Source organism: Arachis ipaensis, chromosome B3 (assembly GCF_059453495.1).
Source record: "Arachis ipaensis isolate K30076 ecotype BB chromosome B3, ASM5945349v1, whole genome shotgun sequence".
In the NCBI taxonomy this organism is placed as follows: domain Eukaryota; kingdom Viridiplantae; phylum Streptophyta; class Magnoliopsida; order Fabales; family Fabaceae; genus Arachis; species Arachis ipaensis.
In genome coordinates, this window is record NC_142438.1 from 9,546,952 (window position 1) to 9,670,496 (window position 123,545).

Below are 123,545 nucleotides of genomic sequence, written 5' to 3' on the forward strand. Positions count from 1 at the left end.
TTTGAATTATGCAAAATTTATCAGTAAAAATCCACCAAAAATTCTTAAACTATACACATAAATGTCTTAGTTTTACACCAAAATTTGTTGCAAATACACAAAACTATTTTCTCTAATGCTGTATTTTCTTCTTCTTCATTTTTCCCTTATTTCTTTCTTTCTTTTAGTTGAATGAATGTAAGTTCATATTCTCCCAAGCAATTTTGCAGCATTATGTGTCTCTTCTTCTTTTTTATTTGATTTTTTTTGTTTTTATTCTTTTTAAGAAAAAGTAAAACAAGAAAAAATTTGAGAAGGTAAAACAAGAAGGGAAAGATGAATAAGAAAAAAAAATATGGTGATGATGATAAAAAGAAAAAAAAGAAGAAAAAGCAGCCGAAGATGAGGAGGAAGAAGAGGAATAGTTTTAAATTATGCAGAATTTATTTGTACAAATTCACCAAAAATTCTTAAACAATACACATAAATGTCTTAGTTTTACACCGAATTTTGCTACAATTACACAAAAATATTTTCTCTAATGCTACATTTTTTCTTCTTTTTTACCTTATTTCTCTCTTTCTTTTAGTTGAATGAATGTAAGTTTATTCTCTTCCAAGTATTTTTGCAGCATTTTGTGTTTCTTCTTCTTTGTTTGATTTTTTTTTTGTTTTTATTCTTGTTAAGAAAGAGTAAAACAAGAAGAAACTTGATAAGGTAAAACAAGAAAAGAAAGATGATTAAAAAAAAAAGAAGATGGTGATAATGATAAAAAGAAGAAGAAGAAGAAGCAGCAGAAGATGAGAAGGAGGAAGAGGAAGAGTTTTGAATTATGTAGAATTTATCAGTACAAATTTGTCAAAATTCTTAAACAATATATATAAATGTCTTAGTTTTACACCGAAATTTACTGTAAATACACAAAAATATTTTCTCTAATGCTGCATTTTCTTGTTCTTCTTTTTTTCTTTATTTCTTTCTTTCTTTTAGTTGAATGAATGTAGATTCATCATCTTCCAGGTAATTTTGCAGCATTAGGTGTTTCTTTTTTTTTTTTTTTGTTATTCTTGTTAAGAGAGTAAAATAAGAAGAAGCTTAAGAAAATTTTATGATTAAAATTTTGGATCAGGCAACGTCATCGATATGGTAAAATTTCTACGATAACGATAGCAATGACGACAATAACGATAAGTCGATAACGACGATACGTATAAGAAGAAGAAGACGATGCTATAACGATGATGATCATGATGATGAAGATGATGGAGGAGAAGGAGGAAAAGGAATAAGGAGAAAAAAGTCCAATGAAAGGAGGAGGAGGAGGAGGAGGAGGAGGAGGAGGAGGAGGAGGAGGAGGAGGAGGAGGAGGAGGAGGAGGAGGTGGTGGTGGCGGCGATGATAACAAAAGAAAAAATAACAAAAAAGAAGGAGAAGAAGGAGAAGACGAAGTTGTTGGGAATAAATAGTATGACCACAATCCAATTAATTATGTGTCAAATAATTTGTTATTGTTATTATATTAAAATATTAATATAATAAGATCCTTGATTAAATTTAGGAATTTATCACTGTTATAATGATCATAATATTGAGAGATAAATTTTTTATAATTTAATTTAAATTATTTTTGGTCATAAGATTATTAAAAGGATATTAATAATCCGAAAAGATCAATATATATATATATATATATATATATATATATATAGATGATAGATATAGAGATATGACCATTGAACTGACTCAATTTGAGAATTTCTAATGGTTATAATTACCGCATATTTGTCAATAGAATATTCTAAAAAATAAACATAGTAATAGAGCTCTTTTGACTTACGACTATCATAGTAATTAACAATGTATTTGGAGACACTCTACTATACAGATTAAAGTTGTATACAGAAAGAGTATAAATTCTTTTTATAGGTATTTTTTATTATTTTATTGTTGTTTAAAATGTGAGCTATAGCTTTTTCAATATCTTTTTTATCCTATAAAAGAAAAAATCTGTAAACTTACATCTTTACCATATAATTCATCATGTATTTATTATACTTTGATTCCGAACACCTAATACCCTATCGTGCTAGTTGAATGAACATTATGTATGATTTAAATACTGTAAAATTAATGATTAGTCAATAAAGAATCCATCAACTCTTGATAAAGAGTTTGAACTCTATGATTATAATGACTGGGATAAATAAAATCTTGGCAAAGGAGATTGAATGAATGAAGAAATAAGTTTGTTAGGTCATTCACAGTTCATCATAATAATGGTAACAAGTTAGAGTTTGACAATTAAACCATACATAAGGGTTAACGAAGAGTTGAAAAGATTGAATGAATTATACTTTATTCTTCTAAAGTTTTTAGTAAAAATATATTACTTCATATTATCGGGTTGTTGAGGAGTGTTGCTAGACACCAACCTTGATTAGTAAATTTAGTATGACTAATTTACTACTCGCTTAGTATTGAACCTATGGGGTTACACACTAACGAATGCTCTAATCTTTGCTATAAAATTATTTAATTATTATTTTAATTTGATCAAATAAATAATTATATTAATTCAAATAAAATATTATTGTATTCTTTGTTAGCACCAAGAATATAATAATAGCATGATAATTAAAAAATATTAAATGAGATTTGAGAATAATTAATTATTCTATTTCTAAATTTAAATTATAAGTTTGGATGAGATCTTAACTGATTCTGTTTTAAATTGTTATGACATGATTCATAAATTTAAAAGATTCAAATTTAAAATAACAAGATATGATTTAAATTTGAAATGAGATTCAAACTTGAAATTAGTAACAAATTTCATTCTATATACATGTATGTCAAGAGTAGAGGAAAAATATGAATAACACACAAGTATTTTATTCCTTTACCTCTACACACATAAACGTATGTAAGTCTTGCAGAAAAATTTTATGGTGTGTAAAGAGTTGCAAGAGAATTTTCAATTTAGATCAAATGTCTATTGGTCAAGGAGTTGACAGTAAAAATTGGTTTCGATGTGGATACGCATAGCGTTTTTGTACCATCGAAGGAGAAAGTGATTTTTTTTAGTGTACCCATGTATTTAGATCTGATCTATATATTGTTTCTAAAATAAAATTTAAGTACAAAATAAATTTTTAGGATTATTATTATTTTTTTTGTTGCGTGTTATGAACATATGATAATTCTTCAGAAGTGTAAGAAGAAAAAGAAAAAAGAAAAGAAGAAGAAAGCAGAAGAAGGTGCTGTGAATATAAATAATTTATATAAACTTATATATGTAAATTACTTTAATGTAAAGAATAATTGTATAATTATATTAAAATTAAACTCTACATTTAAAATGAGTTAAATAATATAATTATTAATTAGTAGTTTATTTTTCTATGCATATAATATTTGTGTAACCTAAAATCGTTGGAGTTCCTATACAGATCTTTCTCTCATGCACCACACAATACACAACTTAAACAACCACTTCCTTCCACTAAAAACCAGGACTGTAAATTTTGTGGATCCTATATTTGAGTTTTTTTTTCTTTTTTTTTTTTTGTTCAGCATACTAATCCTATTCTGTTTTATTTTTTTCCACAAATCTCATTATGTCATTTTACCCAAATCCTGCAATTCCAATACATATAAGTGTGTCTTTGACTTATAGTTTGCAAACAGGAGTTTGTATAAAAGTGATTTTATAAACTTAATTTTGATAAAAAGTAAGTTTGTGTTAACGTGATTTATGTTTAGCAATTTTTATATCAAAATAGATTATAGTAAAATAAATATTGTTTAGAATATATTACTCAAAATCACTCTTAGATGAAAAATTACTAAAAGAAACATCAATTTAAATAATTTTTTATATTATCCTATCATTTTACTTTAGATATTTAAATAAATCTTATTAATATATTTTATAATAAAATTAATATTTACTTACTAAATTAAAGTAACGTATAAAAAACTGATAAAATATATTTTAATACATAAAAATACTAAAAGGAGTACTATACATTTTATAATGTCAAACAAAAAGAAAATGTTCTATATTATTTTAGTACCATTACTATTCTTTAATTTAGTATCATTTTAGACTATAAATTTTTATAATTAGTATATAATAAAAACGAAAATAAAGTACAATAAAAAGTACAATAAAAAAAAATTCTGTACAAACATAGAATATAATAATTACAACTAACAATATATATCATATAAACAAAAAAATTACAATAAGAAGTAAATAAAATTCATATGAATAAAACTAAATAAAAAATAAAAAATTTTATACACAACATAAATATAGTACAATAAAGGATAGAAAAAAGAATTTATATAAACAAAAAATAATAAAAATATTATAAAAATTAATAAAAATAAGAATTTATATCAATAATAGTTATCATATGAATAAAAAATACAATAAAAATATAACATCAGAACACACAAAATAATATCAGAATACAAAAATATTTATATATAAATAAAAAGATACAATAAAAAACATAAAAATTAAAATATGAAAGAGAGTACTAAAAGTAATAAAAAAAATATTTATCTTGGTCGTAATTGTAACAAATCTGAAAGATTTTGATGAAAAAAAAAAAAAAATAGAACCAAGAACATATACAAAAAAACTATTGTGAAAATTATATGGTTATTTACATCATTTTTACAGAAGAAAATGAAGGATAAAATTGGTAGAAGAGGAATAATTTTCTTACTTAATTTCTCAATTGTAATTAGCCTTTCCTAATGTGTGAACGCAGAAGCTAAAATTTTTAACTTCCTGTAAATGTATGTTTAAAGGGAAAATCCTTCTAAGTTCAAAATTTCAAAGAGTTGTCAAACATAAAGATAGAACGTTCAAAACATTTAAACAAACTTTTCTCTTCTCCAACGTGAATTCTAAACACACCCTAAACCCTAAATATGGTAGCAATTATCACACTATAAAAATGTCCAATTTTATATGTCTGCTTATTGGAGGGTTGGTGGGGCTGACCCTATGATGTCGCCTGCTGGCCATATCAAAGGGATCTGAGATCGATGGCCAGATGGGAGAATTTTTCAAATTTGAGTTTTAATAAAGAACAAAAGTGAGTTACTAATTAAAAATAATAAAGTTAAATAAAAATAAATAATTGTAAGGTTGTCCTCAATTCACATGGGAGGGGAAAACTTTCCATGTGATAGCCAACGAATCTGATTAGCCGGTCCCTTTCTCGTTGGGATTCTAATCTTTTTTATCTGTCTTCAGTCATGTTTTTTATAATTTTTCTTTTTATGTTTTTACTCTATTAGCTTTTGCCTTTTTAAATTTCATTTGTTTTAAAAAAAATCATGAGTTCTACTAGAAGTATTTTTCTAAATATAAATATATAAGACACCTTAATAAACATATAAACAAGATGTGTTAATCTAAAAATATTTAGATTTTATCACATTTGAACTATGTCATATTTTTGTATATATAAATATACGACACCTTAATAAACATATAAATTAAGATGTGTTAATCTAAAAATATTTAGCACATTTAGACTAAGTCAATCTAAGCCACAAAAAAAACTAAGTCAATCTTAAATTATACTAAATGTATGACATTTTTTTAGATAAGTGCTCTATAATTAATGAATAAGAATATAAATAAAATAGACATATATACATTTTTTTAGTAGTATAGTATCGTTACTAACAATAATATATATCTTTTCACAAACAAAGGATCGTTACTAACAAGGCTAGAATATTTTTTTCTCTGGTGTCAGGCTACAATATAATATATATATATTATGAAAAATAATAATTTTACTTCTATTTTTTGTAATATTATTTCATATATAATTTTTTATATTATATATTGCATAAATTTTTAGAAAAGAACAACATTATCAAAATTAAGTGACAGTATTCATTTTTTTAAGTTTAATTAATCTGTTAGTCTCTATAATTTTACCAAATTTGTAATTAAATTTTTATATTTATCTCTTTTTAACGGGGTCACTACACTATTTTGTAATTAAAATTAACGGAATATTTTTTTAAAAATATATATGGTCAAAGATTTAATTAGGTTCTCAATTGTGGATATTTTTAATTTGCAAATAAATATTTAGCTAATTCTAACATTTTTTATACTAGAAAAAACCTAATTACGAAATTAAGAGTCAATTTGGATTGACTTTTCAAAAAATACTTATTTTTTCTACTTTTTTCAAAAAGATATTTTTTTCTAATAGACAAAAAATATTTTATATTTGAATAAACTTTTATAAAAAAAATTTCAAATATTAAAAATGTCTTTTGCTTCTATTTTTTTAGTAAGATATTGTTAGTTTTTAGAAAAAAATAATTTACTCTTTTTTAAAAAAAATGTATTAAAATAAATTTAAAACTAAATAAAAATATTTAATCTTTTTTAAATTATTTTTTTCATTCAAAAAAATCAATCCAAACTTACATTAAAAAAATTCTCTTAAAGCACTAAAATTTTATATAGTGTAAACGATATTTTATTTAATGTAATTTTCTATAGTGACTATTATTTCATTAAAAGAGTTTACTGTACATTATGTTTATAAAATTTTATGTTAATAAAAATTTGCTTGTCGTAGTTTTTATATATATAAGAATTAATACTATACACTCTTTAAAGTATCATCATCAAAATTGGTTATCTAAATTATTGGTAATATATAATCTTGATGAAACTTAACAGAAATAATTTCTATCATTAAAATTATAATATATAATTTTGATCTAAGTATTTAATCAATAAAAATATATCTTATGAAATTAATTCATAAAATATAGATAGATAAGTTTGTGATTTTTCATGTTCAAATTTTTTTTTTGGAATATTATATGTACTACTTTATATACTAATATTTCCCTTTTTATATTAAATTAATTCATAAAATATAAGAGAGAACAATCTTTGTTTTTTTATATAATAATAAAATATAACTTATTAATTATTATTGTATAAAAATATACAAATATAATTTTTATGTTTTTATCATTTTGTTAAAATATTTTTCTGGTAAAAATTTATCGTATATTTATATTTGTTAAAAGGAAAATAATTATCTAATTTAACATTTTAAAATATCTTTTATCTCAAACAAGTGAATGAATTTTATTAATTTTTATAATTAATTAATTTTCTTAAAATAAGAGAAGTAGCTTAACCATGCAATCGGAAATCATTGGGCCCCAAATTGAGTAAGCACATGTGTCAGCCAATTTGTTGCATGGGAATGCATCTTACAGTGATGCGTCGCACAGACTGGGTGAGCAGAATAGTGTGTAAAAGTTCTTAGACTGTACCGTTGCATTTAATCAATACAAATTAGATGAGATCTATACCAAAAAATGTCATATATTTAATTTTAAAATGTGTCAAATTTAATTATATGAGACTAAATTAATATCCAAAATATCTCTAAATTTAGTTCTTTATTGATTTTTTTTAATTCAATTTCAATTTCAATTTCAATTTGAATTAGTTTAATTTACAACACTTTTTATGTTAGTTCCTCGAAGAATATTAGGGATAAGCAAGTTTTGTGATTTGTAGTGATTAATTAGTCATCATTAATATTTTTAATGGTGTAAAATTTCATCTAATGGTATAAAATTATTCATTTTTTTACTATATTTGATAAAAATACTGGTCTCTTAGATTTTTTCTAATCCCTCACTAAAATATCTTTAGACTTCAATAATTGTAGACAAAAAAATTAAAACTATAATTCATTAATTTAATTTAAATAAAATATAAAGTACAATTTATTCTTTCTTATTTCATATTAAAGAATGATTAAAAGCAAAATTTTTAAGTAAAAAATTATTTATTTTTTTTTTAAATTTCTTTTTTTCATTTCTTGACACTAATTTATTTGTTGATTAAAAAATAAATTTCTCACAAAATCACTATGTATTTAGTATTAATATCAATCAAGATATACATATAAAATTAACTATTAAATTAATTATTTATATAAATATATGTTATAATATAAAATATATATTTATATATAAATACATAATAACTATTTTGATAAATGTTTTTTTCTTGTAAATAATATTTTTAAATTAATATTGAGGAAATGAAAAAAAAAGCTGTATTAAAAATTTGAGAAAGAGTACATAGGAGTATATTATATACATGTATACACATGCTAATAAGAAAATAAAAATTAACTAATTAATTTCTCATTGTTATCGCTAACTAATTGATCATTCTATAAATATATAGTCTAATAATAATTAATGATAGATTTCTATTTTTTTATTAACAGTGAAAAAAAAATTTCGCACTCAATGTCAATGAGAATGAGTTGTTCGTTCACTCCCTAACTCGCTTTAAAACCCCAACACAATCTACTCTCACTTGCTCACACTTCGTCGCCTATTCAGGTACTCTCTCTTTCTCTCTCTTCTCGTTCTCACTCCATATACTCCGAGTGTAATTATAATTCTGATTTTTTCCATTTAATCTAAAAATTTTTGTTTCGAATTTCTAATGTATTACTGAGAAATATCTAAAACTTGTTAATGTAGTAGTTGCATGATTTTAGTTTGTTCTTATTTTGATTACATTTTCTATCGTAGAATCTCAGATCTTTGTAGCTCGTGTTTGGATTTTGTTAAATATTGGTTGTTCTAGGCACATGCAACCATTTCTCGCTTAATTTTGAAACTTCTCTTGAATTATTCATATATATGTAGAGATTTGATACCTGTTAGTTTGCTTAAGTAGGATAACTTAACAAATTGTTAATGGTTCTGTTTTCTTATTTTCTTCCGAAGAGAAGGTAGTAAAGCAGTTCGTCTAAGCTGAAAATTTGTGTTGAGTATTTTGTTGTTTTGCTTTATGGTGTTATATAAATTTTTAAATTAGATCTATGTTATTGTTATCTTCTAATTTGTTTTTCATAAAGGTTACTTCTCGTATTTCAGTGTTTTGTAACTTTTTAATACTTGTGAGTTCTATTTGTGCAAATTTAGTGTACTTATAATTTTTTTTTTCAAATTGAAGCTGTTTACGGTCTAGAGTGATGTCTGATCTTGAGGCTCCCTTGCGTCCGAAGAGGAAGAAGGTTTGGGTGGACTATCTTGTTCAGTTTCGATGGATTCTTGTCATTTTCGTAGTCCTTCCCATTTCCTTCACTATTTATTTTCTTATATACCTTGGGGATGTAAGATCTGAGTGGAAGTCATATAAGACACGCCAGAAGGAGCACGATGAGAATGTAAAGAAGGTCATCAAACGTCTCAAGCAGAGGAATCCATCCAAGGATGGTCTGGTATGCACAGCTCGTAAACCATGGATTGCAGTTGGGATGCGAAATGTTGACTATAAGAGGGCTCGTCATTTTGAAGTTGATCTATCTGCTTTCAGAAACATTCTTGAAATCGACAAGGAGCGAATGATTGCAAGAGTGGAACCCTTAGTCAACATGGGCCAGATCTCGAGAGCAACCGTCCCAATGAATCTCTCCCTTGCAGTTGTTGCTGAGCTTGATGATCTCACTGTTGGTGGCCTTATTAATGGTTATGGAATTGAAGGAAGCTCCCATTTATATGGCCTGTTCTCTGACACTGTTGTAGCCTATGAAATTGTTTTGGCAGATGGAAGGCTTGTTAGAGCCACCAAGGACAATGAATACTCTGATCTGTTTTATGCTATTCCATGGTCCCAGGGAACACTTGGGCTTCTTGTTGCTGCTGAGATTAGACTTATTCCTGTTAAGGAGTACATGAAACTAACTTACAAACCTGTTGTTGGTAACTTGCAAGACATTGCACAAGCATATGCCGATTCTTTAGCACCGAGAGATGGAGACCAGGATAACCCAGAGAAGGTGCCAGATTTTGTTGAAACAATGGTTTATTCACCAACCCAGGCTGTCTGCATGACAGGGAAGTATGCTTCAAAAGAAGAGGCCAAGAAGAAGGGGAATAAGATCAACAGTGTAGGATGGTGGTTTAAACCCTGGTTCTATCAACATGCAGAGACTGCACTGAAGAAAGGAACATTTGTTGAGTACATTCCCACTAGGGAATATTACCACAGGCATACGAGGTGTTTGTACTGGGAGGGAAAGCTTATTCTCCCATTTGCTGACCAATTTTGGTTTAGGTTTCTCTTTGGTTGGTTGATGCCACCCAAAGTGTCTCTGCTCAAGGCAACTCAAGGTGAAGCTATAAGGAACTATTACCACGACATGCATGTCATTCAAGACATGCTTGTTCCTTTATACAAAGTTGGAAATGCATTAGAATGGGTTCACCGTGAGATGGAGGTACTTTTCTCCTCTTTTCCCAACCTTAATAATGTCTTGCATGAATTTTGCCAATTAAATTGTTTCACTCCATATAAAGTAATTAAAGATTGTGTTTTTGTCCACACTTTAACTCATAAAGACGGAAATAAGAATTGAAATTTTCTTGAAACTTTGAAGTTGAATCTTATTAGAAAATTTGAGGAGTGAGTTTTACAGGTACTCTTATTAGTTTTATAAGTAGCAATTTATTGGAGATAGTGCTCTATTTTATCTCAATCCAAGTTGATCATGTCATCATCTTAGGAATTCACATTTTCTTGAATAAATCAAATTGGTTTAGCTGCTTATTTTCTTTCTTATGTTTTGTCAATACATTAGGTGTATCCTATTTGGCTATGCCCACACAAACTGTACAAGTTGCCTGTGAAAACTATGGTTTACCCGGAACCAGGTTTTGAACTACACCGTAGGCAAGGAGATACACAAACTGCTCAAATGTACACAGACGTGGGAGTTTACTATGCACCAGGTCCTGTTTTGAGGGGTGAGGTATTTGATGGTGCTGAAGCTGTTCGCAAGATGGAGGCATGGTTGATCGAGAATCATGGTTTCCAGCCGCAATATGCTGTGTCCGAGCTGAACGAGAAGAACTTCTGGAGGATGTTTGATGCTGGTCTCTATGAGCATTGTAGGAGGAAGTATGGAGCTGTTGGAACCTTTATGAGTGTGTACTACAAATCAAAAAAGGGTCGGAAGACCGAAAAGGAGGTACAAGAAGCCGAGCAAGCACACCTTGAAAATGCTTATGCTGAAGTTGATCAACCAACGGACTGATGATTTTAAATTTTGGATCATCTGATGAGTAGGTTTTGTTGTTTCATGTTTGCTTTATTAAGGATTTTGCCACTCCTGGCATTTTATTATCCATTTTCTTATTGCTTTAGTTGCTGATCTTGTTCTAGATTTTTCAATGTCTTTGGTCAACTTGTGGACTTAATATTATTGTTTTAACTAGTTGAGACTAAATTGGTTATAACTGCTTGATTGTGATATCATTTGATCCAGTGTTTTACCAATCTACTGTATTATGCATTTATAATATAACGTTATACATCCAAATGTTGTTATAAACTAAGTCCAAAATAATAACATTTATAATAATGGTGGTCATAACTGATTTTTATTATATTAGACTAATTTGTTAAACTTAGTCAGCAAAAAGACTTTGATGTTCAATATTATTCTTATGGATACTTGAATGGCTTACATTCACATGCATTGTACTCAATTAAGTTTTTCGGTCTTATAGATACTTGGAATGGCTTACATTCACATGCATTGTACTCAATAAGTTTTCAATATATTACTATAGTTATTTGACAGAAAGAATTTAAATACAATTAAAATGAAATTAATTTAATTACTATAGTTATTTCAATATATATTGTACTCTTATATTGAAAAATAAAATATAGTTTTTGTCCCTAATGCTTGAGACAAGTCTTTTTTTAATATTTATAAGAGTGATTTAATGTTATATATATTCTTAATATTTATAAAAGTGATTCAATGATATCTCGCTCTTAATTATGCTCACGGATTAGTTTTAATTTTTATTGAGTTATTATTTAAAGTAGATTATTTGTATTCTAATTTGTATTCTATATCGAATTTCATTGGCATTGCAACTATTTTATTTATACTAACAGCATTCTAACAAAGCCTAAACCTAAATGGTTTAGATTTGATAAGTGCACTGCTTCTAATACAGTATATGAAAAGTTAACTATGTAAATGTCTACTAGAAGAAACAATGAAAGGAAAACGTTTTCTAACGTTCACCGAGTGGTTCTCTAACTTTAACCTAGTCATCCAATTCCAAAATCTTTATTTAATTGTATTCAAATTAGTATAAATTCTGGTATTATGTGCCTCGTATATTTAATCTACTTTATAATATTTATAAATAATTTATTTAAAAAAATTAATATATATTTATTAAAAGACTTAATTTATTTGTTATACAAATATATATTAAGTGGTTAATTTTTTTATTATATTAATATTTAATCTAATTAAAAAATTAATATATAAAATTTAAAATAGTTTTTAACTTTTTATTCTTTAATATCTTAATTAATATTAATTTTTATTTTTTAAATATTTTTTAATTAGTAATTTTTGGAGTATATTTTAACTAAATTTTAAAAAAATTAAATAGATAAATTTATTATCATGTAAAGGTGAAATTAATTATTGAAATTAATCTTTTTTATAAATTAATAGATTATAATGTAAATGTGTTAACTATCAATCATTTAAAAATTTAAAAAGAAAAAAATACTCCAATTAATACAAATTTTTTATTAGAAGTAATGAATAGAATAACACATTATGTATTTTATTTTATAAAAAATATATAAATAGCCCATTGAATTTTTTTTAAAAGATGATAAATAAAAATTTTACAATTTAAACAAAATAAAAATGAGATAATGTAATTGGAAAAAATTAAAAAGAAAGGTCAAATCTTGCCAAAAAAATAATTAATTGAATTATAGATTTATTCATACCTTGACCCAACACTATGGTCCAGGTTCAAATAAAACAAAAAGACCCAATCTAAAGATAGGCCTTCACCGCCCACCCGACCTCATCTAAAGAAGTCGGGCTCGACATAGGCTCCTCCCCAAAGAGGTCGGGCTCGACATGAGCTGGCAGATAACACTTATTCAAATAAGTGACTGCCCCTAAAATCTCTCAACCCACTTTCAGGAGTAATATCCCAACAACCCTAAGATAAAGGAACGGTTATCCACCTTAAGAAGTGGAACTACTCTAACAGTGGTTATTGGATCACCACTATAAATATACTGACACCCCTCAGGTATCTCTAAGTTCTAATACTTTCTAAACCTGCTTACCCTCTTTGCTAACTTAGGCATTGGAGTGTCCTTGCAGGTACCACCCCTCATTCTTCAAACACGTAACTCGAACGACGGCTCCCAAACGTGAACAAGTAGGAGACCACCTTCCGTTGACATTTGGGCCAATCCTTCAAGCCCAATCCACTAATCTTAGGTTACCCACGTAACATTGGCGCCGTTACCGGAGAACTGGGAGATCAACGCATGATGGTGGACGATCTAAATGAGGATGGACACACTGCGTTCGAATCTGAGCAAGAACACTAAGACGCAGTTAACAATGATAGAGCTATAATCCTGCAAGGAGTGGATAACCAACACAGAAAAGGCCCTTTAGGGGTGAAAGACCCAAAGGGAATTGATATTGGATTTTTGATGGTTTAGAATCCACAAATGAATTCTCGTTGCAAGTATAGTTTCTAAACTAAACAATAATCCTTTCATACAAAAGATTGTTTGTCACTAAAACAAACCCCTAAATTTATAAACCGAAGTATTTGAACCTCAGGTTGTTCTCCCTAGGAATTGTAATAAAGTGTCTTGTTATTGGTTATGGAGTATGTTTTGGGATTTTTGGGATAAGAGACATGAAATGTAAATGGCAATGAAAATAAACTAACAACTAAAAAGGTCTTGACAAAGGTTGGTGGTCAAGGATCTCTATCCTTATCACTAACCACAACATGAGAATTGGCAAGGATCAATCCCACTAAATCATCCCCTAACTAATAGTAGAGGAAAGTCAAGTGAGCTATATCAATCCAAGTCCATAAGTCCTAGTTCTCCACCAAATCAATTAGTGAGATCTAGCGTTAATGGCTCCCAATCGTCAATCACTTGGACATTAGTAACTCAAGAGTTCCTAAGTTACCTTCCAAAGCTAAGAGCATAAAATTCTACTCTAAAATCCAACCAAGCATTTTATCAAACACTTGGAAGGCATAAAAGGAAAGCATAGTTAATTGATAACAAAAATAGAATCTAACAACAATTGAATGTAAGAAATCAACAACAACAATTAAAGAAAACAAGATCTACATGAATTACCTCAAATTACATTAAAAGAAAATAGAATGAACAAAAGTAGATCTACAAGCAAAGTGAAAAAAAAAAGTATAACAAACAATAGAAGAGTGATGAATGTAACAACAAAGAATTAAGAAGAAGTAGTAGAAGAGAGCATGAATTAAAACCTAGATCTAAGAACTAAACCTAATCCTAATCCTAATCCTAGAGAGAAGTGAGAGCTTCTCTCTCTAAAACTAAACTAAAACTAGCCTAATGTGTGTGTCTCCCCCTCCTCCTTCCCCTTCATTCCTTGGTCTTTTTAGCCCTTTTTCCGCCAAAAACTCAGCTCCAAATGGGCTAGAAACCCTCCAAAATCGCCAGGCACGTGTTTGACTAAAGGAATCATGTGCGGCCTTCGGCGCGTACGCGCATAGCATGCGTACGCGCCCCTAGGGTTTTTCGCAATCCGCGCGTAGGCGAATAGTGCGCGCGCGCGCCCATGGGCTTTTTCAAATCTTTGGCTTTTCATGATTTCTCCACTTTGTATGCTTTCCTTTCACTCCTTTGATCCTTCCCTAGCCCCTTTTCAACCTGAAATCACTAGCAAACACATCAAGGCATCTAGTGTAATCAAAGGAAGATTAAAACTATCAAATTAAAGGTCCAAAAAGCATATTTTCACATCTAAGCACAAATAAGGAGACAATCACAAAAATCATGCTATTTTATTGAATAAATATGAGGAAAGGTTATCAAAAATGATCTAAATTCAACCCAAGATAAACCCTACAAATGGGGTTTATCAGGAATCCCCTCTGAAATGCATGAATCAGAAAAAGGGGGACAACCTCACGCCGTTGACTTCATGGGACTGCTCCACGGCCACTAAGGACGACTAGAACAGCTGAAACAAGAATTAGAACAATAGCGAGAAGCAGAGAGAAACCTAAGGAGAGAAATCGAGCAACGAAAAGAGCTTGAAGAAAAGCTCTTGAAATTAGAATCCAATCTTCGAAGTAAGAGCTCTCGCAGTGACCGAGAAGATTCCCCCGTGGGGGGAGAAGATCCATTCAATGAAGACATAATGAGGGCAAAAGTTCCAAGGAACTTTAAAAGCCTTGACATGGATCTATACGACAGGACCACCGACCCAAAGCATCATCTGAGCAATTTTAAAAGTTGGATGTACTTAGCCGACGCCTTTGATGCTACTCGTTGCAAAGCCTTCCCGACAACTCTGACAAAGGCAGCGATGAAGTGGTTCGATAGCCTCCCCCCAAGGTCGGTCACCAGTTTCGACGACCTTTCGCATAAGTTTCTTATGCGATTTTCAATCCAAAAGGACAAGGTCAAGCATGCGCATAGTCTCCTGGGGGTAAAACAGGAAGTCGGAGAACCTCTGAGAGACTACATGGAAAGGTTCAACAAAGTGTGCCTAGAAATTCAAGATCTACCCATAGAGGCAGTAATTATGGGCCTAGTAAATGGACTGAGAGAAGGCTCCTTCTCTCAGTCCATCTCGAAAAGGCACCCGACTTCTTTGAGTGATGTACAAGAAAGAGCTGAGAAATACATCAATAAAGAGGAAAATGCCAGGCTACGATAACTAAGCTGGCGGCCTGGGCAATCTCACCCGACAAGGGAGAAGGAGAGGGAGCCTAAGAAAAAAGAAGAAGTCAGGCCTGAAAGGCCCAGGAGATATCACTCTTATACTCCTCTGCGAGTTTCTCTAGTCGACATCTACAAGGAAATTTGCCACACTGAAAAGCTACCTCACCCTAGGCCCATCAAGAATAAGAAGGGAAAATTTGTAGCGAATACTGTGAATACCACAAAATATATGGGCATTCAACAAATGACTGTTACGACCTAAAAAATGTGATAGAAAAGCTGGCCAGAGAAGGCCGGCTTGATATATATCTCATGGAGAGGTCAGACAATCATGGAAAAAGGAAGAGAGATGAAGAAGATCGGAGAGACCCGCCACGGACCCCAGAGCGACATATACATATGATCTTAGAAGGGTTCGCAGGAGGAGGTCTCACAAAGTCATCTCGTAAGAGGCACTTGAAAGAAGTCTACCAGGTTGGGGGAGAGCTACCCAATCTTCCAACAATCTGTTTCACCAAAGAAGACGGGCAAGGTATTTTTCCTGGACATGACGATCCGGTGGTAATTACCATGATTCTCACCAATGCCCATCTACACAGAACCCTGGTGGATCAGGAGAGCTCGGCTGACATCCTATTCAAACTAGCATTTGACGAGCTGGGGTTAGACGAAAAGGAGTTAAGGGCATACCATGATACCCTATACGGCTGAGGGCATACCATGATACCCTATACGGCTGGGGGACACACCCATAAAATCACTAGGATTCATACCCCTACATACAACTTTTGGAAAGGGGATGAAATCCAAAACTCTAAGCATCGACTTCATAGTCGTTGATGTGGGTTTGGCCTATAGGTAGAGTGACCCTAAATCGATTTGGAGCAGTGGTATCCACCCCCCATCTGTGCATAAAATTCCCGACACCAGAGGGAATTGCAACCATCAGGGGAGACTAGAAGCTGGCGAGAAAGTGCTACAATGAAAGCCTGAACCTAAGAGGTAAAGGTAAGGAGGTTAATACCATCGAACTCGGAGGAATCCGAGCTAAAAAAGAGCTGCGACCACAGTCAGGAGGGAAGACTGAAGAAGTGCAGATCGAGCAAGAGGATGGAAAAATACCAATATAGGAGTCAATTTAAAAGAAGACTTGAAGCAGAAGTTGATAAGGCTCCTATAAGAGAATTCTGACCTCTTTGCCTGGAAAGCTTCCGACATGCCCGGGATAGACTCCGAGCTCATGGCGCACAAGCTGTCAGTCTACTTCGGATCACGACCTGTTCAGCAGAGAAGACGAAAGCTTGGTCCTGAACGAGCTCAAGTGGTCGAAGAGCAGATACAAGCTCTCATAGAAGCTGGCTTCATCAGAGAGGTCAAATATCCGGCTTGGCTGGCAAATATGGTGCTAGTAAAAAAACAAAATGGCAAGTAGAGGATGTGCGTTGACTACACCGACCTGAACAAGGCGTGTCCAAAAGACCCATATCCACTTCCAAATATTAATACCCTAGTAGATTCCAACTCGGGATATCAATACTTGTTGTTCATGGATGTGTACTCGGGATATAACCAAATTTCGATGTATAAGCCGGATCAAGAAAAAACATCTTTTATCACGCCTAGAGCAAATTATTGCTATGTGGTTATGCCTTTTGGTTTAAAGAATGCAGGAGCCACATATCAAAGGCTGATGAATAAGGTGTTTGCACCTCACCTTGGGAGTTTAATGGAGGTATATGTGGACGACATGTTGATAAAAATCATGGATGAGACGGACCTCTTGACCGACCTCTGACAAGTCTTTAACACAATAAGGACGCACGGGATGAGATTGAATCCCGCAAAGTGCACATTCACGGTAGAGGCTGAAAAAATTTTAGGATTTATGATAACACAAAGGGGGATTGAAGCCAACCCCGATAAGTGCAGAGCAGTCATGGAAATGAAAAGCCTGACTTGTTTAAGGGAGGTCCAACAACTAAATGGCCAACTTGCAGCTCTCTCCAGGTTCTTGGCAAGATCAGCATTGAGATCCTTACCACTCTTCTCTCTACTAAGAAAAGGATGTCAGTTCAAATGGACTCCAGAATGCAAAGAATCCTTCTAGAAGTTCAAAAGGTTTTTAAGCCAACCTCCCATTCTGACCCAACCTAAAATCGGGGAAGAACTCGTCCTGTATTTGTCTGTAGCTGAAAAGGCTGTTGCATCAGCACTATTACGGGAGGATGAGGTTGGACAGCATCCAGTATACTTCACCAGCAAAGTTCTACAAGGTCCCGAGTTAAGGTACCAAAAACTTGAGAAGTTTGCATATGCCTTAATAGTGGCGTCTCGAAAGGCTACGGCCTTATTTTCAAGCTCATATAATAAGAGTTCGAACGAACCAGCCCATGAAGCAAATTCTTCAAAAAACAAACATTGCAGGCAGAATGGTTTAATGGGCTATAGAGCTATTAGAGTTCGACCTCAGGTATCAAACTTGTACAGCAATTAAAGCTCAATGTCTCGCCGACTTCGTAGCCGAATATGCAGGAGATCAAGAGGAGGCCTCCACGACGTGGGAATTATACGTGGATGGTTCTTCCAACAAAATAGAAAGCGGTGCAGGCATAATACTAGTCAATAGAGAGAGAACCCAAATAGAGATCTCCCTCAAATTTGAATTCCCGACCTCCAACAATCAAGCAGAATATGAGGCCTTGATCGCCGGGTTAAAGCTAGCAGATGAAGTCGGTGCAACCAAGGTAGTGGTCTTCAGCGACTCCCAAGTAGTGACCTCTCAAATTAATGGGGAGTATCAGGCTAAAGACCCAAATATGAAGAGCTATCTGGATAAAACCTTGGAGTATCTAGGGCAATTCTCGGAGACCGAGGTCAAACATATAACTCGGGATCTCAACAACAGATCAGACACGCTCTCCAAGTTAGCAAGTACGAAGTTAGAAAGAAATAATAGAAGTATGATCCAAGAAACTTTCTAAGAACCCTCTGTCACAAAAACAGAGGCTAGACAAGATGTCCTAGAGGTATCCGGATTGGACCTTGGATAGATGAACCCACTAATCGAATACATAAAATTCGACATCCTACCCGAAGAGGAAAAAGAGGCCAAGAAAATCCAGAAGGAAGCACAGAACTACACCTTGGTGAAGAATATCCTCTACAAAAGAGGAATATTCACACCATTGTTGACGTGTGTCCCGACCTTAAAGACAACGGAGGTCTTAGAGGAGGTGTGCAATCGTATCTGCGAAAACCATCTCGGAGCAAGGTCTTTGGCTAGGAAAGTCATCCGAGCCGGGTTCTATTGACCGACCTTGCAAAAAGATGCCACCGAGTTCGTGAAGAAGTGTCAGCCATGCCAAATGCATGACAACTTCCATATCGGTCCCCCCGAGGAGCTCATCAATATAACTTCTCCATGGCCTTTTGCTAAATGGGGGTTGGACCTGCTTGGACCCTTCCCCCTAGTGCCTGGACAAGTAAAATACCTCATAGTGGAAGTAGACTATTTCACGAAATGGATCAAACCAGAACCATTGGCCACCATCACAGCTCAGAGAAGTCAGAAGTTCCTCTACAAGAATATCATTACAAGGTATGGAATTTTCCATTCCATCACCACTGATAAGGAACCAATTTCACCGACTTTACTTTCAGAAATTTGGTAGCCAGCATGAAAATCAAGCATCAGTTCACCTCATTTGAGCATCCATAAGCAAATGGGCAAGCTGAGGCAGCCAATAAAGTTATACTGGTTGGATCAAAGAAAAGGTTGCAAGATTCAAAGGGAGCGTGGGCTAAAGAACTCCCTCAAGTACTATGGACATATCGGACTACACCTCAGTCTGCCACAGAAGAAACACCCTTCCGACTTGCTTATGGCATAGAAGCCATGATACTAGTCAAAATCAATGAGCAAAGTCCAATAGTGAGATTCTATGATGAGGTTGGCAACATTCAGGCACATAAAGAAGAACTTGAACTACTCCATGAAGTCTGAGAGCAAGCCCAGATAAGGGAAGTCGCGCTGAAGCAAAGGATGACAAACAAATACAACCAGAAAGTCATCCGAAGAAGCTTTACCTCAGACGACTTGGTCCTGATCAGAAATGACATTGGTGTTAACAAGTCGAGGGAAGGAAAACTCACTGCTAATTGGAAAGAGCATATAAGATAAGTGAAGTCCTAGGAAAGGGATATTACAAGGAATCCGACTTGAGCGGTACCTAGCTTCCAAGGTCGTGGCATGCTTGCAACATGAAGAGGTATTATAGCTAGAAGCGAACTCCATTCCCTGATGTACTCTTTTTCCCAACTTCATGGTTTTTTTTCGAAAGAAGGGTTTTCCTGAAGGGGGTTTTAACGAGGCATCAAAGTGGAGACTAAGGGATTAATAAGTCTTAAAATCCCGTAGTAGCTAAGAACAAAAGTTACCTCCATCAATAAATAAAGATTTTTCTCTGTCTCTTTATAATTCCATTATTGCCATTATTGTTCTAAGAAACGTATCGATTTAAGCTCGAAAAAGTGTGAAAATCCTATGACCGACCTAAGTGGTCGGCAAGATGAAACGACGAGGTACAAGTCGGTATAAAGAGGTTACGAAGACGATCATGATAACTCGGGAAATATTACCGCTAAACGACCTACTAGTCAAAAAACCCGAGAAGAATCGAAATGCATCGCAAAAATAACCTAAGTCATGAAAACAATTCAATGAGAGAAAATTGAATATGTGAGGAATACAAAAGAGATAAGAAAAATCCCTCAAAGGCAAAGGCTGTTTCAAAGTCTTCGGAAAAAATCTTACAGTAACTTAGAAAAAAACAGCCTGCCTAGTAAAAAGATTTTTTCAAATGGGTTCTCATAAAAACCTTATAAAAAGTCACGACACAGCATGCACACGCAAAACTATTTCTTAAAAGCCCTTATCTAAAAAAAGGCGAGCCAAACAAAGCAATTTTTTTGTTAACGACCATAAAAAGGTCGAAAAAAGTGTCAAGAACTACCACCACAAACGAACATATAAAAAAGATAAATTATTCAAAAAGGGGCCCACAAGCCGGGCCCCAAATAGCTAACATCAATTGGAAGGAAGATTAAAGTCACCAAGAGGCAGGGAGCTCAGATCTGCTGCTGAGGTCGGGGGAGTCGGAGTAGTGTCTTCGGCAGCTGAAGTCGGAATTTCTGAAGATCTCGACAGGAATCCCTTCTGTTCGTCCTCACGAGGAGGAGACTCAACAATCCTTTGCCCACGAGTCTTCAACTCAGAGTCCGTCTCAGGGCGAGGAGGAGAGACAATAGCTCCATCAACGACGATCTTGTCAGGATGGAGAGGTGTGAGGTCCAAGTCAGGAGCAATAACTCCGACCTGTTCCTTAAACACCCTCCAAGCCTCCTCCGAGCTCTCAATAATTGAATCCTCCAGCTCCTGATAGGCCTCCCTATTTGACTCCAGCTGCTTCTGAAGATCAACATTTTGAGAAAAAATTATGACATAGTTCTGTTCCGCCTTCTCCTTCAGGCCCTCCACCATAGCATACTGACCCATTAGCTTCTTCTCCCTCTCCTGAAGCCGGGCCAGCTCATCCTTCAGCCAGGTAACCTCCCCCTGAAGTCGCTTCTCCTCTTCTTGATAAAGGACAATCCTCCCATGAAGCTCCTCCACAGTTTTTTGGGAAGACCCCAAAGAACTCAAAGGAGTTTTGTCCAAAATATCAAGAAGAGCAGTGCAGACTCCAGCAGTCCGAACACCCCCCCGAACCAAAATTTGAAGGTGATTTCGAAGGAAAGCATCATCCATAGCAATCTGGCTATAAGGAAATATGTGCTTCCGAACGAACTTAGAACCGTCAAAGTTTGCCTCTCCAGAAGGAGAAGAGCCAGTCTCTGAGGTCTTCCATTTATTTTTCTCGAGTTCGGAGAGAGGTCGGACTGGGGGGATATGGGCAGGAGGAGGGAGAGGAGAAGAAGCAGAGGTTACCATAATTAGGCGAGAGGAGGTCCCCGAATTTTGAGGAGGAAGAAGAAGAACGCTAGCAGCTCCAACCTTCACAGCATCAACTCGGTCCCGAGCCTTTCTCTTGGCCTCTTGGACCTTCTGATAGGTAGCGTTGGATCCACTCTTCATCATTTCTGAAAAAGGAGAAATAAAACCATCAGTTTACAAATCAGAAAAATATCACAAGTCAGAGCTCTCCAACAAACAACTATAAAAGAAATAAAAACTACCTAGCTTCGACAGAACAAAACTCAGAGAACCAAGGAGAAACTTCTTAGTGTCCAGATTGGAGGTTCTCCCCAAAGCTTCTCAGAAAAATCCCACAATGGCCTCCTCCACTTCGTTCAAATCATCTAGGCCATACTTTTCAACAGGGAAGGCCTCCGACCAATATAAGGGAAACCGAGGATAATTGTTCTCATCAAGGAAAAAGGGATGGTGGCCCTCTACAGCTTGGACTTTGAAGAAAAAGTTTTTGAAGTCGTGGAAGGATTAATCAAAAATAGAAAAACTTTTCGACCCTGAATAGCACCCATTGTTGCTTATTATTCAGAGCACTAAATGGCTTTGTTAGATGGAAAAAATAGAAAAAGATCTTTAAGGAAGTCGGGAAGTCTAGCTCTCGACTGACAAGTTGGTAAATTTTCATGAAACCTCAAGAGTTGGGGTGGAGCTGAGTAGGAGCAACTCGACAGTGCGATAGTACCTCTATTTCAAAATCAGAAAAGGGGAAGGAAATCCCCAGGCGGGTAAAAAGACAATCATACATAAAGAAAAAGTGAGGGTCAGAATCAGCAACCCTCCCGCAACAAATCCGGTCTCCAGGACTCGGGGCCAACAATTCGTATTTAGGCTCATCGGCCTCTAAACTACAGATCCTATGGTGAATGCGAAGTTCGGTAAGGTAGTCGGTGTCTACTAAAGGTTCCTCCTCAAGAACGGAATCGTCTACCCATCTCGAAAGGGTCTCAGGGACACGAAAATACATTTTTCCAACAAAAAGAAGTAGGTATAAAGGTGATAAGACCTACAAAGAAAAATAAAAAATCATAAAAAATATGGCTCCTAAAAACAAAGCAGTCTTTTCCCCAAAAGCAAAGCAAGAAAAAAGAACCACCGGATTACAACGACGACATCCAACAATAAACTCGCGAAGATACTAACACCTCACATTACAAACAAGGAACAGTAAAAGCAGGAAAACTTCCTCAAACGAGCAAACGCACAGAGAAAAAGCACTACACAAGTAATAGAAGAAGATAAAGAAAAGACTAACCTTTATCTGTGGACTTAGGGAGAAATAGTCACAGTAACAACAAAGCACCCCGAGAAGGAAGACCAAAGGAATTTCTTTTGATTGAAAAAGAATAAGTGTAGGCAAGAAATTTCGAAGACGAAAGAAAATAGAGGAAAGAGAGGGAAAAGTATTTATAACATGCCAGAGACACGATGGTAAAATGACGCGATCATTAAAGAAACGCGCCATTACCAATGTAACTACTCCCACGTGTAAATGCGAAACCCCCAAACGGACGCGAGGTTTGATTAGACACGACGGTTGAGAAACCTAGAATCACGTCGGTTCTAAACTAAAAATCACGTCGATTTTCAACTTGAACAAACCCGAGTTCAATTAATACTCGAATCCAACTCATAAGCAAAGAGATCGGACTCGAGTAGGGACACTGTTCATACCCTGGCCCAACACTATAGTCCAGGTCCAAGTAAGCCAAAAAGGCCCAATCCAAAGATAGGACTTCACCGCCCACCCGACCTCATCTAAAGAAGTCGGGCTCGACATAGGCTCCTGCCCAAAGAGGTCAGGCTCGACATGAGCTGGCAGATAACACTTATTCAAATAAGTGACTGCCCCTAAAATCTCTCAACCTACTTTTAGGAGCAATATTCCAACAACCCTAAGATAAAGGGACGGTTATCCACCTTCATAAGTGGAACTACTCCAACGGTGGCTATTGGATCACCACTATAAATACACTGACACCCCTCAGGTATCTCAAAGTTCCAATACTTTCTAAACCTGCTTACCCCCTTTGCTAACTTAGGCATCGGAGTGTCCTTGCAAGTACCACCCTCCATTCTTCAAACACGTAACTCGGACGACGGCCCCCGAACGTGAACAAGTCGAAAACCACCTTCCGCTGACGTTTGGACCAATCCTTCAAGTCCAATCCACTAATCCCAAGTTACCCACGTAACAAGATTATTTTTAAATATTAATAATTTATTAAAAATATAATAAAATTAAAAAATTAAAAAATGTCCAAATAATAAAAAAATTTAGCTACCAAATTATTTATATGTATAACCTAAAGTCTGTTATGAGCTATTATATTTCACACTATGGCCAGAATTTCCAGGTGAAGATATAAATTATGCTTAGATTTATTTGTATAACGTAAAGTCTATTATGAGCTATTATGTTTCACACTATGGCCTGAATTTCCGGGTGAAGATATAAATTATGCATAGCTTTACCTATTACGGTCAACAAAATATTATATCTTTCTTTTATAGCTAACCACGTTTTTCATACAAAGAATTATCCTAGAAAGAAAGTGAGAAAAAAAAAGTCAAATTAAGAAAAAAAAGTATTTAAGTAAATAATTACTTAAAAGCATTCATTAAAAGATAAAAGAAAAAATATTATTTTTCTAATGTATTGAATATACTAAAAGTTAAAAAGAAGTATTTAATTTAAATTTTTATTAATTATGTTAAAGAATAATTTTGATTCACTAATTATATAAATTATTTTACACAATTATTAAACTATACAATTTTTTAATTATTTATATAATTATTATAAAAGATAATTATTTTTATTAATATAATATTATATAATTAAATATATATAAAATTATTTTTTATTAAAAATGTATTGAAATTAAATTCTTTCAAAAATTTGGAAAAAATGATTAGAAGAATAAAAAAGAGGAATGGCTACGAAAGAAAGCCGACTCAATGAACCGCGTTGGCGACTTGGCGCCCAACCTCCGACCCACGTGCGCAAAGCAACAAACGAAAATATTGATAAAACGGATTAAAAATACATAAAAATACTAGTAAGTTAATTATTCTGTATTATTATGATTTAAAAATATTAAAATTATTACTTTATCAAATTAACAAATGTGATAGTAAGGTAATTTTTATTTAAAGTCCAATTTTTTTATATAAAAATGTTATAATAAGTTTATATGAAAATAAAGTGCGATACTACAAAACAAATCGAAAAGATAATTAAATAGTAATTACTTATATCAAGATAGTAACATGTAAAAATAATAATTAAAATATAAATACATATTATATTAAAGTATTTTAGTCATATATTAAATTATTTAATAATTATTCATTATCGTATTATATTTTTATCATAATTTTTCATAAAAAAATTAAAGATTTAATTTAAAAAATGAAAAGATAGAAAAAAAATGCAGCACCTCCTCTTCCTCCGACTTTGGTGGACATTGATCAGGCACTAGACAGAGTAATTGATTATATCCACGTAGTGCTGATTGTAAGGCCATAAATTTGCCTCCAAATTCCCAAAATCATAAAACGGGTCCTCCAATTCCTCTTTCGCTCTTTTCCAATTTCCCTTTCTATTCTCTCCTATATTTCACTTCTCGCATGTGTTTATTATTATTATTCATTACTTCATTCAATATTTTCCACCACACTTTCCCTCTATGACTCAGTATTGCACTTCCATTCCCCAGCATCCCAAGCTTTCAAGGTTGTGTCAACCATAATTCCTAAAATACCCTTCAGTATTCATAATACAATACTGCAGAAGCTTAACATAATTGCTATACCTTTTACCTTTTGACTTCAATTGAATTGATGCTTCTTCAATGATTCTAGATGTTTCTAGATGATTCTTCGGCCACCTTCTTCTGCGAGCTTCTTCCAGTTCTTGCAGGCTTCTTGTCCCTGCAGCAATGAAGCTGATTCCAAAGCTTTTCTTCTTCCATTCCCCTTCTCATCCAGAAGGCGCAGAAAACGCTTCCTCGCCAATTTCGGTCACCGGAAGTTCCGAAGGCGATGGACTCTTCGCCTTTGCGCCATCCCTCCCGAAGCTTCTAACCGCAATTGGAACCCGGAACTTGTCAACTCCGCCGCAAGAGGCGCCAAAGGTTATGTGTTGAAGCGAGTTTCGAGCGAATTGGAGCAAGGGAACGAGTTCAACCACCACCAAGGGTCGCAACAATCGCAGCAGCATGTTCAGTTGGGTTCCAACTTCACAAATTTCCAGGAGGATCCTCTTGTTGATAAGCTCAGAACTCAATTAGGAGTAATTCACCCGATTCCGTCGCCGCCAATTAACCGCAACGTTGCTGGTTTGTTCGTGTTCTTCTTCTTTGTAGGTGTTGTGTTTGATAAATTGTGGACTTCAAGAAGGAGGAACAATAAGGTTAACAGTGTGGATAGCTTGCGTGGCGTGTGGCCTCAGGTACAAGAAATTATTGTTTGCACTTTGCACCTAGTGTACCATATAGTGTGCTCTTTTCATTCATGGTATGATGCTTTAGCTACGTATGATGGTAGGAGAAGATGATAATCTTAGGTGGCATTAGGTGATGAGAGAGAACAGCTTGTGTGTTTAAAATGCACTAACTGATATAGCAACAGGTATTAACATAGACTAGCTGATTTACATGACTTAATGTATCTCCTGATTAGGTGCCCACCAGCTTCTCCTTGTTTCTGGAGAAGGACCTTCAGAGGAAAGAGTCGGTGGAATGGGTGAACATGGTGTTGGGGAAGTTGTGGAAGGTGTATAGAGGTGGGATAGAGAACTGGATTATTGGATTGCTTCAGCCTGTAATTGATAACTTGAAGAAGCCTGATTATGTGGAGAGGGTTGAGATTAAGCAATTCTCGTTGGGGGATGAGCCGTTGTCGGTTAGGAATGTTGAACGGAGGACTTCTCGTCGGGTGAATGATCTGCAGTAAGTTCTGCTTCTCATTTTCGTTATTTATGGTTTTAAATTGTTGTTGAAGTTGCCTTTGTGTTGGGATTATATGGAAAATGGCTAGAAAGTGGCACTATATTTATTGCCCAGTGATATAGTCGTGTGATCAAGTTCTAAAACTATTAGAATATCAGTAGTTCTTGATAGCTCTTTTTCTTTTTAGAATCATTTATCTATTATTATTAGGGACTAGGGATTATCCTGGGATAAACATATTGCTAATAACCTATCAATCTCCCTACATTGTATATAGGTACCAGATTGGTCTTAGGTATACTGGTGGAGCTCGCATGCTATTAATGCTTTCTCTAAAGTTTGGCATTATTCCAATTGTTGTGCCTGTTGGTGTTAGAGATTTTGATATTGATGGTGAGCTTTGGGTGAAATTGCGACTAATACCAACAGAACCTTGGGTAGGAGCTGTTCAGTGGGCTTTTGTTTCACTTCCAAAAATCAAGTTCGAATTGTCTCCATTCCGTTTGTTCAACTTGATGGGTATGTGGATGTCATACTTTTGTTTTAAGCCTTAACAGCTAAGTCACAGCATATTTCTGAACTGGCATTTTCATTTAATAGTGCCCAACATTGCATTCATAATTTTTTCTCGGTCAAATGCAACATATGATCTTCCTTCTTGTCAAATATATACTCCTCCACCCCCCCACCCCACCCCCTTCTTTTTTTTTCCAGATCTGACATATTGATGCTGACATCTGTCTTTTTTTCTTTTCATTTTTCTCCTTCTTCTTGGATGGTTGGGCATGATCAGCAATTCCAGTTCTCTCAATGTAAGTTCCATTTATCTTCTTGACATTATTGCCCATGAAGCTATACATGTACATGTTTGAATGCATCCTGAAAGTGATACTATAGTACTAACGATAAGTATGCATCTCTGACAGATGTTATAATTATAGAAATTAACTGCAATTTGGAAGCTTTGTTTGGTCCTGGTTAAATATTTATTGCAGGTGATCATAAATTGTGAGCCATTCCCTTTTTAAAGACGTTATTTTCCTTTTGTTTTAGACATTTCCCCCCCAATTATACTAGTCAATTGCATTCATTCTTTAAAATATTCAATGTATTCTGAATTTATCCATTCCAAGCTCTTTAGATTGTTATGCATGTATTGTTCCAAGGTTGTCTTTGGTAAAATATTACGAGAGGTTAACTTTTTCTGTCAATAAATTTAAATTAATATTTTTGGTTTTTCTCTTGCAGGTTTTTGACTAAACTTCTCACGGTAGATTTACCTAGACTATTTGTACGCCCAAAGAAAATTGTTTTGGATTTCCAGAAGGGAAAAGCTGTTGGTCCTGTTGCTGTTAATACTAAATCTGGAGAAGTACAAGAAGGAAACAAGGATTCTATTGGAGAACTTTCAGTTACTCTTGTGGATGCCCGAAAGCTTTCTTATATCTTCTATGGTAAAATTCTATGTTGTTTTATTTACTTGGGCAAAATCTTTGCATGCTCCTAGTAAAGTGGTGTGTTAGGTTGATTTTCTCTTATTTATATATTTCTGAAGTGATTGAAATAATCTTAGTCTCGTGTAAATTCTTTCTTCCTACCATGGCAACTGGGGGAAGTAGTTGATGGTCTTTTGAAGGCTCATTATTTGTTCACTGTTTTGTCAGGCAAGACAGATCCTTATGTTGTTCTTAACCTTGGAGATCAAGTCATACGAAGCAAGAAGAACAGTCAAACAACTGTATTTGGGCCCCCTGGAATGCCAATTTGGAATCAGGTGTTGCTTTCGGATTTATTGATTCATCTTTGTCTCATGTTCTCGTCATTTACATACTTTTTAGTTTGAAGAATCTTATTTATCTTTCTTACTCTGCCAGGATTTTCATATGCTTGTCAACAATCCTAAAAAGCAGAAGTTAAGCATCCAAGTAAAGGACTCTCTAGGGTTTGCAGATTTCACTATTGGTACAGGAGAAGTATGTCTTGCATGCAGTACCTAGATAATTTAATGCATATTTGATTTTTGAGTTGAATAAAAAATTAGAAACACTTGGTATTTCAGAGTTAACCTTGTTTTTGCTGTAATTAAATTCTTTTTAATTGAATATGTTTTTCAGGTTGATTTGAGCTCTCTGAAAGACACCGTTCCTACGGATAGAATTGTTACTTTACAAGGAGGTTGGGGATTTTTGGGAAAGGGTTCTTCCGGGGAGATATTACTACGGTTGACATATAAAGCATATGTGGAGGATGAGGAAGATGACAAGGCTGAGATGGATGCTACTGATATGTATGCATCAGATGATGAATTGTCTGATTTAGATGATGGCATTGTCGCTGATGCGAGGAATGAAATAGATTCTATGTATGACACAGACAAAGAGTCATTTATGGATGTTTTGGCTGCACTAATTGTAAGTGAAGAATTCCAAGGGATTGTAGCATCTGAAACAGGATTTACCAAAGTTTCGGACAATGTTACAAAGATAGGTTCGAAAGCACCAACTTCGTCATCACCATCACCATCACCATCACCATTGCCTGTTGCTAGTTCTGAATCAAATCCTTCTACCTCTGATCGTTCTGAAGGCTTTGGAGGTACCATGCTTGCTTACAATCTCTAATTGAACATTATATTAGGAGGTTATATCACTACTCAACCTAAATTATTGAATGCATTTGAATATTTTGTTATTGACCATGGTCAAAATTTCCAATTTTAGGTTCAGCCTTGTTCTGGCTTTCTGTGATTACTGGCATAGCATTACTAATTGCTATCAGTATGGAGGGTTCAAGTTTGTTCAATCCTTAAAGATAGTGTTGTGCTGCTTGCAAGCTAGAACTCGAGTAAATTCTAAAGCCTCTCTATAGTTTTCTAACTTCAACTTATGTTATTAGTTATTACCATTGAAGTAATTAATTCGTTTTTTTTTTTCATTTTCTTTAATTGACAGGTGGGGCAGTAGGATATGATCAGTTGATCACTTCAAATCAGATTAGTTTGAGAGATTTTTTTCCTCCATTTCCCCCTCTCTTTTTTTTTTTTTTTTATAGAAGTATAGTATTCTATATTCGTTAGTACTGCTTATGGAGGAAAGCAGCATGTACCGGCGACACATGATTTTTTGCTTCGTTTCATGTGTGAGCCACAATTTTATTCATCTCATTTCACATAATTGTTTATAAAGTTAAGTGATTTCGACCAGGCAGTAATAAAATAGAATAACAGGTTTCTCAGTTCTCAATTCCCTTGCTCCTTTTTAGACCTAAAAGAAAAAGATCCTCTCGTCTCTTGCCTGATACTATGTTAATAAAACTTCCTTTTCCCAGAATCGTTATTTACCCCGCATCCGTCAAATTAGGAGATTCTTTTTAATATGTACTTACACTTGCGGTACATAGCCGGTCCCAAGCCCGGATAAAGGAGGAGGGTTGTGTTAGGCAAGGTAGAAAAAATCGAGATTTTACGTGAAATCGAAAAAATAAATAAAAAACGTAAAATGTAAAATCTTAACAAGATTTAAATCGTAAAATCGTCAGACTTAGTACAAATTTCGTAAAATCGATAAACTCATTTAAAATCGTAATATCGGAAGATTTTAAGAGTTAAATCGAGATTCTAGTTACTATGGTGTTAGGTCTTCGGCAACCAACATAAAAATATAGCCGAACCCCCATGACATGTACTTACGATAAAGTAGAAACTAAGTAAATGGATTAGGTTGTCGACAGAGATTAATTTCCAACACACTGCAATATATCCTTTCTTTGTAATAACATCGCAACAACATCAAGGAAACGGATATTTCAATTCCAATACATCTATTCTGCTCTTACATAATAGCCGTTCGTAATTATGTACATGTCCAAGAAATTTCAATAATTGTTTTTCAGTTCAAGGAACACAACACTAACCCAACTTCAGAACCCATTACTAAATGAGAAATTCTTGTATGGGTACAAATCTATTGGTTTACATTTACACACATTACAAGTGTTCCATCACTTTATTTTAAACCCTCGGGTATCCATTCGTGATTAGACGAAAGCTAGCGACTAATCTTTAGCTCCATTTGAAGTCACCCTTCATCTTTCGATGGATAAGTTAGCCATGAAAGCTGCTACATACACGTGTTCCATTACTCTATTTAAGATATAATCAATTATTTGTGGAGTTCACGGCTCTACTGATGGTGTGTACAAGTGAGGTGGTATAACTGTGCCATGACTGAATAGGTACTAGTTACCATATGTACTCATTCTGCACATCTTTATCGTTGGCGATGCTCAGCCCAAGTTCATGTTAAGACATGCCAGAGATATTATACAAGTGCCCTTCTATGTCTGGAACAAATCCTTTTTCCATCATTTCAAGTCTTACTATATCATAGGTATTACGATTTGGGACCAAACCCTTTTCCAACATCTCATTAAGTAATCTATTTGCATCTTCCACCTTCCCTGCTCTACAAAATCCTTTAATCAACACATTGTACGTGACAACATTAGCTCTCTTCCCATCTTTCTCCATTCTTGTCCTCACATTCAATGCTGCCTTGAGATTTCCTTCCATGCAATAGCCATCCATCAAAGTATTATATGTTACATGATTAGGTTTCAAACCCACATGAAGCATTTCATTTAGTAATTGTTCAGCTTTTCTTGATTTTTCTTCTTTGCACCATTGACCTATTAAGATGTTATATGTTACAGTATCAGCTTTCAAGTCCTTACTCTCCATTTCATTAAGAAGCTCCTTGGCAGCTCTTATGTCTTGTTTTCTGCATAAGCCAGCAATCAAGCAATTATAGGTTGAAACATTTGGAAGAATCCCTTCATCTGCCATATAATTACACAGTGAATAGCCTTCCTCCATCGATCCTTCCTTGCAGTAAGCATCAATCAGCGTATTGAATGTTATTGCACTTGGAATCAACCCTTGCTTAATTATGTCATCAAGGAGTTTTCTTGCTTCATTCAATCTCTTATTCTTGCAAAACCCATTGATAAGAGCATTATAAGTAACAATATTTGGCTTCAAACCCAAGCTCACCATCTCATCTCGCAGAGCAATAGCCTCGTCTAGCATGCCATTATTAGATAGGCCATTTATCATGGAGTTATAAGTAACTACGTTAGGTTTTAGTCCCTGATTCTGCATCTCCTGGAAAGCTTTCTTTGCAGCTAATGTATTCTCATCCTTAAAGTATCCATCAATAAGAGTGTTGAATGTAACTTCATTTGGACTGATGTTGTTAGCAAGCATTTCCTTCAAAATAGCTTCAGCCTTGTACATTTTACTGGCAGAGCCTCTCTTGCAATGACCATCAATAAGAATACTGTAGGTAACTGTGTTTGGGGAAATTCCCCAGGCCTTCATGTCTTCGATAGCATCCTCTGCCTTATTCAACTTACCAGCTTTACAGAGACCACTAACCAAAATGTTAAATGTGATCAAGTTAGGCTTAATCCTTCTCTTTATCATCTCCTTGTACACATGCTCCATATCCCCGATTTCATTGTCTTTCACCAAAGCATTCAACAAAGGATTGCATGATGTGGGAGACAACTTAAATCCATATTCTCGAGCTTGCCTAAATGCCTCACAGGCAGCGTGGACTTCCAAATTTCTGACATATGCTACGACCAACATATCAATTATTATAGTAGTTGCCAATGATCGATCACAATACAGCGAAAAGGAATGAAAAACAGAAGAAACTGTATGTTTCTCATTCTTCACAAAGTGATGCAAAAGGGACCTGACCTTGGAGTAACATTTTGATTTTACCAGAGAATGCAAGACTTTGCCAGTCGTTTCAAGACCATACGAAAGCTTGAGTTCTCTTTGAGACCACTGAAAGAACCTAAGAACAAGTTTCGAATCGACCCCGGCATCAAGCAACTGGTCAAGAAGTTCCGCAGGTTTGGTTGATATCAGACGGGTTTTGAGCTCCGACCAGTGCTGTTTACTCACCAACTCTGCTATGGTTTTTATGCAGAATGACTGAACAATTGGACCTGAAAGTGGAAACAAGAGAGCAAGATCCATATTAAAATGGTCTGATAATATGAAATGGTAAATATTTTTACATCAAAAGTTTGGATATTAACAAATAAAATTCAGTTCTTTAAATTGATGGTAGAACAAGGAAGAAGAATTGGACAAGATGAGATTATAAAACATATTGGTAACAAACATAATTAGAGATTTAATTCTTAAGAAAATAACGAGCATTTTCACCTCGTGTGGATCCACCAAGTTTGTCTAATGTCATTCCTGAATATCTTCTAAAAAGAAGTCTTTGTTTCTCTGCAAAGGTGAATAGAAACTGCAGCGAAGAAACGCATAATTATTGAGTAGAAATTCAATTTTTGAGTAAATGGGCGTGTGAAGTTTTTGTTAAATGCTTCAGAAAGAGATTTACATGCAGTTTCAATGTGGTGTGGCGGGTGCAAACTAGTTGATCGTCAGGTGTTTGATAGAAAGTGTAAGAGAAGTGAAGGTATGACCTCACCACCTCAGTGTTGAAATTCAGCGAGACCAAGTTGCAGACACAACGCGAAATTGGATTCAGGAAATCGAATCTGGGTTCTTCCTCCAGTTGCCGCTGTCCTTGATTCCCAAGTTTTATTCCTCACTCTCGAGCATGCAGAGGAAGGTGGAGGAGCTACCTGCGTTTTATGTTTAGCTCCGTCCCGTAAAATTTCACCATGAGTTAAATAAAAATAAAAATAAAAATAATTTATAGTAGGATTAGGTTATAAAAATTTTGTCGAGTAAAAGAAAAAACTCAAATTAAGATTTTGAGACAAAATTAACAAAAAATTAATACTCATTAATAGTAAAAAGAATTAGCAAAAGGAATACAAAAAAATTATTTTAAACAATAAAAAATGACTCAAATTAAACTTTATGTATAAATTTATAAAAATAATAAAAAATTAATTAATATGTATCTTTAAGATTTATGATAAAATTATATTATTAATAAAAAATTTTAAATATTTTTTTAATAAATACAAAATAAAAATATTAAAAATTTAATTTTTTATATTTTTAAGATATTTTTTTTAATTTTTTCAATTTGTAGTTCTAAGCTCTTTAGTACATAAGTTAAGTTAGAGCTAAGACCATCATTTTAATACGGCGCTACCCCGTTGAATGAACCGCAAGGAGGAGCCAACAGCAACAGCAACCTCACCCAAATTATATTACACTAGCGTTCAATAGACACTATGCCTATTCAACCACATTTCTATCGAATTAAAAAAATATTTTTATATTTTTATTTTTAAAATTATAAATTTAATATCAATACTTAAAAAATAAATTATAAAAAAATAAAATATTTTAAATTATTTAATATATGTAAGAAATATAAAATAAATAAATTTAAATTAAAAAATTAAAAAAATTATATTATTATTATGTATAACAAAATTAAAATAAAAATTTATTAATATTATTTACAAATTAGTTATTTATATTTTAAATTTATTTATTTTTTCAATCTTATTTAATTTGAAATAAATTTAAAAATTTATATTTAAAATACTCTTTTCTTTATACATAACTCTAATAGATAAAAAATTATTTCTTTAATCTTATATTGAACATTTTTAATTTTATTATTACTAGCGGCTCAACAGCCACGATAGCCGCTTTTCTATTGAGTTAAAAAAATATTTTTATATATATATTTTTTAAAATTATAAATTTAATATCAATAATTAAAAAATAAATTATAAAAAAATAAAATATTTTAAATTATTTAATATATGTAGAAAGTATAAAATAAATAAATTTAAATTAAAAAATTAAAAAAATTATGTTGTTATTATGTATAACAAAATCAAGATAAAGATTTACTAACATTATTTACCAATTAGTTATTTATGTTTTAAATTTATTTATTTTGTCAATCTTATTTAATTTAAAATAAATTTAAAAATTTATATCTAAAATACTCTTTTCTTTGTACATAACTCTAATAGATAAAAAATTATTTCTTTAATCTTATATTGAACATCTTTAATTATCATTAGTTTTATTATTATTTTAAAATTATTAATTTTTATTTTGATTCATCTCATCATATTAATTTTATTATGCATCTTATTATTTTCTCTTATAATTATGTTGCCTTATTTTATTCTCCTTTCTTGTTTTTTTCTTCCATTAACCCCATCCGCAATCAATTACCACCATACCATTATTGTAGCTCTCATTTTTGTTTATTACTTTGATCCATACATATCCATTCTGTTAACTTTTGAGTTGTTAAAGATTTGTTAAATGAATTATTTCTTTATTTGTTTAAATATCTAAATGTATAACTATTATATAGACCAGCGGCTCAACAGGCCGTGCCTGTTCAGTCGCTTTTCTATTGAATTAAAAAAATATTTTTATATTTTTATTTTTAAAATTATAAATTTAATATCAATAATTAAAATATAAATTATAAAAAATAAAATATTTTAAATTATTTAATATATATATATATAATATAAAATAAATAAATTTAAATAAAAAAATTAAAAAAAGAATTTTATTGTTATTATGTGTAACAAAATCAAGATAAAAATTTATTAACATTATTTATAAATTAATTATTTATATATTAAATTTATTTATTTTCTCAATCCTATTTAATTTGACATAAATTTAAAAATTTATATTCATATTAAAAACATTCTTTTTTTTATACATAATTCTAATAGATAAAAAATTATTTCGTTAATCTTATATTAAACATCTTTAATTATCTTTAATTTTATTATTATTTTAAAATCTTTAATTTTTATTTTAATTATATCATCTCATCATATTATACACTATTATTTTCTCTTATTATTTTTTTTATATGTATAACTATTATTGTCTCGCCGTCACTATTATGTTGCCTTATTTTATTCTCTTTTTTTTTGTTTTCTTCTTCTATTAATCTCAATCGCAATCAATTACCACCATATGATATTACCATTTTTGATCCATACATATACATTGTGTTAACTTTCGAGTTGTTAAAGATTTGTTAAAAGAATTTTTTTTTTTTGTTTGATTTAGATATCTAGATGTATAACTAATTAACTATTATAAAGATACTTATTTTTTATACTTACTTGTTAAGTCATATTTTATCATTTTAAAAAAATTAAGATATCAAGCATTTAAAAATTTTGTATAGAATAATTAAATAAAAAATAAAAAATTATATTAGTTATTTAATTTATTTAATATATAGAATAATTGAATTTAAATTAATTTAGGTATAATACTAAAATTATTATGTTGTTATTATGTGTAACAACAAAAATAAAAATTTATAAATATTTGTAAATTTATTTATTTTTCAATTATATTTAATTTGAAACAGATATAAAAATTTATATTTAAATCACTCTTTCTCTAGCATAATTTTAATAGCTAAAAAAATTTTATTTCTTATAATTTTATATTCAACATTTTAAATTATTTTTAGTCTTATTATTCTTTTAGAATTTTTAATTTTTTTCATTATTCTTTTTTCTTATCATTATCTATCTACATATGTCTCACCACCACTCTTGTATTAGCTTGTTCTCTCTTCCTTCTTCCATTTTTATTCTCTTTCTATCTTCTCTTCAATCGCAATTAGTTACCAACATATATTAGTTCATAATTATTACACTCAAAAGTGAATACTACTTTAAAAATAAAAATTCAAAAAAAATCCCGTAACTCTGATGTGAATCATCTACACTTTTATAAATATAACGAATGAGTAAATTTAACTTTTTTTTATTATGAGTTTTTTTATTATCTAATGCGTTCAAAATCACATATTTTCATTTATGATCAAAGTTAAAAATTAAAGTCAAATGACATTGGTACTTTTTGGTTTAATAAAATTAAAATAAAGTAAAAAAATAAGGATAAAAACTAAAAAATAGATGGCTCTAGAAAAGGATAATGTTAAAATTTATGTCATTATGTATGAGAACAATGATTTATTTTATTATATTTCTTTTTGTACCAAATAACAAAAAAGTTAAATTTTATGTCCATTTTTTATTACTTGTGTTACTTATCTATAGTTGTTTAAATTATACTCTATAGTCATTGAGTCATGTTTTCTTCCAACAATAAAATAGTTATGAAGTCATTTTTATTTTTTTATAGGAGTACATCTATTATATCATGATTTTAATAGTTAATGTAAAATTTAAAAAATTAAATAAATATATATTTATTTTGATTAGATTCAAGAGTGAATTATATATATTCTTATAGTCAAGAAATTGACTTAACTTGTTATATAATAAATAATTTTTTAATCATCAAATTTATAAAAAAAATCTCATCTTTTTATTTATCCTAAAAGTTAAATATTAAAACTAACATTAATATTTTTTTATCAACGGAAACTAAAATAAAACATAAAAATAGAACTTGAATAAAAATAAAAATACAAAATTTTGAAACCCAAAATATAAAATGGTTATAAGATAAAAAAAATTACTTAAATATAATTTTTATAAGGTACTTCATGAATGAACTCAAATGAATGAATATTATATGTAAAATGAATCCTGATATATTGATACAAAAATTATTTTGTGTAAATTTTTTTAAAAAAATTTTGTCCTGTTAAACTATTTTACTTTTATTCTTTTAAAAGAATGTCCATAATAAAAAAAATCCGCATGGATAATTTACATCCAATAGAAAACTCTTGATAAAGTTGCTATGAAAAATGTGTAAAAGTTTTTTTATTCAACGTAACTTACTAATGTACGGAAGAAATTGTTTTAATAATAAACTTCTTTAGGGTAATATTGGATCTTAAATTTAGACGCCAATTAACATTATATATTGTGTAGGTACCTAGAGTAGATTAGAAGAGTATGATAAGAGAAAAATTATTCTGTGTAAATTTATTTTTTTAAAATTATCCCTATTGAACTATTTTATTTTTATTCTTTAAAAATATATCCAAATAAAAAAAATCTGCAACAATAATTTACATCCAATACAAAAATCTTCATGAGATTACTGTGAAAAAATGGATAGAAAATTTTTTATTTAATATATATGATGAAAGAATTTTTTAATAATAAATATTTCTTTAGGAGCAATATTAAAACTTAAATTTAGACACCAATTATCTTTATATTATATTTTATGTTATATTTAAGTAAAGTAAGAAGGATGCAAGAGAAGATGAATAAGAAAAGAAAAAAAATTTTTCTATTATCCAGTAACAGTAATCTGAAATGATAGATAGTAAGAGAAGAAAGAGATAATTAATTAATTATAGAAGTTTCGTGATTGTGAATGTATGTGATAAGAGAGAAGATAAGGTAGTAGAAGTTTTTCTAGTGTGGAATAAACGAATAACTGACATATAGTGAGATCGATTATTAGGAAGGGCAAAATTGAAAAATAATTTTGGACACCAAATCCATGTATTGGCATTATATATTGTTATAGATACTTATTTTTCATGCTTGCTTGCTAAGTCAAATTTTATCATTTTATAGATACTTATTTTTCATGCTTCTGACACTTGTCACATGTCCTGACCTTCTTTCTGCTGTCTTCCCACAATGTGGGCCAATAAAACCCGGCTCGTAAGACCTTTTGTGCTAAGCTTCGGGCTCCAGAATGTATCCCATAGATTCCTTTGTGAGCTTCGGATAAAACTAGATCGGCTTCAGCCCTGTCCAAACATTTCAAGAGAGGTCGAGAATAACCTCGCCTATACAAAACGTTATTTAGCAATGTAAAGAAAGATGCTTGTCTTCTGAATTTTTTCTTGTCTTGAATTTCGTTCGGAATACAACCATGACGGAGGTATTGAATATAAGAATGTTGCCAACTGTCTTTATTTAGAATACTTAAAATGTGCAACGTATCAATGCTCGGTTTATCTAGAGTTGACTGCAATAGCGTGGCTGTGTGTGCCTGTGTAGTTGCCAGTTTTGATAAAATATCTGTTCCATGGTTTTGTTCCCTAGGTATTTGGAGAATCTCAATTTTGGGAAAATCTGCTAGCAATTGTTGAACAACGTCTAAATATTTCAATAGAATATGATCTTCGGTCTGAAAACTTTGATTTACTTGTTGAACAACCAATAAAGAATCACAATATACTTTTAAATCGGTAATATGTAAATCGGCTGCTAACCTGAGCCCAGCTATGAGGGCTTCGTATTCTGCCTGGTTATTACTGGCTTTGAAAGAGAAACGGAAAGAATGCTCCAGAGCTATGCCGTCCGAGCTTTCCAATAGTATGCCTGCTCCAGATCCTTGAGGGTTTGAAGCACCATCAACGAACAATGTCCATGCCTGGCTTTCCTGTTCCGAGTATGAGCTTGTGAATTCAGCTACAAAATCGGCTAACCATTGTGATTTGACAGATCCTCTTGGTTGATATAGGATGTCAAATTCTGAGAGTTCAATAGACCATTTAATTAGTCGTCTTGCCAACTCAGGTTTACAGAGTATCTGACGAAGTGGGTGATTGGTTCTGACGATGATTGTATGGCTTTGGAAATAAGGTCGGAGCCGTCTGGCAGAGAAGACTAGCGCCAAGGCGAGCTTTTCAAGTCTTGGGTAGCGAAGTTCTACATTTTGTAATGACTTGCTCACAAAATAGACTGGCTATTGAAGCTTGTCATTTTTTGCAATGAGAACAGAGCTAATTGCTACATCAGTGATAGATAAATACAAATACAACGGTTGGCCGAGCTTGGGCTTTTGTAAAACAGGCGGCTTTGAAAGGAGTTGCTTTAAATTAGCGAACGCTGTTTCACAATCCTCATTCCAAGTAAAGATCTTTTTATCCTTCTTCAGGCATTGAAAAAAGTTGTGCGACTTAGATGCTAAGCATGGTAGGAATCTGGACAAAGCGGCTAATCTGCCCGTTAATCGTTGGACTTCCTTTATGGTCGTCGGACTGTGCATGTCAAGTATTGCTTGACACTTTTCTGGATTTGCTTCAATATCTCGACTTGTCAGAATGAATCCGAGAAATTTTCTTCCACGAACACCGAATGCACACTTTTCGGGATTCAGCCTCATGTTGTACTTCCTTATCTGGGCAAATATCTCATCGAGGTCTTGTATATGAGGGTGGCCGACCTTTGTTTTTACGACCATGTTGTCGACATATACTTCGATGTTCCGGCCTATTTGCTCCTCGAAGATCTTGTTCATGAGTCGTTGGTACGTTGCCCCTGCATTCTTTAATCCAAAAGGCATAACATTATAGCAGTAATTGCCATATTCAGTTATAAATGCCATTTTTTCTTGGTCTGATGGATGCATAAGGATCTGGTTGTAACCAGAATATGCATCCATGAAACTCAAGATGCCATAGCCACAAGAATTATCAACTAAGGTGTCAATGCTAGGTAAATGATAAGTATCTTTAGGGCAGGCCTTGTTTAAATAAGTAAAGTCGACGCACATGCGCCATTTACCGTTATTCTTTTTTACCATCACGACGTTGGCCAACCATGTTGTGAACCGGATTTCTCGGATGAACTCGGCGTTGATGAGTTTCTTAACCTCCGCTACGGAGGCTAATCTCTTCTCGGTTCCGAGGTTTTGCTTCTTCTGAGAGACCGGTTGGGCAGTTGGACTGATTGCTAATTTATGTGTAATCACAGATGGATCTATACACGTCATGTCCCCCGAAGTCCAAGCAAATAGGTATGCGTTCTGGCGTAAGCAACTGATCAGCTTTTGTTTTTCCTCATTGTTGATGGATGTTCCTATAAAAGTGAACTTGGTTGGATCCTCGGTCAGGATAACTTTCGTTAGATCTTCATTTGGTGTAGGGCGGTCTTCAAAATCGGCCCTTGGATCAAGCTCGGTTAACATTGGTTGTCCAGATTGTATTGAATTGACGCGAGCCTGACTGCTTCTTTTAATGGGCTTAAGGCTGATGTTGTAGCATTGCCGAGCTTCGTGTAAATTATCATGACGGTTGCAACTACGTTGTCCTGTACAGGAAACTTGATACAAAGATGAAAAGTGGAAACAATGGCAGCAAATATATTTAAAAAGGTCTTCCCAATATAACATTATAAAGACTAAAACAGTCGACCACAAGATATTGTATATCTTGTGTTTTGGATAATGGTTGCTCACCGAGTGTGGTTTGTAACCACACTGATCCTAGCACGGGAATGCGCTCCCCTGAAAATCCGACCAGATCTCCCGAGTAAGTCTGCATAATATGGGTGCTCAGCTTCATCTTCTGGAACGTGGCGAAGAATAGCACGTCGGCACTGCTTCCTGGGTCAAGTAATACTTTCTGAACTATAAAGTCTCCCAATTGGATCGAGATAACCACGGGATCGTCAAAGTTGACGTGGCTGGATTTAAAATCAGCACAGCCGAAGGTCATTTCAGGGACATCTGGGGTCGGTTGAGGATTGTTGGTAGTATTTTCAACTGCCAACATAGCTCTGTATGTCCACTTCCCCACCGAGTTTGTCTGTCCTCCGCCGGCGTAACCTCCTGAAATACAGTTAATCACCCCTCTAGGTTGAGCCGGGGTTTTATCCTTGTCCTTTGATGACGAAGCTGTCGCAGGCTGGTCAGAGTTTGGGATTTGCCGTTTCTGCATGTGTCCTGCAATGAATTTATCTAGATGTCCTTGCCGCACTAAGCCCTCCAGGAGATCTTTAGCAATCACGCATTCGTCGGTGGTGTGGCCATATTTTTGGTGGAAGGTGCAGTATTTGGATTTGTCAACGTTTTTTGGCTCAGGGTAACTGCCAGCTTTACGTTTAATTAACTTGGAATTCAATATCTCCTTGATAATGTCGTCTCTCTTTGTGTTAAACTGAGTATATGACTCGTAGCGGGGTACATGTTTGAAACTTTTCTTGCTCTCCTGAGGTTTATCATCGTCTTTTGCGAACGCCGACTTTTCTGCTCTTCGTGCCTGACGGAGCTCTTCGATATCTATCTGCCCTTTAGCCTTCTCCCTAAACTCGGCCAGAGTCTTTAGCTTGGCTACTGCAATAGCTTCTTGGAACTTTCCAAGGCAAAGGCCGCTTTTAATGGCATGCAAGTGAACCTCAGGATGAATATCAGGAATTCACATAGTTATCTTCGTGAAACGGGTAATGTAGTCCTTCAAGCTTTCTTGTGGATCCTGCTTAATGGTAGTCAGATAATCGGAATCATGTAAGTAGATTGCTGACGCTACGAAGTGGTCTTCAAATTGCTTTGCTAGTTCCTGGAAGTGTGAGATAGAATCTGCAGGTAAAGAGCAAAACCAGTCAAGCGCAGGACCATCTAAAAAGGAAGGAAAACAACGACATAAAATGGGGTCGGATGCCCCGTTAACGATCATAATAGATCGGAATTTTTTAATGTGCTGCTTATGATTCCTAGCCCATCATATGGAGTTAGGGTTGTTGGTAACGTGAATTGTCTGGGCAGCTAAAAATTCATGATGTCAGTTGTGAAAGGTCCTACAGAATTATCGCGCCCATCATTCTCGTCTTCGAGTATAGCATTTTCATTCCGAAGATCTGCATCATCGTCCTGAGGTGTCTCCGAGACATGGGTCGGTTCGGACTGACGTTCGTCATTTGCTTGTCGCTCGCGGCGATCGTTGTTGTGTTCCAGACGAGCATTAGCCAATTGTTGAATTTGTTGTTGCATTCTTTGATTCTCTTCCGTCATGCGCTGATTTGCTTCAGCCATACGTTGATTTGCTTGATGGAGCTCAGTTACCATCTGAAGAAGTTCAGACGGAGTGGGGGGAGGTGCATCGGCCATCGTCAAATGTTAGGGAATTAAGGGCGTACAGAAGAGGATGTCTCAAATATAAGCCCTTCCTCTAGCGCCAATATGTTCTTGCCTGAGTAGGTTGAAGTATAACTCGGTCCCTGACGGAGATCGGCGATCCTTCCCAGCGAAGTGTGGTATACGTCGGTAGACCAGAAACAGGGAGGTGGGTACCTGCAAAGGCACTCCGATGCTTAAGTTAACAAGAGGATGTATATGTGAAAACTATTTTTCATGAAAGATGTATCATACCTTCAATTGTTTCCTCCTCCCTTTTATACATGTGTGGACGAGGTTGATCATTCTCTTTCTTAGTTATAACGCCTAAGGAGAGGATTGATTGCATATCTGACGTTACCAATTTGGAGTTAATGCTGTTTATTAAGAATGGTCGGTTATGATTGAGGACCATACGTTTCCGAGCTATAACTCGTAACCGATGTTTACTGGTCATATCAGAAAGTGTAAAGTGTGATCTCTAACCCTTTATTGCTCTCTCTTTTATATTTATTTTTTATTCCACTTATAAAATTAATGGTGAGAAATCACACTTTAATAAAATTGAAAGGATCAATTTCCTTCTTCTCTTCTTTTTTCGTTCTTTTTTAAGCAGATTTCTCTTTCTCCATGAAAGATTGGCTCCATACTGCAAAATTATCCCAGATCCACGGTTATGTAAATCGAATTGGACCGGCCAGTTCAACCATCTGACAAAAAATCGATGAAAGAACCAGTCAAACTGGTAAACCGATTGAACCGGCCAAACAATTCAATGAATTCACAAACCAAACCTGAACCCTATGAGAGACAAGAGAAGCCCCCACCACCAGCTGCCACTCGCCCTCTTTTCATCACCGTGGAATCTCTATTCAGACACATTGTCATCGCTCACGTCGCCCACCTCACCGTCGCATATCACTCATCTTGTCGACTCGCCTTTTCGGTCTCTGGCCTTTGCTCACCTCTACGGTAAGCATTCCTCAGCTCCTCCCTCACTAGCCACTGCTTGCTGCTTGCTTGCTTCAATGCTTCTTGTTTCATTTTTAAAAATTTTATTGATTTATTCTTCAATCTTCGATACTTATTCAGTGCTTCTTCTCTCGGTTGTTGTTGCCGTCGTTGATGCAACCAGCGTCAGTCACCTCATGCGCCTCGCTAATTCACGGTTCCTCTACTTCGTTGCTGTCGCCGGCTCGCCGCCCAAATCGCTTCTCTGCTCTCCTCTCCCTTCTCCGCCGCGAGTGATGTTTGCTTAGAAACTTATGGAAAGTACGGAACGCAATGGCAATTTCAGTGCTACCGGGAGACACCATTTGAGACCATCTTCAAGCAGCTTGATTGAATCAACTAACTCAGTATACCCACCTTTCATTTTGAGTACCTCAACACACAGACACACCGAGAAAAACACAAGAAGAGAAAATAAAGCAAGCCTTGATCATAGACTTTGTACTTCTACTAGAAATTAGCTGATTGAAACCCAAAAACCACCGCACAGCTAGCAGTCGAAAAATCAAGTAATGCTGCAATTTTCTTGAAATCAAGAAGAGCCTTTGTGAAAGCTCCCATTATTGGCCAGCAAAAGCATCCAAGAAACACAAATACATCATCAAAATAACGTGGCATAGAACAGGGTTATAGGAATAAATCAACTCGAAAAACTTCACCTTCAGCATTTAAGGTTGGATTTCCAATGCGGCAGCCACAGGAATCACCATCGCCATGAACTCCATCCCACGAGGTGTCAAAATCTGTGGCCACTCGAGCAAAAACGCCAAAGCCTTCCTCAACTCCTTCAGGTTCAAATCACCACCATAAGCCACCCCAAACACACACTATGGCGAATTGAATGGGACCATAAGAATGGAAGTATTCACAACAGAAACATGCAATTGCTTAACAACAATGTTATGAATAGCCATGGTTAATAGCAAGATATATAACCTTGTGAAGCATGTGCTCGTTCGTTCTGGCACAAGCTCTACAAGTGGCCAACGACGTCGGAGAGAAGGTACGGGTTGGAACCCTCCAATTCGCGCAAGCACTCGCATGCGATATATCGGGTTTGACGATCCGACCCGAAATTTGGCCAGTTGATGACCGTTAACAATACCTCAACCAAACTTACAATTTGTTGAACATGTAATTGAAGCTTCTTCTCAGTGACACAAACGACGATCGAGGTAACGGAGATCATGAACTGTTCTCTGAATGAGATGGTTATGTAAACGCTGTCGATCGGGGATTGGACGACGGTGTGGAGCGCGTCAATTACACGGTCGAGTTGGTATGCGTGGTCGTCATTGGAAGTGAAGAATGAATCGGAGAACTCGTTGAGGAATACGAGGAGCTGGAACTTGACGGAGAGAAGGAAGTCCTTGCGGAGGACCAAGTTGACGAGGAGATCGAAGAGCGAAGGGAGAGAGCTCCACTTGTTCTGCCTTCTCTCTTCGCCGCTGAATTGGAAGTCCTCGATTAGGGTTTCCCATTCCTGAGGTGTTAGCGGCTTCGACGGTGGAGGCGCTGTTGGAATAAATTAATTTTCAATAACCCAGATCATCCATATTGAATCACAAAAAATATAACATAATGCGGAAGCGTACATTTACTCATAAGAGTCAGAATTGTTGGAAGAGTCTGAATCTTGTGGTTCTTTCGATCTTTCTCAACCAAAGCCTTCTGTATTCCTAGGTGGCTGAACTGTAAGTCTTTTGATGGGGAAAGAGCAACAAAGGCGACTTTGGTATATTGGGGACCGAAACCCTGTAGGCATATTTATATTTGAGCATAGCACCCATTAAACCCTTAAGTCCAAATAAAATAGTATCTAAAGCCCAAAAGATAATATATCTAAAATCCAAAAAGATAATTATCTAAGGAACAAAAGATAACATCTGGTTTTATTCTCATTTAATTCTAAATCAAAAGTAATAATGACTTATTTAATTTAACATTTATAACAATAAATGAGATCACCATTATATAAGTCATTTAATTTGAAATAGCATAATTTGTTATTACAATTAATATATGTATTGCCCACAAACAAATTAGGAAATTAAAATAATTTCCTAACAATCTCCCACTTGGGCTATACATATATTCTTTCTTGACATAATCACATCTTATAAACTTTATGCATGCATCTGAATGCTATTTCTCTCATTACTTTAACAATCTGGTCTGTCTCATACATTAGATATGGAACTACCGCAGCTTTTATCACATTAATGTCGCGAGTAAACCATGCCAATCACCATCCTAATATACTTAATGACATAGATCAAATTTGGATGAGTAATATGGAAATTACATGCCAAGTGATCTCATGCATGTCTATTTCCAACTGGTCCAATTTTAAAACTTTATTGAGATCAAACGCAAAACAAATTTTGCAAAATGAACATTTTTCATAACATGAAATAAACCATCAACTTAATTCTGCAGAAAAATAACTCAATATCTGTCATAGGACATATAGCATAAACTTCCACTAAACCAAAGCATCACAAATATTGTCACCCATTCGAGCAGTGTGCTCTTGAAAGACTTTAGGGATCAATTCCTTGGGTAATGAGTTTGCTAGCATATACTCTGTTCCTATATGTCCTATGAAAATCTGTTTTTCTTAAACTTTCTCCTTAACAACTAAGAACTTGATATCTGTATGCTTCGATTTTGTCAAGCTCTTACTGTTATTGGAGTATAGTACTGCTGACTTATTGTCACAAAATATCTTTAATAACCTTTCAATGTCATATACTATACGAAGCTCAGTGACAAAGTTTCGCAACCATATGCCATGAAATCGGAATCAGAGTACCTAATGATCTCCAAATTTTCTGATCTCCGATAAGTAAGCATGTAATTCTTTGTTCTCTTTAAATAACGCATTACGCGTTTAACAGCTATCCAATGATCCATGCCTGGATTGCTCAAGTATCTACCCAACACTCCCACTAAAATGATATGTCGGGACGTGTGCAGACTTGAGCATACATTAAACTCCCTAGTGCTGATGCATAAGGTTTATCATGCATTATTGTCCTCTTAAGATCATTTTTAGGGCATTGCTTGAGACTGAACTTGTCTCCTTTAGCTACGGGTGTGTCCATTGGTCTATAACTTTTCATGCCATATCTACTTAAAATCTTTTCAATATAGTTCTTTTGTGATAATCCAAGAATACCTTGAGAGCGATTTCTTAGTATCTCGATTCCTAATACAAAAGAGGCATCACCAAGATCTTTCATTTCGAATTTGTTCGATAGAAATTTCTTAGTTTCATGCAATAAGCCTATATCATTACTGGCAAGTAGAATGTCATCAACATGTAAGACCAAAAGGATATATTTACTCCCATTGAACTTGCGGTATACACACTCATCTATTATATTTACCTCAAAATCATGAGGTAATGACTTGATGAACTTGTGATACCATTGACCGGAAACTTGTTTGAGACCATAGATAGATTTTCTCCTTTCTCTATTGGATCTCCTTAATGACACTTCTTGAGGTTGTTGAGCTTGCTGTATGGATTGGGATTGAGGAGGATTCTCATTATTTTTCTGTGTTGTAGCAGTATCTTGAGCAACAACGATATTCTCATTGTTCTCTTGTACTGTAACTGGATTTACAGTAGGATTCTCATTGTGCTCTTGTACTGTAACTGTGTCTTGAACAATAATAGATACAAAGGCCTGATCATTGTCAGTTACAGAATCCTCATCAAAAGCAACATTCATAATATTTTCTTCCCCCCCAAACTCAACATCCTCAAGAAATCTCGCATTTTCCGTCTCAAAAATAGCCTTGATGCAAGATTGTAAAACTTGTACCCCCGTGAGCGCTCAGCGTAACCAACAAAGTAGCAACTAATTGTTCCTGAGTCCAATTTTCTTTCATGCGGCCTATAAGGTCGCGCCTCAACTGGACATCCCCAAATATGCAAATGCTTTATACTAGGTCTTTTCCCAGTCCAAATTTCATATGAGGTTTTGTTAACTACTTTGCTTGGCACCCTATTAACGGTCTTTAAGGCTTCTCTCCAGAGTGATTCAGGCAATGATGAATGAATAATCATACTTCTCACCATGTCCTTAAGAGTTCGGTTCCTTCGCTCTGCAACACCATTCATGCTAGGTTTGCCTGGCATGGTGTATTACGGAATAATACCACACTCCTCTAGAAAAAGAGCAAAAGGCCCAGGACGTTGCTCACCTGAACCATCATATCTTCCGTAGTATTCACCACTACGATCAGATTTGACAGCTTTAATTTTTTTTTCAAGTTGAAGTTCAACTTCAGCTTTGAAAGACTTGAAAACATCCAAGGCTTGGGACTTTTCATGAATTAAATATAGATACCCATAACGAGAGTAATCATCTATGAACGTAATAAAGTACCGTTGTCCATTCCAAGAGACAGTAGGGAATGGGCCACATATATCGGTATGTATCAGTTCTAAGACATCTTTAGCTCTCTCGGCACCTAATTTCCTTTCGTTTGTCCTTTTTCCCTTTATGCACTCAATGCAGACTTCAAAGTCTGCCAAATTTAGGGGTCCAAGAATTTCATCCCACACGAGCCTCTGAATTTTCTGTTTAGAGATGTGACCTAGGCGCTTGTGCCATAATGATGCCGAATTTTCATTTAGTTTTTGTTTTGTACCCGTTTGTAGTATTTCATTATTATAGGAATTTAAGTCAAGCCTATATAGATTATCCACCAAATGACCAGAGCAAATATTATTCGAATTATAGAAGAGACTGACTTTATTGTCTCCGAACAAACAAAAATAACCTGATTTGTCCAAACGAGAAACAAAAACCAAATTCCGTCTAAATGACGGTACATAAAATGTCTCTAATAAATCAAAGTAAAATCCACTCGTGGAACATAATCTAAAGGTTCCTATAGCTTCGACTGCAACTATATTGCCGTCTGCCACATAGATGTATCTTTCAGCATCACTTGGCGGTCGGCTCCACAAGCAACCCTGCATAGTAACATTTCCATGAGTAGTAGCAGCAGAATCTACCCACCAAGTATCAACAGGTACATAACTTAAACTAGCCTCAGAACAAACGAAAGTAAGAATTATACCCTTCTTTACACGCCATGTGGCATATTTGGTACAATTCTTCTTCATGTGTCTCACCTTCTTACAGAAGAAACAGATTGAAACTTGATCCTGTTTCTTAGCTTTTTTCTGCTGAGAAGGCACATCCGCAGTGGTATTACGCTTTCTTTTATACTGAGAAGATGAAGCTATGTGAGCACTTTCAGTCTTATCTTGCTGTAGCCTCTCTTCTTCTTGCACACAGTGAGATATAAGCTCATTTAAGGACCAAGTGTCCTTCAGAGTGTTATAACTCACTTTGAATTGTCCAAAGTGTGCAGGAAGGGAAATCAAAATGAAATGCACGAGTAAATCTTCAGACAACTCTAACTTTAGTGCTTTCAAATTTGAAGCAAGATGAGACATTTCCATAATGTACTCCCTTATGTTCCCTTTATCTTTATACCTCATGGAGACAAGTTTGCTCAAAAGACTACTTGCCTCCACCTTTTCATTCTTAGTAAAGAATTTTTCAACATCTTTTAGGAACTGTTTGGCATCTTTATCCTCAGTAATTGAGTCCCGAAACGCCTCAGGAATTGAGCGTTTCATGATCATAATGCTCATTCGATTGGATCTCTCTCATTTCTCTATTTTAACCTCATTGAGATTTTCTGGAGTGGAAGTGGGTTTCTCCTCTTAAAGAGCTATATCCAGATCCATACAACCGAGGACAATTTCCACGATATCCTTCTAAACTTTAAAGTTTGAACCATTTAGCATAGGAATACTGTTTTTTTCTGGCCGAAACCGTGCAAATTGATGTGATCACGTGATACGCACGTGGTTGGGCATTAGGCATTCCACGTACTCAACCGGTCCCTTTAAATACCCGCTCCATGTTTCAGAAATGAAAAAATAAAAAAAGATTTGCTGCGTTCCAAATCGAGGGGGAAACAAACACAACTCTCGAACCTTCTAAATTCTCTTCCTCTTGCTTCCTTCTGGTTCAAGATCTCATTGCAATGGTTCGTACTTCTTTTTAATCACTATTTCTGTTTCTTAATTATTTGTGGATTTCTCTTTTGATTGTTGTAGCCAACATCCATATACTCCATCAAGTCGGTGTATAAGATTTTGAGCTGCTACACTATTGTTCGAGTTTCTTTTCCTTTTATCTTCTGCGATTCCTAGGGTTTTTAATTCAGTTCTTTTCTTTGTTGGCTATGGTGAAAGGCCTTTTTTGCTTCTTTCTGTAACTCACATAAGGCGTAATTGTGTGTGTGCGGTCTTCTTTTCTTACCATGAAATATAAGAAAAATCTGTATTCATTTTTTTCTTTTTTTTTTCAAACATGTAGCTAGTTTCTAATTGTTTGTTGTTATTCATGCATTTTGATAATGTTTAATTGTTCAACTTTGGGGTTTAGTATATGTTAGTAGTATTTTTATGAATACAGATGTTCTATTTTCCCAATATTCCTTCGGTGTCATTCCATTTTGTTTTTCTCTTAGTAATTATTCACTTGATAAGAGAAATCCTACCTTTTTCCCCATATGGTAAGAGAGAAGATGCTGAAATTAAAACATACTGAGCGATTTTAATTTCCAAATTTTAGGATGCTACAAAGACTAGCGTTGCTGTGTTGGCATGTACGGATGAAGCAGTTCTTCCTGTAAGTCAAGTATTTGAAGCCATTAAAGAACTTGGAAATGAAGGGGCTGAGCAATATGATCCTTTGGTGGTTACATCTGCATCATCACTAAGTAATTTTCCCTCTCCTTTCTTTGAATTTCTTGTTTGGGGTATTGGTGATCACTAGAGCTGATTTTGCATATAGCATGTCCTACACCATACAGTTTTAAATTGCTTTTTAAATATAATGAATTTATAAATCAATAAAAAGTTGTACTTTCTACGGTGTGCATCTTCCTTAACTTTGAATACAGCAAGTAAAAGCTTGGTTATATATCTTCTAGACAGATTTTGGTATCAAATGGTGCTGTTATGTGTTGTTTGTATTCAAGGAGTTTATATGCTAGTTAAGTTTCTATACCAATTAGTTTCGGTTGATGCTTCAACAATTAGAGGCTAGCAGCTTTATCCATTGTAATAACGTTTGAAACTGATTTTTTAATGCTTGGCTGCACTCTGTTGGGTATCAAGTTTCATTCAAGTAGGGGAACCTAAGCCTAAATATGCTTCATCTATGAGAAAAATTCAGATCAAGTGCATGCTTATTATCGATTCCTAAAGCATGCATTTTTGGAACCCTTCAATATGATGAATCCAAAATCTTATTGTACATTTATGTGTTTGATTATATTGTAGTGTAGTAGGAGTAGGGGAGTAGGACATTTTTTTTAACCATCTATTGCATACTGCAGGCAAACTGCCAGTAGAATCTTCCTCTGTAGACATTGTGGTTTTAATCTGGCTGTCTCTTGATTGTCCTATGGACCAACTGGTTCAAGAAGGCCTGAGAGTGTTGAAATCAGGTGGAACAACTCTCATTATCAAGTCATCTCAGTCTGCTGCAGGTTCACCTGATACGGTAAAAACAGGCTTAGTTCTACTTGGGGTAAATTTATATTGTTATGCATGATCTTATTTTCCACATTTGTCCTTACAGATTATATCTGATCTTCAGAGCAAGTTATTGTTGGCTGGGTTTATAGAAGCTCAAGTTGTACAATTAAAATCAACTGTCCTATCAGGAGGCAGATTCTCTGGGGTATGTTAATTATCTTGTATCTGATGCTGCTGTCCCTTATTTATCATCAGGTTAATTTACTCATATGTTCTCTCAAGTTTACAAAATGGAATACAGTATAATCATATGGTGGATGTGTTGAGTGATAGACTGTAACACATGCATTGTTTTTCAAGGATTTAATTCTTGATTGGTTTTGAAATCTGATCTACTGTTATTATCATCAAGTCATTGGATCGAGCACATTTAATTTCAACTACATTTTTTCTTCTTTTTATCACAACATATATAATTTTATCTCGATTCACTGTATTCTGCTGATTTTGTCTTCCTATTGCCTCTTGGGTTGACTATTGGACATGTGGCATGTAAAATTATTCCTTTTTGACTTTTTCTGATTGAGTTTGATGAATGTCTTACAAATTCTAATTGTTGGTATGTTATGCCTTGCATGCAGATCAAAGCTAAAAAGCCTTCATGGAAAGTTGGATCATCTTTTGCACTGAAGAAAGTGGTGAAGAATTCACCTAAAGTGCAAATTGATGTAGACTCAGATCTGATTGATGAGGATAGTCTTTTGACTGAAGAAGATTTAAAGAAACCCCAGCTTCCACCTAGTAATGCTTACTTTATAATTGTTGTCCTTAGTTTATTAGGACACTAATACATTAGGCTATTAACTAACATACTTGTCCAATAGGTGATTGTGAAATTGGAAGTACAAGAAAAGCCTGTAAAAATTGCACATGTGGGAGGGCTGAAGAAGAGGAAAAAGCAGTAAAGCTAGGATTAACTGCAGAACAGATCAATAATCCTCAATCAGCTTGTGGAAATGTATGGCTTTTTTTCCTTTGCTATATACAGTTTTACTGTTCATAATCGTTTAGAGTATATCTAATTGCATGTAATGTGTGTGTGCTTTGCTGTCTGTACATTCTGTGCAGACAGTTCAAAGAAATTTAATTTGTGCATTTTTTTATTCATCAAGTTATCTATATGTTTGTTAATTTGATAGCTTTCCTTTTCTGTTTTGTTCAGATTAACTACCCCCCCCCCCCCCCCCCCAAAAATAAAAAAAAAATCCCTTCCCTGGTAACTCGTGTAATTAGACTCCTGTGACTGTCATTTCTTTCATTTTCAACTATGGAAGAGTGGCCTAATTCATAGCTACTTTGGTGAGTTCTATAATTGATAAACCATGTTGAATTGAGCCTACCTACCATGATGGAACAAGAATTTCTAAGTGTGGTTTGAACTCTGGTTGTTGTGACACAGTATATGTACACTAGTGTGTGAATATTGGTTTTTCGGTTTTCATCTGTCAATCTTTGCTAGACCTGTTTTCCCTACATTTTTCACTGTGTTCAAAATTTTTTGGGTCTGTGCAGTGTGGACTAGGGGATGCTTTCAGATGCGGTACATGTCCTTACAAGGGGCTTCCTCCCTTCAAATTGGGCGAGAAGGTACTCTCACTCCCTCTCTCAGCTGTTTGGTTTCACTTCTCTAGTATAGCATTTGTTAAAAGTGTGTTCATCATACTTTTACAGGTTACACTGGCCGGTAACTTCCTTGCAGCAGACATATAGCAAAGAAGGGTGCTGTATTATGCTTTATCTTTAGGTGGTTCGTGATTATTTTATTAGTATTAGTCATCTTTGATGCTATCAGAGCCATAATCATCCGAGTTGTTTGATACAATTTTATCTTTCGCTATCTGAGAGACACAAGTTTTGTTGAGTACCATGGTTCTCACAAGTTGAAATGAAAAGTCTAATATATCATAAGCCATAAATCAAGCCAACCTTTCGTCTCTACTATGGGATTTTAGGCCAATAGTATATCCCTTACCTGCGGATTTTTGTTCTAATCTTTTCCTTTTCCTCCTTACCAATTGCTATTAGCCTATTACAATGCAACTTAGAATTTTTATTTTTATTTTTTTTTAATTTTTTTTTTAAGTTTTGGGGTTAACAAAAGAAGAAAAAACGAGGAAAAGCAAAACCCTGTGTAATGATCATTCGAGTGTAGGCTAATCAAATAACTTAAAAACTAGATTTAGACAGGAGCAAAATGGCTATATAGTTTATCAAATATATAAATTAATTTTAAATTTATACTAAATTGAACTTTAAGTAAAATTACAAAATATTCAATTCGAATTTATTTATTTGATTTCATATTTTCATTCTAACTTTCGTTCGTTTAAATAGTTATTTTTGTTAAAATTTATTTTTTTTAATTTAATTTTTTATAAATCATGATAATATCATGTATTATCAATATTATATATTAAATGATATTAAAAAGTAAATTGTTAAAAGTGAAAAAGAAGTGATATATATTTTAGGGGCAAGTCTTGTTACAAATCCTTTAAATATTTTTTGAAGAGAGAAAAAGAAGGGGGGGGGGGTGTCCCTCTTTTTTTTTTTTCTTTGGAAATTTGATTTAAATGTTCAATGACAAATTTATTACTATGTAGTGTGATATATATTGTCAAATGGGAAAAAAAATAAGGACCAAATAAAAATTGAATAGTTTATAGGATTAAAATTGTGTTTTCTGGCTAATATTTAACCATCAAAATAAAAGTGAGTGATTTTTTACCATTAGATGTAATTTCAAACCATTAAAAATACTATTGATGGCCAATTGATGATTATAAAACATCAAAATTGTGAACCCCAGCATTCTTCATATAGAAATACATTACGCATGGAGTATTTATGCGTTTTTAGAATAAAATTAATTGGTGATATCATATTTTTTAAGAATAAAATACAATTTTAAGTTTAGAATGCGAAGTTCATGTCAAACAAAATTAGGTTATACAATTTTTCCTATATTTTAGATATTCTAATTTTACAACCATATTATATATATTTCAATTAAAATATTTTAAGTTTAGAATAATCGACAATTGTAAATGGCAGAACAGAGTTGACCAAAATAGAGCAACTCCATCGCCGCCTCGCCGGTTTGAAGCTGTGCGTTTTAATTGAACTGTGCACTTCGGCTTCTTTTTTGTCCTTTGTCACCTCCGCAATTCTAGGGTTTCAGAGCTTCACATTTTTCTGTCCAAATTCTGTTGCAATTACTCGATACATTCCGTTGAGGCAGTGACCGATCGGAATCGAGAAACATCAAGACTCTCGTGTGATAATACGGTACGATTTCTTTCTCCTCTTGTTCCTTGGAATCCTATTTAAATCATTCGCTTGCGAAGATAGAAGTTATGCAAGTTTTCAGCTATGGATACTGCACAATCAGAAGTGAGAACAATATCTGGTAACATTAACGACAATATCGATTTAAATATGTCAAAATGGAATTTAGAATAGCATTGATCTGAAAATTGTCCACACAATAATATTTAATTGAATTCCAAACCAGAGAATTCATTTTCCTTGTTGCTGATGTTTCTCTCTTGAATGCAGATAACCTTGCCTTTCTGAGTAAAAATTAACGTCTATAATAATGCTTCTGGACAAGAATGTCATTCATGAAACGCATTATAAGGTTCTCAATGTCAAGGAAGATTCAAGTTATGAAGAAATCCGTGCTAGTTACCGCTCCGCCATACTCAGTTTGCATCCTGATAAGCTATTGAAATCTTCTGATGCATCCGGCAGCAATCAAACTAGTGGAGATAGATTTCTCAAAGTACAAAAGGCGTGGGAAGTTCTTGGCGATTCAAGCTCTCGTTTATTTTATGATAGTGAGCTCCGAAGTTCAAGGCGTGATGTCTCAGCTGTTGATGTTGCAGAAGATTTAAGCTTAGAGGATATGATGAATGAAGATGACGGAGAAGCATTGGAACTGTTTTATCAGTGCAGATGTGGAGATTACTTCTCTATAGACTCATTGGAATTGCAGAAAATGGGGTATTCCTTGTTGAGGGATGAAAGTAGAATATCTATATTGAACAATGATTCTTTGCCAGGATCAGTAATTCTTCCCTGTGGATCATGTTCTCTAAAAGCTCGTCTGGTAATCAATATGGATGAACACTGAAATTATTTACATATTTTTTTTGTGGTAATGACAATTATTGAGAATTTGAAGTTATTAACATTTTTTATATGAAGATAGCAAACCAATAATATCTCCTCCTTGGATAAAAATTCCTATGGCAAAAACTTGTGTGCCATTTGAAATGTAGAAGTTGGAATTTATGAAGTTAATTTCAATCTCAAGTATGCTGACTCACTACAATGAATGAGAGTAAAATGTTCATGGCTAAATGTAAGGATTTAGAGTATGATATCCACCATCTGAAGTATCAATATGCAAAATTTAAGTAAAAGTGATATTATTTTGTTGATGAGTCGTTACTTATACATACAAGCTATTTGCAAACTGACTATTATGTACAAGGAACTTCTAATTTCCATGCTGTATAAATCATGAGTTTGCTTTCTTTTTCTTCAGTTCCAGTAATCTAGAAAACCACTTTTTATCAACATAGGCCTGACCTTGTCCACTTGAAACTGAAAAATCAAAACAAACTTTCATTAGTTTTGGTTGAATATTTTACATGGTGACTCTTGTATGTATATGACAGCAATAAAAAAGGTTAAGAAAATTTGAAAAGCAATAAACAGTGGCCTCATTGTTAAGTTTTTTCAATATTTTCTTTTTGAAAATTGGAGGTGCTTACATAGTATTGTACCCTCAGATTTCTCGCACAACTCAGAGCAAGTATCCTGCAAATTAATACATGAAAAAAGAAATTAAAGCTTCTAAAATAAGAACTTATAATGATTTGAAATTCTAATGAACACACCTTTACTGTGGAGTTTAGCCTGATAGCATCTTGTACAAGAGAATCCAAATTAACCTCAGATCCTGGTCTGACATATATCACCTGTATTGAAAAGATTAGCTGGGTTAGATTGACCTTAATCATATTTGAATCTGAAAACGATGGACAAGGTACTTTTGCTGTTTTGTTGTTATGAAGCATGATAGCTTCGAATGCCTCCAATGATTGAATAATTAGTATGCACAATGAGGCATAATGATTCCGCCTTAATCTTTAAATATAGTGGTGGTAAAAGCTGTATCCATTAAAAGCATAGTATGTCACAACATAGATAATACCTGAAGTTGACAATAAAATCTTATATTCTTTTGAAAAGTCTTACTAAGTTTTGGAATTGCAAAGAAGGAAAAAATCAAAGCAAGCTTTTCAAATTTATATGCATAATGGGAGATGCAGAAATGATGAAACTCAATGCATTTAGAGACTTACAGAAGGATCACCACCAATTTCGGGTAGTTGCATCTTGCGGTTATCTCTATTTGCCATGAGAACCCATACGTTAAAGTTTGCGTCAATCTTTGATCATCAAAAAAGAAATGGGGTCATCATATAGAATAGAAAACACTTTAGGAGCCAAATAATATATGAAATTTTCATTCTACCAAATTCATAGAGATATTTGTCCTTAGTTGTACCAAAACCTAAATATAAGTTGGTAAGGATCGAGTTTATTCAGCTAGGGGAAAGAAATGGTGTAGATGTAAGCATGACTTGTACTTGTCATGAGACTACTTCTCTCAAAAGCTTAAATTTATAAGAGGAGATCATAAATGGTTAAATCTCTAACACGTCCCTTCGTGCAAGAGCTTCTTTTTGGGTTTGCGCAAATTTTGTACAGGTTTTCTTTCTCTTTTTTGTTAGTTTTATGCTGAGATTTTAACTAATAATGATCGAAGTCTAAACCTTTAGATCATAGAAGTTTTGATACCATATCATGAACTACTTCTTCCAAAAATTTAAGTTTATAAGAAGAAATACATAAATTATTATATCTCTAATAGAACTTTCTCAAATAATAAAAGGAAAAGAGAAGAGGGTAGAGATCAAATTCATAATATCAAAGATACTGCAATAAAAAATATAAAAACCAACAATGATCCATGCATAATAATTTGGGTGAAAAAAAAAAAACAAGGAAAGAAAAAGCCACATTGTGAACCTAGATTCATATGAAAGGAAATAATACCTGTTGGCAATATGGGGAACAACAGGTGCCACACTTTCTAGTGAATGATGTCATAACTCTTCCATCCACTGATAGGCCAAAGCTAGCATGCTGGCATTACCATGCACAAGCATTGACAAGTGACCAATCAAACTAAATTTGAAAATTTTGGAGCATGAATTCTAGGTCAATAATGAACACATAAACTAAACATATTTCAATACCATGTCAGTAACAAATTTGAATCTAAGTTGCTAGTCAAACATTAAAATGAAATACTATGGAACCACCTTTTGGATGTTGAGTTTGATGAATACTTGTGCATCCTTGTGTTGATCATTATCATCTTCAATCAAATCCTGTAACTGCAGCTCTTGCAATGATACATGGTAGTTGCTTGTCCAATCCCCATGATATCTGCCGTCACCTGGTGATATCGTGATCAGCCGGCGACGAGTCGCCCTGCTTGTGTTCTTGCCAATCTAAGTTTGATCACACACAATTGCTAGCTTCAGAATATGAAGAAGAAAAAGAGAAGATGGAAGACACCACCTTGTATTACAAGTTTTGCTCTGTATATATATCATAGATATCAACTTTGATACACTATTAGGATACAAATTTGAATCTTTTAAGGTGACCAATTTGCTTGAAAAAGCAACCTTGCTTCATTGTACTCTCAACTTATTAAGATATATTTTGATGATACTTTGTTTCACAATATCTATCACTTTGTAAATTTTGGAATATTCATAACTCAATTAATTTGTATGCAATTTATTACCAGATTTATTGAATTATAAATGTATCAAATTCCCAAATTTACACTAATAATCAACCGTTCAACATATTCAAGATACATAAGCACGCATAGAAACAAATAAACAAACAAGGGTTAAGAACTTAAAGAGAAGGTAGTGAAGAATGAAGAATGAAAAAAAAAAATAGTTAGTTAGTTAGTTACCAATGGAGAGTGAAAGTTATCATTTCTTTTGGTAGAGGCAATGGCATTGTTGGAATGATTGTGAGAATTCAACTGAGAGTGCAACCTGATGGTGTTGGATTGGTGGCATGGATTGAAAACTGAATTGAAGATCCTTGGAGACACCAAATTTGAAGCTTTGGCCATAACAAATGATAACTCACTGAACAGAAGAGAATAACACAAGTGATATTTATGTTTGGTTTTATGGGTTGAAACCTTATCTTCATATGTGATTGGGTTTGAGCCTCGTATGCAAGTGTATCTTTATCAGTTAGTTTATAAGGAAAGTTGAGTATAGGCCATATTCTAAAATATTGCTAGTGTAAAAATAATATTACTTGTTCGTATTTTATATGTAGTAATTTTTTATATAAACAATAAAAAAAAACATTTTTTTTTTACTTTTTAATAGATTTGATGATTTAAAATTTTTATCATTTATAAATTATAATAATTATCTTTTAAACACTAGTTGATATAATCTAAAATGTATAGTTTTTAGAGGGGTTTGATAGTTAAAATCCATCAAAATTGTTGTATAAAATATAAATATTTTCACTTGATTTATTCAATAATTTATTTTCGACTTATTTTTTAAGATTTAAAAAAAATGCTATTTTTAAGGTTATGCTGGTTAAGTTTTTTTTTTTTTTTTTTTTTAATCTTTTTCCTTCTCGTTGATTCAAGACTACCACATTTTTTAATTAAAAATTATCAAACGCCTACCAGTTATCTAGAGAAGAAAAGTTGTGTTTTTAACTTATGTTTTCTAACCTGAAAGAAAATCAAATTAGGATTATGATCAAATTATTACACTCTATTAAATGTAATCAATACAAATCTTGTAAAATTCAATCCAGATTAAACAACTTATGAATATAGCATCCTCTTTTTCTTTTTACCAAACGGATGTTTCTTTGTTGTTTATAAATTATAATACATTACCATATGCATGTATGATTTCATCCAATTTATACATCTCAGATTGAACTTCAAAACGAAGATAATTGTCAAAGAATGGTTGGTTCGGTGTAAAATTTATGCTGATAACTAATGGCTACTATTCATGCAATGCTATTATTTATTTTTATACATAAGGAAGAAACCAAATTGATACAAATTAGTCAAATAGAAGGGACAAAAAATCGCCTTGCTTACAACAACAAAAAATGGCTATTATTTCACTTAACATGTATCTTCTGAGGAAGCAGAGAGTTTGGCAAAAATCTTTTTACAGAATATGGGAAACCAAAAAATCTAACAAGATTTTGGCAATCCTTCTTTGCCTCTATGCTATGAGCTTGCAAGTTGAGGTGACCCAAGTAAGTTTCCCCTTCATAAATATAATACAGTTGCTGACACAGAAGAATACTCAGTCCTATCTGCACTGAAACACTTGCAATGATTATGTAAACAAGAATAACACCCCTTGAGGATTGGAATAGAAGAGAACTCAGTGCAGTAATCATAATTTCGACGATACGTCTCGATTGAGGAAATAGGCCTATAGGCCCATCCAAGTTTTCAAAAGAGTATGTCAGTGATGGCATTTGCCATATATGGGACATTGCATATATGGACATTATAGAAGCATAGGAGGTTCCGGCCAAAGCGGAGATGAGGAAGGCGATGAAGCAGCGGTGGTTATCTGCACCAACACAGTTCCCAATCTGCCAAGAGGACAAAAAATTGCCATACATTAAGATACAGAATTAAAGATAGTATGAAGTCCTATTGTATGACAGTCACCATTTAATATCCATTCCAAAACCTATTGCTTTAAAAATTTAGCACATTGATAACTCAATATATTTGGATGTAATTTGTATCTATATTTATTGAGCTGTAAATGTACCAAATTTCCAAAGTGACAGATATTTTGAATCGAAGGGACTAGTATACATGCAGTGATTATAACTATAAAACTTGAGACACTTGGAACAAATGAATCATGCTGCTGACCACGACATACTGAATTGCAAACCAACTAGAATACCAAAAGAAAGAAATCCTAAATAGTAAATACAACCTGCATTAGAACTTTCTTTTGATTTGGAGAAACTTTCAAAACATTTCTTACATAGAAAATTGTTTTGTAAGGTCTACACTATATTATTGAAAACAAGAAAAGCTTTAGTATAGAAGAGTACAACAATATATAAGCTAAAAATTGAAATTTTCATATTTAGAAGATGATGTTAACTTACAAATGGGCAGTGGTGATCCATGTCGAGTATACATTTTCCACATGTTCGACAGTGATGGGTTCTCGGTGACTTAGGTTTCGAGCAGTAGTAACAGAAAGTGTAATTTTCCAGTTCATTTCTACCTACAGTTGGGTAACTTCCCCATAATATGTTTGGAGGCGATCCAGCACCGTGAAATGCAACGAGGCTGAAGAAAGAAATGGTGGCTATGGACAAGATTGCTGAAATGGTAGAGTGAAAAATTCCAGAAAAGAAACTGAAAGAAAAGACAATGGGAAGGACTGCCCACACTGCACCAACTGCACAAAAGATCAATGAATTGAGAAGAATCAGATATGCAGTTACAAGTCTCTTCCTTTTTTATTTCTTAGGTGCATGCTTCAATGAAACCAGCTACATGATAATAGATATGATAATAATACAGGTAATGATGAGCCTGCAGAAGGAGCAGTGAAGTGCAAGATTGTTCTTAAAGTAAATTTTGCTCAAACAGGGCGAAAGGCACACAATCATTAAAAAAAAAAAGAGGGGGGTGGGGGGTTGAAAAAGAATTCTGCAGACCAACAATTGCAGATGAGCATCAATTGATTGAACTAAAATCAGATTCAAATCCTCACTACAAAATTTGATTATAAATGTTCTAGACTCTAACCTCTCCTTCAACTCATTCAAGAAAACTGAACTTCATAACATACGTTTTAATCCGAACCCATACAATTCAATCAATTTTGGTACCCTTTCTTTTAGTAGGATTCTATGACCCTTTTACAACAATGTTTCATTTAAAAGAAAAACAAGAAAAAAAGGCTACCAGAAAATCCTGCCTTCGAATATAACTACCAATCCACTTGAAAAATATTTTAAACAATTTCGGTTTGAACTTCACAACCAAACCTCATAAACTGAACAGGCATTTAATGGCATAAGTAGCGTGGAAGAACATTAGTGGCTTACATATTATAAAGAGCATAAACACAAAGACAAATGAAACGATGCACCGCTCCCACAGCCGTCTCCACCAACAGCCCTTAGTGACATTTTTCTGCTTGTTTGGATTTGTTAAAGCTCCACACCAGCCACATTTGAAAACAGATGTACAAGTAGGAAGCGAAAGGCGCAGTCCACAACCCCAGCATGTTGTTTCATAATTCTCAGAAACTGTAGTCACATGCTGCTCCTGTATGATGAGAATTATATGAGCAACCAATGAAGCTAGAAATCTCAAAAATGTTGTAAAAGTAAAAACGCAAGCAATACAATACATGGAGCCATCCATTTACCAAATGACTAAAATAGCTAAGTAATGCAAGTTCATACATGGAATCTTCATCTGTAAGAATCTCCTCTTATAAATATCAATACAATAAAACTCCCTAAGGGAGCACAACACAGCCATTAATTGACCACATTCGAATTTCTCAACTCCCCAAAGAGTTTCGAATATTGCAATTGTTAAGCGCATTTCACATCAATTTGACATGATTTTTCAATGTCACCTCATCCTCCAAAGTAGTAGTTAACCGATGGTTTTTGAGATGCAAAAAGCCAAATATACCCAAGTTAAAATCTCCACCAAAATGTAATGAGTTTACCATTCATCTAAGAGATACTAAAAGGAATTTCCACCCTCTGCCAGAAAGAGACAGAGAATCTTCCTCCCAATAAAACCCCATTATCGAGAAAACAGGCCAATTATCTTAAGTTTCTCCCCTCTTGTCAAAATGTCATTCTTCAAAAGTTCCAAGTGATTCTTCTCCTTCCTTGGTGTTACTTTTATCAAAAAAGTTAAGGGTGTTACAGACTTAAACTAACAAAATGCTTTTGATTCTAATCAAATTTCACAATTTTTTTTTTGTTTTCAGTTACAAAGTTCTAATCATCCAAGGTGCCAAAATATCTGAGGATTCTTATATGAAACAACCAAAGATGATTCAAAAGAAACCAATTCAGAAATGGCAACAACAGATAACTAACAACATAGAAAATATGAAATGAAAAAATGGATGCTACCTAAAACCTGAAAAATGGAGGGAAAATATAACAAAAAGAAAATAAACAAATTCAAAACCAACCTCAGGTAAAGAAGAAGAAGAGGAGGAGGAAGAAGAAGAAGAAGCCATGAATGCGAATATGCAATTCCTTGCTCCTCAAAAAGTGGATTGTATTGTACAACAACAAAAATCAACAAATATTTACATAGCAAAATTACAAAGTACTCTGTTCTGGTAGGAATCAAAACAATGTACCTGTTCTTCTCTCTCTCTCTTTTTTTTTTTAACAAAAAAAAGTTTTAGAGAAACAAACAATGTATGAGAGGTTCTCTCAGCGATACCGGAATCAACCGGGTTGATTCCAAACTACCGATGAATGGAAGTTATACTTGGCTCTTTTTTTAGTTAGGAACAAAAATTTATTTTTAAAAAAAATTCATAAAATAGCGAAATGAAATGAATAAATGATTTTGATTTTATAGAAAATAATTTAATTTTGATTAACTATATAGGAAATTTTATACATACATTTAATTGTGTATACGTGAGTAAAAATAATTTTATTTTACAATCATTAAATAAATATATATAATAACGAACGTATTTAAATAATTATATAAAATGATTTATACTTGTGAATATACCAGAATTAATCTTAAAATATATATTCTTGGGAGATATCCTAAGAAAAATTCGTGTATTATTATTATAAGAGAAAAATGGTTAATCAATTTGAACTACAGAGGAATTTGTTCTCTCTGACATAAAATTCTAAATACTGCATTTCATTTTTTATTTTCATATATTATACTTCTTCTAAATTGACAAATTCATTTTGCTATTATTAGATTTCTTTTTCGGCAAAAGTTATTGGTATCTCCTATGTTTAAAGTTTGGTTTTTTCTATAATTTTATTGGATTTTTAATTAAGTCTTTATATATATATATTTTAATTAGACTTCTATACCATATCAGATTTTATAATTAAATTTTTACTATGACAAAAACGTTAAAATTAATAAAATATTCTATTAAATTATACAGAATATTCAGTCGAGTGTTAGCCATATTTGTTTTGTTTAATAGAATATTTTATTAATTGGTTTTCGTTTTGTCACAGAAACTTAATTACAAAATCTGATATAATATAGAAATTCAATCGAAAAAAAAAATTTAAAAACCTAATTAAAAATTTGATAAAATTATAAGGACCGATAAAATGATTAAACCATAAAATTTCTATAATCTTACGGTGGTAGGCACGTAGTAGCTAAACACTTTAATTTTAAGACACCAAAAAAAAAAAATACTTTAATTTTAGGTGGCTAAAGTCTTAAATTTTTCAATTCTATTTATGAGTGAATTTGAATGTATTATTTTCATTTTCTTCTCTCTTGATACACTTTTTTAATATTTTCTTGACCACCAATTTCACCTTCAAACAATGGGTAATGATTCAGTTAATTTTTTCAAATTTTTTAATCATGTTGATCAAAATAATTACAAGGTTAAACTATTTTACATGTGTATTCAATCACATAACGTCGCATTAATAAAAATAATTATCTTTTACATTGATTACATAAATGATCATACAAATAAATAGTTATAATTGCATAACTGTATAAAACATTTTAAATAATTCATAAAGATTTAACTTTATGCATCCTATTATAAATATATTTCAAGGTAATTAACCATGCCAAATCTTTTTGAAGGCAAAACATGAAGACAAGTCAAAGTGTTATGTACATTCATCCTTTTTTCTTTTTTTTTTTGACGGGGTACATTTATGTTTTTTAAATAACACCAAAAAATCATTCAAATTAGACACAGAAATATTTGTTCTCTAAATTTGTCATTGAAACATTTTATCATTTAAATTGATCATTTTAAGATTATAAATTAATCATTTTTATTCTTTCATTATTTCGTTAACAGTTTTTATCAACGATTGATGATATAGAATATTAACTAACAGTATACAGAATATTAACTAACAATATACATAATATCTAACATGTCCAATTAGACGTTTAACAAATACGTTTTATGAAAATCTATACCCATTTTCCCAATTACATAAATCCCCAATTACATAAATTCTAATCCCAATATAACCTAGCGACACTAAATTAATAGATTTTCGTAAACATATTCGTTCATCATCAAATTAAACGTACTAGGTATCGTATATGTTATCGGTTAACATTCCAAACCATCAACCAATGACAGAAATTGTTAATAAAGTAATGGAAGAACAAAAATAATTAATTTATAACCTTTAATTGATAAAATATTTCAAAGATAAATTTATAAAATGATCCATCTTTTAGAGACTAAATTTGACCAGTAACCCAAATAAAAATTTGTAACCATTCCAAAATGAAAATTTTGGATAACTTGCCCAAACAAGCGCCACATTTTTTCTGATTCTTCACCTCCATGATTATAACTAATCACAAAATGGATGCTACTTGCCTACTTTTGTCTATATATGCTCTTGTAAATTATTCATACAATGAACAAGAACTTAATATTGAGTCTTTTAGAACATTGAAGAAGGTGAATAAATGGTAGTCATGGCCAATTTAAATGTCTCACGCCATCATCACTCAAGTTCCATGCTCCTGCTGCCATTTCATGATATAACTGGTCCCAACCCCAACTTGAGAACCCGAGGAAAAACCAGTAATTATCAGCTGGTTTATTTGCTGACTTTAGTTCCTCGATTCTTCGAATTGTTGTTACCTGATCAAGAAAGTAAATTCCGGGAAGGATTTCGGGTGAAGAACCACCGGAAACTGTTGTTAAAGATGAAAGAGGCAGTCCAGATTGCATAACTGGACCACCAAAGGATAGAGGAGCCTCCTTAAGCTTTTCAAATCCTTCTTGGAGTGTAGGCAGAACATTCCATTCTATAGGCTTGTTAATGATAAGACCTTGAAATCCGGTTAATTGATCAGCTGCCACGATGAGAATCTTCGCTCTGTCAAATGGCTGAACCCCAGAAAGCTTTTCTGTGGCAATTAGCACTGAACCAGTCATCACTTGAGACAATGCTTCATGTGATCCATCTGATACAGGTGAATTCATCACATTAGGTCTGACGACCTCGTCCACCATGTTATCATGAACTGGGGCTGCAACATATTTGCTGTGTTTATGAAGTGATTCTTCATGGATTTCAGTTTGCAAAGTATCATACAAATCTTGATTCTTCACTACCCTCTCAGATACCCAAAGAACTGCTAAATCGTGAGATAAAAATCATCATTAAGACTACCACTTTGTTTATGGCTAATAAAACAGATGACAAATAATTGAAAGATGGCATGCAAATACAAGAAGGAAGAAACAGAAGATACATCAGCCACAAGTTTGTGATTCTACTACTCAAGCCCCTTTGATGGCAATGACCTCCATAAAGTGTGTGATCCAAGTTTGACACAATTATTATCCGGTTCCTTTTTGATAAACTGAAACATTCAACAAGAGTCTATGATACATGAATGCCTACCTTTCTCCTTGATAAGATTATGAAAGTTACTTCCATGGTCAGCCACAAACTTCATAATATCAATTACTGCCATATCTCCTTGATAAAGAATAGCTTTCTTGATTTCTGCCGGAAATAAAATCAGTGCAGGATAAACCTCGCCCTGCATATTAGAACATATACCAAAATAATCAAGTGGCTATAATTTCCAAAAATTTCAACAGAATAAAATGTGTTGTGTAAAAAATTAATAGCAAATAGATAAGCAAGATAGAGCAACAAGGATCAGAAAACATGGTTACAAAAGTACCTGATTTGCTGACTTCAATATCAAGTCACAGTCATTCAACGTACAATCTAATAAGTAGATTTCAGGAAGCTTCAGCGTAACATAATCCAAGCCTTCTGCCATGTAATCATCAATTGTAAGACTGTTAGAGACTGCATCTACCATATCACCAGGAAATTCATCTAAAATTCAATTCACATAACAGAAAATTCTTGCCCACCATTCCACCCGATAAGAACAATTAAGATTCACCAAAGGATCAGTGTTCATAATAACATGCAAATGGATAAACAAATAAAAAGACACATATATACAATATTACTGATCAGAAATACCTTTCACATCCTGGGATCCACTCTTCAACATATTTGCATAGTCCTTGATGGCCAAATATACTTCCCGTACAACCATTTCCATTCTCTGGCAAAATGCACACCAACTATTGCTAAACAAGACCAACACATCTTTATTCCATGCATTAGAAGCATTTTCTTTATTAGACAGGTTGAAACCAATAACAAGTTCAGAGAAAGTGCAAGTCGTGATCCTAGGTATAGAGTCCAGCTCATGAAAATCCAAATTAACAAATGGAGGACGGGTGGCCTCCCTTTGGCCTTTAAGAACATGTCCTGACCGCTGATATGGATACAGGGTTCCATTAAGAAACTCGGAAAGAAAAGCATGCACTGAAGAAAAGTCGAAAGTTTCCTCTTCAGGGTAAACATAGTGTTGTTGCCAAAAGGGGTCAACTATAACCAAAGATGGAATTGTAGAACCCCCAGTTAGACTTTTAAGTAACTGGTAATTTCCATCAGAATAGAAAAAAGAACCATTAAAACCAATAAAATGAGACTTTCCTTCCCCGATCGTGTACCCATCTGAAGAATCTTCTGTTTCCAGTTTCAAGTTGGCAGCAGAAAGATCTTGATCACCAACAGATTCTTCAGAGTCCCCATATTTTATATCATTACTCGAGACAATAGTAGGTGGCTTCACTTCGTCATGCTGAGAAGATGGATCATTTAAATTGGGATTGTTCTGAAGCTCAATAGCAGATCTATGTGGAGCATTTTCCTGCTCTACAGTATCCGTATGGCCTTCTTGAGAAGTTTCTGTTGAAATTTGATTTGACTGAAACTCTGACAGTGGTTGTTCAGCATTTGCTGACTTGATATCAATATCATCAGATAAAAGTTGGAAACCTAAATCCTTTGCAAGGGAACTAAGTTTTGAAGCCTTCTTTTGCTGGAGAAGGTAACCAAAGATCTCACTCAAAGAACTAGCTTTTATATCCGAAGCTATATTTTCCAAACGAAGTTGCTGACCATCTTTTAGAAGCATGATGGAAGACAGCTTCTCCTTTAGTTTAATCTTCTGAGCTGTCATAGACAACTTTAACTTGGGATGCTCAGATTTACTCTTCCACTCATGATAATCTTGGATAGAAACTTTCACATGATTATCATTGCTATTATTACCTGCTTGATTCACAACATTATAGTGTTGTGCCAATACTCTAAAAGCATCAAGTGCTTCCTTACTTTTTCCCCTAGTCTCAGAGGAGTCAGATGATCTATCAACAAATAAAAGTACTGATGGCTTGTTTGCTGGTAGAATTGGATCCCGATCATGTCCATTACCTTCCAGCTGAATGATAAAAAGCAAGACAGTATCAGTCTAAAAATGGATGTCAATTGAAAGATGTATGGGAGCTTGCATTTATATCAGCAAACTAAATTACTCCACAATAAGAATACAGTCATAGCTCATCCATGAGATAGGAAATGAGAACAATGAAATATAAAACCATGACAAACAATGAAGAATTTGGAACAACTACAAAAAGCAAAAGTTAGGAAGGTTTTATTCACCTCTTTGACAAAATAATTATTCATCTGCAAAACATAGTTCAAGTCATCCTCTACTTTAATAATTTTTGAACAACTTGAACACCCAGCTTGGTAGAGAACTGCAAACCACGAACCAGATTCATCAACACCAAGGGATGAAAGCATTGATTTATCTGAAACCAGACCAAATTTATGTCGTTCTGGAGGCAGAAAGAATTCTCTCACAGCAGTCATGAATTTCAAGTAAAAAGAATGAAACCATTCGAATTGTTCAGGTGAACAGGAATATGGAACATGAAAAGTTGTATCCTTAGAATCCTCAAGAAGACCATCATTTACTGAGGCAGATTCCCCAAGCCCAGGAGCTTCACAGAACCCATTATTGATACCAAGTTCCGCCTTGCACATATGATTCTCTGGTAATTTCAGGAGGGGGAAAAAGAAAAACTGATATGATGAATTTATTATGTAATCTGAAAACTTCACATTTGTCATGCACTTAGATAATACCAGGCACCTTCTGGTTAGTCTTCCCACTTGATACTGGAAGTTTGTCATTCCCTCCGCTAAAGCCCATTCCAAGGTGATCACCTGCAAGGAAAGTTCTATTATTTTATACTAAAAGCATCTTGCAACAATGTTGTTCAATAATACCACTTCTAAACATATGAAAGGAAAATGCTTATATGTTGGCTTCTGTGCAACAACTACAACCATTAACAGATTACAAGTAGCATATATGATGATACCAGTTCCACCCATAGAATTCAATGGGATAAACATAAACATCCCCACTCATGATGCCTCCAATGGATGCAGTCCTTATGCTAGCTGTGGATCACACCATTACTAACAAATAAATCCTATGGCCTAGCATTTGATCCAACAATATAAACACAAAAGTATAAGGGAAAAAAACTGAGCATCATACAATACCAAAATGTTTAACTAAAACGATAAACACCAAATCCAATTAAGTAACACAAGTGACGAACATCCAGACACTAACCTCGCATGCTAAACCCATTTTCTGTTCCATTTTTCCTACTCTTGGCTAGCAGCTTCGGGGTCCAACCACAAAAGTCAACAAGAACCAGAACCTTATCGGTTGAATCGACGAAGACTCTCAAATCCTCAGGAGTGTTGAGGGATTTGAGAGGAACCTCCTCAGGCGCAAGAAACATGTAAGGACGCAATGAAGACAAAATGTTCCTGGCATTGAACCTCCCTCTGTACTTGTAAGACACGGAATAATGAAAATAAAGCACTGATATCCCATCAGCACTAGCACCAAGGGAATCTGCCAGCATCTTCTCAATATTCCTATGCATATACATCAATTTCAGATTGCCAAACTCTTCAAACCTATCAGAAACCATTAGTGACACATCCTTCATAAGAGAACGAGCCTCACCAGACCCTAGGATTCAAAAATTAGGAATAAAACATCAGAACTTCGTGTAGATACGAACTTCAGTGACAGAAATAATAATTTGCTTACATGGAATAGTGAGGAGAAGGAGGATGTGGGGATAGAGTTGGATCTGAGAAGAGAAATTGTGTTTGGTGAGGATCTCCCATTCGCCAACGTTGCGCGATGATGATGATGATGATGATGATGATGGTGGTGACGATGCTACAACTAGTTGTACGGTAGGTACCACTGCGACTAGCACCGTGAATATGGTGATGAAGAATAGTGGTTTGTGATTCTTCATCGGAGCTTTGAGCTTTGTGAGTCACTGAATGAAATGACGTGTTATCAGTATCAGTGTTATGTTCAAGGCACTCAGTACTCACTCCAGAGTTGCCATGACCGCTTTACTCGCTCGCCGAGGCGCGGCGATGTGTCTTGTAGTGTGATTTGTTTCGAGTTTCGAGGTAATTGTGTTTGTAGCTAACTAGCTACAGTGTAATAGTTGCAAGTAGCCTGATACTGTTCTGGCTTGTGTTGTTGATGAGAACGAGTTATAGTCAACAAGTAACAAGCGGGCCGGCCCAATCTTCCTAGACCGGAGATCAGCTTCAATTTAATTTGGTTAAGTTACACGGTTAATTTTTATATTTTTGCTGAAATTATAATTTGTTCTTACATTTTAAAAATTTATAATTAAATTCTTAATCTAAATATAAATTTATAATTGGATTTTCATTGACATTTAACACTTTAAAAAAATATTAACGAATTTTATTTTATTTTATATTTAGTAAATTAAAAAATTTATGTATTTATACTTGAAATTTTTAAAAAATTAAAGATATTTTTAAGAATATTTAATGAAGAATATTTTAAAATTAGTTTGTATTCATTTAAATTTAATTTTATATTAATATTTATTATAATATCTTTGAAAAGAGACGTTGAGGACTAAGATTTTTTTTATGAGTCAGATTGAGAGATTAGTGAAAGATTGGACTTGGATTAGGACAAGAACCTAGAATTGAAATTTTTTTTTTTAGAGACCTAATTATATTTTTTAATTTTTAAGAATTTAAATATTTTCGAAACAAAAAATCAGGATATATTTATCTTTTTTTCAATAAATTTAAACATAATTCGATTTAAATTATGTAAATCAATCGGATCAAATCAAGTTTGATAATTATAATATGAACAATTATATTTATTATTGTTGTTATAATAAACAGATTTTGTTCTAATTTATTAAAAATAAATTATTAATCAATTTAATAAAGACGTCAAATATCATGACATATATAAAAATCTTTAAAACAAAAAAAAAATATTTTTAATATCTTTATCAAAATGGTTTCCTTTACTATTATAACATTCTTACTATATAATTTAAGTAGAGTTTTTCTGTGATAAAAAAAAATCGCCGTAGAAAAACTTGCCATAAATCAATTTGATTTTTTTTACACTATTTTATTCAAACTAATTCTTTGATCCATTTAGTTTCTCTTGGTAAAAGTAGTGAGCTTTATGCAAAAATAAAATTCATCATCTCTGTTATTTTCTTTTAAGATCTCTTTACTCTTTGTCTAAAAGCAAATGACAGAACTTGTATTAAGCCATTAACAACCTTTTCCTTTAATTCTATACTCCAAATTTCACCTTCATTTGCATATACATTAGTTGAAAGAACTTTTTTTTTCACATCGCAAATCTAAAACTTGCAACCTTGGTTCACCTAATAATGTTCAAGATCCGACCTTCCTATAATACCCACTTTTACAACACTAATCGAATTGAAAAAAACTCGAGTGATCCATTTTTTGACATTATTATTGATCAAAAACCCTTAAAAAAAAGAGTAAAGGACAAATCTGTCCCTAACTTTTTTTTCTGCGGACATATTTCGTCCCCGAAGTTTGGAAAATACTTTAATGTCTCTGACCCTCCAAAAAAGTGGACATATTTACCCCTCCGTTAGAGTCGCTCCGTTTGCCCTGACAAAAAACGGTGACGTGGCTCCCGTAGCACTGACCTGGCCGTTACGGGCTGCCACGTGGGAAGGACTTTTGAAAAGAGGACGTATTAGTCCCCATGAACCAAAACGTCGTCGTTTCTTTCCCACTCCCAATCTATGAAATCGTTGAGCCCTAATCCTTCGAATGCAGTGTGAAGGTGAAGCGGGTGAAGGAAGAAAGGGAGCATTCCAACCCATGGCATCCGACGGAGCTCGGCCACAAGTCCGACGGCCAGACCATCAAGTGGCTCCTCCGCCAGGCCGAGCCCTCAATCATTGCCGCCACCGGAACCGGAACCACTCCCGCTAGCTTCTCCTCCGTTTCCGTCTCCGTACGCGGCGGTGCTGGCTCTCTCTCTTCTCCTTCCTCAACCTCCGCATCGTCTTCGCTCGACCACAAGCCCTTGCTCGCTCCCACTCCCTTCATACTCGGCAAGTGCATACGCACTGACGACGACGCTTCCGCCAAGGATGACGACGTCTCCGTGGGCCCGCCGTGGGGTCCTTAGTGATTGCTATTTCAGGGGAGACCCATTAATACCGGGCATGCCGGACGACGTTGCTCTCAATTGCCTTCTCCGCCTGCCGGTTCAGAGTCATTCATCATGTAGAGCTGTATGCAAGAGGTGGCACCTGCTACTTGGAAACAAAGAGAAGTTTTTCACCAACAGGAGACAATTGGGATTCAAAGACCCCTGGCTTTTTGTATTCGCCTACCACAAGTGCACCGAAAAGATCCAATGGCAGGTTCTTGACCTCACCCACTTTTCGTGGCACTCTTTTTGTATGTGGCGGTATGGTCTCCGAGGTCGACTACCCTCTTGACTTGGTCCTTTTATATCTCTCCAAGGGGACAAGTCTATGATCCCATAACAGATAATTGGGAAAACATGGCTGTTGGACTTAGAGAAGGCTGGACCGGTTCAAGTGTCGTTGTTTATGGCCACTTGTTTGTTGTCTCTGAGCTCGAAAGAATGAAGCTAAAAGTCTATGACACGGAAACAGATGGCCCCCCTTTGCCTGGGCAAATATGCAAGCCTTTTGCTATCAATGCTTGTGATTGCCATATTTATGTCGTGGGCCGAAATCTTCATGTTGCTGTTGGTCATATCTCTAGACTGCTTCCAGACGAAAATTCTGACGAAAAATGGAGCTTCAGTGTTCGGTGGCATGTAATCGATGCACCAGAGAGTTTATCTGATCTCACTTCTTCAAGCTCTTAGGTGCTGTTTGCATAGCTTTTCTTATTCTCTCAGATCCGTTTTCTCCATATGCAATTTCTGGTAAGTTGCTGATTCTATTTGAGAGTGTAGTAATTTTTCCAGAATTATAAGGAGTTTTTACAAGTTCTTCATAAATTGCATAATCTGGACTGGTTGAATTGTGAATTGAGCCTGTGAAATTGAATTTGTGCTCTGTTGTTGGTGAATATGTCGCTGAATTGCTTGTTGAATCTGAATTTGCTTAGACTCCTGCCTCTCGTTTTTCTTGAAATTTCGCTGATGTTGCTGCGATTTGTTACTCTGTTGATTCTTTGTTTATGTGTTTTGGATGCATTGCTGATGATTCTGGAATTGCAGAACTGGAAGTGCTGAATTTGCTGCTTCTGGATTTGGTGAAGTATTGTTGATTAGAAATGCAGAAGGGGATTAAAGTGTGTTTGGAGGGGTGGGGGAGAAACGGCGTCGTTTTGGGGTGAGAGGACTAATATGTCCTGTTTTGAAAAGCTACACGTTTTGGTGTGAAAGGACTAATATGTCCTATTTTAAAAAGTTACATGCCACGTGTCATCTCGTAACGGCCAGGTCAGCACCACGGGAGCCACGTCAGGTTTTTTTGTTGAGTCCAACGGAGTCACTTCAACGGAGGGGTAAATTTGTCCGCGTTTTGGAGGGGTCAGGGACGTGAATGTATTTTCCAATCCTTGGGGACGAAAATGTCCGCAAAAAAAAGGTCAGGGACGGATTTGTCCTTTACTCTAAAAAAAACTCAACGTTTGAGCTTGAGTGGGAGAGAGCTCAAAAAGAGAGCTTGAGGGTTAAGGAGAGTACATGCGAATAGAGCAAAGAAGACGAAAAAGATGTTTGTGAGGTTTTTTTTATTAGAGTAAACTATCATTTTTCCTCATGAAAGTTTAAAACGCTGACAAATTTATTCACGATTAAACAAAATTATCTTTTCTACTCATAAAAGATAGATTTTTGCTAATAAAACTTTCCAAATCCTAAAAAAAGATTTAAAATTTTCAAAATACCCTCTAATATAACCTAACTCTAACTTCCTTTTTTACTCTGTATCACCACTTCTCCAATTCTAAGCCCCACCACTATCTAAATCCTTCCTCACCACCACTCTCATCCCCAACTATCACCATCACTGTCGCTATCACTCCCACTGCCATCATAGGCATAGCCTCTTTCTCTAATACCTCGGCAAAGGTAGAAATAGAGTGACAGTAGTGGTGGCTTAGCAGTAGCGATTCCAGCAGCAGTAGCGACAAGATCTGCGCATCATCGCCACCCTTGCTCGAAGATATGTGTTCGCCACCGTTGCTGCTCTATCAACAAGGGCCGTGAACATTCTCTGCTTTCTCTTCGCAAACACGCATGAGGTTCTGCATAGTGGTGGCACTCTTGATTCTTTGAGCTCCGCTTCGATGACCCAATTCTTGGCCTTCTTGTTGCCTTTTACAAAAAATTCGTGGACTTTGATTGGGACCATCTTCGGCAACAGTCTCTACGCCAGCGTTTCGACCTTGAAGCGCTGCTCACGAAGCTTCGAGGTTAGGGATTGGGGGTTCAAAGATTTGGCAATACGTCGTCGTCGTGGTCTTTTTAATTTTCAATTTTCAATTTTTGTTGCTTCATTTTCTAATTTTGCATCTCCATAATCTGATTTATTATTGAATTGTACATCTGTGATTATTGAATTTGAATGATCCACTTCTGTTGTTGGAATTTGAATTTGTGTTTGCAGTTCTGTTCGTTCTGTTGCTGAATCTATAATAATATGGTTCTATTAAGGTCTTGTTGTTTGAATTTAAATGTGAAATTTTGAATCTGAATGCTCCTCTTCTTCAAAATAAATTTTTCAGCAATGATGAGTAAATTCTCTTTTTAGTCATTCTCTCACTCTCTGTTTCGGCTTTCTCTCCACTCTTCCGCCCTTGCTCGATCAGGGTGGTAAAGAGAAGGATTTGAGGATGAGAGTGGTAATGAAGAAGGATTTAGTGGGATTGGTGGTGTGGAGTAAAAAGAGAAGTTATAGTTAGATTATATTAAAGAATATTTTGGAGATTTTAAATAATTTTTTAAGATTTGGATAATTTTGTTAAAAAAAAATCCATTTTTTATGAATAGAAATGATAGTTTTGTTTATTCGTGGATAGATTTTTTAGATATAGTATATATTATTATTTATTAAAACAAAAATATTTTAAATACTTGATATAATTAAAACAAGACATTAAAAATAATTAAAAAATTAATTTATATTTTAATATCAATAAAATATCAAAATATCATTACAATTTATCAAGGTAATTGTGTTTGTAGCTAACTAGCTACAGTGTAATAGTTGCTAGTAGCCTGATACTGTTCTGGCTTGTGTTGTTGATGACAACGAGTTATAGTCAACAAGTAACAAGCGGGCCGGCCCAGTCTTCCTAGACCGGAGATCAGCTTCAATTTAATTTGGTTAAGTTACACGGTTAATTTCTATACTTTTGCTGAAATCATAATTTGTTCTTACATTTTAAAAATTTATAATTAAATTCTTAATCTAAATATAAATTTGTAATTGGATTTTCATTGACATTTAACACTTTAAAAAATGTTAACGAATTTAATATTTTATTTTATATTTAATAAATTAAAAAATTTATATATTTATACTTAAAATTTTTAAAAATTAAAGATATTTTTAAAAATATTTAACGAAGAATATTTTAAAATTAGTTTGTATTCATTTAAATTTAATTTTTATATTAATATTAGAGACCTAACTATATTTTTTAATTTTTAAGAATTTAAATGTTCTCAAAACAAAAATTCAGGATATATTTGTCTTTTTTTTTAATTTAAACATAATTTAGTTTAAATTATGTAAATCAATCGGATCAAATCAGGTTTGATAATTATAATATGAACAATTACATTTATTATTGTTGTTATAATAAACAGATTTTATTCTGATTTATTAAAAATAAATTATTAATCAATTTAATAAAGATGTCAAATATCATGACACATGTAAAAATTTTTAAAATAAAAAAAAGACATTTTTAATATCTTTATCAAAATGTTTCCTTTACTATTATAACATTCTTACTATATAATTTAAGTAGAGTTTTTCTGTGATAAAAAAAATCGCCATAGAAAAACTTGCCATAAATCAATTTGATGTTTTTTACACTATTTTATTCGAACTAATTCTTTGATCCATTTAGTTTCTCTTGGGAAAAGTAGTGAGCTTTATGCAAAAATAAAATTCATCATCTTTATCTATTTTTTTTTTTTAGGATCTCTTTACTCTTTGTCTAAAAGCAAATGATAGAACTTGTATTAAGCCATTAACAACATTTTCCTTTAATTCTATACTCCAAATTTCACCTTCATTTGCATATACATTCGTTGAAAGAACTTTTTTCTTCACATCGCAAATCTAAAACTTGCAACCTTGGTTCACCTAATAATGTTCAAGATCCGACCTTCCTATAATACCCACTTTTACAACACTAATCGAATTGAAAAAACACTCAAATGATCCATTTCTTGACATTATTATTGATAAAAATCCTTAAAAAAAACTCACAACGTTTGAGCTTGAGGGGGAGAGAGCTCAAAGAGAGAGCTTGAGGGTTAAGGAGAGTACATGCGAATAGAGCAAAAAAGACAAAAAAGATGTTTGTGAGGTTTTTTTATTAGAGTAAACTATCATTTTTTCTCATAAAAATTTAAAACGTTGACAAATTTATTCACGATTAAACAAAATTATCTTTTCTACTCATAAAAGATAGATTTTTGCTAATAAAATTTTTCAAATCCTAAAAAAAAATTTAAAATTTTTAAAATACCCTCTAATATAACCTAACTCTAACTTCCTTTTTTACTCCGTATCACCACTTCTCCAATTCTAAGCCTCACTACTATCCAAATCCTTCCTAACCACCACTCTCAACTATCACCATTACTGTTGCTATCACTCCCACTGCCATCATAGCCTCTTTCTCTAATACCTCGGCAAAGGTAGAAATAGAATGACAGTAGTGGTGGCTTAGCAGTAGCGATTCCAGCAGCAGTGGCGACAAGATCTGCGCATCATCACCACCCCTGCTCGAAGATCTGTGTTTGCCACCGTTGCTGCTCTATCAACAAGGGTCGTGAACATTCTTTGCCTTCTCTTCGCAAACACGTATGAGGTTCTGCATAGTGGTGGCACTCTTGATTTTTTGTGCTCCGCTTCGATGACCCAATTCTTGGCCTTCTTGTTGCCTTTTACAAAAAATTCGTGGACTTTGATTGGGACCATCTTCGACAACAGTCTCTGCGCCAGTGTTTCGACCGTGAAACGCTGCTCACGAAGCTTCGAGGTTGGGGATTAGGGGTTCAAAGATTTGGCAATACGTCGTCGTCGTGGTCTTTTTAATTTTCAATTTTCAATTTTTGTTGCTTCATTTTCTAATTTTGCATCTCCATAATTTGATTTATTATTGAATTGTACATCTGTGATTGTTGAATTTGAATGATCCACTTCTGTTGTTGAGATTTGAATTTGTGTTTGCAGTTCTGTTCATTCTGTTGCTGAATCTATAATAATATGGTTCTATTAAGGCATTGTTATTTGAATTTAAATGTGAAATTCTGAATCTGAATGCTCCTCTTCTTCAAAATGAATTTTTCAGCAATAATGAGTAAATTCTCTTTTTAGTCATTCTCTCACTCTCTGTTTCGGCTTTCTCTTTCACTCTTCCGCCCTTGCTCGATCAGGGTGGTAAAGAGAAGGATTTGAGGATAAGAGTGGTGGTGAGGAAGAATTTAGTGGGATTGGTGGTGTAGAGTAAAAAGAGAAGTTATAGTTAGATTATATTAAAGAATATTTTAGATATTTTAAATAATTTTTTAAGATTTTGATAGTTTTGTTAGAAAAAAATCCATTTTTTATAGATAGAAATGATAATTTTATTTATTCGTGGATAGATTTGTTAGTATTTTGAACTTTTATAAGTAAAAATGGTAGTTTACTCTTTTTATTATTATCAAAGTTGAGATTTTGAAGTGTATCAAGGTTTGCTCTCTATTGTAAGCCAGCTGCAAACCACATGATCAATTTGCCAATATGTTGAGAAATATTCAATTAGTTTTAATGATTTTTAAATAGTAAGAACCCAATTAAAAATTTTAAATGGTATAGACTAAATTGCAATTTCAGTAAAAAAGTAGAAACCTCTTAAGTACAGATACTTTGCTGAGTTGTCATGTCTGTATGTCGAACACATTTTGGACACTCTTCGACACTCGTCCGATATGTGTGTCTGCTGTGTCCAAATTGTGTCTTAATAAAAAATAAAAAATTCTTCACCAGACACGCTTGGACACACCTAAATACCATCACGTGTCAGCGTGTCTAGTCTTATTCTTAACATATATTCTTGAAATAAATTTAGATATAGTATATATTATTATTTATTAAAAAAATTTTAAATACTTGATATAATTAAAATAAGACATTAAAAATAATTAAAAATTAATTTATATTTTAATATCAATAAAATATCAAAATATTATTACGATTTATTTAAAAAATACTTTATATTTTATATGCATGTGTGTCCCCGTGTCTTATAAAATTTTAAAATTTACGTGTCAGCGTGTCCCATGTCGTGTCGTGTCTCGTGTCCGTGTCAGTATCCGTGTATCAAAAGTAAAAACTAAGAGCATCTTCGATATTTAGTTTTAGTTTAATTCTATTTTAGGTGTCACAAAATGTCATATAAAATATTTGTGAGACCATATATCATAAAAATTAATTTGAGATTTAATGTAAGATTTGTCACTACAATGCTCAATCAATTTAAACTTTATATCATTTTTAATTATTTTATTTAATAAATTATACAAATGACAATATTTAATTGTTTTTTTTTTAAATAATACAGTATCTTATATTGATATCGTTTCATTTCAAATAATATATTCAATGTAAATTTTAATTTTAAATTAATTCAGATACTATAAATGTCAAATGAATATCTAAAAACATCTCATCAGAATTATTCTAACTATATAATTTAACTATTTGATTTTAATAAACATCTAAATTCTTCCCCAACAAATTACATGGAAGATAAGATGTAAAAAAAAATATGTGTAAAATATTTTTTAATAATTTTTTATTATTTAAAAAATATTTAAATATTATTTTTATAAAACATGTTGATTTATCTATAATTTTAATAAAAAATTAAATATATATCTTAGAAAAATAAATTATTAATAAATTTTATTATAAAATAATTAAATCTCAATATAATTCTCAAAGGAGGATGCTCCCATAAAGACGCATAAAATATCTTTTTATAAAGACACTTATGTGTCGCATTATTATTAGACGTATTAATGAACCGGTTATTTTTGAATTTCTTAACAAATTAGAATAAAATCGATTTTTTTATAACAATAATAATAAACTCAATTGTTATCAGATTCGGTCGAACCGACCAATTTACATAACCCACTGGATTATATTCGGTTTAGATTGTGTAAATCGATTGGATCAAATCGGGTCTAATAATTATAATACAGACAATTGAATTTATTATTGTTGTTATAATAAATTGATTTTGTTCTAATTTATTAAAAGATAAATTATTAACCGATTTAATAAAAATGTATAATAATATTATGACACATATAAACGTCTTTAAAAAAGATATTTTTAATGTCTTTATTGAAGCAGTGTCCATTCTCAAAAGATTTCACGGTAAAAAATTGTTGACTAAATTGATGATAGAATAATTAATTTGATTGGTGATAATAAAAGTTACAAACCAAATTGATTATCGAATGAAAACTCAATTACCAAATTGAGGCTTTTCTCTTTTGAACTAAGCCCAATCCATATGTGTGTATATATTCATGCTAATAATGAGATTTGAATTTCGATATCATATATATCATTTAAATTTGAGTAAATGACCATTTTTACCCATAAAAGATATAAACGTTGACTTATAGAAGAAGGAAATTTATCTTGTAACCAAGAAAGATGACTTTTGTGTGCCAGAAATATTCTGACGTTGGTTACGCACTTAGTCCGTTAATATTCGAATCTACGTAGCAACAAAACCACTCCAAACCTATCTACGTGTAACTCAACGTATACCTCTACAAAAACTGAAACCCTAATATGCATTTTTTCTTCCTTTCTTCTCCAATGTTTACTCTAACCCAGAAATTGAAACCATTTCATTTTCGTTGCTTCCTCAAACACAAACACTGACAAAGAAAAACCCTCTAACCGTACCCCTGGCCATGTCTCTGCGCAGATTTAACTCTGCTGCGAGTAATGTAAGTTCCAGCAATGCTTCGAGTTCGAGGAAGAAGAAGAAAAAGAAGCTTGATGGGAGATGCTTCTGTGAACTGGAGGTTGCATTAATGAAATCTAGAACGGTAACAAAACCAAATATATGGTTCATCCAATGTTCTCTTTGGAAGGTAATGGCTTAGCATTTTTCTTTTTTTCTTTTTTTTTTTTGAAGGTTCCATTTTTTTTTTAATTTTCGTTGACATATGGATGGGTGTGGGTATTTTGATTTTTCAGACAAGAGACTGCAAATACTTTATGTGGGTGGATGAGATCGAAGAAGGTTGGAAAGGTCTTGCAAGATCGTTAGCTAAAAGGAATACGGAGTATTCTCATGCAATATGTGAAGATGGGTTGACAATCACTGCAGTTCAAAGGGAGAATCATGAAAGTGGAAAAACTCAGGAGCGAAGTTAGAACAAGTAGATTGTTGCTTGTAACTATAGCATTGGTGGTTGTGTTTTGTTTAGCTTGTAATTTGTATTTAGTGATGAAAATATAGGATTCATGTAATCTGGAGATCGTTGTTGTTTATGAGCATTGTTTGTTGTTAAGAATGACAAACCAGTTTGAACCAATTCAGTTTGTTATATTTGACAGAAATATCCATGAATGATTAATCAAATGGCATAAATAATCATGTGTATTTGCTTTATTTGACTAAATAGGTTATGTAAGATTAATAAGATGTTGTCTAAAATATGCGTTTATCATGTATTAATTTCCGTCATACATAACTGAAACACAGGTCTCTAGTTTTATAACAATGTCTTTAAAGGTTAAAACAAACTTCAACTTGTGATACATTGTGGATTCATAGAGAAACACAAGAGTATAATATCTGTTAAAGAGTACCTCATATTACCAAAATGAAATTAAAGAGTCTAGGAGCTGTACTCAAAACATCATAACAGCAGAATAAAATAGAAGAGTTCATCATCTCTTTTGATCACATGAAACATACCAACAAAACAAACCCAAAAGTCTAATTCAGATTAAAATAAGATTGAACTAATACAGCAAAATAAGTAATTTTCATCAACTAATACAACTATGATATTGGAGTTGAGTTGCTGCTCCTGCTTGAAACAATATTACTGGACTCACTGGATGTTCCTCTACCTTTGACCGTTGTTCCTCTGCCTCTAACAGTTGATGTTGCACCAGGTGTAGGCATAAACTACATAAAACGTATGGTAGTCCCAGCACTAACACCTTGCATTGTTTAAGGTGTAACAATTGGTGTTGTTTTTGAGTTGGTTGTAGGAGGGTTTGTAGCGGGAGGTCTCTTCACATTTCTCCTTTTAATAGGTTTTTTGGTTGTTGCAGCGTTCGGTGGGGATTTGGTTGAGTTTCCTAGAGTTGATACAAGAAGCAACAAATTAGTGATTGCAGAATGTTACATAGTTAATGACAAATGAAATGAATCGGCACTTACAACTGCGGCTTGTGGGGTTGGTAAACCACTTCCATCACCAGTGCCTGCTGCTGCTGTCTCAACATCTGCAGCTTCCAAGGTTTTCTCTCAATACATTTCAGCCAAAACATCAGATCTTTATCCCCCGCATTTACATGCTCCCGAGGTACATCACTCTTACTAATTTTGCCATATATGCATGGCACAAAATCTGTAGTTGACTTCTGGATATATCTCTACTAAGGCAGATATTAACCCCTAACAAAAAATTGGCATTACCAATAATAAAAGTTATGATTATTTTTTAATTTGAACTAATACAACAACATATGGAGAACAATTAAACCAAAAATACTAAATAAATAACAACACAGATAATTAATACATTGTCAAGTAATTCAAGAACAACACAACTCAATAATATTAAGTGTACAATTATAAGAGGTTGAATAATAACACAGATGAATAATACAAGATGCAAACAACATAGCAACTGAAAATCTAACCCTAACCTAAAAATTCTAAAAATATTTATCAAGCCCATCTAAGATGATCAGAATATTCAACAAATTCTCAAAAATATTTTAAGATGAAAAAATTAGTAATGGCATACCTCTGTTCTCTGTGGAGCAACGATGGTGGGCTATGAATAGTGGACAAAGTGGTGCATGCAACAATGGTGGGTTATGGGTAGTGTGGATGACAAGATGATTTCAATGACGGCGGGTAGTGGACGGCGAGATGCAGACGACGGAGGCCTGCTGACGAACGGATTTTTGCTAGTAAAGAAATTCACAAAAATAATCACGTTGTACGTATAGTTTCTAAACCAACAGAGAATCCTTTCGTACAAAAGTTTTGGTTGTCACTTAAGCAAATCCAATAAAATTTATAACCGAAGTATTCAAACCTCTGGTCATATCTCAAGGAATTGTAGGGAAGTATGATTTATTATTGGTTATGAAAAAAGGTATTTTTTTTGTTTTTGAAATAGGAACAAGTAATTTAAATGGCAAGAAAAATAAATTAATAATTATAAAAACTCTTGGCAAGGTATGAGAACTGGAAATCCCATCCTAGTTATCCTTATCAGGTGTGATGAGAATTGTTTGTTGCTCCCACTTAGTTAACCATTACTAAATAAAGGAAAGTCAAGTGGACTAATCAACTTGATTCCTCAAGTCCTAGTCAACTCCTGTGAAAAGACTAGCTTTAGAGGGATCCAAATCAATCAGCAACTTCCAATTTTCAATCAACCGCTGAGTTTGACAACTCAAGTGTCACCAACTACTCAACCAAAGCCAAAAGGGAAGAAAATCTACTCGAATAAAAATGCCTTGACCAGGAGAAGATTAATTGGAAGCATCAATAGCATAAATTAAAGAAAGCAATCATAAATCTGAAATACCTCAAATTATATTAAATAAAGATATCAATTCTAACATAGGAAAGTTCATAAATCAAATTTGGAAAGTAAATAAACCAAGTGATAAAGTAAATAAAAGTAGAAGAGAAATTGAATTTAAGGAACATTGAACCTAGAATGAAGAAATAACCACAAACTAAGAGAAATCCTAATTCTAAAACCTAAGAGAGAGGGCTTGGATTTGGATTTGGGCCGAAAAAGGGCCCAAAAATCGACTTCTGCAATTTTCTGCACGTAGCGTCCGTCACGCGTGCGTGTGGGTCACGCGTGCGCGTCATATGGAGATTTTCTTTGTCACGCGTACGCGTCAGTCACGCGTACGCGTCGTTTGCGTTTTGCGCTAGGCACGCGTCCGCGTCGTCCATGCGTGCGCGTCGCTGCCATTTTCTTCAAAACTCCATTTTGTGCGTTCCTTCCATTTTTGTGTGTTTCCTTTCTATCCTCTAAGTCATTCCTGCCCTATAAAGCCTGAAATTACTTAACACACAGATCACGGCATCGAATGGTAATAAAGGATAATTAAAATTAATATTTTTAAAGTATAGGAAACATGTTTTCACATATACCATAGAATAAGGAAGGAATTGTAAAACCATGCAATTTATATGAATAAGTAAGTGAAGAATTGATAAAAAACACTCAATTGAGCACAAGATAAATCATAAAATAGTGGTTTATCACCTGCGGATAGTGAAGCAACAACTTGATTAAAATGAAAAAATATCTCTGTCGCGGAATGAAGGTGCTCTGGTCTTCTTCTCCGATTTGGAATGGAAGTGACGATAATAACAGAGTTCTGCTAGGGCACAGAGGGGGTGTATATAAGGGTTTTTTTTGCTATTTCTTAACCAAAAAAATTTGGGTTACGCATAGATAGGTTTGGAGTGGTTTTGTTGCCACATAGGTTCGGATATTAACGAACCAAATGCGTAACCAACTTCAGGGTATTTCTGTCTTCTGGCGCACAAAGGTCATCTTCCGTGGTTACAAGATGAGTTTCCTTCTTTCATGGGTATATTTGTTCGCGTTTATATTTTTCATGGGTACAAATGGTCATTTACTCTCTAAATTTTTAACTACTAAACTACCATATTTTAATAAATATTATATTATTCAAAAATTAATTAAAATATATATAAATTAATATTAAATTTAATATGAGTTTTATTTTAAATATTTTGTAATACAAAAATTTTAATATTAAAGTTATACAAAGTTATATCTTTATTTATTTTTTATTTTTATATTTATTTTAGTTGACGGATTTAGTTTTCTTATGTGATATTTATCTTTTTTTTTATTTTGATTATTGTTGGAGTAGTTTCTTTATTCTTCCTGTTATATGTTCTTGTGAAGATATATATATTTTTTTATCGTCTTCTTTGTTCTATCTTTATATATATATTCTTCATCTGAAGATGTCTCTTGAATTTATTTATTTTCTCTCTTTAATGGCTTAATCTCTTAATTGGTATCTCATTTAGGTCTGATGATATTAGCGTTGGTAAAATTATTTCTTATAATCAATAAAAAATATAAATAAGCAATACAAATGATGGTTTGAATAATTAAAATCTTTGTAGTATTATCTGTTTTATTTGTTGTAATAGCGATTGAGTTTCAATATTTTTTGTTGGGATAAACGTCTTGGTAGCAGTATATTATTGAGAGCCTTATTTAAAGTTTAAATAAATTACTTTAACTTCAGATAATATAAGTGTGAGATTGTATAAATTTTTCAATTAGAATTAGAATGGTGTTTCGGTGTTATTGTTGTCTTAGAGTGTCATTAAATTTAAGACAATTATGTTCAATAATTTTTTTGCTGTTCTATCAAATAGCACAAAATTTTTTTGTAGCACTTTGATCTAAAATTTTTAATTTAATTTGAATCTTTAATAATTATTGAGTTAGTAATTTATAATCTGATAAATTTTTTTATAATTTGAATTTGTAATAATTTTGTATGTTATAGCTTAAAAACTTTATTTTTCATTTTTTTGGGTTTTTTTATATCTATTTGTTTTTATTCTCTTAGTGTATACAATTTTTTAATGATATATATAATAGTAAAAATAAAACATTTTAGAATATTTATTATATATATATATTGAATACGTTATTTTTAATAAAAATAATTTAAATACCATAAAATAAAAATACTTGTTAATATTTTTCAACTCATTCTGTTAGATACTGTTTTAGGTGATACAAACTCAAAATAGTATTTAAATTATCAAAATTATTTTTTTGATTTTATTTTTAACTATTATATTGTGAGTAAAAAATATACTTTTATTGTACATTTAATTGGCTTATATAAATTATTTATATTTTTTATTTTTAAAATTGTATAGTATAGACTTTTCTTATAACAAATATTTGAATTTATTTATCTTATTTTTTTTACAATTATATAAAGATATATTTCTGTAATATTAGTAAATTACAGTTAAAAATTAGTAAATAAAATTGCTAATATTTAATTTTTTTTTATCATATTTTTTGTTACAATTATATGAAGAGGTGTTCTTTGTGGTGTTAATAAATTATAGTTAAAAAAGACACAAAAAAAAAATCATAGTTAAAAATTAGTAAACAAAATTATCAATATTTAAATTGTTTAGTTATTACAAAAACAACAACTAATAGCATCTTGAAATAAGTATAATTATAAGAATTTTAAAATATAATTATATGTAAAGTATTACAAAATAATGAAAAAAGTATAAATAGTAAAAGTAATAAGAGTATTTTTCTCAAAATTTTGTTTTAAAAATGCAATAAATATTTTTATTTTCTACTTAATTATCTAATAGAATCATTTCTAAGTAGATAGACTTCGTTCTCTTTATTTGTTGATGTAAATATTTTTTTTATACACGAACTATGAATTTGTGAAATAAAATAATAGTGGTAAAAATCTTATGAATAATATATAAGTAGGTCAAATAATATGAAATTTGAATATTTTATAACTTAAAATTTATTATGATAATATTATTATTATGACACTTTTAATGTAGATATTTATTACATTTAATTAATGTTTTATATTTTTATTGAATAACAATATGTAATAAGATTAATTAATTATGGGAGTTATAGTTTAATTTTTATTTTTTAAAAAATATTTTATTAAAAATTGATTGGTTAATTTCTAAGTTTTGTCAAGTAATTAAAATTGATAATGTGACATCATTAAAAAAAATCATTTAAACTCAATATAAAAAAGTTTGTATCAATTTTTATATAATAAAAATAGGTTGATAGATTTTATCGGATTATCTAACGTGAGAGATTTGGATAATATATAAGAGATTGTAAGTTTAAATCTCATTTTGGTAGAAAGAAGGTAAAATATGCTATGTATGGTAGCTTGGTTTTATTGACAATGGTCATGAAAAATGGAGGAGATGAAAAGAAAGTCAACTAAGATGAAGAAGATAAAATAAAAATGGGAATAAAAGTGAAATTTTAAAGAGAGTAAATCATTGAAATTGTAGTAAAAAAATTAAAAAATTATTTTAAAAGATCAAAACAATAAAAATTTTTTCAAAAATTAAAAAATTTGATAATAATAATAATAAATAACTAATTGTTAAAAATAGTTGGTTTCGACTTTATGGAATAAAATATTGACGTGATACCGCATGAAATTGGTACATAAACATTTGTGTTTGCCAAATAAAATCGTTTTACATGAAACCGAATAGATTTTGGAAATTTATGTGTAATTTATATGTTTTGGAAATTAATGAATTTAATTTTTTTTTGGTTGTCGGTTGTTGAAACTTGAAAGTATTCCCTAATTCTATATGTCAAAGATTAATGTATCGCGAATTTAAGTAAGATTTGAACTCTTAATATTTATTTAAACTGATGAGTAAGTTGACCATTCTATCAAATGGTTAAATTAAGGTAAAAACTCAAGTGAAGTTGACTTCACGTAAAGTTGATACTGAGAGCTGTTAGATGATTTGATTGATTTGACTAAATTTTCATCTAACGGCTCTCAGGTATCAACTTCAACTTCACGTTAAGTCGACTGAATTTCCACCTTAAATTAATTACTTTATTTTTGACAAAACCCCAACGATAAGGTAAACTTAATCATGAGTTGCACTTATGAGTTGTCCAAAACTTACAAAGCAGGCCAAAATATTACAAGACCGTACCCGATACGATACACAATAAGGAGTTGACAAAAATGGAATAATAGCCCAATGAAAGGAACCCATCTCCATATCTGCAAAGAGAAGAAGAACGAAAATACAAGACACATATTAAGATGGGATAGTGTTTTTAAGGGGCTAACACTAAATATCAGAGTGAATGAGAAGAGGATTATTTGGAGCTGCCAGTAACCGTAACTGCTTCACTAAGCCGCCACTCATTTCCAGCTCCATCTTCACTCTTCTCAAACCCTTCTGCGCCGTCGCGTCTTCCCCCGCCAGATCTCTTCCTACTTCCGTCGCTTCCGCCGCCGCGATGCCTGGTTCTGACTCGTCCAACCGGGAGTGGCCGGCGAAGCGCGTGAGGGACACTTTCTTTAAGTTCTTCGAAGAAAAGCGCCATGTCTACTGGCGGTCCAGTCCCGTTGTTCCATTCAATGACCCTACCCTATTGTTCGCCAACGCTGGTTAGTAATCTTTTTCTTTCTCTTATAATCGACTACACTTTGTTAGTTTCAGTTGTCATTTTTTTTGACGTTGTGGTTTGTTCATATGCATTGATTTTGTTATTTTGAGTGTGATTTGACTGTTTTTTGGATTGATTCATATTGAATGTGTTAATTAATTTAGGAAATTTAAGATGATTTTGTGATTGTTAAAATGGTCCCTCTAGATGCTCAGACATAAGCAATCTAAGTATTATGATTGGCTTCAAATTCTCTAATCTGAACACTGAGGAAAAAAGAAAGATTCAAAGCGCTGGCTGCTTGTCATATAAAGTAAATCCAAATAGTGAGATATGGATTAAATGTTATAAATTATCTCGAATTTTCTGCTCATGTTGCTTGCTTTGTTATAGGTATCTCAATTTAGTATGGTGGCTTATTATTTACATTTTTTTATGTGAAATTTAGGTTTCATTGACTATCAAGGTTTCTTTGTGGTTTGGCAGGTATGAACCAGTTCAAGCCAATATTTTTGGGGACTGTGGATCCCAACACTGCCTTGAGCAAGCTCACTCGTGCCTATAATACCCAAAAGTGCATTCGTGCTGGTGGTAAACACAATGACCTTGACGATGTAGGGAAAGATACCTACCACCACACATTCTTTGAAATGCTGGGAAATTGGTCGTTTGGAGATTACTTCAAAGAAGAAGCTATTACTTGGGCATGGGAACTTCTAACAAAAGTATGTTTGTTTTACCTTGCTAGTTAAATGATCATCTTTAGTGTTAGACAAATAAATATGGTGGTAAATACATGCAGTTTGCCACTATGGCCACCGTCACTGACAATAAAGATGATTAACCAACCACTGCCTCTGCTTTGACTGCTGACTCCACCACTACTCCCACTCAATGAATTGCACCACACATACCACTACCACATGGTCTTTTTATTGGGAAGAATGTTGTTTTGTGACTTAAATATAATATAGGAGTTTGTTATTGTTAAATCACCGGTCGTTGTCCATAGCATTGTGAAAATCAATTTGAGCAATGTTCATAGTAGATTTCCAATAAGATTTTATTAGAATGTTGAATTCAATTCGGATTTCTTAGCATGATCCATGATTATTACTATTATTCAATTTGGAGAACTTGGTGGTTTTTATTATTTATTTTCTCAGTTTTTATAATACGTGGTTATATCTTGGAAGCTTATACATTTACATATTTATTGGGTTGCAGGTCTATAAATTACCATCAGATCGCATTTATGCTACATATTTTGGTGGTGACGAAAACGCTGGTCTTGCCCCTGATAATGAGGCTAGAGATATATGGCTAAAGTTTTTGCCTCCTGGACGTGTGCTTCCTTTTGGCTGTAAAGTATGCTTTCTCTTTATTGCTCTTTAAAATGCAAGGTCAAATGTTTTTATAAGACATTCTTGATTTTTTTAATGTTATAGACACATCACACAGTATATGTATATGTGCTATGTATTCTGTAGTTACTATCTATAGCAACTTTTTTGTAACTGAGCCACTTATACTGTCTAGTCTTGGCTTATATTAAAAAATAGTTATGTTTTTATACACCTTAGGTGAATGGTACAAGTACAGTTTTTTTGTTGTTCTGCTTGTCTAATAAGAAATTAATCTTCATGCTTAATTGACATTGCAATAATTACATTTGTATTTATGGCATACTATGATAACTGTGTGATTGCTGGTAGTTTCCAGTGATTAATAAACTGAATTTACACACCTTCTCTCCTTGTTAATAATATTTCTTCTTGGAAAAAGACAAGTTGAAAATATGTTCCCAGTTTGAAGATTGTTTAGTCTGATCAGTGCTGGGTTTACAAGAGCTTGTTTTGTATTTACAAGAGTCGTACGACATGCAAAGATATTTAATAGTTACATTAAATTGTGTTTGAATCTTCATATCTAACTAGGTTTGCATCTTTGGATATATATGTATATATATAGGACAATTTCTGGGAGATGGGTGAGACTGGTCCTTGTGGACCTTGCACCGAAGTACATTTTGATCGAATTGGAAACCGTGAAGCTTCATCATTAGTTAATAATGATGATCCTACATTAATTGAGATATGGAACCTTGTCTTTATTCAGGTATTATGATGACTGCATAGTATGGGGACTTTTGGTACAATAGTGCTCTCTACTCTCGAGTATCAAATATTTTCCAAAACCCCGTGAAATTTGCAGCTAATTCATTTTTTGGGAATAACTATTGGATTTTATTCTGTTTACTTCTTTGACCTTTTTTTCGTTGATTTGCCTCAACAGTATAATAGGGAGGCCGATGCTTCTCTTAAACCTCTTCCAGCAAAGCATGTTGATACCGGCTTGGGTTTTGAACGTTTGACATCTGTACTACAAAACAAAATGAGCAATTATGACACTGATGTCTTCTTGCCAATCTTTGATGCTATTCAGTTGGTATGTCATTTAATTCATTAGATAATTAGAGCCATGTATATTTCCTTTTCATTTTTGGAACAGTGATAATTTTAAGTCGTGTATTGGGCAAGTTGCCACTTCTAATGCTCTTTACCCTTTGACAACACATTAAGTGCCTCATTCTAACATCAAAATATCCTAATTCTCTACATAAATGAGTTGGAAGTTTTACGTGAAAATTTTGAAGATTTTTGTTCTTTCTGAATTGTTACTTGTTAGCTGCATAAATATCCAGTTGACATACAAAATCCTGAGTGATGACATGCATTTTAATGCATTTTTTCACATCTTGTGAATACTTTTTTGAGATGTTGAAAAATGATGTCAGCTTTTATTTTAAAAAAGAGAGATAGTTTTTATGTTTGGTGCTAGTACCTGTGTTAATACCTGATGTTATGTTTGTGACTGTAAAGTTCCTGATATTATGCTGATTTGTAATTGTGTTTTCCTATAACCTGTCTGTAGGAAACTGGTGCTAGGCCATATTCTGGTAAGGTTGGGCCAGATGATGCAGATAAAGTTGACATGGCATACAGGGTTGTTGCAGACCACATCAGAACTCTATCATTTGCTATTGCTGATGGGTCTCGTCCTGGTAGGATTTCGTGAACTGTATTTCAAATTGTTTTCTTTACAAGTTTCAAGTTACACTGCTTTTTCCTTTTCCCCTTTGTCTTGAGGAGGCCTGCTTCTCAGCAGGATTGTACTCGTGTATGTAAGGCTTTGTAGAGGTACATGAGTATGTTTCTATCTGAACATCTCGTAACCATATATCTCTTTCTCTTGAAGTCTGCGAATTTAAACTTCTGATGTGTCTGATAATTATTTTTCTCCCAAAAAAAAAAAGCTCTGTACCTGCGTTAATTGTGTCAAGTTTGCTTCCTTCTGCAGGCAACGATGGCCGGGAGTATGTTCTTAGGCGTATTCTCCGTCGTGCAGTTCGGTATGGCCGTGAAGTTCTAAAAGCTAAGGAGGGGTTTTTTAACAGGTATGTATATGATACTTGAGCATATTAGATTTGTTTCCAGATCCGAGAAAAGTTTTTTAATTTTTGGCCGGATTCCATGAATTTTTGGTTAATATAGGCTTGTAAGTGTTGTGGTCAAGGTGATGGGCGATGTTTTCCCTGAGCTAAAACAACAGGAGGCACACATCAGGGATGTAATTGAAGAGGAGGAGGAAAGTTTTGGCAGAACCTTAATTAAGGTAAGGTTGATAACATGTATAAAGACATTTTCTGGGGGTTATTCCTTATCAATCTGTCTATGGGATTATCATCTCTTAGTTTAGTTTTGTTTTTTGTGAACTCAATTGGTAATTGGTTCGTGTGTAGGTTTTATAGCATTATCTCTCTCTCTCTCTCTCTCTCGCTCTCTCTCTCTCCACATCCCTTGTGTAAAAATGAAAGTAACCTCACTGTTTTACTTCTCCAGGGGATTGAGAAATTTAATAATGCTGTTCAACATGTTCAGGACAAACAGCTGAGTGGAGAGGCAAGTACAATCTGTTATTTTTCCTGTTACCTCACAATCTTTTTCTGGTTACTTATTGTGTAGTTATGTCTTCTTAAGTTGGGTTCCTGCAAGTAAATCAAATAATATTTGATGTTCTTAGGAACAATAATTTCTTCCCCCCCTCCCCTCCTTTTTTTTTTAATTTTTCTTTTATTTTTTGACATTCCCTTATGCCACAGCCCATATGGTTTTATTATCTTCTCAGAGATTGATGAGGTCAATGTTATCATGTTCGCATTTTTGGCTAGCAAGAGTATTTGTGTGTGTGTTTGTTTTAAACCAAAAAGAAAAAAAAATCAAAAGGAGGAAAGCCAAAAGGCAGCTGTGTGGGAATACCCCTACGAAAACAACAAAGCCTTGTCCCACTAGGTGGGGTCGGTTACATGGATGATGGATCAAAAGACACCATTAAACTCTATCATGTATCATGTTTATAGAGAGATCGTTTACATGTAGATCTCGTTTGACCACCTCATGGATGGTCTTCCTCTGTCTTTCACCCCTTATCCATCTTCCATTTCATCTACCTTTCTGACTGGGTGCTCTATTGGTTTTCTTCTTACATGTCCAAATCACCTGAAACGCAACTCTACCATCTTTTCCACAATAGGTGCTACTCCAACTCTCTCTTATATCTTCGTTCTTTATTCTATCCAATCGCATATGACCACTCATCCATTTCAACATCTTCATTTGTGCTACACTTAATTTATGTTTGTGTTTTCCTTTGGCCGCTTAACACTCTGTACCATAAAGCATAGCAGTCTGATAGCAATACGATAGAATTTACCTTTAAGTTTTAAAGACACTTTTTTGTTACATATAAAACTAGACGTACTCTGCCATTTTGATCAACCTGCTTGGATCATATGATTTACATCTTGTTCAATCTCTCCATTATCCTGTATGATGTATCCTAGATACTTAAAACTTTTAACTTTTTGTACGATGTTTTCTCCAATCTTCATCTCTGTATTAAGGTTTTTTCCTTCGGCGGCCGAACTTATATTCTATATATTCCGTCTTGCTACGGTTTATGTGCAGACCATACACTTCTAGAGCGTCTCTCCATAAAATTCAACTTCTTATTTAGGTTTTTTCTTGACTCTCCCATAAGAACGATATTATTAGCAAAAAGCATGCACTATGACACAGGTTCTTGGATATACTCGGTGAGTATTTCCAAGACCAATGTGAAAATATATGCACTTAAGGATGATCATTGGTGTAATCCTATGCCAATAGAAAATTCTTCTGTCATACCACCTTTAGTCTTCACACTAGTTGTAGCTCCATCATATGTCTTTAATTGCACAAATATAAGTAATCTTTACTCTCTTCCTTTCTAAAACCTTCCATAAGACCTCCCTTGACACTCTATCGTACGTTTTTTCTAAATTAATAAACATCATATGTAGATCCATTTTATTACTACAATACCTCTCCATCATCCTTCTTAACAGGTATGTAGCTTCAGTGGTGGATTTGCCTGGCATAAAACCAAATTGGTTAACTGTTGCCTGTGTCTCTTGTTTCAACCTCCGTTCTATCACCCGTTCCCATAACTTCATGGTATGGCTCATGAGCTTGATAAACAGGAAAAAAAAGGAAGGAAAGTTGACTTTTGTTAACAACTTGTGGAGGAAGTCCTTTTATGGCAAGTGTCTTTTTCTGCTTCATGGGATTATGGAACTGTAAATATCCTGTATATTTGTTGTGAAATTCATTAAATTTAAACCCTTGATGTTTTATGAAAAAGCTATTGGTTGCAAATAATTAATTTACCACATTGGTCACATTTGTTATTGAATTGTGTTTCTGATACTCTTGACAGGGTAAAGGAGTGTTTGATTATTTTGTATATTATTAATATACTTCTACTAAATTTCGGTTTTGTTTTGCATGACTGTAACTTATTTGATATGATTTAATTTTTCACATTGTTATTACTCGGGTTGGGAGTTGTTTTTGGGCTATTCGTTATGGAGTTATCTCTTGTTTTCAGGAAGCATTTGTCCTCTGGGATACATATGGGTTCCCAATAGATCTCACTAAGGTAGGTTATTTGCTCGACATTATTGAATCCTTGTCATCAAGCATTCTGTATCTTTTATTTCTAAGTATTTCCATCTTTCAGCTGATGGCTGAAGAAAAAGGTTTAACTGTTGATGAAGATGGATATAATAAGGCCTTGGAGGCTGCAAGAGAGCGATCAAGGAATGCTCAAGCAACGGTATTCTATTTGCTTGAATTGCTCTTCCCAAAAAAAAAAAAATGCAGCACAGGCAAAAGCCGAGATTATTGTTGATAGTTTGACACCCATTTATTCTTTTTCTCCTGACCTCTTCCTGACCATCCATTATTGGCAGCAAGCAGGTGGTGCCATTATCATGGATGCTGATGCTACCTCAATGTTGCACAGAAGGGGCATTGCTCCAACTGATGATAGCTTCAAATATGTTTGGTTCAAGGTGAGACCTTTTTTCTAAGGTATTTAGCCTTATGTCATGAAGACATTTTAATTCTCAGAGACAAGAAAAGGATAGTGGCAAAAGAACAAAAAAGAAAATCAGAGGAGGAATAATTTAATACAAAGGATGATAAGCGATATTTACAATCTGAGAAAGCAAGAGTCAATGAAATAATAATAAATTGTAGTCTTGTAATTCTGCTTTGTATATAATAAGATTGTCTTTGGAAACATGTAGGCACATGGATATAATAGATTGTGTAATATAGATTGCTGATACCCAACAAAAGTCACAAGAAACCAATGATGCCAACATAAATTGCCAGTATTTCATTATTGCAAACATGTTAAGGGACATGGATACTCTTAAATCCTCACTCTGCATTTCAAATAATGACATCAGAATAGGTTACTGGCTTAAGTTTTATGCTTCTCACATTTGCCAAAACCCACTTTCCCGTAAATAAAAATTGTCACTTTTATCTTCTCAATTATGTTAGTTGTTCAAGAGAGAAAAGTAGAGGGAAATACTAGACATTGATGCCTGCATTAGTATGGTGTAAACCACCAAAGAGAGAAGTTTTTATTTTTCTCTCTCTTTCCCTGTCCCTACTCCTCTCTCTTTACAGTTTGGATATGTTAATAACATGCATCATTATAACTCATGCAAAAATATGTAGTCAGAAAAACTTGCTAATTTGGGGTTTTCAATCCACCATTTCTTGTCTTAGGACCACGAGAGTGTGGTGAAAGCAATATACACTGGTTCCGAGTTTGTTGAATCTGTTGAAACTGATGGTGACATTGGTGTCGTTCTTGAATCTACAAGTTTCTATGCTGAACAAGGTGGTCAGGTATGGCTCCATATATGTGTTACGTATTTGCATGTATTTACATTTTCTGTAAATTTACCATAATGACTTGATACAACTGGCTCTGAGCCTCTGGCAGATATTTCTTAAACAATTTTTCACGTAAAACTTTGTAACCAACCTTGGAATACATTTTGGATAAATGTTTTTCATATTTGCCTAGAGATATTTAGAAACTTAGGGTAGGCACTAGGGTTGATTGGTGTAATGTGTCCTGACCCTCAAGCCTTGCGATGCTTTATGTTTTTCTACCTTTTCCTCTAAATAAAAAAATCCTACCTTTTGAATGTGTTAGTGTCGTGTATGTGATTCATTTCTTTTTCTTTTTTTATATATATAAAAAACAACTCTACATATAGATTTTCGACACTGGATCACTGGAGGGTCCACATGCATCATTCAAAGTTCACAACGTACAAGTATTTGGAGGTTTTGTTCTCCACATTGGTTCTAATGGGAATGGAATCTCTGTTGGTGACAAAGTAGTATGCAAGGTAAACTTTCATACGTGAATGGATTTTTTCATGAATTCATCCTATGATTATTTATCTACATTTTTTCTTTTACTTTAAATACCTTCTTGATTTCTTGTCATCTTACATTTTCCTATCTCTCTCTCTATTTATTTTTTTATTTGTTATACTTCATTTCATTTGCAGGTTGATTATGGTAGGCGTTCCCTTATAGCCCCCAACCATACCTGCACACACATGTTAAACTTTGCTCTTAGGGTATGTTCGAACACTGTTGAGTTGGACTTATTCATTCCTTTGCACGTCGTTGTTGCTAAAATTTCTTATGGTGAATACAGGAAGTACTTGGGGATCATGTTGACCAGAAAGGATCCATTGTTCTTCCTGAAAAATTGAGATTTGATTTTTCTCATGGTATGCTTTGTTCCATTTCATTGTTAGAATTAGGTGAATGTAAAAAATTATTATTAATTTATGCTGAAATGAATAGGCAAGCCTGTTGATCCCGACAATTTGAGGAAAATCGAATCAATTGTTAATGAGCAAATTAGGGATGAATTAGATGTCAATGCAAAGGAGGCAACTCTTGCTGAAGCCAAGCGTATTAATGGCTTACGAGCTGTGTTTGGAGAAGTAAGTGGTGTAATTTTACTATTTTTCTTGTCCCATGCAGGACAGTGTTCTTCAAGATTTTTCTTTGATGTAGGTTTATCCTGATCCCGTAAGAGTTGTATCAATCGGAGAAAAAGTTGAGGATCTCCTTGCCGACCCTGAAAATAAAAAATGGTTATCTATTTCATCAGAATTATGTGGTGGTGAATATCTTGGCATAAATCTCCTTTGTAGCTTTCTTACCTTTCTGCCCGAGATTTCATTTATTATTATTATTATTATTATTATATGTGCTAGGCACCCATATATCAAACACAAGAGAGGCCAAAGCTTTTGCTCTTTTATCTGAGGAGGGAATTGCAAAGGGAATACGCAGAATAACAGCTGTGACAACTGATCGTGCTTCTGATGCAATAAGAGTTGCAGATGAATTTGAGCAGCACGTAGACAATGCAGCCAAGTTAGAGGGAAGTTCACTGGAAGAGGTTGGTGTTGTGTATATGTTTCTGCTTGCGTTTCTAGCTGGTTTGTGTTGCTGTTTTTATCAGTTTAATGCTGAAAGGTCCAAGCAAGGTGCATATCTAAAACCACTCAGGCACTCAGCAACTGATTGTGTGGCCAGTAATATCAAACCAGTTTATTATTAGAGCGAGTCCTAATAGGGGCTCACCGCAGCCACGGCTTGCCTGGACTTGTTCTTAGCCGAGTATGGAAATGTGAATAAATTTGGGAGCCTAACAATTCAATTTAGTGCATACCCCTTCTGCAGAATTGATACTTGCTCCCATTTTCTCTTCATCTGCGTTATTAACTTATCTTCATTAGCATAAAGATATGCATCTTATGCTTCGTTTCCGACATTGTAATCATTGGATATTCTATTTCCTTGTCACAGAAAGTTTTGTACCTGAAAAGCAATGTGGAAACCTTATCTATTCCTGCAGCCAAGAAAGCTGACATAAAGAACAAGATAGTCCAACTTCAGGTGTCTTGCATGGAATAAATTTGCAGCCTTTATTCTCTTTTCTTATTCATTTTTAGAAATCCTTTTCTTTTATCTTACGCATTCATTCATGCCCTAAGTCCTATTTTCTAGTAACATTTTCCTTTTTCCCTTTTGGGTAGGATCGGGTGAGAAAAGCACAAAAGCAAATTGCTGAAGAAAATAAACGTAAAGCTGTGACGATTACAGCTGAGAAGGCTGAACTTGCTGCATCAGATGGGAAAACATTTTGCGTGTCCCAGGTTGAAGTTGGTCTGGATGTAAACGCAGTACGTGAAGCAGTTACAAAAGTCATGGAGCAGAAGGTATTTATTAATTTGAAACCTATTCCTTGATTTTTTGGCACCTATTACACTATTGAAGCTCAGATTTTGTGATCTTAATTTGTTATCGTTCTTATGCTTCACGAATTAATTATCATAGTGTCCTTGATAAATCAAACACTAATAACTTGTACTGGTGATGGCTAATGAACAGGGTATATCTGTTATGGTATTTAGCACTGACAAGTCTACAAACAAGGCTGTAGTTTGTGCTGGCGTGCCGGAGAAAGGTGATAAAGGCAAGCTGGATGTTACAGAGTGGCTAACCAACGCTTTAGGGCCTCTGAAAGGGAGATGCGGTAAAGGAAAAGGTGGTCTTGCAACAGGCCAGGTTAGTATAAAACTTTGACATTGGCATCTAATGTTTTGCCATGCAGATAAAAATGGTTTCCTTTTTCAACAGTGGGAGTGGAAGTTAACTGTTTCCATCTCTGACAATACCTAATTTAAAGTCATTTAAAAGTGTTTTCACACTAATAGTGCTTAGAAATTAAAATTTTCAAGTAGTTACATGTTTTTTTGGAATCATGCAAGACTGATTTGTGAGTCCATCTTTTTCAGGGTACAGATGCATCACATGTAAGTGAGGCTATGGATCTTGCAACATCATTTGCATCAATGAAATTGACTTAATGGTCAATTGCATTACTTTCTTGGTGTGATCAAACTTGATACATTCCTTGATCTGTCTGGAGGGAAGGCATTGACAATTAGATCTTGATTAATAGAACACATTTTAGTAAAATATTATTTGGGTTGATACAAATGAGGAGTAAAATTCAGTTTTTATATCTTCTCAAATTACAAATTCTCACACAGAATAGCAGTTACTTGATCTAAACGAGCAATATATCAAAGATTTTTTAATGGTCATTTATTATAAAAGCACTTGTATATCTTTGTTTTTGTTTCCTATGACCAATTCAACACTTAATTTGTACTAGTTAGGACGCATTCCTCATGCATAGGGTTATACTGTAGAATATTGATTATGCAACGATAATAAAAAATGTAGAGTTAATAATCAAAATCGTTTCCGAAAGATTACTCGATCTCCATACTAGTTCCTAAAAGATAAAATTAATCAAAATAATCTTCGAAAAATAATTGTGTTGGTAGAGTTTGTCTTTTTTTTTTTTTTTGGTGAACGATTTTGTCTTTTTGTCATCTCAGTTAATGATGTGGCTAATGGTTGGTGAAGTGGAACATCAACTGATAGTAGGGTGCACACAAAATGACGTAGTTTTAATTTTTTTTTTCCCCTCCAAGTGTTGAAACGACACTGTTTGATGTTCAGAATGGACATTCAAATGTTTCTCTCCATCACCACCTCTCATAACAACCATCTTTCTGTTTCGCTCCAAAATCTTTGTTTTTTGGCGTGAAATGCTTGTGTTCGAGGTGGTGAATCGGCGGTAGCGCTGCGAGATCTTGCGGCGTTCAAAATCCCTGATTTGGAGTGTGTTCGGTGACCCTTTTGCGAGATGGGTACGTGTCAAGTGAACGGAGGCGGTGGCGACGGTGGCAACGTAGGTCTAATAATGGTGGCAATGGTGGTTACTGTGACATGAGCTACTACGACTGTATTTTTTCTTTGGGTTTTATTTTCTTCTGTGGTGATGATTTTGTCAAAAGTTTTATTCTTTCATTTGTTCTGTATTTTATTTTTCCCTTCTAGAATTTTTCTATGCAATTTTTATCTGAAAAGATCCTATCTATTCTTCAGTACTAGTATTTGGTAAGTGAAGTCAACCTTTGCATTCTTGTTATTGTTACTCCTTAATTCCCTGGATGTTAGAATTAATGTTAGAACCCTAATCCTAATCTCAAGTATAAATAACTCTTCTCCTCCATGTTGACGGTGGTGGCAGCGGTGGGGAAGTACTACCATGTGGTGGGGTTGAGTCTCTCAGAGTTATTTCCATGCCTGTGTAATTAAAAAATCTCTGGATTTTGGAGATGGATTTATCGGTGATCAACTGGTATATCAAATTATCTCAATATGGGTTCTATCCATGATGCAGATGCTGTTCACTAAAATGCCCAACAAGGATTTTGTGTCGTGGAACTCCTTGGTTTCTGGGTTTTCGAAAATAGGCCACTTTGATAGGTGTATCAGTTTGATTTCTATGATGAAATCTAAGTTTGCACTGGAATTGAATGAGCTTACACTACTATTTGTTATCTCAGTTTGTGCTTCTGCCAAGATTAGGGATGAAAGATCAGTATCTTCATTATTGTGCATTGAAGTTAGGTATGCTAGCTGAGAGAATGTATAAGGTCATCCAACTAGAGAAGAAGACTTATTTATGTTTGAGATCGGGATTAGGGTTTTGGGACTGATTTGACTTAATTTAACAAACTTATCTTGTCAGCATTAACATTGTAACGTTTGAGGTGTGCGACGCTATCAGTTAACGTTCTACCTTAGCGAACGTTAGCTAACTCATCAACTGAGATGACGGAAGGACAAACTCCACCAACACGGTTATCTTTCAGGGACTCTTTTGATTAATTTTATCTTTCGAAGACCAAAATGAAGATTGAGTAATTTTTTAGGGACGATTTTGACTTTTAACTCAAAAAATTGTAGCTACGCATATTTGGTTAAACATACATTTTTACGATAACTAAGTCTTGTTCGATTTCATTGGCGGGTTAAACAGGTTGTCCACTTGTCCCGGTGGCTTTCGATTCGTTTTCTGCTTCTTGTTATGCGGTACAACTATAATATACTATGGTTTTTGGAATCAGAATTAAGGTTGAGTTGAAAAAGAAAAGAAGAAAACCATTCTCTTTTACTTTGATGAAAATGATACAAAATGTCTAAATTTCAGACGTGTGCACAAATATATGCATAGACCTTACATTTTGGCAATTGAACATAAGATATACTCGAGGGGAATGTCTGGAATATAAGTGTTACGTGGGTAATCTGAGTCTGGTGGGTTGGGCTTGAAGAATTGGCCCAAACGTAAAAAAGGAGGTGGTCTCCGACTTGGTTTGTGTCTGAAAGCCGCCGTCCGACTTGTGTATATGAAAGAATGGGAGGTGGTACCTGCAAAGATACTCCGATGCCTAAGTTAGCAAAAGGGTAAGCAGGTTTAGAGAGTATTTTAGAGATACCTGAGGGGTGTCAGTGTATTTATAGTGGTAATCCAATAACCACTATTGGTGTAGTTTCACCTTTCAAGGTGGATAACCGTCCCTTTATCTTAGGGTAGTTGAGATATGACTCCTGGAAGTGGATTGAGAGATTTTAGGGACAATTACTTATTTGAATAAGTGTTATCTGCCAGCTATCCATCAAGCCCGACTTCTTTGGGAAGGAGTTTGTGTCGAATCCAACCTCTTCTAAGGAGATCGGTGGGTGACGAAAGCCAATCTTTGGATTGGGCCTTTTTGGTGGATTTGGACTTGGGCCATAGTGTTGGGTCATGGTAGGAACAGTGCCCATACTTGAATCCGATCTCTCTTGCTTATGAGTTGGATTCGAGTATTGAACTCGGGTCTGTAGCCGACGTGATTTTTGAAACCGACGTGATTTAAATTTCTCAACCGTCATGTCTAATCAAACGTCGCGTCCGTTGGGATTTTCGTATTTACACGTGTGGACAGTTACATTGCTAACGACGCGTTTCTTTAATGATCGCGTTGATTTACTCTTATGCCCCTAGCGTGTTATAAATACTTTTCCCTCTCTTTTCTGATTCGTGCCCCTCAGAGGGGGTTCCCCTTGGGTCTTTCACTCCGGAGGGACCTTCCTTGTGTTGGGTGGTCGCCCCTTGGTGAGTGACTATGGCTCTGTCATTTTTATTAGCGTCTTGATCCTCTTGCTCAGAATCGGACGCTGTGTTTCCATCCTCGTTCAAGTCGTCCACCATCATGAGTTAATCTCCAGGTCTCCGGCAACGGCGCCAATGTTACGTGGGTAACCTGAGTCTGGTGGATTGGGCTTGAAGAATTGGTCCAAACGTAAAAAAGGAGGTGGTCTCCGACTTGGTTTGCGTTTGGGAGCCGTTGTCCGACTTGTGTATATGAAAGAATGGGGGGTCGTACCTGCAAAGACACTCTGATGCCTAAGTTAGCAAAAGGGTAAGCAGGTTTAGAGAGTATTGGAACTTAGAGATACCTAAGCGGTGTCAGTGTATTTATAGTGGTGATCCAATAACCACCGTTGGTGTAGTTCCTCCTTTCAAGGTGGATAACCGTCCATTTATTTTAGGATAGTTGAGTTATGACTCCTAGAAGTGGGTTGAAAGATTTTAGGGACAGTTACTTATTTGAAAAAGTGTTATCTGCCAACTATCCATCAAACCCGACTTCTTTGGGAAGGAGTTTGTGTCGAATCCGACCTCTTCTAAGGAGGTTGGTGGGTGACAAAGGCCAATCTTTGAATTGGGCATTTTTGGTGGATTTGGACCTCAGCCATAATGTTAGATCAGGGTAGGAACAATAAGGAAATTGGAATTAATTTTATTTTTATATTAATTTTCTTTCTTTGGAATATAAAATAAGAATTTATTTAATTTGATTTACATTATAAATTTATAATTAGGATTAAATTGTTTTATTTTTTAGAAGAATTAATTAGAATTGAAATGATAGTGCGTTAAAAATATTAAAAAAACAAGTCATTTTTATCTATTAAATATTAATATTAAAGAAAATATTTCCGAAAAAAAAAGTTAAAAGTGAGTCAAATTTTAAAGGAATTTTTGAAATATACTTATTTACTAGAATAATTTTTAAAATTCTAAATGTATTAAATTATTAATTACATTTTTAAAATTAGCAAAAATACTCTACGATCATTAACATAAAAGAGAAATATTTAGAGAGAAAAAGAGAAGGTTAAAGTGAGTCAAGTTTCAAACTGGTTTCAAAATATCTTTGTTTACTAAAGCAATTCTTTAAATCTCAATTATATTAATTACTTTTAAAATTGATAAAAATATACTACGATAATTTGATGCAATGAGTCACTTAATGGAAGAAGGGCTAAAGTAACGTTTGAAAGAGAGATTACGACTAAAACAGATACAGAGACTAAATTAAATCTCTATATTGTATTTAGTATAAAATATACATGACCAAGTTATGTCTCAGTACTTTATTTGAGACTTAAATAAGTGAGATTACCAAATTATCCTTACTAATAAAACCCTATCCCTTTCTCCTGTCTCTTCTCTCTTTCTCTCTCTCTCGTTTTGTGTTGTGCCGCTGTGTCGCGCTCTTTCCAGTTACAGTTCCGCACCGTGCCGCCTTCTCCAGTACCGTCGTGGCGTGCTCTCTCTTTCGTTACAGTTTTGTGTTACGCCGTGTCACTTTTGTTTGAACCGTACTGTCGTATTCAAATTCGTTGTACTGCCTCTATTTTCTGCTGTGCTCGTGCGCATCGCCTTAGTTCCATTTTCGCACGCCTCAATCTCTCTTATTATTCTTCTCTTTGATATTCTGAGTTTGAAGTCCTCTTGTTATGAGTTGATGAATCTGATTCTGATATATGTTGTTGAGATTGTTGTTGGTATTATTAGTGGTGGTAGTGATGGTGAAATTTGGTGATAGCAGAAGTGTGGTAGTTAGGTAGGGTGAGAATAGAGTAAATGTAGACTTGAAATATAAAATTTTGAATAAAAATATTATAAGAATAAAATGTTATTAAAATTTTAATTTTTATCTTCAAGTATTTTAATTTTGTCTCTTTACTTTTTAAAAATATTAAAAAGATTAAAATTTTGAGAATAAAAAATATCTCACTACTAAATATAATATTAAAACTCAATTTTCCGGTCTAATATAGTACAATATTAAAATTTTAAGAATTATTTTAGTATAATATGAGAAGCCACTTTAGGCCTTGAATCAGTGGAGGTCCGACTACAATTTTTCAGTAATAAATAACTTTCATCTACTAGTGGGGTGGATTGTGTTATAAATAAAGAACAAAATGATAAACATCGATTCAAAATTTCAAATCAAAATAATTCTAAATTTCAAATTAAAATAATTCTTTATAAACCAATTGAATTCTTATTTTACTCAGAAGCTATGAACCGGACACTTCACTGAATTGCTGAGTCTGCATGTCGGACACATTTCGGACACGACACTCACCGACACTCGTCCGACACGCGTGTTAATAAAAAATAAAAAATTCTTCATACACTTGGACACACCTAAATACTATCACGTGTCAGCGTGTCCAGTTTTATTCTTAAAATATATTCTTGAAATAAATTTAAATATAGTATATATTATTATTTATAGTTAAATCTCATAGTGGTTCCTGAACTTACACTCGAGCCTCAAAGTCGTCCTTAAACTTGCATTGGCCCCAATATTATCCCCGAATTTGACACAGGTGGCTCACGGTCGTCCCTGAAACATTTTTCGGGGAATATTCCTAAACGGCGCGATGACGTGTATGGAGAGACGCCATGTTGGAGAGGTAACGACTATCTGACGTGGCTGTTATCTTTATTTAACTCAATTTAGTCCCTGAAATCATTTATAACCCTAATCCCCAATTTATTATTAGAAACCAGACTGTGTCTTCTTCTCTGCTCTCCTTCGTCTTCTCTGACACTGTTGAGCTTGATTTGAGTGGGTCATGATGGGTGGAGGCAGCAACCATGTTAGTAGCTCTAGTAACCGACGATCCGACAGAAACTGTAGGAGGAGAACCACCAGGAGTAGTCACGAACGACTTCCAGATAGGTATGGATGTGGTAGCCGACCCGTCCTCATGTGGTCAGGAACAGAGGCGAATCCAGGAAGACCATTTTATGGTTGTCCTAACTACAATGTAAGTGATTTTTGTTAATGTATATACCTAGCGTTGTTGCTCATTTCAATTTGTAATATTTTTTCTTCATGGGCATAAAATGTGGTTGCAGAGTGTTGGCAAGAGGTGGTGTGGTCTCTTTATGTGGGCTGACAAAGTTGCTAATGAAGAAGAAGTAAGTGACAGAGATAATCCTGGCTTTGAAATGAAGGAGTGGAGAATGAAATTTGCTTGGAAGCTTAGAGTTTGAAGTTAGGGCTCTAAAACTAGCATTTTGTGTGTTGTTGGTTGTTCTTGTAGTAATTGTGATTGTTGTTTGTGTAGCATGGAAGTAGTGAAGGCCATGTAGATATCGTGTAAAACAAAAGTTGTGATTGATGTACCCTATGAGGAACAAATGAATAGATTTGTGTAATTCTATTTTATCATTGTTGTTGCTAATTGTAATTTAGGAATTAAGAAATATGAAGCTAAAGAAGTGTAATAAAATTTGAAACATTCAACAACAACATTCACACATTGTAAATTGTTTTCCAAACTTGTCTGTGTCAAACTAGACACGATCAAAAGACAATATAGAGTATTTAACTACCATAATTCAAAACACATACACCCTGACACATGGAACTCAAAAACCATAAAGTTCAATGTTTAACAACAAAATATCTTAACAGAAAAATAGCAAAATGTTCATTTCTTGAATTTTCTTGGTGGTTTGAACCTCAAAGTTGAAACAAAACGCATGACATTACGCAACCTTGAAGCTGTAGTTGCAAATGCACCAACCATTGGATCGATACGAGCAGTTGTTGGAGTATTTGAAATTGGAACAGTGGCTGGTGGAGGAGCATTTGAAACACTTGGTGGAGGAGCACTGGTTGCTGCTGGAGGGATTGAAGTTGGTGCAGCTGGTGGAGGAGCATTTGAAACACTTGGCTAGACCCCTGGTTATATATCTCCTATTCAGTGTTGTTCTTGGTTTGCCTTTCTTTGCAGTTTTTTTCAAAGCAGCACCTTTCTTCTCTGTCCCATTCTTTGAGGGCACATTGGGTTGGAAAATCTTACCCTATTTTGGCTTAGGCACTGGTGTTGGAGTACTTTTGGGAATTGGGGTTGATTTGATGGTTGCAGCTGGTACTTGAGGTGGGGCAGAAGTAGCAGCCATAGAAATTGGGGTCGGAATGGTAAATTTGGGAATTGGGGTTGATTTGGTGGTTGCAGCTGGTACTTCAGTATGGTCCATGTCTTGGTTGGCTGGAGCAGAGGTAGCAGCCATAGAAATTGGGTTCGGAATGGTAGAGGTTGCCTCCTGGGTGGGTTCGGTAGTTTTAGGGTGATTGATACATAGGCTTGGAACTGGGTGTGGAGGAATGGCCTTAGAGCTTGGTCCTGTTCTCAGCAAAACTGGTTGGGTAGGGACTTCAACCACCACCTCCTTGCCCTTTTTGAATGGTGGTTCTTCCAAGTACGTTGGAATAGATACCCCATGTTCATAGTACAATTGCACCTCTCCATGGTTGCTTTCAGCAAGGAAGCACATCTCTAGGAGCTCAGCATCAGAATTTAGTTCCCTTAGGCCAGTCTCTAAGGGTCTGTTTAGAACCAGCCACCAACAGTGTTCTGCCTTATCATACCCAAACTCTTTGTAGTAATTCCTTATGAAAAAGACATCTAGTCGATCAGGGTCAAGTTTCGGAATCTCTGAAATATGGTTCCTGGTGTATGACACAACACCGTCTTCACTCGTCACAAAGGATCCCCCATGGTGACACACAATAGTTATGAGACCCATCTGCAAATAACAAATGATCATCAAAATTGCCATCAACCAGGAAAGCACAATAACCCCAGTTCCTAACCCTCCATGAACACACATAAACTGCATACATAGACATCCTACATACTTCTATTTTCAGCACATTACAACCATAGCTACCATCATTACAGCAAAAAACAATCAATAAAAATGCAACAACAACATATGGAAAAAATCCTAACAAAAATTTTCAAAAAAATCACATAAGAAAACGATGAACGAATGAAATATATAACAAGTTAACAATGTACAAAAAGCCATGATCAACACAAGCAGAGGAGTGGATGGTAGCTATTTTGTTTCTCCTTTCTATTTTGGTTACCTCTAACAATCAAGATGCTTCCCGTCAGACCACTATGTGCGTGATAGAGACGAGATAATCAGAATATGCTTCCTTTCCTTGAGAGAGAAGGCCAGCCAAAAGCCCAAAATCCCTCTCAAAGTGGCGCCATTGAAAAAAATAAGGAGAAGAGGAAGAGACTGTGTTGGATTGAGAGAGAAGTAGTCACTGCATGTTAAATCCCTTCTGTAAACACTAACCGACGACGTTTCAATGCAATTTGGGTGCCAAATTAAAAACGACGTCGTTTTTGAAGTCAAGTCTGGCTTCCAGCGTGGCATCTGTCAATCCAAGTCATCTTTTCGTCACCGGAAAATGCTTCAGGGACGACCGTGAGCCACCTGTGTCAAATTCAGGGATAATATTGGGGCCAATGCAAGTTTAGGGACGACTTTGAGACTCGAGTGCAAGTTCAGGGACCACTCTGAGATTTAACTTTATTATTTATTAAAACAAAAAATATTTTAAATACTTGATATAATTAAAATAAAATATTAAAAATAATTAAAAAATTAATTTATATTTTAATATCAATAAAATATCAAAATATCATTACGATTTATCTAAAAAATACTTTATATTTTATATGTATGCATGTCTCCGTGTCTTATAAAATTTTAAAATTCGCGTATCAGTGTATTCCATATCGTGTCGTGTCCCGTGTCCGTATCATTGTGTGTGCATCATAGCTCAAAAGAATCCAAACTCAATAATGGATTATCAATTCAAATCAAACCAATTGAAAAAATATTTTATTTTTAATAACAATGGGATGAGATAAATTGTGTTAAAAATTTTAAAATATTTTTTATACAAATTTTCAATTTACAGCAATGTAAAAATATGACTTTAAAGCTTATATGTTTTCGTTCCAACAATTAAGAGTTTGTTTGAAAAATTAAGGATCAGAATTCATTCAAAAATGAAAATTTTTTTATATTTTAAAACAAATAAAAAATAATTTTAATTTTAATAAAAATTTTAGTTCTCATATTTATTTCTTTATAAATCTGAATTTTTTATGTTTGATTTTCAATTTTATTCTCAGTTATAATTTTAGAAATAAAAAAAATTCAAAATATCTTTACAAAAACATTCAATTTTTTAATCAAAATGATGTATCATTTTTTTTTTAAATTAAAAATAAAATTCTTTTTTTAATAGAGTTAGAATTCTTTTACCGTAAAAAAAACTTTCCAAACACACTGAAATCTAAATTCAAAAAATAAAAAAGGCAGGAAAAGAAGGGGAAGGAGCGAGCTCCGAGCTGTGTATGTGATGGCGACAGAGGAAGGAGAAGCTGCCACGGATAACGAAGTAAATGTTGCTTTCGAAGAAGAAGAGAAGCAAAATCAGACCGAAGTTGATGATGCAGAAGCAGAAGAAGACAATGATGACGATGAAGGAGGAGGAGAAGAAGAAGAAGAAGAAGAAGAGGCCGAGGAGGAGGAGGAGGAGGGAGAGGGCGAATACACTTTCAGATTCACCAACGGAATGAGTCATTTGGATTTCGTTCGAAACAACGATTCCGACGTCCAACGTTACCAGCAATTCGAGCTCCTTGAGCATCAAGCTCTCGCTGATAGAAAGCGCAAAGCCCTTTCACTTTCAGATTCTCATCAGTAATATTCTTCTTCTTCTTCTTCTTCTTCTTCTTCTTCTTCTTCTTCTTCTTCTTCTTCTTCTTCTTCTCTTATCAATTCTATCTTATAGTTGCTTCCTTTCAGTTACGTTCTGTAAAATTTCATGTTCTAGTTATGTTTTCTGTATAGTGGATTAATTAAGTGTTTAAAACGTTCCGGCTGCGTTTGGATAAACTGAATGTTTTCTTATTTTTATAGACCATGCATTAGTAAGCTATTATGGATGTTGAAAAGTGTTTAAGATGTATCTGGTCATTGTGCTGTTGGATTCGTCTGCATGCAGGGAAGAGACTCCTTCAAAGAAGGGGAGGGAAGATGATAATCCTGGGGCAACCATGGCTGAGATAATGGAAGCAATGAATTTTGGCGCACGCAGGAGATCAAGAAAGGTATGGATATGTACATCATTGGTTTCTCAATAGTTTACTCTTTTTTTGTTAATATTTTTCTCCCTTATTTTGATCAATGATTGTCCTTGAAATGATGTAGATGAATGATTTTAAGCATTTTCAGTTACAACCTATGGATGGTACAAGCTGCTTTTAGCTTTTTGTATAACTTGCATCTCATTCTTCACAATTATTCATCTGACTGATGCAGCAAAAGAAAAGAGGTAGGCGAAAAGGATCAAGGAATAAGCTAAACCCACAGATAACAAGAATGCTCGGTGATGCGACGCTTCACTACGTTTGTCGCCGTTATGACCAGGTATATTGTTCTGTCATGTGGAAATATTTGGCCTCTGGCATTGGAGATGTCTAATTCCTGTCTGTCACAGTTCTAAAGTACATTGAGCGAAAAGTTAGAGGATAAATAAGTTTTTTACCAACTTGATTCATATCTTTCATGAGGATGGTTTTCCGCCATACACCTTCAGATAGATTCTACAACTTAGAGGATGTAGTAACCTGATGCAACTTGGGGCAGTAGATGCTTCTGTATTTCTCTTTTATGATAACTAATTGAGATAGGGCTAAAAAATTAATATACAAGAAGGAGCATTCATACTTAATTACTTCAGATCTGGCTTCAAAATTACACTACTTTACCAATATACAAGTTGTCTACGATTGAAAAACTGAAAAGGTTGGAAGTTGCAATTTGTCACAAAAGCTGGATGTTAACATTTTCTTTTTTGGATCTCTCTCCTGCATGCTCTCTTCGTCTATTCCTTTTTCTTTAGATTTTTTGTTGGCTTTTTGCAGGCTATAGCTGTCTCACATGAAGTTATTAGGCTGGCACCAAATGTGGCTGATTCGTATCACACCCTTGGACTTGTATATTATGACCTTGAGGATTACAAAAGGGCGATGGATTTTTACATGATTGCTGCTCATTTGACTCCTAAAGATTCATCCCGTTGGAAAATGCTTTATGACTGGTCCAGGTGAGATGGTTTATTATTTTGTTGCATCTTCATTCTTAATTAGTTATGCTTCCGGAACTATTCAGCTGCATGAATTTTCATTCCCACTTGAATCATGAAAGTGGTTAGAATTTCATCTAATATTATGTCCACATAATAAATAACCTGTGCAGGCAAAATAATAATGGGGAAAATGGTTCATAAAAAACTCAATTTTCCACTTCAAAATATCTCTTTATTAGTTTTACCTCATTGGAGTTTGTCACCTTTTAAAAGTACCTGAATCAATGTATTCATTTTTAAAATGCTTTTCTGTCCGAAGAGAAGTTTAATTACTGAATTGAGAACCTTTTCCAACTGCAGAGAACAAGGTGATATTGGTCAAGCCAGTTACTGCCTTTCCAAAGCAATAACAGCAGATCCCAAGGACGAGACTCTTAGGAAAGAACGTGCAATGTTTTATGTTGAGCTTGGAGATTATCAAAAAGCTGCTGCTGCATATGAGCAAGTACATCACCTTTGTCCTGAGAATGTTGAAGCACTAACAGATGCAGCTAAGGTTTGTCTTTAGCTCTGTTTATCTGAGTCAGAGATGCTGCTTATTTTGTTGCCACTGTATATTGTTAACAACAGTGATACTTCCTCTTCCTCAGCTGAGATTATGATCTTTACGTTTTCATTATTTGATCACATCTGATTTTAACCCAATTATTTATTTAGAAGTTGACTTTCATTGTTGAATTTATCTTTTACTGCTTTCTTTTAGTGCTACCAAAAATGTGGTCAAGTTGCCTGTTCAATCCAAATTCTTGAAGATTATCTAAGGAGTCAACCAGACAAAGCTCATGCAAGCTTAGTTGACCTATTGGCTACTATATACATGGAAACTAAGGCACATGACAGAGCTCTTCAGCATATTGAGCATGTTCGAATAGTAAATTCAGGGGAAGAAATGCCTTTGAACCTGAAAATTAAGTCTGGAATCTGCCATGCTCATCTTGGAAACATGGAGAGGGCTCAGGTGAGTATGTAATCTTACACGCTTGAACCTCAGAATATCATTGGTCTTAGATGGTAAGTAATCATGGTATCTATTACTGGGTGTTGAGATTCCTTTATGATATATCCATGTATTGTATACTTATTTGAATTTTTACAAAAGAGAAATGCGTGTAGTTTTTGCTGAATTTCCTATATTGTGGGGATTATTGTCCTGTTAAGATTTTTTTTTTATTTACACATTAGATATCTAAATCCTCTGTTATATCATCATTATGTGGAGTTTAGGAAATCTATGGAAATATATAAAGCTTCCCTTTGTTTCTGCATTATTTGTATGCTAATCAGCATTTTACATGATTAACAGGCTTGCTTCAGTGACATAAAACCAGAGAATGCAATTGAACATGTTGAGTTGGTCACAGAGGCTGCAGACTCCTTAATGGAACTTGAGCATTATGACTCCGCATTGAGTTATTATTTGATGTTGGAAGGCAATGGTGGAAATGAACATGTATGGTAACTTATTCCTGTCTATTGCCGTATTGCAGCACTCTGTCACTTTTATAGTGGTACTTTACTATTTTTCTTTAGTGGTTGACTTGCCCTTTACAAGTCATACAATCTGATATTGAGCTCTACATATATATCTTTCAAAGAAAGTCTACAAGAAACTCTATCCTTTTTCTCTCTTCTCCCCCAAAAGTCCTTTTTCTCTCTTCTCCCCAAAAAGTAATTTTAATCTGATGCCATATTGCATATACCTTTTTCTTGTTTGCAGGGTCTTCTGTATCTGAAAATTGCTAGGTGTTATCTATCCTTGAAAGAAAGGTTACAAGCAATTCACTTTTTTAGCAAAGGCAAGCTTTCATTTTTGTTAAGAGTGTATTCAGGAAAATGACAATTTATTAGAACCACTTATGTCTACCTTTTTTATTGCATGGATTGAAATACTGGATAATCTGTTTTGTTAGTTTCTAGAATGAATGTTGCCAACAATATCAAGTTTAGCTACAATTATTTTTCTCTTGGGAGGTTTGCTAAGCATCTTATGATTCAAGTTTGGCATATTTGTCACATCCAATGCTGAGTTAGAGTTAATAATTGATTTGGGTTACTATAAGAGCATATTTTGAGCTTAAATATTTACATTACATTTTTTTTAACAAGTGCTGGTGATATTCAAGTTCATAAGTTTTTTCTTTTACTATTGATTGCATGTTGATATTCATGTTTCTCTGTTGCTGAACAACCTTTTATATTATAGCCCTAGAAACACTACAAGATGATGTTGATGCACGCATTACGTTGGCTTCCCTTTTGATTGAAGAAGGGAAAGAAGATGAAGCCATTTCTTTGCTTTCTCCTCCAAAGGATTCTGGTAAATACCATGAACTCTTCTTTTTTTGCTTTCTCCCCCACCCCCTCCCTTTGTCTCTTTTTCTCTGAAAGATTTTAACATGCGATACTTGCAGACTCTGCTGAAGCACATTCTGTAAAGCCAAATAAATGGTGGGTTAATGAAAGGATAAAACTGAAGCTTTGCAATATATATTGGAATAAAGGGTTGCTAGATGATTTTGTGGATGCAATTTTTCCTATGATACGTGAATCATTGTACGTCGCAACCCTTCGACAAAGGGTAATTTTTTATAAGATATTTTCTTAAAATCTTTCTAGCATGTGCATGCAATAGAAATATTTGACTTGACCTATTCTGGCATGCCATTTTCTACTTGTTCTTATACATTGTTCTATGCCAAGATATAGCCTCCTCCTGATGTTATAATCTATCTAATTTCTTTTCATCTAAAATGACAGTCAATATTTGTCATGGTCGGTTCTCACTGTAGGGTAAATCGAAAAAACGCCTCTCTACACGAGACCTGGTTGAAAGGGTTAGGGTAATGAATGCTCCAGAAAAGGATAATGTATTTCAAGGATTCAGGCCTATAGCTACTCCTTCTGATAGGTCTGACCGGTGAGTATTTTGCCTCCTTTTGTTTTTGTATAGAGGATCCTGATCCCCCAATTTGTATTTCCTCTGATCCCCCAATTTGTATTTCCTTCTCCTCATCTTAATGAAATTCTTTTCTTTTATCCCGAAAAAAAAGTGTTATATGCTTATTTCTATGATAGTGTAAACAATGGATAGTTGTAAACTTAACTTCCTTGCTAAAGAACTTCTACTCTTGTTTAAATAAATTCAGGTGGAAAGCTTCCAGGGCAAAACGATCGCTTCAAAAGAAGGAAATTGAGAAGGAGAAAAAGAAAGCTGAGGCATTGGCCGCTGGAATTGACTGGCTGAGCAATGATTCAGATATTGAACCTCAGGTGATCAGTTCTGTGATGTCCAATCTTGCCTCTAGAACAAACAAGTTGAGCAATAATGTAATAACCGCCTTCTGTATTATGCATGGAATGTTTCCAGAGAGTACACAAAGAACCTCCATTATGTAATCTTCTCAAGGATGAAGAGCATCACCAGCTAATAATTAATGTTAGTACTTTTATCTCTTTTTATCTCTATGCTTTTCTCCATACTATCTGACCTATTAATTCTTTTGTACAGTTGTGCAAGGCATTAGCTTCCTTACAAAGGTATTGGGAAGCATTGGAGATTATAAATATTACTCTCAGATTGACTCATTCTGCACTTTCTGCTGACAAGAAAGAGGAACTTCGATCTCTTGGAGCTCGTAACTCCTGAGCCCCAACTACTTGTATTTCTTGTAGATTAGTTATTTGCTTCCTACTTTTCTGCTTGCAAGAAATAAAATTGAAAAGTGAAAGAATTTTATTGGGATTTAGATCCTCTGACGTGAGGGATGTTATAGAGTTAGAAGTGACAGATCAATCACATTTGGACCAATTACATGTATCTTTACTTTAGAGGATCATATTTGCTTTTACTGCTCGTTTATTATTGTTACTCTCCCCTTCTTTATGTTTAGGTATTTCTGTATTGAAGCTCACAATATGGAGGTCTTTTAAAGAGAGTGAAAGTTAATATGTAGTTATTTTGTTTTTTGCTAATAAAGTAAATTTTTGTTCTTCACAGAAATGGCATACAACACCACGGATCCTAAGCATGGGTTTGATTGTGTAAAATACATTGTTCAGCAACATCCGTACAGTGTTGCTGCTTGGAATTGCTACTACAAGGTTATGTCTAGGTAAATTTGTGAATGCAAAGATCCCCGGTTTCTTTGTAAAACATTAGGTTGCCTCATATTAGTTTTCCTTCCCTAATATTTCATTTATTTGTTTTCTCCTGTCTGGTAGATTGGAAAATCGAGATACAAGACACTCCAAGTTTATACTTAATATGCAAGGAAAGTTCGTGGATTGTGTACCTCCTATTCTCATTTCTGCTAATCAGTATACTATAATTAGCCATCACCAAGATGCTGCAAGGAAATACTTAGAAGCTTATAAACTTTTGCCAGAGAATCCCTTGGTTAATCTTTGCGTTGGTATGTTCTTTTATTTTGTGCTGCATCTGGGTAGTGCTTGCTTAGGCCAAGAATGAGCTATTGAACTCATTCCTTCAAAATGTTCTTCAGGAACTGCCTTGATCAACCTAGCATTGGGTTTAAGACTTCAAAATAAGCATCAGTGTGTTGTACAAGGTTTAGCGTTCCTCTATAACAATTTAAGGATCTGCGACAACAGCCAGGTTTGTGCCACATGGCATCTCTTAAGAAGAAAAATACCTTGTTAATAAAAATCACGAAACCAAAGGTTAGCTTTATTTGTATCCAGTGAGAAAATTTGATTATAGTTTTGCTGTGGACATTTATCTAGACCTTGTTAAGGTTGGAGCCTCAAGCACCGAGTCATCTTTTGAATTCAATTTTTTTTTTCTGGCTGTGTAAAAATTATGAAGGGCTGAAATGACTGGTTTTTCTTCTGACATGAGTTATTATTTTTCTAAATCTATAAATTAATGCAACACTAATAAGCAAGAAATTGTTGAGGTTTTGCAGGAATCATTGTACAACATAGCTAGGGCGTTCCATCATGTTGGTCTTGTAACTTTGGCAGCTTTCTATTATGAGAAAGTGCTTGCTATTCGTGAGAAGGACTATCCCATTCCAAAACTTCTCAATGAAACACCGGATATTGCTGAAAATCATAAACCCGGTTACTGTGATCTTCGCAGAGAGGCTGCTCACAATCTGCACTTGATCTACAAGAAGAGTGGAGCTCTTGATCTTGCTAGACAAGTTCTAAAAGATCATTGCACCTTCTGAGCTTATGTTGACATTTCTTCTTGTGTATATATATATACGGATGATAGTATTTATATGCAATGATAGTAGCAACTTATTTGTTTATTTTTACTCATTCAGTGGACCAAATTTTACTAATTTATATCACTCAATATTTTTTCTAAAACACACCCAAACAAGCCCTTAAGCCTTACACCAAGGAAGTTAACAAAATATTCAAAGTGATGAACATATAATTTTTCAGGAATCAATTTCCATGTTAACTCAAATTCACTAGTCCTCACAATGTGTTAGTTAAGGTGGTACGCAATGACACTTGTGAAGAGACTGCACAAATCTTGTGCGCTCTCAGTTTAATGAGCATTAATTTTGTGCGCAAGATGAAGGAATATCATTATTTTGTAGTTAACTCAATAAAAAAACCCTACATAAATCTAATTTGCTAATTCTTTTTTGAGTAAAGTTTCACCTTGAATTTGTTGTCTAGTCAAAATAATCACTTAGCTTAAATTTGTTTGTTGTTGAAAATCGTCACTGAGTTTTTTAGTGATTGAACATTGAGTTTTATTCTCTCTTACTGAATAATCACTTAGTTACATTTTTTTTTTTTTGCTAAAAATCATCGGCAAGTTGAATTTGTTATCGATTATCATCAAATTTGTTACTATCTTGCTCTTAGCTAAATTTTTTTGTGCTGAAAATTATCATAGTTAAATTTATTGTTTCTAAAATAATTAATACTTGATTGTTATTAATATTTTTGTGAAGACATGTATCTTAAGTTTTTAACTTATGATTTTAATTTTATTTTTATAATTTTATATTTTTATTTAGATTTAATTACTCTATTGATCTTTATAGTTTTACCAAACTTTTAATTAGGTCTTATACTTTTTTTTTCAATTGGATTCCTGGACTGCTTTTAATTTTGTAATTAGGTCCTTTCTAGTGTAAAAAATATTAGAGTTAATTGAATATTTCTTTACAAATTAAAGGTATTCATAATTAAGAAACTAATTAGACCTTTAACCGTATGTATTTTTTGGAGAAATATTCTGTTAATTTTAACATTGTTAACATGAAAAGACCTAATTACAAAATTAAAATTTATATAAGGACCCAATTGAAAATAAAAAAAAAGTATAAAGACCTAATTAAAAATTTAATGAAACTATAGGGATTATGTCTAGATCAATCGAGTGAGTCAATAACTCATCGATTGAACTAGTAACACGATGATCTGGTTGTATGACCGGATCAATTACCGATTCGATTTTGATAACTATACTGACAGGTGCAGAGTGTTCTGAAACTGGACTAGATTGGCCGGTCAGACTGATCCGACTGCAAACCAGAGACATTAACGGTTTGGTTTATTGTTGGAAACCGCCAATTCAAAAACAATCAAAACTCTGAACCGGCCGGTCGGATCGGGCTGGGAACCGGCAGGTTTGTAGAAAACGACGCCGTTTTTCCTCTTAAAAGGGCAAAAAAAAAGGAGAAGAAATCAGAAAAGCGTGCGCGACTCGCCCCCTTTCTCCAATCTCCTTCCTAGCCTCCACCACCGCCGCAAGGAGGAGCCGTGTTTGCCGCCGTCCGTCGCATTCAGGGGATTGTCTCCTCGAGTCTTCGTGCGTCGCAGGCGTTCAAGTCTTCATCTGTTCGCAATCATCAGTCTCTGGCGCGCAGGTTCTTCCTCGAGCTCGGCGTGCGTTGTCTTCGTCTGTCGCTGTCCGTCCTCCTCTGCGATCGAAGGTCAGTGACTCCGAGCTAACTTGTTCTTCGTTTTTTTGTATGCTCTGTTCAGAAATCATTGAATGATTATTGAATATTTTGTGTTTTTATTGGGATGATTATTTGATTCTATTGAGTAGTTCTCTGCTACTGTTTTGTGTTTTCTACTTTTCTGTTTTGTGATTTTTTAGATAGTGATGAGCTGCTGCCTGTGTGATGTAGCCTGCTTTGTGTTTTACTGTTTTTGTGAGTTAATTATGTTTAGATTGTGTGTGTGACTGTCTTAAACTCTTAATGATTTATCGATTTCAGTTATGGATAATATTTTTACAAAATGACCTTTTGCTTTCAGAAATTATACACCACTAATACCACATAATATTTTTCTGTTACCTTTGTAAGAACTTAAAAATTTTACCCAAATGCATCATTGTTATTCTGTGATGCTTACGATTCCTCACTAGTTGTTCGTGGAATTGCGGTGTCTGGTTGATAGTGCTGATGAATACTTGCAGCTTGTTGACACAGTCAGCAATACAATGCAAGCTTTTTGTAACATGCCAGAAAGATTTGCTTATGGGAGTTAGATATAGGATAGATAGCTGGTTAAATGTAGAAGGGTCAATTAGAGGATCTATATTATGAAAACTAAATTAGATTTGGACTCCGGTTATTTGCTTGTTTTGATTTTTGAATCATTCATTCCTAGCATTTATTCTATGATATCCCTTATGTACAAAAACTACAAAATTAACGCTACAGCGGGTGAAATTAATGAATGCAATGCAATATCTTAAACCATACAAATGGTTTATTAAACAACTAGCATAAAAGGAAAAGAGATGAATAACAGAATAAGTGTACTACAAGTCTACAACACTTTTAAATTATAATCGATTGAACGGACTCAACATAGTACTAGTAGGCACACCTAAGATTATTGCATGGCAATATTATTAGTAGCCTGCTCTAGTGCTCATAACCAGCAATGAAGGTAATTGTGAATTGTGATGCTGCTATTTATTCCTGTTCTCCCCATTTCAAATGTGGTAAGACTTTGGTTGATATAATATTTCATGTAGTACTTTAAATTTGGAAAACATTTTAAGATTTATATAAGACTATAATTATGTTTTAGAGTGTTTACTTATAATTTATTTATTATTTTATTATAAAAACAGTTTTTTCGATTGAATTACGGTTGAACTGGTTAGACCAATAAACTAATGAACCGGTAACTAAAGCGGTTTCATAACCAGTCCGGTTTTCAGAACCTTTTTGCCTTTAGTATCAAAAATTAAATTCTTTTTAATATGTTATTATTGTAGACGAGTTCTCCTTCTTCGGAGCAGCCGCCGCAACTACCTCCATTTTCAAGTTCGACTCTCATTGCCACTGGTTACCAACCTCCTCAATACAGCTTCCCCCATTGCTCCCTCTTCTTTATTGCAGCATAACCAGTCTTCTATAATAGCCACAACCATCCCAAGAGGACCAAGCAAGGGGCCTGCTAGTACTAGAGAAAACACCCGAGAACAATAGAGTGCTTACAAGGTGTTTGACGGAATGCTTACTCTAAATTATGTAACTTTATTGCTCATATAGTCATATTTGTGGGTTCCTAAGTGTGTGACTACGAGTGTGATTATGAAGCTTGCAGTAGTTAAATGGCATATAGCAATATAGCATAGTAGTTGGTTAATAGGCAAGTTCCAATTTCCCGAGTGCTTAAACTCTTCTTTAGATTCAGACTGAACATTTAAAAATGCTTCTAGCTCGAAAGCTATCTCCTTCAAAGCTTAAGCCACTCTTTTATTTATCACTCCTTCCTGAGTGCAGAAACCTTGCCCACTCAAATCTCTCTTCAGTTTTGGTAGCACACTCAAAATTCCAGATACAAAACTGCCCAAAGTTTTTGCCACAACCCACAATTAGTTTGATTAGGTTTTTCTCTTCACAGCCTGGAGATTCAGCTTTGAAACAAAATTTGCCTATCTCGCGTGAGGGTAATTATGATGAAGGGACATCCCCATCTGTTGTTTGCCCTGGTTGTGGTGTTTATATGCAGGATTCCAACCCTAAGCACCCTGGGTATTTTATTAAACCCTCTGAAAAGGACCTGAACTATAAATTGTTTAACAATCTTGAACCTGTTGCAGAAGAGCCTGAGTTCTCCAATTCTGTTAAAAGAGGGATTGTTATTGAACCTGAAAAGCTTAATGATGATGATGCAAACTTGATCAAGAAACCAGAGAAGCCAGTGGTATGTGCACGCTGCCATTCGTTGAGGCACTATGGGAAAGTAAAGGACCCAACAGTAGAGAACTTGTTACCGGATTTCGACTTTGATTATACGGTGGGAAGGAAGTTAGCATCAACATCAGGGACCCGATCAGTGGTGCTGATGGTTGTGGATGCAGTGGATTTTGATGGATCATTTCCACGGAAGGTTGCAAAATTGTTGTCTAAGACAATTGAGGATCATTCCGCTGCATGGAAGCAAGGCAAGTCAGGGAATGTGCCAAGAGTGGTACTTGTGGTGACAAAGATTGACTTGTTGCCTAGCTCATTGTCACCAACAACATTGGAGTATTGGATTAGGCAAAGAGCGAGAGAGGGTGGAATTAACAAGATTACTAGTTTGCACATGGTGAGTTCACTACGGGATTGGGGACTGAAGAACCTAGTCGACGATATAGTTGCACTAGCTGGGCCTAGAGGGAATGTCTGGGCTGTTGGGGCACAGAATGCAGGAAAGAGTACATTAATAAACTCGATAGGGAAGTATGTTGGGGGGAACATTACACATCTGACAGAAGCACCTGTGCCAGGGACGACACTCGGCATTCTTAGAGTGGAGGGTGTCCTTCCAAGGCAGGCAAAATTATTCGATACACCTGGCCTTCTTCATCCTCACCAGATCACAACACGGTTGACGAGGGAAGAGCAAAAGCTTGTTAACATGGGCAAGGAGTTGAAACCTAGGACATATAGAGTTAAGGTGAGTGCACTGAGATGCTAATTCTTGGTACTGAATTTCTTATATGCATTGCCAGTTTGCACTGTGACTATTTTTTAAAAATAAAATAAATATTTGTTATCTTGTTAAAGCTTGCGGTAATTCATTGTGGCAGGTTGGTCATTCTATTCACATAGCTGGTCTAATGAGGTTGGATATTGAAGAAACATCCCTAGATACTATTTATGTCACAGTGTGGGCATCTCCTTATCTTCCACTGCATATGGGTAAAATAGAAAATGCACCCAAAATATTCCAAGACCATTTTGGCTGCCAACTACAGGTATTCACTTTGCTCTTGTTTATTCAATAAAAATTACACCACCACCACCACCACAACAACAAAGTCTTATTTATTCCTCTAGGTGAGAGACTACTTATTCAATGAGATTAATTTTGATATAGTCTCGGTGTAAAATATTCTACACTATCAACAAATCTTATACTCCTTTCGTTCCTTTTAATGTATCCAAAATACATTGATCTAAAAATATAGCAAATGGTGATAATGGCGAATAAAAGGAACTATGATAGATATTGTATCCACATACAATTTGTATCCACCAGATAACTACAATTCATTTCCAAATACATTATGCACTAAAACGTGAGAGCAACAAAACGTTTGGTACATTGTTAGATCAAGGAATTATCCAGATACATCTGTAGAAGGATGTGCCAAAAACTGATAATGGCAGATATAAGGGGATTAGGGGAATTTGTTATCATACCACAGGACTTTATTTAATCAATCATGATATATATACACACAAAATCAGCTATTAAATCAACCACCTGTATAGAATATATGTTGAAATACAAAATATACATTAAAAATGAGTTAAATAACACATATATTATACACAGACACAGCGGATGATTTGGTAGCTGATTTTTTTTTTTGTGTGCGCATATTTCATTGTGGCATGAATGATATTGCATTAAATTTTCCTCGTCTGTAACACCATTTTGAACTGTTCTTTGCCAGCCTCCAATTGGAGAGAAACGAGTTCAAGAGCTTGGGAATTGGGTGAGAAGGGAGTTCCATGTTAGTGGGAACAGTTGGGGGTCAAGTTCTGTAGACATTGCTGCTTCTGGGCTTGGTTGGTTTGCCATTGGACTCAAAGGAGATGCAGTTTTAAGTGCTTGGACATATGAAGGTGTTGATGTTATTCTTCGTAATTCTTTATTACCTTACAGATCACACACCTTTGAAGTTGCTGGATTCACAGTTTCCAAGATTGTGTCTCAGTCTGACAGAGTTTTAAATAAGTCACATCAAAGAAGTGATAAAAAAGCCAAAGGGGTTGACTCAAAAGCACCATTATCGAGTGATCTTGACTCATCAATGTTGACATCTAACTGAAGCATGTAACACTGGTGTTCACAGTAATGTGACAATGAAAAAAGTGATTTTGACTTTTTTTGGATACATCTAAAATTAATGTATTTGTATTTAATTTTTATCCAGATACATGATATATTAATCCATGATTGTACCAAAAAAAAAAGTTAAAATGACAATTATTGTAAACTGGAATAAAAATAGAAATAGAAATTGATTACTACAATGAGCTCCATGAGCTAAACGATAATTTAGTTTTGTTTAAAAATATTTCGTTTGACTTGGTATATCTTTTGGCTTATATCTGATTCATTACATGTATATTTTCTAATTTATCAATATCATAATCATCATATAAATAAAGAGGATATTGAGTAACTAAGTTGGGTTGGTCTAGTGATTAACTCACTAGTCCGTTTGAGCAAGTGTCAAAAGTTCGAAAGTCTTGTGCATACAATAACTCATTATTCAGCAGCAAATTCTTAAATGGAGTTTTGATTTATAACAGATTAGTCCTTAATTTGTCGAGTTAGAAAATATCATAGAAAAAAAAAACATTGAATTGATCTTAGGGACCTTAGATATGAATAAATGGCCAGAAGGATGGTTAAACTTTTAACATCATCATTATAATTAATTTTAATTGAAAACTGGTTTTTATGTCGATTTGTCTTTTAGATTTTTGAAAAAAAAGCTTTGTACAATGTAATCAATACTACAAAAAGTATGAGTTATTATTTTATAGAGTACAAAAAGAGGGAAGAGAAAAGTTTAGAACCAGATACTAATACTAGTAATTAGTAGTATGCGAATTGTTATGTGCAATAAAGATAACTACTTCTTCTTCTTTTTTCATTAAATGGATATATTTGCAAGTCACAGAAAAAACTTTGGAACGTTTTCTTTTTCTTTATTTTTTTCTTTTCTTTTTTACACTTTTCTACTTTTAAATTTATAATCAACCATTTGTAATTGTACTACATGGTAAGTGCCTCGACAAACCCCTTTAAAGTTTAAAGACTAAAAAATCTCTTGACAATGGATTACAATTATAACATAAAGGCCTATTCCATAAGTGTTATGTGCAATGCTTGTTGGAATCACCAACATTTATTTATGTGGCTAATTTTCAGGGAAGTGAATATTCTTTGCTTTTTAAATACTATTTTCTTAAAAGGAAAAAGAAAAGAAAAGAAATGTACATATACTTTGTTTAGTAATTTTTTAAAAGGATTTTTGTTAAGACTTTCAATGTAAAAGGATTTTATTAAAAAAAATAAAGTTTTACTGTATCTATAATGTATTTATTAAACAAGTTTTAAAAATTCAACTGAAATAATTAATAACGGTGTTAGCAGAATCAAACAACAGAAATTGTAATAGGATAGCCAACTTATTAGTTAGATAAATTAGATGAATTGGCATTTAGGATAGAATATTGATCGGAAGTTTTAATGTATTTTCCTAATATTCAAATAAATAAAATTTTAAATATATATTATTTTTTAAAATAAAAACAAACATTTTTTATTTAATAATTAAGAAACAATTAAAAAGAAAAATTGATTTTTTTTTTTCAGATTAATCCATAAAAAGAGACATATTACTATATTAGACCTTGTTATGCTTGATAATTTCTCATATTAGTCTGGAATTTTGGTGGCCGGAAAATTTATCCGTGGAGGATGGTAGTTGTTTGTTTCTTCTTTTTAATGTTAGCAAAATCCTTTTGAAATAGGGTATTCAAAATATTTTCAAGGTATACTATACTATATAGTATATACACTATATTATAGTATAAAGTATTATTTTAATCCTAAAATTTGAGCTAACTCTTAATTCTGTTTTTAGCATTTAATGTGCGTGTTATATTTTTATTTTGAATATTTTATTTTATTCAATTTGTTTCGTCAAAATTAATTTTTTCGCTTCTATTATTATTATTATTATTATTATTATTATTATTATTATTATTATTATTATCTTTTAACTAATAAAAAATATTATAGTTGTAGTAGTAATAGTGCTAATTGTAAATTTGTAATGATTTAAGAGTGATAAATAAATAAAAAAAGATAATAATAAAAAATGTTTTTTAAAAAAAATAATTTAGACGAAATGAAAAAAACAGGAAAATAAAATTTTGGAAATAAAATATAACATTTTAAATATTAAATATAAAATTAATACTTAATTAGAATATTTAAAATTAAAATAATATTTTAACTCGAATATGCCTAAAATAAGCATAATAATTTTGTGAATATTGAACGTGTTTTTTATAAATTATTGAATTTTATTAAATAAAAATTAAATATGATCTTAAAAGAAGAGAGTTGATGGATTATAATAAAGTAATAATCATTAATACATCAATAAGTAATATGAAGTAAGTTAAACAACAATATTTAAAATAATATTAACCATAATTGATTTTTGTTGTGTTAGACTAATTTAATTAAATTTGGTTAACAAAAAGACTTGAATTATAATATTATTCATCTTTTAATATATTAATATATATAATTTTTTATTTTTAAATAAATAAATAAATAACATATAGATGCACAAAAATATAAATTATTTATGTACTAAAATTTTTATAATATTAGAAATTGATATTAAAATAGTATTTTAAACTATAATATAAAAATATAAAATAATTAATTTTATTTTATATATTTTGACAAATAATTAAATTATTTTAATAAAAATTTATTAAGTAACTAATTTTGTTAAAAATATTATTATATAATATAATTTTTTATCATTAAAAAGTGACGTAATCATTTATAAAATACTGTTTTTCTAAAATAAATTGGAAAAAA

General features: G+C 33.7%; 13 protein-coding genes and 1 pseudogene across 23 annotated transcripts; 9 read left to right on the plus strand and 5 right to left on the minus strand.

Annotated features, from left to right (window-relative positions):
- Nucleotides 1-8,270: 8,270 nt before the first annotated feature.
- On the plus strand, nucleotides 8,271-11,325 carry DWF1 (cell elongation protein / DWARF1 / DIMINUTO (DIM)). The gene is made up of 3 exons (XM_016331313.3): nucleotides 8,271-8,418; nucleotides 9,041-10,307; nucleotides 10,668-11,325. The coding sequence occupies exons 2-3, from the start codon at nucleotides 9,060-9,062 to the stop codon at nucleotides 11,121-11,123; spliced, it is 1,704 nt and encodes a 567-aa protein (XP_016186799.1). The 5' UTR covers nucleotides 8,271-8,418; nucleotides 9,041-9,059; the 3' UTR covers nucleotides 11,124-11,325.
- A 3,983-nt stretch (nucleotides 11,326-15,308) lies between these two features.
- LOC148569788 (uncharacterized) lies at nucleotides 15,309-15,830 on the plus strand. Its single transcript, XM_088506640.1, has one exon. It carries the CDS (start codon nucleotides 15,309-15,311, stop codon nucleotides 15,828-15,830), a length of 522 nt encoding a protein of 173 aa, XP_088362766.1.
- A 9,499-nt stretch (nucleotides 15,831-25,329) lies between these two features.
- Nucleotides 25,330-30,057, plus strand: NTMC2T5.2 (Calcium-dependent lipid-binding (CaLB domain) family protein). The gene is made up of 10 exons (XM_016331312.3): nucleotides 25,330-26,316; nucleotides 26,547-26,815; nucleotides 27,093-27,334; nucleotides 27,609-27,627; nucleotides 28,064-28,269; nucleotides 28,480-28,589; nucleotides 28,690-28,788; nucleotides 28,930-29,410; nucleotides 29,536-29,659; nucleotides 29,767-30,057. The coding sequence occupies exons 1-9, from the start codon at nucleotides 25,738-25,740 to the stop codon at nucleotides 29,622-29,624; spliced, it is 2,094 nt and encodes a 697-aa protein (XP_016186798.1). The 5' UTR covers nucleotides 25,330-25,737; the 3' UTR covers nucleotides 29,625-29,659; nucleotides 29,767-30,057.
- Nucleotides 30,058-30,602: 545 nt separating this feature from the next.
- LOC107628729 (Pentatricopeptide repeat (PPR-like) superfamily protein) lies at nucleotides 30,603-33,533 on the minus strand. 3 transcript variants are annotated; one of them, XM_016331309.3, is made up of 3 exons: nucleotides 33,241-33,533; nucleotides 33,057-33,144; nucleotides 30,603-32,833 (listed from the first exon to the last, which is right to left on the minus strand). In XM_016331309.3, the coding sequence occupies exons 2-3, from the start codon at nucleotides 33,088-33,090 to the stop codon at nucleotides 31,116-31,118; spliced, it is 1,752 nt and encodes a 583-aa protein (XP_016186795.1). In that variant the 5' UTR covers nucleotides 33,091-33,144; nucleotides 33,241-33,533; the 3' UTR covers nucleotides 30,603-31,115. The 3 variants fall into 3 exon arrangements, with proteins under 3 accessions (XP_016186795.1, XP_088363589.1, XP_088363588.1); XM_088507463.1 differs by having other exon boundaries at nucleotides 33,326-33,515; XM_088507462.1 differs by having other exon boundaries at nucleotides 33,331-33,502.
- Nucleotides 33,534-43,774: 10,241 nt separating this feature from the next.
- LOC110269353 (AP-5 complex subunit beta-like protein) lies at nucleotides 43,775-47,362 on the minus strand. The gene is given in 6 exon segments (XM_088506641.1): nucleotides 43,775-43,923; nucleotides 43,926-44,032; nucleotides 44,034-44,554; nucleotides 44,557-45,137; nucleotides 46,924-47,044; nucleotides 47,240-47,362. Coding segments are annotated over 6 exon segments (1,602 nt in total).
- A 2,244-nt stretch (nucleotides 47,363-49,606) lies between these two features.
- Nucleotides 49,607-53,203, plus strand: LOC107628728 (Cytokine-induced anti-apoptosis inhibitor 1, Fe-S biogenesi). The gene is made up of 8 exons (XM_016331308.3): nucleotides 49,607-49,706; nucleotides 50,297-50,444; nucleotides 51,066-51,232; nucleotides 51,311-51,412; nucleotides 51,849-52,008; nucleotides 52,092-52,225; nucleotides 52,780-52,854; nucleotides 52,939-53,203. Exons 1-8 carry the CDS (start codon nucleotides 49,704-49,706, stop codon nucleotides 52,975-52,977), a joined length of 828 nt encoding a protein of 275 aa, XP_016186794.1. The 5' UTR covers nucleotides 49,607-49,703; the 3' UTR covers nucleotides 52,978-53,203.
- A 1,212-nt stretch (nucleotides 53,204-54,415) lies between these two features.
- On the plus strand, nucleotides 54,416-55,603 carry LOC107628727 (uncharacterized). Of its 2 annotated transcripts, none has more exons than XM_016331307.3 (2): nucleotides 54,416-54,555; nucleotides 54,826-55,603. In XM_016331307.3, exon 2 carries the CDS (start codon nucleotides 54,866-54,868, stop codon nucleotides 55,400-55,402), a length of 537 nt encoding a protein of 178 aa, XP_016186793.1. In that variant the 5' UTR covers nucleotides 54,416-54,555; nucleotides 54,826-54,865; the 3' UTR covers nucleotides 55,403-55,603. The 2 variants fall into 2 exon arrangements, with proteins under 2 accessions (XP_016186793.1, XP_020973717.1); XM_021118058.2 differs by having other exon boundaries at nucleotides 54,551-54,676.
- Nucleotides 55,539-58,606, minus strand: LOC107628725 (E3 ubiquitin-protein ligase, putative (DUF177)). 2 transcript variants are annotated; one of them, XM_016331306.3, is made up of 7 exons: nucleotides 58,343-58,606; nucleotides 57,669-57,860; nucleotides 57,400-57,489; nucleotides 56,643-56,729; nucleotides 56,175-56,255; nucleotides 56,049-56,094; nucleotides 55,539-55,878 (listed from the first exon to the last, which is right to left on the minus strand). In XM_016331306.3, exons 1-7 carry the CDS (start codon nucleotides 58,505-58,507, stop codon nucleotides 55,793-55,795), a joined length of 747 nt encoding a protein of 248 aa, XP_016186792.1. In that variant the 5' UTR covers nucleotides 58,508-58,606; the 3' UTR covers nucleotides 55,539-55,792. The 2 variants fall into 2 exon arrangements, with proteins under 2 accessions (XP_016186792.1, XP_016186791.1); XM_016331305.3 differs by having other exon boundaries at nucleotides 55,560-55,878; nucleotides 56,049-56,255.
- An 820-nt stretch (nucleotides 58,607-59,426) lies between these two features.
- Nucleotides 59,427-62,918, minus strand: LOC107628724 (protein S-acyltransferase 11-like). The gene is made up of 4 exons (XM_016331304.3): nucleotides 62,643-62,918; nucleotides 61,525-61,747; nucleotides 60,571-60,869; nucleotides 59,427-60,033 (listed from the first exon to the last, which is right to left on the minus strand). Exons 1-4 carry the CDS (start codon nucleotides 62,688-62,690, stop codon nucleotides 59,545-59,547), a joined length of 1,059 nt encoding a protein of 352 aa, XP_016186790.1. The 5' UTR covers nucleotides 62,691-62,918; the 3' UTR covers nucleotides 59,427-59,544.
- A 1,912-nt stretch (nucleotides 62,919-64,830) lies between these two features.
- LOC107628723 (uncharacterized) lies at nucleotides 64,831-70,151 on the minus strand. 4 transcript variants are annotated; one of them, XM_021118056.2, is made up of 8 exons: nucleotides 69,701-70,151; nucleotides 69,209-69,619; nucleotides 68,710-68,790; nucleotides 68,221-68,615; nucleotides 66,685-67,996; nucleotides 66,371-66,462; nucleotides 66,082-66,223; nucleotides 64,831-65,809 (listed from the first exon to the last, which is right to left on the minus strand). In XM_021118056.2, the coding sequence occupies exons 1-8, from the start codon at nucleotides 69,915-69,917 to the stop codon at nucleotides 65,142-65,144; spliced, it is 3,318 nt and encodes a 1,105-aa protein (XP_020973715.1). In that variant the 5' UTR covers nucleotides 69,918-70,151; the 3' UTR covers nucleotides 64,831-65,141. The 4 variants fall into 4 exon arrangements, with proteins under 4 accessions (XP_020973715.1, XP_020973714.1, XP_016186789.1 ...); XM_021118055.2 differs by having other exon boundaries at nucleotides 64,831-65,812; XM_016331303.3 differs by having other exon boundaries at nucleotides 66,371-66,465.
- Nucleotides 70,152-72,101: 1,950 nt separating this feature from the next.
- Nucleotides 72,102-72,853, plus strand: LOC110269354 (F-box/kelch-repeat protein At1g30090 pseudogene; annotated as a pseudogene).
- A 14,369-nt stretch (nucleotides 72,854-87,222) lies between these two features.
- On the plus strand, nucleotides 87,223-98,318 carry ALATS (Alanyl-tRNA synthetase). Of its 4 annotated transcripts, none has more exons than XM_088506551.1 (23): nucleotides 87,223-87,698; nucleotides 88,184-88,422; nucleotides 88,925-89,065; nucleotides 89,669-89,815; nucleotides 89,993-90,145; nucleotides 90,632-90,761; nucleotides 91,058-91,154; nucleotides 91,252-91,372; nucleotides 91,600-91,659; nucleotides 93,686-93,736; nucleotides 93,818-93,913; nucleotides 94,050-94,151; nucleotides 94,882-95,004; nucleotides 95,382-95,516; nucleotides 95,682-95,753; nucleotides 95,834-95,909; nucleotides 95,986-96,128; nucleotides 96,202-96,310; nucleotides 96,405-96,592; nucleotides 97,003-97,092; nucleotides 97,233-97,415; nucleotides 97,588-97,768; nucleotides 98,002-98,318. In XM_088506551.1, the coding sequence occupies exons 1-23, from the start codon at nucleotides 87,392-87,394 to the stop codon at nucleotides 98,064-98,066; spliced, it is 3,009 nt and encodes a 1,002-aa protein (XP_088362677.1). In that variant the 5' UTR covers nucleotides 87,223-87,391; the 3' UTR covers nucleotides 98,067-98,318. The 4 variants fall into 4 exon arrangements, with proteins under 4 accessions (XP_088362677.1, XP_088362673.1, XP_088362676.1 ...); XM_088506547.1 differs by having other exon boundaries at nucleotides 97,588-97,764; nucleotides 97,995-98,318; XM_088506550.1 differs by having other exon boundaries at nucleotides 87,280-87,698; nucleotides 91,600-91,663; nucleotides 93,690-93,736.
- Nucleotides 98,319-107,572: 9,254 nt separating this feature from the next.
- Nucleotides 107,573-114,757, plus strand: LOC107628721 (tetratricopeptide repeat (TPR)-containing protein). Its single transcript, XM_016331300.3, has 18 exons — nucleotides 107,573-107,998; nucleotides 108,303-108,408; nucleotides 108,620-108,727; nucleotides 109,225-109,406; nucleotides 109,749-109,944; nucleotides 110,152-110,406; nucleotides 110,752-110,898; nucleotides 111,166-111,244; nucleotides 111,652-111,765; nucleotides 111,860-112,026; nucleotides 112,238-112,365; nucleotides 112,595-112,718; nucleotides 112,816-112,884; nucleotides 112,957-113,083; nucleotides 113,446-113,560; nucleotides 113,670-113,860; nucleotides 113,951-114,063; nucleotides 114,374-114,757. Exons 1-18 carry the CDS (start codon nucleotides 107,655-107,657, stop codon nucleotides 114,638-114,640), a joined length of 2,832 nt encoding a protein of 943 aa, XP_016186786.1. The 5' UTR covers nucleotides 107,573-107,654; the 3' UTR covers nucleotides 114,641-114,757.
- A 1,371-nt stretch (nucleotides 114,758-116,128) lies between these two features.
- On the plus strand, nucleotides 116,129-120,943 carry LOC107632228 (P-loop containing nucleoside triphosphate hydrolases superfamily protein). Its single transcript, XM_088509842.1, has 4 exons — nucleotides 116,129-116,374; nucleotides 117,682-119,354; nucleotides 119,488-119,655; nucleotides 120,361-120,943. Exons 2-4 carry the CDS (start codon nucleotides 118,119-118,121, stop codon nucleotides 120,736-120,738), a joined length of 1,782 nt encoding a protein of 593 aa, XP_088365968.1. The 5' UTR covers nucleotides 116,129-116,374; nucleotides 117,682-118,118; the 3' UTR covers nucleotides 120,739-120,943.
- The last annotated feature ends 2,602 nt before the right edge of the window (nucleotides 120,944-123,545 follow it).

Bases quoted from the DNA above. Each gene is read 5' to 3' on its own strand.
- LOC107628728 (XM_016331308.3), top strand. The intron at 50,445-51,065 runs GTAATTTTCCCT...TGCATACTGCAG, and splicing joins TACATCTGCATCATCACTAA to GCAAACTGCCAGTAGAATCT. The intron at 52,009-52,091 runs GTAATGCTTACT...CTTGTCCAATAG, and splicing joins GAAACCCCAGCTTCCACCTA to GTGATTGTGAAATTGGAAGT.
- DWF1 (XM_016331313.3), top strand. From the start codon at position 9,060: ATGTCTGATCTTGAGGCTCCCTTGCGTCCGAAGAGGAAGAAGGTTTGG. The intron at 10,308-10,667 runs GTACTTTTCTCC...TCAATACATTAG, and splicing joins GGGTTCACCGTGAGATGGAG to GTGTATCCTATTTGGCTATG.
- LOC148569788 (XM_088506640.1), top strand. From the start codon at position 15,309: ATGAGGGCAAAAGTTCCAAGGAACTTTAAAAGCCTTGACATGGATCTA.
- LOC107628729 (XM_016331309.3), bottom strand. From the start codon at position 33,090: ATGACATTAGACAAACTTGGTGGATCCACACGAG. The intron at 32,834-33,056 runs GTGAAAATGCTC...TTCCACTTTCAG, and splicing joins ACTTGGTGGATCCACACGAG to GTCCAATTGTTCAGTCATTC.
- LOC107628723 (XM_016331302.3), bottom strand. From the start codon at position 69,917: ATGAAGAATCACAAACCACTATTCTTCATCACCATATTCACGGTGCTA. The intron at 68,791-69,208 runs GTTAGTGTCTGG...CTTTCCTTGCAG, and splicing joins AAATGGGTTTAGCATGCGAG to GTGATCACCTTGGAATGGGC. The intron at 66,466-66,684 runs GTATTTCTGATC...ATTACATGGCAG, and splicing joins TGGATCCCAGGATGTGAAAG to AAGGCTTGGATTATGTTACG.
- LOC107632228 (XM_088509842.1), top strand. From the start codon at position 118,119: ATGCTTCTAGCTCGAAAGCTATCTCCTTCAAAGCTTAAGCCACTCTTT. The intron at 119,355-119,487 runs GTGAGTGCACTG...TCATTGTGGCAG, and splicing joins CTAGGACATATAGAGTTAAG to GTTGGTCATTCTATTCACAT. The intron at 119,656-120,360 runs GTATTCACTTTG...GTTCTTTGCCAG, and splicing joins ATTTTGGCTGCCAACTACAG to CCTCCAATTGGAGAGAAACG.
- LOC107628724 (XM_016331304.3), bottom strand. From the start codon at position 62,690: ATGGCTTCTTCTTCTTCTTCCTCCTCCTCTTCTTCTTCTTTACCTGAG. The intron at 61,748-62,642 runs GTTGGTTTTGAA...CTCATCATACAG, and splicing joins CTTCTTCTTCTTTACCTGAG to GAGCAGCATGTGACTACAGT. The intron at 60,870-61,524 runs GTAAGCCACTAA...TCTTTTGTGCAG, and splicing joins GTTTATGCTCTTTATAATAT to TTGGTGCAGTGTGGGCAGTC.
- ALATS (XM_088506547.1), top strand. From the start codon at position 87,392: ATGAGAAGAGGATTATTTGGAGCTGCCAGTAACCGTAACTGCTTCACT. The intron at 87,699-88,183 runs GTTAGTAATCTT...GTGGTTTGGCAG, and splicing joins CCTATTGTTCGCCAACGCTG to GTATGAACCAGTTCAAGCCA. The intron at 91,660-93,685 runs GCAAGTACAATC...TCTTGTTTTCAG, and splicing joins ACAAACAGCTGAGTGGAGAG to GAAGCATTTGTCCTCTGGGA.
- LOC107628727 (XM_016331307.3), top strand. From the start codon at position 54,866: ATGCTTCTGGACAAGAATGTCATTCATGAAACGCATTATAAGGTTCTC.
- NTMC2T5.2 (XM_016331312.3), top strand. From the start codon at position 25,738: ATGATTCTTCGGCCACCTTCTTCTGCGAGCTTCTTCCAGTTCTTGCAG. The intron at 26,816-27,092 runs GTAAGTTCTGCT...CATTGTATATAG, and splicing joins CGTCGGGTGAATGATCTGCA to GTACCAGATTGGTCTTAGGT. The intron at 28,270-28,479 runs GTAAAATTCTAT...CTGTTTTGTCAG, and splicing joins GCTTTCTTATATCTTCTATG to GCAAGACAGATCCTTATGTT.
- LOC107628721 (XM_016331300.3), top strand. From the start codon at position 107,655: ATGGCGACAGAGGAAGGAGAAGCTGCCACGGATAACGAAGTAAATGTT. The intron at 108,409-108,619 runs GTATGGATATGT...TGACTGATGCAG, and splicing joins CACGCAGGAGATCAAGAAAG to CAAAAGAAAAGAGGTAGGCG. The intron at 111,245-111,651 runs GCAAGCTTTCAT...TTTATATTATAG, and splicing joins AATTCACTTTTTTAGCAAAG to CCCTAGAAACACTACAAGAT.
- LOC107628725 (XM_016331305.3), bottom strand. From the start codon at position 58,507: ATGGCCAAAGCTTCAAATTTGGTGTCTCCAAGGATCTTCAATTCAGTT. The intron at 57,490-57,668 runs GTGGTTCCATAG...TGGTAATGCCAG, and splicing joins TCAAACTCAACATCCAAAAG to CATGCTAGCTTTGGCCTATC. The intron at 55,879-56,048 runs GTAAGCACCTCC...TTGATTTTTCAG, and splicing joins ATCTGAGGGTACAATACTAT to TTTCAAGTGGACAAGGTCAG.